The sequence below is a fragment of the Muntiacus reevesi genome, chromosome 2 (assembly GCF_963930625.1).
Source record: "Muntiacus reevesi chromosome 2, mMunRee1.1, whole genome shotgun sequence".
Lineage (NCBI taxonomy): Eukaryota > Metazoa > Chordata > Mammalia > Artiodactyla > Cervidae > Muntiacus > Muntiacus reevesi.
In genome coordinates, this window is record NC_089250.1 from 41919138 (window position 1) to 42063316 (window position 144179).

At 44.2% G+C, this 144179-nt stretch overlaps 5 protein-coding genes across 6 annotated transcripts in view; 3 read left to right on the plus strand and 2 right to left on the minus strand.

Annotated features, from left to right (window-relative positions):
* The first annotated feature begins 6074 nt into the window (after positions 1 to 6074).
* On the plus strand, positions 6075 to 6524 carry LOC136158488 (calmodulin-like). Its single transcript, XM_065920301.1, has one exon. It carries the CDS (start codon positions 6075 to 6077, stop codon positions 6522 to 6524), a length of 450 nt encoding a protein of 149 aa, XP_065776373.1.
* Positions 6525 to 23206: 16682 nt separating this feature from the next.
* NET1 (neuroepithelial cell transforming 1) lies at positions 23207 to 58841 on the minus strand. Of its 2 annotated transcripts, XM_065921383.1 has the most exons (12): positions 58591 to 58841; positions 47637 to 47703; positions 45314 to 45373; positions 29726 to 29833; positions 29167 to 29334; positions 28735 to 28797; positions 28322 to 28418; positions 27912 to 27988; positions 27168 to 27425; positions 26572 to 26742; positions 25419 to 25605; positions 23207 to 25063 (listed from the first exon to the last, which is right to left on the minus strand). In XM_065921383.1, exons 1-12 carry the CDS (start codon positions 58716 to 58718, stop codon positions 24675 to 24677), a joined length of 1773 nt encoding a protein of 590 aa, XP_065777455.1. In that variant the 5' UTR covers positions 58719 to 58841; the 3' UTR covers positions 23207 to 24674. The 2 variants fall into 2 exon arrangements, with proteins under 2 accessions (XP_065777455.1, XP_065777456.1); XM_065921384.1 differs by lacking the exons at positions 45314 to 45373; positions 47637 to 47703; positions 58591 to 58841 and adding an exon at positions 34717 to 34917.
* A 7490-nt stretch (positions 58842 to 66331) lies between these two features.
* Positions 66332 to 76165, plus strand: TUBAL3 (tubulin alpha like 3). The gene is made up of 4 exons (XM_065919603.1): positions 66332 to 66370; positions 71805 to 72048; positions 72752 to 72900; positions 74800 to 76165. The coding sequence occupies exons 1-4, from the start codon at positions 66368 to 66370 to the stop codon at positions 75742 to 75744; spliced, it is 1341 nt and encodes a 446-aa protein (XP_065775675.1). The 5' UTR covers positions 66332 to 66367; the 3' UTR covers positions 75745 to 76165.
* Positions 76166 to 83136: 6971 nt separating this feature from the next.
* UCN3 (urocortin 3) lies at positions 83137 to 83631 on the minus strand. Its single transcript, XM_065919604.1, has one exon. The coding sequence runs from the start codon at positions 83629 to 83631 to the stop codon at positions 83137 to 83139; it is 495 nt and encodes a 164-aa protein (XP_065775676.1).
* A 59656-nt stretch (positions 83632 to 143287) lies between these two features.
* LOC136157847 (prostaglandin F synthase 1-like) overlaps positions 143288 to 144179 on the plus strand; it is a 13385-nt gene continuing 12493 nt past the window's right edge. The window contains exon 1 of the mRNA XM_065919605.1: positions 143288 to 143561. The gene's annotated coding sequence lies outside the window, so the exon portion shown is untranslated. The remainder of the gene's footprint in view (positions 143562 to 144179) is intronic.

Here is a 144179-nt window from a genome sequence, read left to right on the forward strand (position 1 = left end):
GAGGAGAAATGGGGTCCTCCTGGTGCCTGGGCTAGCTGGCCGCTCTGCGCTCCGCTCTGGACAGATGCCATCAGAGGTAGAAGGGCTCGGGCTTCGCTGTCTGGCAAGCCCAGATCCAAAACCCTGGCTTGTCCATGACCCTGTTTTGTGACTTCTCTTGAGCCTCAGTTGCTTCATCTGGGAGCAGGAGTGAACAGCGTGGATGAGATGAGGTCACCCTCAGAGCCCTTCTCAAGGCACCTGGCACACAGGAGCACAGGTGTGAGGAAGACTATCACCCTCTCCCCCAGGTAAACGGGGTGGGGGGGGGCACAGTTGTGGGCTTGGCTTTACTGGGTCAGGCTAGTAGGCGCTGGCAGGTGTGGAGGGACAGCTGGAGACAGGGTGAAGCTGGGGCTGCCACCCCTGCTGACCACAGAGGTAAAAGGTTCTCATCAGCCCATCACTGAGGGCGGCCAGAGTCCCGGGGCCATATGGAATCAGGTGCAGAGGAGAACAGAAACATGCTTCCTCACCGTTGACTGGTGACAACGGGTCTGTCGGAGACTCCAGAGCAGGAAAGAACAATTTCCCCGAATAAGGAAGCAGTCTGAGAGACAGATTCTGTTTCTAGGAAACTTGGTTGGCTGGACGGGATTGTGGGAAAGCGAGACCCCAGCTCTGGTGGCAGAGAAAGGGCTTCCGGGATCCCGTGATGAGGGAGGAGGTGGGTAGGGACGCTGACCCAGATCCTGGGCGCCGGGCTGAGCCATCCTGGCCACGGGCAAGAGGTGACCTGCCAGGTTGTGCTGTGTGCTTGTGTGGCTGGAGCAGAGCTGCCCCCACTCCCCAGGCGTCAGCCCTGACCTGGTCTAAACCAGCACCCCTGCTCGGCTCGGCCAGCGTTCCCCAGACAAGCACAGGGAGACGAGTGCCCCCTGCTCAGGACTGGGTCCCCATCTTCTTTTTTTAAAAAGAAGGATTTATTTTTTACAGCACCGAGTCTTCACTGCTGTGTGGGTTTTTCTCTAGCTGCTGAGCGGGGAGGCTACTTTCCTGTTGTGTCTTCTCTAGTGTGGAGCAGGGGCTCTAGGGCACTTGGGCTCAGTAGTTGCGGCTCCCGGGCTCGGGAGCACACACTCAGTAGTTATGGCACACGGGCTTAGTTGCTGCGCAGCACATGGGATCCTCCTGGATCAGGGATTGAGCCCATGTTTCCTGCATTGGCAGGTAGAGTCTTCACCACTGAGCCACCAGGGAAGCCCCCCATCTTCTGCTTTGTCAGGTCCACCGTGCTGCAGGCAACTCCGGGCTTTTCCTCAAGTGACATCACCAACAGAGATGGAGAGAACGCTGTGGAACCCTGGGCGGGAAGTGGGGAGGGCCAACCAGAAAAACAGCAAGCCAGGACTGTGTATCGAGTGGCCAGCACCCCTGCCCGAGTCCCAGGGGGCAGTAGGGCATTGCAACATAGCTGATGGCCACACTCATCTCCTCTGACCACTGGAGGGACGTTCCAGCCAGTTCTACAGTGATGGGAAATAAAACACGTGAGACCTTAGGAAGATTTCCTCCTGGGATGGTTAAAGTGAAAGCGCCTTTCCCAGGATAAGTGCCTATCCCGGTGTCCGGGGATAAGTCTCAGCCCTCTGGAAGCACTCGATGGAAGCACTTCTTACAGAAAGTGCTAGAAGACAAGTCAACTGTTACCGGGTCAGGTGTGTGCGTGGACGGTGAGTGGAGTATGACGTGCGTCCTGCCAAGTTCCCCTAAAGAGGGGAGAGGACAGTCCTGCCAGCCTGCCCTGTGCAGGGGAGTTGTGGGCCCTGAAAACCCAGCAGCCCTGGCCGGCAAAGAGTTGTGGGTGCAGACCAATCAGACGCAAACATGTAATGTGATGGCCACCCCCTGACAGTCCCAGAATCACACATCTGCTGCAACAGAGACCTGGATAGTGGGCCTCCAGCCTCTGATCATGTCCTGTAGAATGTGCTCATCCAGCGAATCTGCTCCTCCACCAGGAGCACCGGCCCCGTGAGGGCTACTAGGAACAGGAAACAATAGAAGCACTAGGAGTGAAGCGGGACAGACACTGTTCCCCGCACCTGGGAGCCCAACTGTTTAGTTCAGATTAAGACTTTCTGAGACCTTAGAACAGCCACCCTGGTCCCCTTCAAGGATGCTTGTCCTTTGGCCTGGAAGCAGATGCTGGGAGGAAGCGTGGAGGTGCCAGGTGAAGAGCAGCACTTGGGCAATGGGGCAGCGGGGGGCAGCGGAGGACAGCACAGTTCCTATTATTGAGTGCCTTCTGTATGCCAGGCTCTAAGCGACTGCCTGCTGTCTGCTCGTGTCACCCTGACATCCCCGACACCCCATAAAGCCGGCGCTGTGTCGTCTCCTTTAAAGGGAGGCCCCTGGAGCTGGGGAGGTGAAGTCACCCACCCCAGGCTGGTGGGGAGGCCAGCCCCACACCCCCTGTTGCCCGGACCCAAAGCCGTGGACAATCCCCTGCCATGTGGCCCAAGTGGAAGCATTGTGTTCAGGGTGGGGCCCCAGTGGGGGCAGCAGGCTGGAGCCAGAGGGCAGGTATTGCCTTGTGGGCAGCAGTGACCCCTAAACAGTGTCTTTTCCCTCTTTTTGGAGTGGGTCTCCTGGGTAAGATCGGGGCAGGGCTGTTCCCGGGGAGACTGGCTCAGGCGGACGGACAGGCAGGTCCCTGCAGGTCTGGGAGGCAGAGGAGCCTCAAGACCCGTCCTGCAGGTTCCTGGTGTTTTGCTCACAGAACCCAGACAGCAGCGGGGCGCTGTGTCCAGTCCCTGGGAAGTGGAGCCACCCCCGACCTGGCTCTGCACACCTGCCCCGCACACTCAGCCACATATATTCGCATGAGTGCACACGCACACACACACACTTATGGCTACTGAGTATGCGGGTTCCCTGCCCCGAGGGTCTCAGGACTCACCTGGCCAGCCTGGAAGAGGTTCCCTTACTGTCCCAGCCTTCTCCATCACCTTTCCTCCTGTAGGACCAGGGTTGGGAGAAGTCGAGTGTCCCTGGGAGACAGAGGTCGGGGGCAGGAGTGGACGAGGCCCTGGAGGGCAGGCTCGCTGGCCCACCTGCCGGAGTCTCCTCTGCACCCCCCTTCCCTCTGCTCTAGGCTCTCCTTCCTCTGCAGACTGAGCACCCCTGCGGGCAGCAGGCACAGCCATCCAGTGCCCCTGTGGGGACCATGGCCTCCCTGCTGGGTCTGTAGCCCCTTCTCCCTCCTCCTGTGCCTGAGGGCTGCACAGGGTGTGGCAGTCCCGTCTCCTCATCCTCAGCCCCCAGCCTCCCAGGCGGCCATCCTTGTCCCCTTACCCGCTGGCCTTGAGAGCAGGATCCTCTTCCAGTGAATACTTCTAGAAGTGTTGGTTCCCACCAAATGCAAACATGAGGACTGCATAGTCAAAGCTATGGTTTTTCCAGTTTTTCATGTATGGCTGTGAGAGTTGGACAATAAAGAAGGTTAAGCACCAAAGAATTGATATTTTTGAATCAATTGGTGTTAGAGAAGACTCTTGAGAGTCCCTTTGATTTCAAGGAGATCAAACCAGTCAATCCTAAAAGAAATCAACTCTGAATATTCATCGGAAGGACTGATGCTGAAACTGATGCTCCAATACTTTGACCACCTGATGCAAAGAGCTGGACTCATTGGAAAAGACCCTGATGATGAAAAAGATTGAAGGCAGGAGGAGAAGGGGACAACAGTGGATGAGATGGTTGGATGGCATCACCCACTCAATGGACATGAGTTTGAGCAAACTCCAAGAGATAGTGAAGGACAAGGAAGCCTGGCGTGCTGCAATCCATGGGGTTGCAGAGTCAGATATGACTGAGCCACTGAACAACAAAACACAAGGTGGTCATGGAATAACATCACCTTCCGTTGATCAAAGAAGCTTCAAGCTTTGATCCTAAGAGGCCTGATCAGATACAGGGACTTATTATCCTATCTCAGAGCTGAAGATACAGACACACAAATTAAGTCCCCAAATCAAGGATGGAATTAGAACCCAGAGCTCAAGTCTCCTGACAGTATCTGCAAAGCTCTCCACTTACAGTGCAGAATCAGCGATGAGAGTAAACGAGATGAGAAGAAAAGGAAATTTAAAGCATAGATTTATATCTTCAAATATTCTTTAAAAATAAGCAAGGGAGCTGGGCTGGTCCCAGTAACCAGCGGCCCCACCCTCCCCACCTGGCTTATGAAGCTGGTCTCCCAGGAGAATCCACACCCTCCCCCCAAGATAGTCGTCAGTTTCATTGAGAAATTGATTGCTCATTATGTATTGGCCTCTGCACTCTTCTGCTCTGAGATGAGATAGTGATTGTCTTCATGATGTCTGTGTGCTCTCAGTCGTGTTTGACTCTTTGCAATCCCATGGACTATAGCCCGCCAGGCTCCTCTGACCATGGGATTCTCCAGGCAAGAATGTTGGGATGGGTTGCCCTTTCTCCTCCAGTGGATCTTTCTGACCCAGGGACTGAGTCCTGGTCTCTTGTGTCTCCTGCCTTGGCAGGCGAGTTCCTTACTACTGAGTCACCAGGGAAACCCTTCATGTGAGGAGTTGGGCAGCCAGAAGGTTTCCTGTCTCTTTCTGCATCTGGGTCCCCTGGACTCAGGGTGGCTGGGGGTGGATGTGCAGGGCTAAGAGGTGGAGAGGTATTTGCCCAACTGCCCTCTAGGGAAGGACAGAATGCTGTCTGATGGGCTGAACCAGAAGGAGTGGAATTTCCTAATTTCTCAGGAGGACAGAAGCAGTCTGCTCCTCCCCTGGAGGCATAGCTGGGGCAAGTCAGGGGATTTATAGGGATCTTGAGGGAATTTGCTTGAGAAAGTTACCATGGGGGCCCCAGGGCAAATGTCCCTTTACAGCCTTGGATCTCAGGGATAAGGACTTGGGTACGGTCCCCAGGGCCTGAGGTCTTGGTCTAAACTCTGTTTCAGAGCAGTGGGCAGAGATGAAACAGATAAGACCATGCAGCCCGGGACTTTTTCTGCTTCAGTTCAGTTCAGTTCATTTGTTCAGTCGTGTCCGACTCTTTGCGACCCCATGCTTAGGGCTGACTTAATAAAACCATAAGGCAGACCAAGTACACAGCTTCAGCCAACCCCTTCTACATCCTTCCGCCCCCGGCATCTTTGGGGGCTGCCCGATCCAGCCCAACTCTCTCAGGCAGGACCCCTCTGGAGTTATAAGTGAAGGGTCCCCGCCTTCCTGGGGTCTCTGTAGAGAACCCGGGAGTTAGGACAGAATCAGAGAAGCTAGATGGGAGCTAGAGGAGAGGATCTTGCGGGATACTGGAGGCTTCCTCTCGCCTCTGAAATCACACTTCGAACATTCACTTCATAAAAGAATCTCAGCAGTACTTGCAGCAGGCTCTGCCCGCCCCAGCTCTGCCTTTCTCCAAGCCAAAGGTAGGCAGATGCGTCCCCACCTGAGGACCTGCCGGCCACCATGGACTGAAGAGTGATGATGCCCACAGTGCATTCTGGGAGAATCCCACTCAGCTCTACCACCACAGCCCACCCTGCAGGATGAGGGCTGGACAGCCCCAGAGAGAACAGGAACACTGGCCACAGCCCTCCTGGTCCTCAGGGCTGTGGGAGGCTCCTCTCCCCTCCCCATGACAGTCTCTAAATTTGGAGAAGTTGCCTTGAGTCCCCCATCTTGAGCTTGGCTGGACTGTGAGAGAGCAGTGGGCACTGTGCTCTGCTGCCGGGGTGGGTGAGGCCTGGCCACATTGGTTCTCTGCAACCTCTCCTGGGGCGGGCCCGCCTCTCCAGTTCCTGCATTTCTCGTCTGTCTGCAGTCCGCTGTCCCTCCCTGGGAGGAGGATCTCGCCCCGGGATGTGGGGTGGGTGGGGAGAGTCCTCCTCCCTTTGCTGGGATGCACAGAAAAGGAGGGGGTTCCCAGCAGTGGCAAGGCTGCTGCCTGAGCTGTGTTCTCAGATACACACAGCCTTGGTCCCGAGCTGGTCCCAGCTCTGACGTGAGCCCCTCGAGCAGGTTGACAGCGAGCTGGCAAGTTCCGTAGCAGGTGCGAGCAACATGGCAGAAAAGCTGTCCGAAGAGCAGGTGGCGGAGTTCAAGAAGGCCTTCGACAGATTCGACAAGGACAAGGACGGCACCATCAGTGTGCAGGATCTGGGCACCGTGATGGAGGAGCTGGGACTGAAGCCGTCAGAGGCTGAGCTGGAGGGGGTCATCTCCCAGCTGGACATGGACAACAACGGCGTAATCAGCTTCCAGGAGTTCCTGGGGGCCATGGCCTCAGAGCTTCAGACCTCGGCCACGGAGGAGGGCCTGCGGGAAATCTTCCGTGCCTTAGACCAGGACAACGATGGCTACATCAGCGTGGATGAGCTCAGGCAGGCCACGTCCCAGCTGGAGGAGAAGATGTCTCAGGAAGAGCTGGATGCCATGATCCGGGAGGCGGACGTGGACCAAGACGGCCGGGTGAACTACAAGGAGTTCGTGCGCATCCTCACCCAGAACTGAGGCCCCCCGCCCCCTGCCTGCTCTGCTGCCCCCTGCCTCCGCCCGACTCTGGTTCCACTGCTGGGTCAGGCCCTGCTTCCATGTGGGGACAGTCGGTGGTAGGTGGGAGGGGCTTCCCCGTGGCCTGGGGTCTGATCTGCCCAGCCAGAGAGTGCTTGAGAGACAGGGGTGCTCCCTACCTTGCAGAGCTGTTGTGAGGAGACCCAAAGCGATGCGCCCGTTGGAATAAAGGGATGTGAGCTCCAAGGTGTACGACTGTGCTTGAATGGGGGTAGAGGGGGGCTGGAGAGGGTGGGGGTTGGGTGGGGTCGTTGAAGGGCCCCAGCGGGGGCATGTGGGGTTCTCTTGAGCCTCTCCCCATTCCACTCAGCCCTAGTGGGGGACCCTAGGACTCCAGGAGGCCCCTCTTTGATGCCCATGGTTGAGGAGGGTGGGGGGAGCACTATGGGTGGGATGGGGCAGATGGGACTCGAGTGCCTGCCTGAGCTCCCATCAGAACCTACGGCCAGAGTCCAGACCAGGGCTGGGACATGCCTGCCCCACTGGTGATGTTTATCACGCTTTGCATGTAGCCAGCTGAAAGAAAACTGTGTGTGTGTGTGTGTGTGTGTGTGTGTGTGTGTGTGTGTGTGTGTATGTCCTGCATTTGAGATATGGGGAATTCTAGAGCCAAGTTGGGAGCCCTGGAGGACCAGCCCTGCTTACGTGAAGGAGGGCAGGATGGTCAAGAAGTGGGAAGGACCAGAGATGCGGAGGTGGGGTAATGGGAGGGGGTCACACTTGAGGGGTGGGGGGTGTTTCCCATCAGATCTTAGAAAGACTTGGCTCAGGGAGGAAGATGCCCCTAAACTCTTCAGGTCCAGCCCTTCGGAACCCTTTGGGGTTGGGGCTCTGAAGCAGCTTCCTGGGTGTGCGTGTACCCACAGAGGAGCTGGGGAGAGGCCAGAAATCAGAGATGGGAGGAGCAGCCCCCCTTCCACCCTCTGAGGTCATGTTGAGGTGCCATCGGAACTTGGATCTTTGCAGTGTTGCTGTGAGGTTTCTAAAAACCATCCTGGTCAGAGCCAAGGCAGAGGTTCTCAGTGCAGGGCGGGGATAGACAGAGTCGGCCTACCTGGGGGGTTATTGCAAAACACCTGCTCAGTCCTTTACCCTCCCCTCTTCCTGTTCTAGGGCGAATGACAGAGCAATGTACCCGTGCAGAGGGGGTGGGGCCAGGCCATCGGGGTGTGCTGTAGCACCGATGAAGTATTCCCACCTGGGGATATTTTCAGTGGGTCACTGGGGCCCCATGACAGCACACCTGCTGCACGGTCCATCCTAGCCCTGTCCTCGGGGTCTCCCTGCAGTCCCCTGCTCAGGCCTGGGCTAGAGTGGGGAGGAAGACAGAGAAGAGAGGCAGGAGCTCTGTTCCCTGAGAGTTCACAGGGCGTGAGCGGGTGTGGCTTCTGGTGGAGATAAGAGGAAGATGAGGAAGGGGGCGGAGGCTGATCCCCCGTCCCGATATCTCAGGGGTGGGGCGTCCAGGATGGGGGTGGACCCCCCCAGAAAGTCCCCATCCTCTTAGGGATGCAGGTCACAGAAGGTGAGTTTCTAAATGAGAGATTCCTAAATGCCAAGTTGGTCCAGGGCGAGGGGCTCCAGGCTCTGCGTGGAAACAAGGAAAATAAAGATGTTTTGGATGAACTTGATGTATTTAGTTTTTAAAGTTCTGAGAATATGCTCTTTCTATAGTTCAAATGTCCTTTCTTTAATGAAATGACTCCGATGGCAGATTTTTTTTTAATCCCTTTCACGTACTTCCTTTGAAACATGGGGAATCCCATGTTAATTTTGACATCTTACTGTCCTGCGAGGCCCCAACCTCTGAGAAGAACATCTCCAGCCTGTGACACATAAAACTGATCTTCTTCCCTTAAAAAAAAAAAAAGAAAAAAACAATTCTTCTGACTTTGAAGAAGCATGAGGCTCATACCTGGGAAGAGCAGACTCTAGGACTGCGGGGGAGGAGGGGAGGAGGAGAAGGGTGGGGAGGAAAGAGGAGGAGAGGGAGGAGGGAACCCGGAAGCACTTAGTTCCCTAGGCTGGCTGGTGCTAGGATGCTAACGTACGTGTGTGTTTAGTCACTTCAGTTGTGTCTGACTCTGTGACCCTGTGGACTGTAGCCCTCCCTCTGTCCAAGAGATTCTCCAGGCAAGAATACTGGAGTGGGTTGCCATGTTCTCCTCCAGGAGATCTTCCCCACCTAGGGATTGAACCTGGGTCTCCTGCATCTTCTGTGTTGGCAGACAGATTCTTAACCGCTGAGTCACCGGGCAAGCCCAGGATGCTAATACATGGAAGCTATTTTACTCTCCATATCCGTGTGTGTAAAGATGTTATACTGAGAATAATGCAAGCAGTTCATGGATGGTTAGAGCTCGCAGAGGGAAAGAGAGAGATGAAGCCACCAGCAGCCTCTGGCTGGTGTGAGAACTTTGAGGCTCATCCCTGCTGAGCTGTTGCTGAAAAGGGCTTGCTGGGGCCGCAAGACAAGAAGAAAGCCGCAGCAGTTTCTCTTCATCTGTTGCCCCGGGGAACAGAGAGGGAATCGTGAGTCTAGGAGAGGAAGTGACTTGTTTCAGGGCTCTGATGAGAGAAGGACCTGGAGGGACTTCAGGGCTCCACCGGCACAGCTGATTTCCATGGAGATTCCTGGCAGCCCCGCCCCTGGAGGAAGTAGGCCTGGGCGGGGTCTGCTGGGTGGGCTGGTGGGGACCAAGGCTGGACCAGCCTCTCAAAGCTGCGGGCCTGCGTTTGAGTGCCTTTCTCCTTCCACCTGACACTGCAGCGGCTACAGAAACGGCTTCACATCGACTCCAGGGGGCCTGAATGACCTTGGAGTGGGGACCCCAGGTTACCCAACCCCTCAGAAGCAGCCCCACCCAGTCTAGACCCCAGGGGAACTGCAGAGCCAGGTGAAAGGTCCTGGCTCTAGGTCACATTGGGAAACCTGGGCCTCCAAAAGCCATTTTTCTGAAAGTCCACTTGCTAAGACTAGTTCTGCAAACTGTCAACTTGCTGTTCATCCCCAGTTTACCAAACAATTATCTCTAAGGACACTAAGGATTAGAGATTCACATCGATAAGATGCTCTGAGCAGTTTCTAAATATTTCTCTGAAGGTTTCTTTGTTCAGTTGGATATTTTAGTTTTTAGTTTGTGGCTTGAAAATTGGTTTTGTTGCTGTCAGTTCACGTCAACATTGAACCATAACCTGACAGAGATGAACGGTCTCTGGGTCTTTCTTTCTTTTTTAGTATATTGGGGAAGGGAACTGATTCCTATCAAGATGGAGTAGCTAAACCCTTGGCCTTAAGAACTGTAGATGGATGGGGTGGGTTTCTCTCCAATAGATTTTCAAACAGACTGTTGCTTCAATACTCCTTTCAATTTACAAATTTGTTAATTGCCTCCATCAAAGTGATATTTTGCATACACTTTAAGTATTTGATAATTGCTCATGTCTGAAATGTGAGTCACATGTTTCATTCAAACCGACATTTGGCTGAGCAGAGCTAAACTGACACATCTATGGGAACTGGCTGGGGTGAAACCACTTTGGTGAAAACAAAACTAATTTCAACTAAAGCAAAAATTCCCCCAAATCCTTCGAGGTAATAATTTTAATGAATTATGCTTTTTGTTGTTGTTCAGTCACTAAGTCACGTCTGTGAGGGACAGGGGAACCTGGTATGCTGCAGTCCATAGGGTCACAAAGAGTGGGACATACAACTAAAGGAAAATTCCCCCAAATCCTTCAAAGTATTAATTTTAATGAATTATGCTTTTTGTTTTTGTTCAGTCACTAAGTTGTGTCTGTGAAGGACCGGGGAGCCATGTGCTGCAGTCCATAGGGTCACAAAGAGTCGGACACAAGTGAGCAACTGAACACAACAACAGGGTCTGTAGAGACACAGGGAGGTTTGTTATGGGAACCGGCTCACGCATTATGGAGGCAAAGCCCTAGGACCTGCTCCCTGTGGGTGGAGGCCCAGGAGAGTTCAGTCCAAACTTGAAGGCTGGGCTTCAGGGGGCTGACGGGATATACCCTGATGTCAGTCTGGAGGCTCAAACCAGGAGCTTCCCCCCTGTCCAAGGGCAGGGGGAAGATGGAGGTCTTGGCTCAAAGCAGGGATTGAACTCGCCCTTCCCCTGCCTTTCATTCTGCTTGGACCCTCAATGGATTGGGTGATGCCCCCCCCCTCGCCCCCTGCCACTGGGGAGGGAAACCTGCTGAACCAGGTCAAATTCCCATCACTACTGTACACACCCCTCCCAGCTGCACCCAGAAACATGGCTCCTCCAGCTCTTGGGGCATCTCTTAGCCCCACCAAGATGGCACACAGAATTAACCATCACTCGGTGGAGGAGGGAAGTAAGAGATTCCAGGGCAGGTAACTGGCAGGACAGATGACGATCTGGATGTCAGACCTCTGGTTCCAGCTGATAAGACTTCAGATTGATGCTCTTCTCTTCCCCCGCAAAGTTGGGAAGAGCAGGTTTTCAACAGATTCAGCTGTGCTCCAGGTCCTCAGAAACACTCTAGATTAATTATCCAGACCCATTTGCTCTGTCACCCCGTCCAGTTTCTGAGCTTTGGGGTCATGAACACAGCTCCATCACCCAGATTCTGCTAGGTGGTCACAGTCCAGAGGGCACAGCCCTACATCTGAGAAGCCAGGGCCTGCCTCCTCCTTCCTGGCATCGCCCAGCACAGATGACCTCATCTGCTCCTCCCATGCTCCGCTTCACATTACCACAACCTGGGAAAGGGCCCGTGCCTCTGCAAGCTCCTTCTTGCTCACCTGCAACTGTTTGTTATCTCTGGCACTTGGGTCTCTTTCCCGCCTAGACGTCCCCGCCCCAGGGCACGGCAGGAACTTTTCACGTCATCCCTGTCGGTCCAGCCTGAGCCCGCCTTTGCTATAAGCCATGATTCCTTTTATATGCTAACACTAGCAAGCGAGTACTCTTTCTTCCCCCTTCTGATGTCTCTGTCAGAAGCTTTCTCTATCTCCTTTATACTTTAATAAAACTTTATTGCACACAAAAAATTATTTTTTAATTTAAACTTTTTATTTTGTATTGGAGAACAGCCAGTTAACAATGTTGCGATAGTTACAGGTGAACAGAGAGGGCCTCAGCCATACATACACATGTATCCCTTCTCCCCCAAACTCCCCTCCCATCCAGGCTGCTACCTAACACTGAGGAGAGTTCCCTGTGCTGTAAGCAGGTCCTTGCTGGTTATCCATCTTAAAGATAGCAGAGTGTACTATAAGCCATGATTCTGAGTGCTGGCTGCCAATTAAAGTGCCTGGAGAGCTTCGGAAAAGGTCACGTGTGGCCCCCCCCAATGTTCTGAACCCACAGTTGGTCCGGGGGTCCTTGATGTTCTGGGGTCCCTGGCTTGGCCCTCTGCTTCATGCATGCAGGTGCTTAGTGACTGAGGTGAGAAGGTGAGAAGAGAATGAAGCACGTATATGCCCCCAAAGCCACGGTTCTGTCTAATGCCCCCGGCCCAGGCCTCCTCTGCCCCGCTGGGCAGGGGGCGGTGCGCTGGGAGAACTGGGGTGGTGAGCATGGCCCAGGCTGGAGGCCGCTGTCTCTCACGTCAGTTCTGAGTCACTCTGGGAGCCGATGGTGCTCTCCCGGGCCACTCGCAGCCCCCACGCCTGCTTTGCTCCCCAGAGCCAAGCCTGGAGCCCCGGTCTTTCTGCCTGGCTGACCTGGGATGCAGATGGAAGTCAGATCTGAGGAGGGGGTTGCAGGTGCTTTCGGCAAACTGAGTTTTCCTGCATCCAGAGTGGTGGGTACCCACGTGGGTGCCGATGATGCTCACCTGCTCACTCATTCCGTCCACAGCGTTTCCTTGAGCTGCACACTGCCATGGGTCTGAGGACGGGAGGGGTTGGTCACAGGAGCCCCAGGAGGAGATGGAGCTGCCCCGAGTGTGCAAACAGGAGCCAGTTCTCCCCCAGGAGCTGGGCTCTTGCTGAAGCTCAGATTCCTTCCTTCATCTTCCCATCCTTCCCTTCATACAACATATTTCCAGGCAGAGTGCTGTCCAGCTCTGGTGATGCAAGAGAGTGCCCACTTTGAAAGCTCCCTGTGCTGGGGACAAACCCGGGCATAGATGAGAGCTGGAAGAGGGGGCTGCCCACTGGAGCACTGCCCCCACCCCCGCCAAAGATGGGGGACTCATCCTGTGGGAGGCAGAGATAGCTGGACAGGACGTTTCAGTGGGACTCTCAGCGTTGTGGGCTTTGAAGACCACATGGGTGGTGGGCATTGCGAGTATCCAGCAGTTGCTCACAAACGTGTGTTGAGGCCCCCAAGCTCCTGAGGGTGGAGTCAGTGAGGTTCTTCTGCTGCCTGGGCGTGCGTCCGAGTGGCCGCCCATCCCTGACCACATGTGGAAAACACATGATGCAGCACTAGTGGTTTGTTCGGTGAGAACACCATTTGGGGAATAACAGGGGTCCTGGGGGGAGAAGAGTTGGGAAGCATTGATGTGAGGTTCTCCAAGACCCTCTACTGCAAGGCCAGTAGGGGAGGAAGGAGGAGGGTCCCAGGCCCTGGGGGTGAGAGCCCGGGGTTGGGTGGGACTCAGATTCTGACCTAAGCCTCGCTTGCTCTGCCTGCTGCTTGTAAGGACGATGGGCCAGTCGTCCTGAGTCCACCTGGTCTCGGAGAAGGCTGGGGAAGAGCACAGTGGAGACCCTGTCCGAGTCTGGGGGGTCTTCACCCATCCCCCACTCCCTGAGGCTGAGCCCCATCTGCCCCAGCATGGGGGTTGGGTGGCAGGTGATCCTTGACATGAGGACCCAGCCCTGTAGCCAGGGCTCAGCTGCCCTCTGGGGCGGTGGCCCAGTTGATGACGGGGGTCACGGTCCTCGAGGGGAAAGAAGGCTGGACGAGGCACCCAGTCACCAGGAGAAGAGCCCAGGGAAGACCGTGGATTGGCGGGTGGGCCGGGGGTACCAGGATCTCCCCCCAGATGCCCAGGCTCACTTTACCAGCGGCCTTGGAAGGAGAGAAGCTGACCTTGGTGCTGACCTCAAGTTAGATCTTAGCCCTGATTTTCCTGTTTGCAAAATGGAGGTGGTAACACTTTCCCCCTGAGGGCTCTATCAAGTGGTACACAGGGTCCAAACCACCTCGGACCTGGTAGAACAGGCACAGATGTGGCTGCATGAGGCCTGGTGGTGTGTGTGTCTTGTCACAGGCTCCCAGGTCCCTGTGGATCCCCGAGCCCGAGATGATGGGCGTGTTTTACTCCTGCAGCTCTGGGTGGAGCCTGAGAGGTCCATGGGGCTCTGCTTCCTCCTCTGGGTTTTCCACGCGGCAGGGAATTTCCTGGCAGGAACCATTGCGGTATCTGTCAGGGCCAGTGGGCAGGGATGTTGGAAACACAGCCATTATCGCTCCCCAGACAATGCTGGTGTCTTGCTCTGTGGGTTGGTGCTGGCGAAAAAAGAAAAAAAATAGACTTTTTCAGCACATACTTTCAGACCAGAGGATTGTACTTTACATGTATGTTATGATTTTTATGGGGGAAAGAGAGGGGAGAAAGAAACAGAAAAACAATTAAACCAGCAGTTCTGTTCTTTGCTTTTTTTTTTTTTTTTTTTTGGTTAATTTTTTGGCTGCTCCACGTTCAGGATCTTAGTTCCCCAACCAGGGATTGAACCGGTGCCCCCTGCAGTGGAAGCACGGAGTCTTAACCCCTGAACCTCCAGGGGAGTCCTAAACTGGTAGATCTGAAAGGAAGTCCATTGCTGACCAAAGTTTGGGCCTGATGGTGCCCAAGGTGGTGTGAGGACTTAACCTGGCAGAGGTAGCCGAGGAGAGAGTTGGCCTCCCCCTCTGAAGGGGAGTGTCCCGGGCAGGACTTACTCCTGGTGTTTTGCTTTCAGGAGGCTGATTGTTACTGTTTCCTCTTATTTATAGTGAGGAAAGCTGGTTTTCCACTTATAATCATGGCCTTTAAAATATATTTACTGAGTGAAGAATGTTTGGAGTAAAGAGCAGCAGGTAGCGAATGGTACAAAAAAACCAGAGAATTGTGACGGTGGTTCTAAATGACCCGGCCTCTGGAGATATCCATGTGCCCAAGCCTTTCATTGTATTGAAGACTGGTGGAGGCCACAGGAGAGTGGGCTTGACCAGAGTCCCAGGAGGGAAAGATGGGGCGGTAGTGCCCTGGAGAGGCCGGGGGTAGAAACAGTGATGATGTAGGAGAAAAGGTCAGAAACTCCCCCAGTGGGAGGGCTGAGGCAGGGGCAGGAACAGCTGAGGGCAGAGGACCCTGGACTTCGCCCCCCTGCAGGGGCAGGCTCTCTCGCCCTGGGGAGGGCCCCAGCATGGTCACCTCCTGCCCCATTCTCAAGCCCAGGGGGAGCTCGGGACTCAAGCCGGAGGTCAAGATCTGGCCATAGCCACAGGGGGACCCTTTAAAAACACAGCTTCCAAAACTTCTGATCCTTTTCAAAGTTTTTAAAAAACTTTTGGAGGTCTCAAAACTTGTTTTTGCTCATCCGCACAAGGACCGGGAACTACTTTCTGCCTCGTGACCTATAGGTTTCCACCCAACTCCGAGGACAAGACCATCCTCCGTTGTAAAGTCAAGAGATTGAGTAAGAGCGGGCTGTTCAAGGTCAGCTTGTGGACCTGGTCCAGTGGGACGCAGGATTCAGGGGCAGAGGGCGGCAGGCCTCAGGCCACAGTCCATGTTTGTGACCTACTCCCCTGTTCGCTGCCCTGGGAGACTGGCCTTGGTTTCTCTCCCTGAGGTTTACTTTTTGCTCCCTCTGCTTTGGTCCAAGCCCCGGGACATGAAAAGGGAGAACAACCCCACTTGAACTCTACCTCCCCAAAGATGAGGGATTGGGGTATTCACAGGGAAAGGATGCGGCATGGTCTGAGGCATGGGGAGAGGTGAAAGGTGATGGGAAATAAACGGTGAGTTTCACTGTTGTTCTGAGCAGGTCTTGACTAAGCTGCGGGCTTTTCCACAGGACGCTTGTTCAGCAAATGGAGCAGTTAGCAGATGCTGAAAGTGGCCTTTTGGGCCCCGATGTCTCAAAGGTTACCAGGCGGACACTCGTGCGTGCCCAGTGGGAGGCTTAGGTGGACCCAACCAGCCTTAACTGGCTGGAGCCTGAACCAGACACAACTGACTCCAAATTCTTGGAAAACAACTTGGGCAAACATCTTATTATTTGTGCTTGGTGATGTGTGGAGGACACGCAAGCCTTTTGTGGTGGCAGTGAAAGCAAGCTTGATAAATGAGAACAGGTACAGGTGTAACGGATTTAACGATTTCCTTTGGTTTCAAAACCTTAATAAACATGAGTGCGTGCTTGCTAATTCTCTTCAGTTGTGTCTGACTGCGACTCATGGACTGTAGCCCACCAGGCTCCTCTGTCCATGGGATTCTCCAGGCAAGAATACTGGAGTGGGTTGCCATGCCTTCCTCCAGGGGGATCTTCCCAACTCAGGGAGTGAACCTGCACCTCTTACAACTCCAGCACTGGCAGACAGGTTCTTTACCACCAGCGGCACCTGGGAAGCCCTAATTTCAGTTTCTCTAGGAGCAAAGTAGCTAGTAGTTCTGGACCAGTGTCTTTGATGAGGTTGCCAGTGGCTGGGACATCCCTGGTGGTCCAGTGGCTAAGACTCCATGCTCCCCATACAAGAGGGCCTGGGTTCGATCCCCAGTCAGGGAACTAGATCCCACATGCCGAAACTAAGATCCAGTGCAGCAAAATAAACAAAAATTTAAAAAGAAGCTGGTGGCTGAGGCTACAGCATCTGAAGGCTTGGCTTGGGGCTCAAGGTTTCCTTCCCTGCTCGGTGGTTCCCTTGCACTGTGGGCAAGCTGATGCTGGCTGTGGGCATGAGGACTCCGTTCCTCTGCCTGGGGCCTGTCCACAGGCCAGAGTGAGAGTCCTTACAGCCTGGTGTCTGGCTCCCTCCAGGACCGAGCTAGGCAGAAGCGACTTCAGAGTCACGAGCTGTCACCTCCATCTTATTCTGTTGGTCATGCAGGCCAGCGCTGAGGCACTCCAGGAGGGGGCGGGGGAAGGTCTGAACTCCTGGACGGCGGCTCATGGCAGGCCTGACTGCTACAGGGCCCTCACAGCACGGAGGGTCTGCGTGGACCAGCTTCCATCTGGTACCTTGACCCTCGCTAAGGCTGAGTCGAGATATCGTGGCTTTTCTGGTTCATCCAGCAGATACGTCTGAGCACTTTTTCTGTGTCAGGAGAACTGGTGGGTGGGACGCAAAGGACAGTAACCTTACAGACCAGTAGAGAAGGTGATGCCGACGCTGGGAAGTGCTCACTGTCATGGGGGCAGCAACAGATCCCTGGGGGGACCAGTGGGGGGATGGGCCAATGGGGCCTCGGAGGCGCAACCTGGAACAGGTGAGGCCTTGCTGGGTCTGAGGGATTGAAACCAAGGATTAGTCAAACCCATCGCACCTGTCTTTACTCATCAAGGTGGTTTTAATTGTTGCTGCAGACGTCTGGCTCGTCCTCCAGGCTGCAAGGCGCCGAAGAAATCAGACGCTTGCACTGGTAGTTTTCTAGAAAGCTGGAGTCAGCTGTGTCTAGTTCAGCTGAGCAAGAGTCAGCGGTGTCCAGTTTGAGCTGAACTGGTTGAGACTGGCTGGGACCACTGACCTTTCAACTGAGTGTGCAAACGTGCAGAGGCCTGTTGCTGAACTACGCCTGCGCAGAGCGAGGATCGTGACACCCTTTCCATCACCTTTCCCCACAGTCCCTGTGTCTCAGATGACCTGCTTCTTCAGTCTTCATCCCATAAACACACAAGCCCCTTGCCTGAGGGGAACTGGATTTGAGGTTTGTTTTCCCATCTCCTTGCTTGGTGGCCTTGCTGATGGACCCTCTCTTTGGGGCAGACCTTGATGTCTCAGTGTTTTGAGTTGCTGTGCACCCAGGTAAAGAGGAGCCTGGTTCAGGAAGGGTAGGAGGGAGAGGGAGGGGGAAAGAGGGGGAGGGGGAATGTGTGGACGTGCAGGGAGGAGAAGGATGGAAGAGGGGGAATGGAGAGGGAGGGGGAGAGAGGGAGGGGAGGGGAGGAGGAAGGAGGGGAAGGGGAAAGGGAGGAGGTAGGGGGAAAGGGGAAGGGGAGGGAGGAGAAGGAGGTAAACGAGGAAGGGGAGAGGGGAAGGGGGAGGGGGAAGGGGAAAGAGAGGGGGAGGGAGGGAGAGAGAGGAAGGGAGGGGGTGGGGAAAGGGGGAGGGAGTAGCACTCTCCCGGGTTGGGGAGCCCGCCTGGCTGCTCAGGGTTGGGGGCTCAGGGTGCGGGGCATTGCGGGTCAGGGTGTCACTTTCCACGGCTCTGACCGAAGAACCTCATTCCACACCCTTTGGACCCATGCTGATCAGCAGGCAGATGCCAACAGCTGCCCTTGCTAGTCTGTTCCTGCAACAAAGACAGTGACTGGAAAGTTCTCTGGGAGCTCCCGCCCTGGAGGACCTGGCTGTGTTAGTGCTGGAGCATGGCTGCTGAAATAGCTTCCACTTGTGGAAACGATCGCCTTACGCCCCTGCCCCGCAGGCACGCAGCACGTCACTCAGATGCGGTCCTGAAGTGTGTACTGACATGCCTGTGGGTCTCTTTCCCTTGTTTTGGAATAGCGCGCTGCCCGCTGGGATCAGGCACATGGAGGTCTGAGAGGCCTCTCCTGACCCCGGCCTGCCGTGCCCCTGAAGCAGGAAGCTGTGCTGCTCCCTGTGAGATGCGGGCACCTCTGATGCTATGAAAAAGTCACCGCTGGATATTCATTGACCCCTGTGGTTTGTGAGGTTTGTCCCATGTGGCTTCACGGCCTCCTGTCTTAGGCCACATGCTGCTATGGGCAGAGACTCTGGGCAGACCCCCTCCTGTCCTGGGGCTCAGTAGGGCCCTGAAAACATGGTGGTGGAGTGGGAAGAAAGCAGGGGTGAGGGTGCCCCCAACTCTGCATAGTCAACCTTGGGGGTGCCTCCTGCCTGTCTGCTCCCTGCCCCTCCCCGTCATCACGGCTTCCATGTCTTTCTCTGGCAGGTGGGTGAGGAGCTGAGGGCTGAGCATCATACCTGGAGATGGAGCCTGGCAGGGAGAAGATGAGCTCATGCTGGCAAAGTCACATGCTGGCAGATAACAGCCTCTTTTCCAGACCTGGGGCAGTTTCCAGCTTCTCCAGTCACGTTCAGCCAACAGCTGTAGCCTGAGAAGCTAGAGGGGAGAGAGCTACTCCAACCAGTGGGGGAGGCCTGCTGCTTCCTGATCCCATCATACAGCCCTGCTGGGGAGGGGCCGGAGTGGGAGCCCCCCATGGTCCTCCATCCTCGAGTGCAGAGAAGACAGGAGAGAGGTGGGATTTGTGCCCAGGGCTGGTCCACTCCAGCTCAGCTGAAACACAATCTCCAACCCAGACTCCACAGGGGTGGACAAACTCCAGAAGGCAGTTTGGGGCCCCTCCCACCCAGACTGTGGGGTAGGCCCAGGACACATGCCTGTCTTAGATGTTGACCCTTCAGGAGTGGCTGCCCTGGGTGGGTTGGGGCTGGCATGAGAGCCTGAGGTCTGGCCTCTGGGTCACTGTGCTGGGCACCTGTTGGCCACGTTTGCAGAGCATGCACACTGTTATTCCTGATCTCTGCAGACTGTCTCGAAGGATGTGTGCTCCTAACAGCACACTGGGTCTGGGTAATTTTTTTTCTTTCTCTTAAAAGACAGACTTCTAAGAGCAGCTTTAGGTTCACAGCTAAACTAGGTAGAAAGTGTGACGTTTCAATATTCCTCCTCCCTCACACCCATGGCCTCCCCGTCATCTCCCCCGGCTGGTGCTTGTGTTACAACTGATGACCCCACATGGACATGTCATCATCACCCAGAGTCCACAGTTGACATCAGGGGTCACTGTAGGTGTTGTGTGTCCTGTGGGTTTGGCCAGACATATAATGACATGTATATTATACATCAATACAGCATCATACAGAGAAGTTTCACTGCCCTAAAAAACCGCTGTTCTCCACCTGTTCATCCCTCCCTCTCCACAAACCCTCAAAAACAGACCTTTTTATTGTTGGCATAGTTTTGCCTTTTCTGTAACATCAAAATAGTTGCAATCAGATAGCATGTAGCCTTTGTTTCTTCTATGTCTTTTCATGACTTGACAGCTTGCTTATTTTACCATGTAATAATATTCCCATCTGGATGCCCTGTAGTTCATTAATCCATCACCTACTGAAGGACACCTTGGTTTTCAAGTTTTAGCAATTATGAATAAAGTCGCTGTAAAAAAGCACCCATGTGCAAGTTTTTGTATGGACATGAGACTTTTAAGAGGCAGGGAGGTGGTTTACTGTCTAGTCCTCGCTAGAAACTTCCCTTGTAGCTCAGTTGGTAAAGAATCTGCCTGCAATGCAGACCAGAGTTTGATCCCTGGGTTGGGAAGATCCCCTGGAGAAGGGCATGGCAACCCACTCCAGTATTCTTGCCTGGAGAACCCCATGGACAGAGAAGACTGGCAGGTTACATTCCATGGGGCCACAAGAGTCGGACATGGCTTAGTGACTAAACCACCTTGCTGGAAGGTCTCAGGGTAGGGCTGCATGGATTAGCTTCCCTGGGGGACCTGGAAACATCTGCTTTCTCACTGGTTCAGCTCCAGGGGGAACCCATGTCTGTCTGGGAAAGAGGGCAGGCAAAGGAAGCCACTGATGGAGAGGGAAAGGAAAGGCAAACAGGAGAAGAAAGAGAAAGAGAAAAGGCTGTGTGGATTAAACTAGAATCCAGATTTTTCTGGTCCCATTGCCAAACTGTAACAGGGGACATGGATATCGAGTTGTTGAGGCAGGTTTGTGTGTCTGTGAGAGGGCAGAGAGTAGGCCATCTGTATTTGATGAACATTCTGATTTTATTATGAAAAATGAAGCCTGGGGGTTCAGAGGGGGTTAAGAGATTAAGGACTTAGATACAATCCTGGAATTTCATTGAGTTCTTTTTAACTTTTGTATTTTTAATGAACAATTTCAAACATTTCTTCAAAAAGATATGCTGAGTATAATGAATTCTCATGATGCCTCATCTTGCTTCAGCAGTTCTCAACTCATGTGGTTTGGTTTCCTTTTTATCCCCAACTATGCTCTTGCCCTATAATTTTGAAAGAAATCCCAGACCTCATGTCATTTCTACCCATAAAGATTTCAGTGTGTCTCCCTAGAGAGACTGCAATCATAGTACTTCTGTTAAACATAAAAACATAATCATATCTTGTGCACTTTACCCAGTCAATTCTGGATATTTTGGATTGTTTTATTTGAAAAACAATTTGTTCGATTTAGGATCCAAATAGGTCCATACATACATCGCAATGGTTTGATATGTCTCTTAGATGTAGGATCCCTCCATCTTTCTTTGAATTAATTTTACTTTGCTGAAGAAACTCATTTGTCTTAACTTCCTGCAGGTCAAACTCAGGCCGACTTTCTTGGCAAGACTGCTTAGGTGGGGGGTGGGCCACCTGTCAGGAGGTATGGTGGTCTTTATTAATGGTTGACATCTAGATCCACCAGGTCATGAGCGCTTACAAAACGGTGATATTCTATCACGGCTTCTTCACTGATTAGCTGGGCCACTGCTCTAAAGAAAACATTCCCTTCCTCATCTGTCTAGTTACCCTGAGATATGGTTTGTGGAAGAAAGGGCAGAATAAATGTTTATCAGTTTTCAAAGGAGCTGGGTTTCCTGAGATACTCCAAAGGGCGTTTAAAGTGGTTTTCTTCTTATGGATTTTGCAGCTCTGGGTTTAAACTCATTATCCCAGTGAGTGTGTCCATTGTCTCAAAGCCTCATGATAAACAGGACTATGAACACTGAATCTGAGGAAACTGTACCTGGTAAGTCTGAAGACTTGCAGTTCTGGATTTGCTCACACATGCAGGCAAAGCCCCAAGCCCCTCTGATCTGGGAAGGTCTCTGATCTAGGATTGAGGGAGATTTTCTTTGTTAGGGTACTCTGCTCACGGGAATTGGCTTCACTGGACAAAGAGATATGATTCTTTCTAGGGTGTTCTTTAATGTTGATTAAGAAAAGCCCAAGTTTGCAGGATGTTATCAGCTACTTTCACCTCCAGGACTTGTAACACTAACAGACAATACCACCCATCCAGTGATATTGCCTCCTGTGGGACAATGGGACAGTGTCTCCTTGAGGGGCCGGGAGGAGTTCTGATGAGGAAGAGAACCGGAGAGATGCCCACTCTGGTCTGCATCTCGGTTACCAAGACTGAACAATGGCAGCCCAGATCAGGCATCTGTTGATGGTTGTAAAATGAATTCAGTCACATTAGCATTAGGTATATGTACAGAAAACCAAGCACTGTGCTGGGTGTGCACATTTGCCCAAGCACTAAATGTACAGGAGAGCTAAGTCAGCACAAGAGTGGCCAGTCACCTGGATCAGGCAAGGAGACGCCAGTCTTAATCGATTCAAAGGTAGAACTTGGTGACACTGGTGCCCCGCTGGCTGACGATTCACCCAGGCGCCCGTGCCTCCCCTCCCATTGTGCACACAACCAGACCAAAGGTTCAGAAAGACCACCCTTTGCTCAAAACAGACAAACACAGTATTTTGAGTATTCAAAACAATATGCTTTGTTGTATGCTTGTATGTATTCAACTCAGACTCTGTGAAGAGTTTAAAGGCAAACTGAGAAGATAGTAAGTAGATGTCAGTACTTCCTACATATCATTTGCATAATGGCTACAGGTTGGCTACTCATGGAATTCTCTGTATCAGAATTACTGGGGGGAGTGCTGACAAATATTAAGTTATGACCCCTGTACCCCACCTCCCCACCCCCCCCACACTGATTCATTAAAACAGGTGTGGAAACTGGGGGAGGGGAGCTGGGGGTGAGGCCCAGTTACCTTTATTTTTTTCAAAGTACCCCTCATGACTCTGATGCTCAAACAGGCTTGAGAAGTACTGGAATAAATAATCAGAGATTTTCAAATACAGATGCAATTTCTGAAGGGTGTTCATTCTACACAGCTACTCAGTTTCTGGGTCTTATTTCTTCCCTAGAGCGATCCCAAGAAAGCTATACAGTTTCCAGTAAAAACATCTTTTGATTAAGAACATCTGAACTATTATTGTTTCAACAACTTAGGAAGCTTATCAAGGTAACTCTGGAAGAAACTGTATCTTACAACATCTCTAGGAATGATTAGAAATCTTGCTGATTTCCGATCACAACCACTGGTGTAATCTACACTATTTGGGTTTGAATTTGCAGAGCTAGAAACCTGAGTCACCTAAATTAAAATCTGAAATTAATCAACGAAGGTCCTTTGTTACTAGCTTGACTACTATATCCAGAAAGTGGCCAGGTGTTCAGCTGTCTTCGATTCAACTGCTGTTTCTGATTAGAGTGTGTTCTAATTGGTTTAATAAGATTCAAAAAACTTGACCTAATCTAATCTTTCTCTTACTTTTTGATGCATTTTGAAGGCATATTTGTGACCTTCTAAAACCTCTGTGAGGCTTGTCATCACCTCCTTGGCTGTAGCAGCATGTTCTGGCAAAGGTCCAGCAAACATCCACCAGTCAGGAAACCTTTAGGGTGATTATGGGTGTGACTCTTTTTTTAATTGTATAATTCATTTATACAGAGAAATCATTTGGAATTAATTATTTACAGTCTTTTTCAGTTTTCATTTCCACTGGCCAGATACAGTTCACATAACAGTCCACGTTTACTGGAACGGTCACCATGACAAATCTTCCACGACATGGGTTTTCAGTCCTCCCCCATCCAAGACAATGATTGCAATTGAACAGAAACATTTCAGAGTAAAACACTCACCAATCTCTTTTCCCCTCTTAACGAATAAATCTGCCAGAATGCATCTAATATGGTCAAATTTTCAACACATTTCCTTTTCTTTTCAAACCCCTTATTTGCAAGTACTGTAAATCAAGGCAAACAGTTCACATCCCCCAAGCCTTCTACGACTTACTACATACACTCGACTTCAGCTTTTACTATCTCTTCTCAGAAATGTCTGGCACAATCAGACATTTTTACTTTAAGACAAAACTACACTCTTTTTCCATCTGTTTTTTAAAAAAATACCTATTACCAGTCAATTGCCTTCCCTCTTGCTTTTCAGAGAATATTAACTTTCCATGAAATCCTTAAGATGGTTTTCTTTCAGCAGTTCAGAACACACTGAGTCATTTCATGTGTGTCCACCACCCTGAAACACTACATTGTAAAAATCGCAATTTTCTTAATTGGCTCAAAAACAGTATGGCTTGATTTCACTTGGTAAAGTTAATATGATTTAAAAACACACACACACACACACACATTTTTAATCAAGGGAGAAAAATACTTTAAAAACATGCCAATTTGAAAAGGGATCAAAGTAAAAAAATAAAAGGAAATACTAAAAACTACTTTACAATAAAAAAAAATTAAATAATCGGCAGGTTAAATCAATGAAAAATGAGGAATGTGCAGTGAAAAACAAACTAATAAAAACCATTCCAGTTGGCAAAATGGAAAACCTATTAAGCTTTGTTTGTTTTCCAAGGAACTTATGTTTCAATGTAAATTTTGAAATATTACAGACATTCCAAGTAGATCTTAGATGCCAATGTTACAATTTCAAATTCTGCATGCAAAGTTCATCAAAGAAACACTGGTAAAATCCTGGTATTTGCAAAATTTTAAGTTTTGGCAAATACTGTAAGTATCACAGTTTGTATTAAAAAGTCATGATGAATGCAGAATAAGAATACCCATTAAGTATTTCATTTGATTAAAAATATCAAGTTTGCATGTTCTAAATGATCTGAGAAGAAAAACAAAACAAAAACAAAAACCTGTAGTTTAACAGTAATGTGTATATATACCTTTAGCTGCCATTAAAAAAAAATAAAAGAACAACAACCAAAACCAACCACACACACAGAAGACATGAGACGGTACTAAGTAACGCTGCCGTGCTCATAGGACAGAAAGAAAAACTGTACAGGTCATAAATAAAGTCTCTCCCAGCTGCTAGCCAGAGCTTCCTTTATACCAGGGTCTCCTTCCGCTTGCCACCGACCTGGGCTTTGTCCCTGGCTTTGCGGAGGCTGGTCTGGGCTCGGGGTGCTTTCACGCCCATAGTGTTGTCTGCTGTGTGCACCGGGGCGCCACACTCAGCAGCGTCTCCATCAGCTTCGCCCTGAGTCATGCTAGAGGCCGTGGGCGCCTGTTTCTGGGCCCTAGCATTGCTGGTGGTGGTGGGGTTCTCCCCGCACTCCTCGTGGAACTCCGAGGGGCCGGTGGCCTGTCGGAAAGGGGCGATGGCGGTGCGGATGCAGCTGAACCACTGCTGCTTGTGGAACACGTCGTTGGCTTGGAGAGTGTGGGACTGGCCCGGAGAGGGGTCTTGGAAGCGAACTCGGAAGATGTTTTTAGCTAGAAAAATAAACATTGACAAAAGGAAATCAGACTTAGAAAGCTTATCGTAGATGATGTGGTCAGACTACATGAGTATGGGTGCTGGTCTTGCCACAGCAGGCACATCTATCTAGGAGGCAGTGCCCTACGTATTATGTATGTATGAGGCAGTAGTGCCCATGTGTATCACGTACACATGCTAGAGTCAGAGCGCCACAGCACCTGACCACTCAGCAAGTGGACCAGGTCGGGACGACAGAACCCATTTCATGTTTAGTGTTTTGTCTGGGGACAGATTCTTAATTATTAAAGCTGAAATCATTTAGGTTCTGAGGTTATGATCTTTGAAACCATTTTAAAGTGTGACTGGTACCTTTATCTGAGTTGCCAAAAGCCCCTCGGAAGGACCCTCCCATCCTCACGTCTCCATCCTGCAGGTCTTCCAAGACTAGCTCTTGGACGGGGATGGGCTGCCGGTAAACCTGGTAGGAGTGACGCTCGTTTCGAGTAACAGGCCGAGTCAACACCAAGATGTCTTGAAATAGGAAAATGTACAGTTTCTGGAGAAGCAAGAAACAAATACTTCTTAAATGTAGAACTTTGTGACTTTGAGTGAAATCCATTGTTAAAAAAACGTGACTGGATCTTAATTTTATCAAATTGATTTACTAAGATCCCCTTACAAATGACTTCATAAACATGGTGCTTTAAAAGCAATGCACGTTCTCCTTGGAGAGTTTTTCTCAATGTAGACTATACACAACTTTTCTGTCCATGTGTAACATTAGATCAGCAGCAGCTGAGCAAACGCCACGCACCACAAAGACCTGTCAGTGGCGGCGTGACTAGAAAGGCCAGGACTGTACACCATAGTCTTCTAACAGGGTGAGAACTTAAAAATGTAAGCTGGTAAAAATGTTAATGGTTCTGTTTTCTCTAAACAGAGACAAATCTAAGCTTTTATAGAACAATGAGGCCTTGTAAGAGAAATCACAGATGGAATATTAACTTTTTCCAAAAATAACCTTAACTTACGAATTGGGCTTCTGAAAAGCACATGATGAAATAAAAAAACCATTCCATGTGTATACTTAGTTCTAGCAGGTACCTTTGTAACTAAGATTGAGAAAAGAAGTCTGCTATCATTCTGTCTGCTGTAAAAGTTTGTTTCATAGTGCTAAAAACTTCCAATACTATAAACTCTTCAAAAAATTATTCTGAAGAATGTACTTTTTTATTAAACATCATAAATCTAATAAGTTATTTAGAAAGGAACCCCTAGTCAAACAAGTTGACTTATGCTTCAACACTAAAAAATAAATTATTACTGATTCTTCACCAAGACATTTAAGTCACTTACAGAAACCAACTATTTACTTTATCAAAGCTGATAACATAAAATCCAGTTACTTTCAGTATGTGATGAGTTTATTTTATAAACCTGCTTCATAATTCAAGTGGAAAAAACTAAACAATGGGAAGAGGGCAGGAACTGCTCACTTCATATTAGTGTTAGATGCACTTACGTGTCCGTTTTTATTTTTCAGTTCCCCATGGCAGAGCAACACTTTGCTTGCTTCAATTCTAGGGTCCTTCTGCTTTTCATCCAGATACTCCAGCTTGTCAATGTAATATTGGCATTCTGATTCACCTTTCTTCACGTTGATATCAGAGAGAACTCCTTGTATTATCAGTATCTAAAAAATTATATATATATATAAAGAAATCAATGGTGCATTTTCAGCATATTAATTTATCCTTATTTTCCTACAGGACTAAAATGTTGCATTAAAATGATAAAATTTTACAGCTTGAAGGGACCCCAGAAATCAGATAATTCAGTCAATCCCTTCATTTTATGCTGTCAGCCACACTGGTGATTTGCCTTAAGTCACACAGCTAGCTAATGGAAGAGGTCAGATTAGAACCCAATCTCTCGACTAAAACATAAATAAAACATGTTACACCTTTATACTAGTGCACAGTGAGCTAACCCACAAGAACTGAAAGTTCATGTACTCATTCAGCATGCAGAAGCTGTGAGGGGATCGCTGTGTATCTTTCTCAGGCAAGCTAACATGCAAACTGGCAAAGCACAGGAACCACTTCTTGGGCTACTTACAGCCTCCTGCAGGAGCTGAACATCCGGGTGGTCTTTGGGAGTATGTCTAAGAATCTCTTTCAACAGTAAAGGGTATTTGACAAGGCGGCTTCGAGGAATATCCAGGAAGCTCCAGAGATCCAGTTTTCGGCTGAAGGGAGACTCCAGGCACCGTTGGAGAAAGTCCTGGACTCTTGGGTCCTGTTTCTTCTGATCCAGAAGAGCCTTGGCTGCCAGCTGGTTACTGCAGTAGCCTTTGTAGGCATTCAAGCCTGGCAACTAAACAGCAGTAAGAAAAATCAAAGTATAGTCCATTAGTGAGATTGCAAGCATACGACATGAAACTTAGAGCTATTCATGAAAGTTTTAACAAGCTGTGAAGATCCTCCTGCAGGTGATAATGGGTGACTGTTCTCTCACTTGACCGTACATGCAAAGGCTGTCTTTCATCACCAAACCCCAGCCGTCCCTCCGAGAACAGGGCCTGGCATCGGCAGGCACTCAGATGTTAACTGAGAGAGTAAGACAGGTAATTAACAGCATGTAACATGGGAATTCTGTTTAAGGAGGAACATATTCTTAAAACAAATGAAACAGTGTCATTCATGACATGTTTTTCTTAAACAGTGACTGTAACTTCTATGTACATTTGTTCAGTTTTAGAGTCCCATTTATCTGATTTTAGAATCCACTAACTGGATCAAATCAGTGTGATCCTGATCACAAGTGACAAGCCTGCCCTGTCTGCATAAACATGCTACATACCCAGTTCACGAGAATGTGGCCAACGTGCTCCACTGTCCCGCCAGGCTTGGTGGCTTCTCCTATTCTTGCCAACAAATCTGAAGTGTAAGAAAGCAGAAATTCCAAGAACAAGTTTACTTAAAAACAATTCAGGGAGGAGCAAGACAGTGGTAGGGGATTAAGGGGTGCAAACTACTGTGTATGATATAAATAAGCTACAAAGACATACTGCACAGCACAGGGAATGTAGCCGTAACTTTAAATGTAGTATACTTAAAAATATTAATCATTATGTTGTACACCTAAAACTAATTTTGTACATCAACTCTGTCAATAAAAATTTCAAAAATATGCTGAGTTAAATTAGAAGTTTAGATTTAAAATTGTTGTTGCTGTTCAGAATCTTATGAAAATTAGGGAGCACACCTTACCTTCATGCAGAGGTATGTAAGCATCCAAATCACCAAATATATGTGTGAGCTCCTCTTCTGACATAATAGACAGCTTTAACATGGGGTCGTGGTAGGCCTGTTGGAGGGGAGAAATGCGTCATGCACAGATCAAACAAATAAAACACGAAGAGAGGTCGGCGTGTGCAAGCCTGACTACGTAAAAACCAGAGTGGATATTATTTTATACCTAATAGAAATTAAAGTACATGTTAATCTTGAAAAACTCTTCCTGATATTCATATTTGAAGAAATGCCTCTAATAAACCTCATCTAAAATTAGTATTCACCAGTAGATATTCTCTACTTTTCAACTTCTAAAGGTAACACCCTTTAGAATTTGTGGAATGTAATTTTTAAAACCTATGGCACAGGAGAGAAAGTTCTTTACTGACCTTTCTTGCAAGTTTGAGGTCCTCAATTAAGTCCTGTTCCCCTCGGGACATTTCATAGATTGCCTAAAAAAATCCAGCAAACATCACAAGTTACTCCTTCCTTTCAGAAAGGAAAATCACAATGGATAGTTACCATTATTTAATTGATGCTTGAACAGTGCTTTTCAAAATGACTCAGTCTGAACACTATAATTCAGAATGGAACTTCTAATAAGAGGATGCCATACGTTTCATATTCTACCCCATCAGGGTGTTAAACCAAATGACCACCACCCTCTCCAAGTGCTGAAAACGGCCACTCAAATGCAAAAATGCAAGTCTATCTTGCCGGAGGTGTTAGTTTGCTATTCTTCCGGCAAAGCACATGTTTAAGAATCAGAGTCTATGTTTCAGTTTATGCTAGTGCACACAGTTTTGCTGTGGGGTGCACACCTCTTGACGTCTGATCTCCCTGGAGGTTAGAGACTGCTTCATGCTGCCGTCTAACGTCTCCGACCACAGGGCGCTGCTTCTCCTCTTGGCAGGCACTGGGACTGTCGACCTGCTAGAAAACTTTTGGGCTGAAGCTGGGGATCTGCTGTCACCACGAAGGGTAAATGACTTAAAAGAAAAGAAAAAAGTGAAAAAGAAAGCTTTGGAGGATACAGAAACTATTTATTTTTTCCTCAAAAAAAAAAAAAGGTTCTGACAATTTCTTTATGCATAAAAGTCATTTATGTCAGCTTCAATCTGACAGTATTATAAAGTATTTGTCAGTCAAAATTACTTTCTGGGAATAAAAACTATCCAAGTTCTTGCTTTGCTCTAAGATGTAAACTAATATAATGAGATTATATAAATACTGTTTTGACAACAACATTACTTAACAGCTTATTCCAAAAGAGGAAAATTATATTTAAGTATAACAGTACAAACCTGTCTGTACAGCTCAAAGAAAATGCAAATTTTAGGCTTCTATAAAAAGTCACTTCACTGCATTACTTGCTCCTACCTGTAATGTTTGACCAAACCGCCTGACAGCTCCATTTCTTACAGGAGAGATTAGATTTGCCAAGGATGTGACCCGAGCTAGAGGTCGCACTCTTTTATTGCTTGGCTCCTGTGAAAACAAAAACCAGTTATACTAAACATGTGTTTAGGTATAATGATTTCAAGCAAGTTTGGACAAAACGTTAAGATCTCTCAAAAGTCAGATACTTGTACAGTATAAAGAAACACAGAACTCTGAAAGTGAATGTTGTTTCTCATTGTTAAAATATGAAGAACACTATGAGGAACAGAAAATTAAAAAATAAATGGTACAAGAAAGGTCAAATATCTGAACATCACCGAGAACATAACATACTATATCATTAAACAACAACAACAAAAATCCAAAATTAAAACAAAAGAATTAGATTCTAAAATCCCACAGAAACTTTTAGCTTAATAGAGAGAGTAACTTTAAAAAAACACCTTCTTATTATGAAAAATCAAACATTCACAAAAGGAGAGAATTGCATAATGGATCTTGGTCTAACAACTGGTTTCATCTGTGCCCATACTGAAATATTTTACAGCAAATGCCAGACCTTCTATCATTTCACTCTTAAATACTTCACTTAAAGAACAGCCTTAAAATGAAGGCATCTGACATTGGGATGAGTCAGCTCCAAGGCAGCCAGGTCCCCGTGGTGGGAGGTGTTCAAGCACAGGTAGAACAGTGGTTAAGAGGAGGCTGAGCCTCTGGACTCAGACCAACTGGGCCCAAATCCTGGTTCTGACACCTGACAGGAAACGTCCTGGTTCCCAATGTTCTCATCTGTAAAATGGGGTTAACATGAGAGCTTCTCTTATAAAGGTGATATGAAGATTAAATAAGATGTTTAAAGGGTTCAGAATAGTTCTTGGAACATACTGAGTTTTAGCTATTACTGACATCCTTTCTCAGGAATATTTCCACTTACTATGCAAACGCTGGTATTTATAAATAATTAGATCCTCTCATACATTTAATTATCAAGGAAAAATATACACAGATTGAGAAAATATAATTATTTTACATATATTGCTTTTAAAACAATAATAATATAGCAAACACATCATTTACCAAAGATTCCAAAACCTTACAAACTGCATTTATTTAACTTTACAGCTAGGAGAGAGGAGGCACTCTACCAGGTGACTCACACAGCTGCCTAGGGTAATGAAGGTTAGATCATAAAACAGTCCTACCCTTTATAATGTCTATGGTGCATAATTATTTGTTTGTAATTTTTGGTGCCTTTGGCAATTGTGGCATACTTGACAAAATTTTAATGAGGCTACAGAAGGGTACATGATGAAAAATTATACAAAACTCACTACTTAAAAATGACAGATGGAATTTTTTTCTAAAAATCTTTGCTATGACCCAAGTCATGAAAAAGAGGAAAGTGAGTAAAAATAATCCCTTGAGAATAATTTGAGCGTAGAGTGGCAGAAAGGGTTAAAATCCTCCGGAAAGAACTTAAATGATGGAATATCCAAACAAGCAAAGAGACCTATCGAGGCTCCGAAGGTGTGGACACAGTCGACCAGGCCAGGAGGCTCTGCAGACAGACCACACATTCCAGGCCCCTGGGTCAGTCCTGAAGAGGTAGTGCAGCAGGCCAGCCCCCACCCCCACCCCAAATAAGGGACTCCGAAGTAAAACCGTGACTATAAAGCCACAAGTGTGCGAATGTTAAATGAACTGAAAAAGAAACCTCCCGAGATATGTACTAAAATGATGCACTGTGTGGTTGAGGACATGTGTGAATGCCTTTACCAGACCCATCTGTGCAAGACTGAAGGGACATATGCGCGGGCAGAAGGCAGGCAGAAGGCATTCCTTTCTATTTAGTAAAGGCAGGACAAAGACGCTTCTGTGTGAACGGAGATAGAATTACCTAACAAAGTAAGATATGCCAGCGCCAAGGAGAAACAGAGCAGTTGTCAGAAAGATCTGCTTCACCGATTGGAAGGAGAGGTTAATTCCTCATCCCTGTTTAGAGCATAACCAATCTGACTTCCTGATAAATCGTAAAATATTTAATTTCAATTGAAAAGTCTCTGGAAACGTGCTCTTCCCAGTGAATTTGAAAGGAAAAGTTAAGTTTAGCTGGAAGGAAAGGGATTTCTGCTATCTATTTTAATACATAAAAACTTATCTTTGGATCAGTCAGTACAACTACTAATTTCCTGGTAACGTAAAATTGTGATATTTAAAATGAAAACTACTGAATTTAATTTAGGTAATTAAATGTAAAGATATCTAAAACATCTTTCTGAAACTAAAACTGAAATGTGGATTCTCTGAGGGTGGTGGGGTATATGTATGGTGTTACATACGTTCCCAGCCCTTGAGAAGCCCACCCATAATCTCACTGCTTCACAAAGGAGATGCCAGTCTCAGGAGTGTATCTAATCTAAAACGTCTGGGAGGAGCACCCGGGTAGCTCTATCACAGAGCAAGATACTCTTAAGTCTGTACCAAAGTAGTGCTGAATCAGGAGTACACGGAGGAGGGCCTGGGGTGAGAGGGCATCTTCGTACTTTCCACACTGGCTTTTGGTATCTGAAAGTAATTTTCATGCCTTACTAAACATTCACATGTGAAGAATGCTTGTAACATGCAACACAAACTTTTAGCATATATACTTATTACAAAAGTACAGAAAACTTTAACGAATAACTAATTCAAAAAGTATGATTGAAAGGCAAAGATGTAATACTGAATATGGCTCACTAATCTCAGGATAAACACATAAGAAAAAAATCAGAGACAACTGCTATGGAAAAGTGCTATAGGTCACCTATAAGGTAGGGACAACAAATTGTCTTTTATGGGTTAGAATTTGGTCTGTGTGAGCTACAACCAAGGGCAGTGTTTCTTTAGAGGCTGAGATGAGCCATCTAACCTACCCTGGTTTCTGGTGGGGAGTGCTGGGAATCCACCCATGTCTGTCCCTCTGCAGGCGAAGGAACAGAAGGTAGGAGTCTACCTGCCTTACCAGTACCCAAATAAGGCTTTCTTCCTGGTTTTACTGTCGTGTTATTTTTGTTTTGAAGTGTTGTTAGCAACACTTCAAACATAGTAAACACTTCAACACTTAGTAAACATAAGAAGCTTAAAGAATGGGTACAGATAGTGAAACTGGATACCCTCCTTGAAAAAAATGATCTGAAAACCCAGGGGAACAATAAAAAACATGAACAAATTTCACATGTTCAAGGAACTTTCTATGGTCGGCAACCTTTCACTAGGGCTAAAGTCCACTTAGAGGGAAAAAACCCAACACCCTCTAATATAAATTTATGTTGTTTATTTAGGTTAGCTTTTAACCAGACTATCTAGGTTAGCCAGGCAATCACATGAATTGTTATAGGGAATCTGACTTGAGACCTAGTATTTAATCAATCTATTTATTTCACTAACCCAGCTGTACTCAGATTTTATGCCTTAAAATATTTTCTGTATAGCTACAAACAGAAAATTCTTAAAAACAATTTAAAGTCTTTTACTGGGATGTACCTTGTGCATAAAAGCAACAATATGGAAAAGTTCTGAGGTGAACCCCGTTTTTTTGTAAAGAGGTTTTTTTTCTCCTCAGGATGTCACATAGAGGATATACTTTTTTTGGGGGGGTCATCTTTTCTAGAATCAACCAAATCAAGACACAAAAAAACAAGTATGTGTTTGGGTTTACTCATTTGGGTTACTGGATAAGTAATTTTCTCCTCTATTTGGCAAAAGCTTTAAGAAGAATGAAAAGAAAAAGTTATTTATAAAAAGATAAAAATGAGTTATGATCACATAGGATTTCTTCCCTTTCCTCTTAGTAATAAATAGTCAAATATAGTTATTTATTTAAGGCTGTGCTGCTAAAAGCCTGATGACATTCCTGGTGATTTTAATCTCTGGAATAAAAGTATGCCGTAAACAGGGTCAGTGTCTGATACCAAACAAGACTAGTTCTGCTTTAGTATTTACACTGATGACCACTTTTGCGAAAACTGAAACACAAAAGCCAAAACCAAACAGAAAAACGAAAACCAAAGCCAAATCACGTCTTTTAAAGATAGCAGTTATTTTAACTACCAAAGGTGTGTGTGTGTGTGTGAGAGATACACAGCTTTGCTGAGACACACAATACACTGCGCATATTTAAAATGTATAATTACGTAAGTTTTGATATAGGTACATGGCCACAAAACCATCACCTCAAAGCAGCGGCATATACTTAACTGAATACAGGAATGATATTTCTATTCCATCAGCAATGACAAAGTACATACCATAGAGTATATCTATTGCTGTTATATATATAGAACGAGCACATAGCATTAACTATTAAAATTAAATAAGTGGCATAAAAGTCACTTAATTTGATAAATGTTCATAAAGACCTTAAAAAAGTACAATAACTTTAGGTAATTAAAGCAAGGGCGGCAGAAGTACCTAAATACTGATTCGCTGGCTTAAATAATTTAACATATTTTTCTTTCTGAAGGACAAAGCCACACACAACGAACTTATTAGATGTAGAAAGAAAATTAAAAATGAACGCTGGCATTTTGTTCACTAGCATTAACTTGTAACTAAGGGATTCCTACTTTCTGCTTACTCCACAGCCCAGTTCCTAAGACTGACTAGGTAACAGAAATAAATGCAAGACAAAAAAAAAAAAAGCCCCAAAACCAAAATCTAACCAAACAAAAAACTGAATTAAACATCAGAAATGTGACCAATTCAACCAAACTTAAGTATATACATTTAAAATCTTTTTCTTTTGTATAAAGGTTTATATACACTTAAGTAACGCTATGCATAAACACATTTCAAACCTGCATGTGAATCAAGGCCACTTTAGTGCTCAGTAAGAGCAAAAGTTCAGTTTAGCGTCATACGGTTAATACACTGTTCAAGAGGGTAAGTTTCGTGGCGTTAGAAACCTTCCCTGGGCTGTTCTCCAGTCTTACCTCCTGCTCTCGGAACGACTGGTTGTTCACGTCGAGGACTCGTATAGTCCTTTTAATGGGCAGGAGACCTCCGACCTCATCGTGCGCCACCATGCTTCCCGAATGCCCTCGCACCCCCAGCCCGAATCCCCCGGCTCCTCTTTGCTGGCTCCTCCCGGCGGGGCGCTCAACCGGCCTCCGCAGCCATCAGCCAGTCTCGGCGCGGCTGCAGTTTCTGCGGGCGCCCGCCAGGCTCGCAGGCTCCAGGCTCTGGGGGCGGGGCGGGCTAGGTGGGCGGGGCCCCGGGGACACGTGACCGCCTTAACTGACAGCAGGGCGCACCTAGGCTTCTCCGCTTTCCCTGCCAGAGAAAGCTCTCTATCAGTGGTTTTGGTATTTCTACAGTGAGGCCAGAGGGGAAAAGGAAACTGGGTTAAAGTAAGGCTCTTCCTGACTTAAAAAGCATTCCCAGAGACAAACAAACTGCTTTTCCAGGTTACCTTTTCTAGTACTTAGCTGCAGACACGGATACTTTTTCTATAAAACCCTGTTACCTAAAAAATAAATTATGGACTACTTGACAACTTTAAGAAAATCGTAACTGAGAGTTAAATAACCTTGCCTCTATGAAGCAACCCTACTTCTGTTGGTTTGGCAGGCCTACAACTGAGCAGGTTTTCTTTTTAGACAGTAAGTACTGTATTCCATTTTGAAAAGTAGAATTTTCTCTTAATTATATGCTACTGTGAGCCTGCCAATGCAGGAGACTCAAAAGACATGGGTTTGATCCCTGGGTTGGGAAGATCCCCTGGACAAGGGCATGGCAACCCACACCAGTATTCTTGCCTGGAGAATCCCCTGGACAGAAGAGCCTAGAGGGTCCTTGGGGTCACAAGAGTTGGACACGACTGAGTGACAAAGCACACATGCACTATGAATGACAGGATGCTGGTAATTTGTGAAAACTATCTTTAGAATTTATTCAGTTCAGTAGCTCAGTCGTGTCTGACTCTTTGTGACGCCGGGGACTGCAGCACACCAGGCTTCCCTGTCCATCACCAATTCCTCCTAGAGCTTGCTCAAACTCATGTCCATTGAGTCAGTGATGCCATCCAACCATCTCATCCTCTGTCATCCCCTGTTCCTCCTGCCTTCAATTTACTAGGATCAGAGAAATAGGAGGCATCTCTGTAAAAGCATTATTCTAGATGATGCAGGTGATAGAAAACAATAGGTTCCACATCCACTCCTGAAGTGCTAACAGATCATTGTGTAAAGCAAGGCCACACAAAGAGATAAGTGATGCAAGACAGCTTCTTACAAGTCCCAAATAAGTTGTACGGCTAGTGAGGCATTCAGGAGAAGAGACCACTTCCAGGGTCTTCCCAGCTGAGAGGAGGGTGGGAAAGACATTGGGGGAGGGGCTGTAAGATGTTTTTTCAGGGCTTGGAAGGTCATGTTGTGTTTTCCATAGGTCTGAGCAAGGGAAAAGTGCAAGGCCTTCCCAAAGGAGCACAGGGAGCAAACTCACAGCATGAGGTTACAGGCTTTGGATAGAGACAGATGAGCACAGGGTTTTTACTGAGCAGGTAAGAGAGATAATAAGAGGTGTGTTGTAAGGTGGTGTTTATGATGGTTTAAAAGATCGCTGGAAATGTAACGCAAAAATCATGGCCAGGTATCAAGTACTTTGCCTAAGGTAGGCCAGTGGGAAAAGCAAAGGACAAGTGCGAGACAACATGTGCAAGAAGTTAGAGATTCCAATGACTGTAAAGTTAGGAGGGTAACTGTTAATGCAAATAAAGAAGAATCAGCTTTGAAAGGACATTCTGAGTTTCATTTTAGATATTCTGAGTCTGAGGTGGTGGAAAAACATGAAAATAAAACTACTGAGTGAGTAGTTGGAAATGCTGGACAAAGACTCATGAAGAGGTCAGAGAGTGGATTTAGATTGGGGAGTCAGAGACACAGGGATCAGAGTTGAAGATCTGGGAGTGAATGAGATGCCTGGGGGAGAAAAGCTGGAGAAAAAGAAAAGAGGCCCAAGGATCTAACTTTGGAGAAATGCCAAGGGAAAAAGAATTTTGCAAAAGGAACAGTCAAAAGGAAGGAAACAAAACAAGATGTCAAGGGAAGAAAAGGTGTTAATTATGGCAAAAAGGTTACAAAGGGTAAGAAAAGATTCATGGATTTACTGATTATAGGTCTAATGAAGACTTCAAGTGTGCTAGTTCAGCAGAATAAAGACAGAAGAGAAATCACAAAGGTTGAAGAGTGAATCAAGCAGAACAACAGTAGGCATAGACTATAATGACAAATAATCTATAAAAAACAATTTATTAAGATTTGCAGAACAGTGTTACTTCTTGCAGGGAGGAAGAATGCTGTCTTTCCATAAACACCAATGTGCTTTGCATTTAGGATGGTGCTAATAATAATCTGTCTGCTTTGAGACTTGGAAAGAGTAATGGCGACTGACTATATTTCATCAACTAATCTTTATTACCAAGTCACACCTGGGCAACATGTGTGACGCATGGGGCCTTAAGAGAGGCTGCTTGTAGTAGACAGTTCTCTGCTACACAGCATTAAAGTGGAAGCACCTTAGAGATTCTGGAATCTTGTCCCCTCATTTTACAGGTGAGAACACTGATCTGCTTAAGCCCTCGGAGCTCACAGGGTACAATAACCTGGTTCAATTAGTTTCATTCATTAAAACATAGTTGCAAGGAAGGCCAATACCTTGTGGCTACTTAGTTTCATAGGGAATAAAGGACTTATGCAGAGAGGGGGTGAAGGAAGAAGCTGCGAGGGTGTTCTCATGATCTCTCACCTTACGTCTTTCTCAAGGCTGTTTTTCTATTTAGTTCTGATAGAGGTAAGGCCAAGGTAACTGGGGGGAAACGATTCTCTCTCACTTCTCTCCTTCAGTAAGGATGTAACGGATAAAGGTAGAAATAGCCATGAAAGTCAAGGAGGTACAGTGATAGTCCCAGTGGAAAAAATATCTCACCTCACAAAACCTAAAATCTTAGCTTCAGTTTGGATGTCCAGGTTTGTGGTCTACATCTAATTTAGACAACTGTAGAGAGCATCTATAAAAGCAACAGTGACCCTGGAATTCAGTTCAGTGAGCACTCTGAGTGATGAGTCTGAGGGACTCTTGACTCTAACAATGCTCTATTAAAATCCAATGGCTGAAAAAGGTCCCTTGTGACTGCTAACTCACCCTCCTAAGAAAACAAGAGGAAAATGGACAGTGGGGAAAAGAAAAGGGAAATGTGAGTCCTTATTCTGTGCTGGAAGCTTTATGCATATTATCTTATTCACCCAACTTTATGAAGTATGTATTATTACCTTCATCTTACAGATGGAGGAAATCAGGCCTCAGAAGTTTGAGAAACCTGTCCCAAGTTTCAGGGGTCGTCAGTGACTAGACAGGTTTGAATCTGGTCTGCTCAACTGCTGCTGCAGTGTCCCTTCCCCATGAGACAGTCTGTGTAGCACCTTCAGCTCAGTGCTCAGGCATGGCTAGTTGTCATTCTGTGAGTTAGGAGCAGAGATGAGTTTAAAATCCAATCTCTTAGTCCCAGGTTAGTTTTGCTAAATAACTGCCAACAGTTTACAGGGAAGCAAACCATATAAACCATAGTAGAAAGATTATTTGTATTATAGGTAGGTAAATAAAAAGATAATAATGAAATAGTTCCAGCTGCTTAAGTTTTAGAAAAAAATCCTATTTTAATCAACAGTTTACTTTAAAGATGCTATTAACAGCAATTTGAATTTCAACAACTGGCATATTTGGAACACAAACTGGTTAAGTGTCTTGTCTTGGTGTATAAAATCTAGAATTTATAAACATAAAAGCAAAATTACATTATCTGAAAATAGTAATGCAACTTTGTTAAAAAAAAAATCAAGTTTTTGGTAAAATTACTGTTTTCCAAAAACCAAGTGTAATGATAGCCTCTGTTCATCTGTTCACATGGTACCTTCAATGCTTACTTTCCTAAAATTTGAATACTGTGAAGAGAAAGATGTTTTCCGTCTCTATAGACAAAGGACTATTAGCCTATTTACCTTTTTTCTCCTTTTAATGTGAAATAAGAATTCTGGAATTTAGAAATAAATTAAAGCTGAAGAATAACCATTATTTTTTTTGGATCTAGATACTATTTGTTCTTATTTACTTTTGTCTGGAATAAAAACAAGCAATTGGAAATTAGGCTAGGAAACCCTTCTTAAAGGTAAAGAAGGAAACAAAAACTAAGTTCTCTGCTGCCCTCTACAAGGGATAGTGTGAAATGCAACTGTCAACCTGCTTTTCTTCAACTTTGTAAGGATCTTACATTGAGGTCAGTAAAATGTTTATCTTTAAGCCCTTGTATAGCGCTCATGTTTTATATTGCTAAATTAAACATATTTTAAAATTGTACAAGTATATAAAGGGATTGCAAAGTTCACAAGATATATTTTAGGGACTTTTTATAAATATAAAAAACTATGTTCAACTTTAAAACTCCAGTTCAAGATTACAAAAACTACTGTACTTCACTAAAAATACTTGAGTTAAAAATAGAATTTCAAATCTTACTAAAAAAGGAAACACTGATTGAAATATTAACAAAGTGGGACTTCTGAGGAATGAGAGTTCCATAATACCTAGTAATGAGTTAAAAACAACACCAAAAAAGGCATTCACATTTGGGCGAGATGCGTATGAAAGAAGTCAGCAATGAAACTATATGTGGATAAGCTTTACAAAGAATTTATTTTGGGAAAAGATCAACTCAGATCAGTTAATAATATGAGAAAGACTATAACCAGAATAGCTGACAGGCTAAGAAGCTTGGTATTATCAAAACCACAGTTCTCTTTGCAATGATAACCCAAGCAGCAAACAGAATCAGATACTGCTGCTGTTAGTGATGACTTTTTATCTTAAGTGTATCATGTAAGGTGGCCTGTGCTTACGTATTAATACCATAATGTTGAGTGAGATTTCCAAGTTTTTTCCCTAAAACTCAGCTAAGGCCGAAACCCAAAGACCAAATGCACTGCTCTGAGCCAGTCCTGTGTTCTCAGCCCACATCTCACTCCAGCAGCTGCTGCAGCAATGGCTTGGCCTCAGATAGTTCCTGACCCCAGCTGTGTTACGTTCTCACCCTGGGCTTCTCAGAGGCAGAGAGAGGCATTTACACATGGTTACCTGGAAGTGTGAGGGATTAACATCCCTTGGGACACCCACTGACTAATGGAGCACAGAAGCTGGTGGGTAAAAGCTCCCCCATGAGTCCCGAGAAGACAACCGTGTGGTGTATTTTATGTGGCTCTTTAGAAGGTCCCATAATTAGACACTTCCAGTAGCCGCCTCCATGTTCCTTGGCAACACACCTGGAACCCAACTACCTGTCCACTACCTCATGCCTCAGGCTCGGATTTCTGGAGGGACCACGGGCTGAGACACTGACACGGAGACTGGCCCTAGAGACCAGACACTCGGGATGGGAGTCTGGAACTGGTCACTCATGGATGAAGTGGTGACAAGGACCACAGGTATGGACTGGTACAGATGGAGCAGTGAAGCAATGGCATATGTAGCAGGGATGACATGGGAGCAACAAACTGTAAGGACTACAGAGTTGGCTGGCTTCTGTTAATTACTTTAAGAGACTGAAAAAGAAGATGGTAACCTTCATGTTCTGAGTCATTACAGAGGGAAGGGCAAAGTGGGAGCCCCTGAAATTTAACCCCCTACCCCTGGGCCAAGGTAAGAGACTGAAGCAATATTGCATACCGAGAGAAACTGCAGAGACAGCCATCAAATTTGGAGCAGGCAAGAGTGGTGATCTCTACTGTACCTCTATTAAGCCTCCTGCAAGGAGGTGGTGGTTCTTTCTCTGAAGGTTCAGATTTGGGGATCTCATTTTCTTAAAAGTTAATAGTGCATTGAAGGGTTACATTTTGAGTATTGTATACCAAACTGTATACCAATTTGCAGAATATAATGATATACTCTACAATTTTAGATTACACCTAATACTAAATTATGTATTTTTATTCTTTAATGACTATGACAGGCAATTGGTACTTTAATACTATGAAATACTATAAAAAGGCATGAGGTAGCCCTATATATATTGATAAGATATAAATTTAAAAAAGCAAGCTATAGCATATGTACAGTATACTCATATATGTCATCATTATACACACTGTGTGAAAGTAGGTAAATAAAAAGGGCCTAGAACACATAAAATAATAACTAGTTGCTTCAGACGATGGAGGTGAAAACTGGACACTTGAAAAGTTTTAATTTTGTACAAGGACAATGCATTTGTGCTACTTTCACAATGAAAAAACAGACAAAAGTATTTTAGATCACACAGCAGTTTAGTCTAGACTACCCCAGACCACTACTAACGTAGACTTGCTGCCAGGAGCCGTTATGGGGGGTCCCGCCCGTGACGAGGTCATGAAGAAAATACCGGGCAGGCAAGGCCGTCTAGGATAAGGGACCCTCCAGGTTGGCCTCGGCCTCTACCCCACCCTGTATCCTCCCCCCATTGTCTGCTGTTGTTCTTGTCTGCCCTGTTGCAGATTCTTGTGTTGCCTGCCGAGAGCTCTCCTGCTCCTCTTTCACTGAATGAGGACCAACTTAAAACCCTAATTAATAAATCTCCTGAACGCTGGAACCCTATGAAGGGGCCAAAGATGAAAGAAATGCTTCCATTCAAACATTTTGCTGGCATTCTGGCTTGTTTGAAAAATGTGTAATCTCATTGCACAAAATGCTCTTGATTGTTCTAAACATCCTAAATACAGTATGCTAACAAAAGAAACTATTAAGCATAGGCCCCTTCACGGGGTGAAAAAAGCTCCACAAATATTATAGCCACAAATGTGCCTAATAGAAAATACTTTAGATAGAGATTAGCTGGCGACTTCTTGCAGGTGGTTAACTTTTAGACTAAGAGCCTGTTTTGTGCCATATCTGCTGTTTTTGCAGTCCTTCGCACTTCTGTAAAAAATGTAATCCTAACTAGTTCCCATAGAGATGACGCTTATTAAAAAGGAAATAGATTAATTATAAGAAAAACAGGGTCGGCTACTGAAGTTGCCTAAGTCACACCAGGTGCAAGCCATAAAATGTTAGCAGGCCTGAAGGCCAAATGATAAGAAAGACTCTTGTGAACGAAAAAGTATGTGGGTGACATCCAGTTTCTGTTGAAGGTCAAGTTGCTGTAATGTTTTGAGATGCCCTGTGTGTAAGCAATGTGCACTTCCCCCAAAGATGTTGTTAAGGGTATAAAGGAGCCGTGCAAAGATAAACTTCAGACTTAGCCCCGAGCTTTGTCTCACTCTCTCTCTCATTCGCCGACGCTGTTCATCCTGAGGGTGCCCCTAGATCCTGCTGGGGCTGGACCCCGGCAACTTGCTACACAAACAGAAGGATTGTATTTCAGAAAATCATTCCAAGAATCCAGAATGTTGCTTCTGTTGTTTTTCATGGGAGATAAATAAATTCTTCAGCCTATCATTTATAGCCTTTGACTAAGTCGTCAATTAGCCCTCTATTTCATTTCTTAGTTCTTCTTCATATATTGGACTCTCTTCAAATCACTTGTTCATCATTATGTTAACATAACTGATCTTAACTGTTGGTACCTGTAGATGCCCCTTCTCTATCTGGGCTGGTTTTCCCAACCTCATGTTTGCTTTCCCAAACACCCAACTCCAAATCAAGACCTCCACAGTATACGCTGGGCTGGAGGAAGCACAAGCTGGAATCAAGACTGCTGGGAGAAATATCAGTAACCTCAGATATGCAGATGACACCACCCTTATGGCAGAAAGTGAAGAACTAAAGAGTCTCTTGATGAAAGTGAAAGAGGAGAGTGAAAAAGTTGGCTTAAAGCTCAACATTCAGAAAACTAAGATCATGGCATCCGGTCCCATCACTTCATGGCAAATAGATGGGGCAACAGTGGAAACAGTGACTGACTTTATTTTTCTGCGCTCCAAAATCACTGCAGATGGTGATTGCAGCTGTGAAATTAAAAGACCCTAACTCCTTAGAAGGAAAGTTATGACCAACCTAGACAGCATATTAAAAAGCAGAGACATTACTTTGCCAACAAAGGTCTGTCTAGTCAAGGCTATGGTTTTTCCTGTGGTCATGTATGGATGTGAGAGTTGGACTATAAAGAAAGCTGAGCGCCGAAGAATTGATGCTTTTGAACTGTGGTGTTGGAGAAGACTCTTGAGAGTCCCTTGGACTGCAAGGAGATCCAACCAGTCTAATATAAAGGAGATCAGTCCTGGGTGCTCATTGGAAGGACTGATGTTGAAGCCGAAACTCGAATACTTTGGCTACCTTATGAGAAGAGTCGACTCACTGGAAAAGACCCTGATGCTGGGAAAGATTGAAGGCAGGAGGAGAAGGGGACTACAGAGGATGAGATGGTTGGATGGCATCACCGACTTGATGGATATGGGTTTGGGTGGACTCTGGGAGTTGGTGATGGACAGGGAGGCTTGGCGTGCTGTGGGTCACAAAGAGTTGGACATGACTGAGCGAATGAACTGAACTGACAGTATCTTCTGTTACTGTCATAACGCCTTCTAATACCAATTGGTACTTCTGCACAGTCTACTGTAATCTATGCAGGTATGATTCTGTCAAAGGTTCTTGTTTCCTGTTTGTATACAGTCTTATCTCTAAGATCCAGTATAGTATTTGAAATATTATGGGTACTCTGTGAATGTTTGTGGTATTAAAAAAAGAAAAGAATAAAAGAATTTAGATCAGACCTCAATGAAGTTTTGAGTATACAAAGATGATGTTGAATAAATAATTATTTCAAATTCATTCTTTCCTTACTATAGTTGTACACGAATCCTTGGCTTTGGAACAAATGGAGACTGCATATCACTGCATTATTCTCTTTGCAGCTGGGCATGTATTTAATGTAACTAAAATTTTATAAGGATTTCCTTCTTGAATATAATTCCTCAGTTTTAAGGAGGTTAATAACAGTATGTACAAATATACAACTACTGCCCTAAAACGTACTATTAATAAATTCTGAAGGGCAACAGAAGCCTGTCTTTGGCTAGTTGCTGAATATTAGTTCATAATATAATATCTACTCTAAAAATTATAGTAATTCAAATAATTCCCATACATTCAATGTCAGTAAAAACTGCTAAAATGACATCAGGTTTAGAAGAAAGCTGAATTTCCCTTTCACCAGACTGGGGACAAAATAACACGAGGCAAAGATCATATGACCCACAAAGGCTTGGAATAACTTTTCGTCCAGGAAGAAAGGGAGGCCATTTAGCCTCTGGGTGTGAGGCGAGAGTATCAAAAGGACATGGGGAATCACCCTGCTGTACACCTTAAATTTACACAATGTTGTACGTCAATTATATCTTACTAGAGCTGGGGGAAAAGGACATAGAAGCCATCCTGAGAAGGCATCTGGAAGCCAAAGATGGGACAATGTGAACCCAGTAAGAGTAACAACTAAAATGGATCAAAACACAACAAAAGTGTTCATATCCATGAGTTTATAGTTCTATTAAAAAGGAAAATCGCTAGTTACTTTTAGAGGACTTTAATGACTAAAACTCATTATTTTTGAAAACTGATAAAGGAAAGAAATCAAGCACTTGTCCAGTCTTTATTATAAAACAGTACTCTGAGTAACCAAGGTTGATGAGAGGAATTTTCTCTTTACAGAAGTGTTCCAGTTAATAAAGAGCTGATAAAGGCACAATAGAACTATTCTGCAAAGTCAATGAATAAATGAATCTAGGCAATGACAATTAATCTTTGATAATCAAGCAAATTAACCAGATTTGCTAAAATATTGAGGGGCAGACCTGTAAAAAATCTAATTTTTAAAAAATACCTGTCTTTAAAAAGAAATAGCAGCTCCCATCATTAAACATGATGGCAAACATTTTTTTAAAAAACCTCACTTAAAAAATGTATAATTTTTTCATAACAATCTTTTAAAACAAGGTTCCTTAAAACCAAGGTGGTTTTGTAAAACTTCCAAGTGACAAGAGCGAAATAAGTAATTCCAGGACAGCAGAGTTTTGGACTTTAAACTACAGTTTTACAGAAGAGGAGACATAATTGTTTCATACATCACACACTGAAAACCCCTGGGCCACATCTGGTTTGCAGATAAGTTATTTGGCTTGCACGGTTGTTAGAACAAATCTGATCCAACATTTAAAATTTAGGATTTCATACAAAACCCCAGATTTGGGGCTAGGGCACAGGAGAAACTGCCTCTCAGAGGGGCATGTGCTCTCCCATTGATCAGCTACCCTCCTTCCTCTGCACAGATGACAGGCCTGGTCTCCTCAGGTACAGGAGCTTGCGGTCACTACTGTTTTGAGTGACATTTTCTGCTCATTCTTCACAGAGAAGTAGAATAGAAAAAGGAGGGTATTTGTAAGAGCCAATACTACTCAGTTCTCCACTTAGAAAATGCAAAATGCAAAAAACTCAGCATTTGCTATTTTCATAGCAGAGAAACAAAGTGCTATCTGCATATTCTTAAAAGCTTTTCTTTGCCAGAGCAGTAAGGCTTACCTTCAGATCAAGGCTGCTAAGGCTTATGACATCATCATCTTTCTCTCTTCGTTTTCTTTTCTATAAAAAAAGGAAAAGATTTCATTCTTTTATAGAAGGAAAATCACTTTTAAAAAGTGAAGCCTTAGGCTGTATTCATAAGAAAGCTATTTTTATGAGGGATACTCATAATTTATCACTAGCACATACTATATACTTTCTAAAAAGTTCCCTCAGATTGAATCATCTGGTGTGAAGTGATTCCACTCTACTAAAAAACTTATCTAAAGTTTTCCAGAACAGCACTCTTATGCAAGTCAAGCCTATACTTGCTAGAGAAAAAGTAAAATATATTTTATATATACAGGCAGAAGTATTTTTAAAAAGGAACACATTTTATTTATTCTATGAGGGGGTGATTTCACTAGGAAAGAAATATCCTTTTCTCCTGGTTCAAGTAATTAAGGTTTGTTGCCCGAAGCAGGACTTTTCAGCTGGAAGAACATGCACGTACGTAGAGAACCTTCCAGTAATCATTACCACCTTCCTTCAGCCCTACAAGTGCCAGCAGTGACCCAACTGTGTATATAGCTTTAACTTCTAGTCCTGAGTCAATATTGCTGGGAAAGGTTGAAAGCAAAAGAAGAGGGAGGCAGACGATGAGATGGTTGGATGGTATCACTGTCTCAATGGACATGAACTTGGGCTAACTCTGGGAGATGATGAGGAATAGGGAGTCCATGGGGTCACAGAGTCAGACATGACTTAGCAACTGAACAAAGTCAATACTGAAAAAGAATCCTTAAGTAACATTTCTTCTATATCTCAAAATAATTTTCAGATTAAATATGACATAGCCCAGCTCCTGTGAACTCTCAACACTGAGCAGCCAGGGCTCCCTCCCAGGACCTGGCCCCTCCACAGAGGAGGAACTGGGAGAATAGAATCTACACTGTGCAGGATGGGGACAACTGAGAAAAGGAAAGATAAAGTCCAGGCAGAAGTGGGGGAAATACATGGAAGGGAACGTGGCTAGCACTTTATCATCATGTATGTTGCTATGGTAGGTCTCAGGCTAAGTACAATGTTCTATTCTATATTCTAACCTTGGTTTGCCGAGACTTTTACCATGATTGGGTGTTGACTTTACTTTTCCACTCTTACTTCTCCTCCTCTTTTCTTCAGTTCACTCTATTGTTCTTTTCCTCACCCCTTGAGTTAGATGCTTAATTTTTGTTCTTTTCCTTTCTCCAACTATATATTTAAAAAGTAACAAATCTCCCTCTTAAGTTTTCTTAATCATATTTCAAAAGTGTTAATACATGAACCATGAGATATTTCTTTTTTCATGGAGACCTCTATAGAAGTGTTTTCACAAGTGAGATGCACCTATCTCAGAGTAAATGCAAGATATCTTCCCTGGAGTACAGGAGTAAAATATTAGAACTTCATTTCTATGTATTTCTTATTCCTTAAAATGGGCTACTAAAATTTAATATACAGATGACAAGCTCATCATCACCCACATTTTAATTTAGAAGTCAGTCCCCAACTGTGAAATTATTCTGGATATCTGAAATACACATTATGTCCACTCTCATTAACCTCACCCTGAGTATTGTGTTTTGATACACTAAAATATTAAATTAAATAAAAGAGAACAGAATACAAATGAAGCATGTATTATTGGACCATCAGCACATCATAATACACGCATACAGGTAAAGTTTGGCATACTAGAAGCAGAATCATTTTTGCTATTTCCCCCAAATAAGAAAAGCGTAACAATCATGATCTCTTTGTACATATTTTATTTATATGAGTATCATGAAGCAATGAGGTTTTAATTATTTAAATTAGTTTTTAATTATTAAAAAGCTCCAATTTTCTGGTGTTAGTTTCCATAAGGTTGGATGCCTCTGGAAAGTCTCCTAAAAATAATGAAGCAGTCCCTCTGTACCAAGATTATTAATAACAGAAATAATTCATTCATTATATGTATTACCTACAATCAATTTTATATTTTTAAACAAAGGAGAAAACTGTCAGAGTATGTACATAAAAATATTAATATATTCATGTTTCATAATGTATTAACACTAGTAGAAATAAGAGAAAGAATTGAATAAAGATGAATAGATCCAATACTTTTCAAAATATATTTTACATTTAACTGAAATAAAAATTTCAGTCTGTTAGCAGAGAAGAGTTAAATTAGGCTGCCAAAGACAGTGATAGAAACTCTGTACCTTAATATTTTCAGAGATGTACAACTAGACTGAAGGACAGCCCAGGAATTATTTCTATCTAATATCTTGAAATAAAAACCCAGGTGTCTACTCACCAAAGTGAAATCCCAATGGGGGCCAGGTGTTAAAAATGTGAAGGAGCTACCTCTCCGAAGGGAGTATCTGTTAACAGAAAATTCAAACAAATATATTGAGAGTAACTTCAGTAAAATTAAGCACTAATAGGTAAGAAGCTATCTTTTTCGTAGTTTCAAAACTCTTCAAAGTAGCCTTATTAATCATTCAATTGTAGAAATAAGAGGGAGAATATTTAAAAACAAAACAACCCACAAAAACGGAAATAAAAAAATCAGTGTATAGGTTCTGGTCACTTTTGGAAATTTTCAGAAATATTACAAAAGTGAAAAAACCTTTATAAAACTAGTAGATTAAACTAATTCACCAAAACAAGCAGAGTTTATTATAGAAACATATACATGGCTCAATGATATGAAATATATTTTACATATTTCACTAATACATTAAGAAAACAGTAAATGATGCAACAAATTACTTGATAAAACTCGGCATTCATGTTTAATATTTTAAAAATAATAGTAAAAAAACTCAACATAATAAACAAAACTTAAATGCATTTATTTTGTATTTTATGTGTAAATCTCTTCCATGTACTGATACATGTATTTTTAGTGTTATGACTTAATAGACCAAATTAAAAGCTTTGAATAACTATATCTGAGACAAAGGTCTCAAGTAAGGTTAAAATTTGACTAGGATGTTGCTCTTTACTACTAAGTGACACGGGCTTCCCTGGACAGAGGAGCCTGGTAGGCTCAGTCCATGAGTTGGACACAACTTAGTGACTGACCAACCCTGCCTTCAATCTTTCCCAGCATCAGGGTCTTTTCTTATGAGTCACCTCTTCACATCAGGTGGCCAAAGTATTGGAGCTTCAGCATCAGTCCTTCCAATGAATATTCAGGATTGATTTCCTTTAGGATTACTGGTTTGTTCTCCTTACAGTCCAAGGGACTCTCAAGAGTTGTCTCCAACACCACAGTTTAAAAGCATCAATTCTTTGGCCTTCAGCCGTCTTTATGGTCCAACTCTCACATCTATACATGACTATGGGGAAAACTATAGCTTTGACTATGCGGACCTTTGTCGGCAAAGTAATGTCTCTGCTTTTAATGTGCTGTCTAGGTTTGTCAAACATGTAGAAAATCACAAAACATAGGTGGTGCAGGAAATGTTTATAAACTATGTGCATGTGTTCTGTCACTCAAGTTGTGTCTGACCGACTCTTTATGACCCTGTGGACTGTAGCCTGCCAGGCTCCTCTATCCATGGGATTTTTCAGGCAAGAATACTGAAGTGGGTTGCTATTTCCTCCTCCAGTGGATCTTCCTGACATAGGGATTGAACCCGAATCTCCTGCTCTTTACCACTGCGCCAACTGGGAAACCCTTATAAACTATACTTATGAGAAAAGCAAAGGTTATTAATTCAGAGCTTGCTACAGCAAGGGAGCTGGCCACCATCACTGGTGTTTAGGGAGACTGAAAGGCAGGCTGGGGAATGAGGAACAAGGGAAGGCTTCAGGTGTGTTCTGACTGGAGGCTGTCAGCAGGGGGAAGGTGAAGGCAGGCTAAGTGGGACTGGGGCTCCTATGTGATTTACTGGGTGCAGACAGAGTTTGCTCGAGTCAGTTTTAAGTTGGAAGTGAAGTGTTAGTCGCTCAGTCATGTCTGACTCTTTGCGGCCCCATGGACTATAGGATCCTCTGTCCAAGGGATTTCCCAGGCAAGAATAACTGGAGTGGATTGCCATTCCCTTCTCCAGGGGATCTCCCTGACTCAGGGATTGAACCCAGGTGTCCTGCATTGCAGGCAGACTCTTAAGTTGGAACCAAATACAAAAACTGGGGAAGCTGGCTGTTGCTGATCAAGTCTTGGCCATTTGGGGCCAATTATTACAGAAGTTATTGCTTAGCTCCTGCACTGTCAGGCCACTGTCCACTTGTGCATTCCGTCTCTCACCTTCATTCTCATAGTCACTTTAAGTTACAGAAACACTACAGATGGTGGTTATTTCTACAGACATTTACAAGCTTAAATCAAACACAGGCTTTTGTAGTTTTCTAAGCTAAATATAAAGCAGAAGTTTGTTTATATTTTGACGAGGAGCACAAGTGAAATTGGCTACAAGGAGAAAGAGGACAGCAAAATGGCTTCACAAAAGAATTAACACTGAGGTAAGTGCAAAACTGAAGCAAAGAGAAATTGCAATCAGCAAAGCATATAAGAGCCAGGCAGGCTCTGTGGGGAAAGGGAAAGGCACATGTGAAGGGGGAGTGAAATGAATTATATACAGGAAACTGCAAGTAGCTCTTTATGTTTGAGCATCAAAAGAAATAAAACAGGGCTCCATCATGATAAAAGGCCTCATGTACAACTCTTAAAAATATGAACTTGATCTTGAATACGTATGGCAGCTGTCAGCAATTGAGTTCTAAGGAACAAGAAGGCTGGGTTGGAAGAAGGCAGCACTGGTCAGGAGGCCGGTTAAGAGGCAGTTCTGATACTGCTGACAACAGATGGCGAGGGGCGGAGGGACAGCAGCAACGGCAGAGAGGGGAGGTGACTAGAGAGGGCTCAAGGTCCGGTTGGAGAACTCTCCCTTCCTCCCAAGGCCTGTCCAGTTCCTGGGAAGGGTCCTGGCACAGTGAAATAGGATGCCACTAATCATAATTAGAAACAGATGCAGAAAGATCTTAAGCTATTTAAAGCAAATGCTCCCTAAATAATTATTTGTAGCTCAAAAATTGTTTTAAGGGCCTCTTTAGTGAAGCAAAATAAACTAAGGAACTGATGATTTCTTGCCACTATAGAAAAGTCAAGTAACAACTGAAGATCGCACGATTTCTGATAAAACAGTAAGATATCAGCAATAAATTATAATTCATATGACCAAAGAATACATAGATAAGAGTATACAGAGATACAGTACTATAATCAAATGCCAAATGATTATAGGGCAAATGAACCTTCATGTTATGATTACTTTTTGAAAACACTGTTCCAGGTATCATATACTACACAAAGAGCCACCGCTGGGGACTGGGTTGAGAAGCAAAAATTATGATTTCTCAGAAGATTATTTTTAAAGTAATACAAATATTCATTACAAAGTAGTAATCATAGTGGCACTTTGAGTGCTTCCTTTCAGATATAAGACAAGTAGAACACAAAACCAAAGATATTCATTTCTTTATTCCCTAGAATTGTCCATACTGACCTCAGAATGAATTTGATGTTTAAAAGCTGGAAAGAATTAGCTGTTAGGAATTTTAAACACACTGCAAACTGGAAAATATTTCCAACTGGATGGCAAGATTGTTTCCAGCACCAGCTGTAATCAGCTTTATAGTAATGCTATTTTTTCCTATTTGAAAAGCAAGTACCTATTTATTTTGAGAACTCATGGAAAATAGGAACCCAAAAAACAAACTGTGCCCTCAAAGTATGTGAGTCAGTGCCAGTTTTCAAAAAACTTGGAAAGATAGTCATTTCTTCATAGGGGTCACACTCAAAATGTAGCAGCTATTTTAAATCCTTGTGGGAAAATTTTTTATTTCATAAAACATTAAAAGTAGCCTTTAGAAGATATGCAGTACAGTCCATTTAATAAGGAGCTCAAAGGCTGAAATAAGAAGTGACAGTTCATCTTTTTAAGAATTTTTGTCCAATCTTCTTTTTTCATATATCCAATTAATTACTAACATTTAAGGCATAACCTGAAGGAACTAGCTTGATATATTAAACTGTGTTTCCTATTAGCCCCACTGATTACTCCTGGGTCTTTACATACTTCTTTTTGTGTCATTTGATTATTTTCAAACTATGTAAATTATTTTTACACTCAACTAGATTTAGTCTAAACAAAGCATAAATAAAATGGTACAGTTGATGTTCCACAGAAAATCACCTGTTATTTCATTCTCAAGCCAAATTATATTTTCAGAGATTATGTCATTGCCCTCCTCTATCATGGCAGGTAATTAACACGGGCAAACTGCAAAACATGCAAATGTGAAAGATTATATTGGGTGATTCTATTTATATGGATGTCCAGAAATAGAAATTTACAGACATGGAAAGCAGACTAGTGGCTGCCTAGGCCTAGGGGTAGGAGAAGGACTGACTGCAAACAAACTTGAGGGAGTATTTGGGATGATGAATGATCTAATGGTGGACTGTGTCTATACACTTACTAATGATTACTGAATTGCACACTTACAATGGGTGAATGTTATGATATGCAAATTATGTCTCAATAAAACTGTCGAACAGTACAGTCATTTTGATGTGGGAGAAAACAGCCTTAGGAGCTAGTGGGAGCATCCTTTTATTTTCAGAATCTATTAATATAAATAGTAATAATGATGACAATCCCGGGTTATCAAGGACTGGCTCAATTTCTGTTTAATTTGGTTTTATAAATGTTTTGAAAAAACAGTCCATCCAAGAAGTTAAATTCTCTTAAAGGGAACAGGAACCCTTAGCTCAAAATTAACAGAATTTGGTTTAAGAATATACATTTAACTCTGGATGTCCACTCTACAAATCCATCAGTTTCACTAGAAAAACAAAAGTCAAAGATTTAGCATCTAGTCAGAGATCCACCTCTACAAAACTGATAACAGATGTAACTGCTAAATACTCCTTGATAGAGGGTAAGTTATAGTTCTTAGTGTTTCCTGCAGAAAATGAAAACAATGATACCTAAGATTTATGGAGCATTTGCTATATCTAGGTACTGTTCTCGTGCTTTACATGAATTACCTCTTAGAATTTCCACAACCTTATGAGACAGAGACTATAAAGTGAGATTTAAAAGAGATTAATCACAGCCTGACTGTGATTAATCACAGATACTACTAATGAGTCAGAAAGTATGAAGTGAGGTTTAAAGAGATTAAATCCTCAAGAGCCAGAATTTGAACCCAAGGAGTCTCACTGTAAAGCCTAAACTCTTTAAACACTAATGTTTTATTCAGCTTTGGATCTCAGTCTAAAAGAATGTCCATTCCCAGAGAGAGTAATTAGCTGAATCAAAGCCGGGGCTAGAGCAGACTCAGTGTCAGGAAAACTAGGTCAGAGAAGCACGCTGCTTTCTGAGTTCTAAGCCATGCAGCCGGGCCCAGGGTCGCTTGTGGACAAGACCCTGGACTATTACTACCCAGAACAAACAGAGAGGGACAAGGAGGAGGAGAAAGCAGCCGAGAGCCATTGCCGCAGAGCAAGCTTAGACCCCCAATGGATTCCAGCTGTCTCTACTCGCTTTTTCTCCCTAATTATCTTGCCCCAGCCATGTCCTATGGTAGTCAGCATTCATGTTATGTTCAAAATTTTTTTTTACCTCTGTGTGAAGCAATGCCCAGGATCAGTCTTTAGCAAAGGCAGATGAGCATCATGATCGTTATTTAACTTGGTACAGCAGGCCCTCTCTCTCAGGTTCTGCAAGTATTAGCCCTTCCAACTCCTGAGCTCGTTCTCAAGTCTACCCGTTTCTCATTTGGATGGCTGGGATTAACAATTAGCAAAGATGTGGCTGAAAATGAGCTGCAACCACGTGGACAGGCTGATTAAATGGCAGGCCTGTAAACAGCAGTGTGCATGCAAATATGTGTACAAACACACACGTGCTGGATCACTCTGCTGTACACCAGAAACTAACACAATTTGTAAATCAACTGGACTTCAGTTAAAAAAAAAAAGATAACCCACAAAAAGGGGAACATATCTGCAAACCATGTAGGGACTTGTTATCACGAGTAAAGAGTTCTTATATCTTAGTAATAAAAAATATAAATAACCCAATTTTTAAAATGGGCAGAGGATGGCTCACTAAAAAATGGCCACATACAATTTCATTCATGTGAAATGTCCGGAACAGGGAAATTCATAGAGATAGGAAGCAGGTTAGAGTTTGGGGTAAAGAAGAGAGAGGCGTTAGGGAGAGAGGTATGGGCTTTCATTCTGAGGTGAAAAAAATGTTCAAAAATTGCCTGGTGATGGTTGCATATGTCTAGAGGACATTCACATGTCCTGAATCTAGAGGAAAACAGTGAATTGTACACTTCAAGTGGGTAAAACTGTATAGTATGTGAACACTGTTTTCCAAAAAGGTGATACTTTCATTTTCTTTTTTTTTGTCCTTCAAAAAAAAAAAAGAATAGAGAGTAATGAAGTAGGACAACTTCATTATTCTCCTAACGATGCCTATGGTGGTGGTTTAGTCACTAACTCATGTTGGAATCTTGTGACCCCATGGACTGTAGCCTGCCAGGCTCCTCTGTCCATGGGATTTCCCAGGCAAGAACACTGGCATGGGTTGCCATTTCCTTCTCCAGGGGATCTTGTTGACCCAGGGATCAAACCCATGTCTCCTGTGTCTCCTGAATTGCAGACAGATTCTTTACCACAGGGCTACCAGGGAAGCCTATGTCAACAACCTTTTCAAAGCTGACATAATTTACAACCTCACCTAAAAAACAGAACCCTGGTGGGAAAGCCCCCAAATTCCTGCTCATAACATCCCACATTCCCCAAACTTACCCCAAAGGCTCCTGTCCACAGCTCTCAGACAGGCTAGACTCTACCTTTACACTTAGGAGTCCATCCTTCTGTCTTTCTGGTTGCTTGTTTTATCACCTTTCTTCCCTCCTGTCTCTTCAACCTCTCTTTGTACTTGCTTATTCCCCCATCTGCCCCATATCAAGTTCAACCCTTCTTCAGAATCTACCCCATAAGCTGGTGCTACCTCCATTATTCTTTCTTGCCCTCGGGTTGCAGTGGGACTTCCTGAAAGTGTAACCCAGTGTTTCAAGTTCTCCAACCTCACTGCCAGCCATTAGAGTCAAACACTCATCCAGGCGACTGCAAATTGACTTCCCGCCAATGATGAATTCACATGTGACTTTTAATTTGGTTCCATAGTTGGGCTGCAAGGGTCCACAAATTTTGTGTATATGAGCACTTGTTTGGGGGCTAATTTTCATCAGATTTACTGTCTTGGAATACAAGGCTCCCCTCAGTGATGTGGCTCTTACTTCTTCAGTATCATCTCCAATTACTACCTCCTCTCTATCCCCATCTCAGTCTCCTCCCTATACAGTCAGTGTCATGATACCTTCAACTCTTTATGCTCATTTGTGTAAAGGGCCTTTTAATATTTAAATGCTTCCCCCTATATATCACCCATGCACATCCACTCTCTAAATTGGCCCTCTGAGACTCAAGGGTTACAACAGGGAATCATTTCCTGTCCTTTCAAACCAGAATTTCTCCTTTTATTTGCATCTATGGCATCATATACCTAACACGATAGTAACTGTCATCATACACGATTATGATTAATAAGTTTCTTCCCTATACCACTGTAAGTTCTTCTGTAAGAGCAGAAATTGGTTAAGGCTGCTTCCAACAGGCTAGGCCTTATTCTTTTAAGTCCACTAAGCCATTTTCTCAGAAAAGCTTCTCTTGCTTACTTAATTACATTTTGAAAACGATTACTTTCTAATCAGAGCTGTGTACAATGCATATGGTGTTCGCTTCTAAGGAAGCACTTCCTAACACTCTCTTCTCTTGTTAGCATTCTTTATTCTAGAAAGAAAAGCACAGTGTGTTAGCCTCAAAGACTACTGTATTCCTCCCAAGACAGCTTGACACTAACTTAGACCATGTAGAAATTTTCCAACAGGAAAGAAGAATGCAAGCTTGCTACTGCCCTACTCCTTATCTACAGCACTCCCTTCCCCTCCTGAACTATAAGTTCCCTTCCTATTTTTCCCAAGGGAGGGCAGTCTTGAGGGCGCTAGCCTACTGCGGCCTCCTTTGCCTGGCAAAACAAAGCTACTCTGTTCAACTTCATCCAAAACTCTTGTCTCTGTGTTTCTATCTGGCCCAGAGAACAGAGGCTGGGATCTCAGCAACACTCCCAGAGTAAGGACTGTATTTTGCATCTCCATATTTATAGTGTCTGACACTTACACATTTCTGGAATAAACCACACCTCATTCTCTTCTCAACCCACTACAAACATTCTTAATAGTTTAACTATTTTATGGAAACTACTGGAGGTCAATATGCTCTTCTCACGACCAGATTCAACAGTCACTCATTCCTCATCTCACTAACCTGTTCATTCCTTCCTTATCAGTAACACTTGACAAACTTTCCCATGTCCTTTCTCAGAACCCTTTCGCCACTTGGCCTCCTGGACACTGATCTCACCTGGTTCCTCACCAGCTGCGGCTCCTCCGAGTTTGTTCATCTCCTGGATCTTTACATGTGGGGAGTGTCTCAGGGTTTGGGCCCCAAACTCTCCTCTATTCAGACTATCTAGATGACTTCCCAGTGCTGTGATTTCAAGTCTATTTGCTGACATGCCCTCAATTTATATTTGGTTACACAGATCTGTTTACTTTGTGAAATTTCACTGGGCAAAACACTTATGATTCATGCACTCTTTCATTTGACTTAAACTTCACTTAAACTTTAAACTTTTTTTTTTTTTAAAGAGAAAAAAGCAAAAAAAGAGAAAAGGAGGAAAAAATTGTTGTGATACACTCCTTAATAGGAGCCTCATAACATATTCCAAAGCAAACTTCTCCCCAGATCTTTCCTCTCCAGGAACATGGAAACCTGCTCTTCTGGTGCTCAGATTAAAAACCTCTGAATCATTCTTCATTCCTCCATCTCTCTTAACTCCACACTGAATCCATGTGCAAATATGTCAGTGCTACTTGAAAAATACATCCCAAATAGGAATATTTTCCACCATGTTTACCACTCAGATGTCTCAAACTGCAATAACCTCTTCATTAGTCTCCCTGATTTTCTCCCTGCCACATTACAGACCAATCTTTTTAAAATACACATCACACAATTTTCTATTGTCTCCCAACCACAGACTCAAAGTTGAAGTGTTTCGGTGGTTGGCCATGTACTACCCGCTCTGACCCCAGGCCTCTCTGTGACCTCACCGTCCACGTTTCTCCCTTTGTCTTGCTCCACTTCAGTTACCGTGGCTTCTCTACAGTCCTTAAACACACAAAACAGGATTCTACCTGCACTTACTGCCTTTCTCTCCACATCTTCACATGGCTGAGTTCCTTAATTCCTTCAGATCTCTGCTTAAACGGCATCATTACCATGGAGGAGACTTTTTTGATCTTTTAAAAAGTGCAACATTGCCCCTCTCCTTGTCTCTGCCTGCCCTTAACATGCCTTAATCCTCCTCACAGGATGACCACCTGGCATTTCCTCATTGTCTTTCATCCCTAACCAGAATGTAAGCTTTATGAGAGCAGAAACTTCATCTTTTCACCAAAATCTCCAATATCTACAACAAAGTGAAGATCTAGTGAAGCGAAAGTATTAGTTGTTCAGTTGTGTCCGACTCTCTGTGACTCCCACAGACTAGCCCTCCAGGATCCTCTGTCCATGCGATTCTCCAGGCAGGAATACTGGAGTGGGTTGCCATGCCCTCCCCTGGGGATCTTTCCAGGCAAATGCTCAAAAGCTTTACTGAATGAATGCAGAATGAATTTATCACTGTTCTTCTTCCCTTCACTACATGGTCCTGATTCTATTTCTCAGTCTCTGGAATGATGACGTCTTTCTGCTCTTTCACTACCTCTTAAATGTAAGTTGTAATCAGTATAAAGATTTTAGGCAAGGATTATCCTAATCTTCAAAATAAAAACTCAATACCTAATGAAAAAGTCTAGTTCTCTGCACTATGACTTATTAACAGTGAGTTTACAAATGCCCTGTCCAAGAAAGTAAGGTGTTTTCCTTTCTCTGAAAAAATGACTGGTACATCCAAGAATGACTGGAATGTAACATCAATAAGGAACTGTAGTTTAAGTAGTGGACCACAGGAACTTCTGAAAAGAGAAGCAGATATGGAATTACAGATAAAAATCAGGAAATAACAGTTGGTTGCGAGCTCCCTGCATACAGGCTCACACAATGACCTCATTGAATTGCACAACTTGGAGGAAGTGGGTACTATTTCAACCCCATGTGACGGATGAGGACTCAATCTTAGAGATGAAAGGTTCAACGGCTGGTCACAGGAACCTAGGGCCTGCAGCATCCTGACGGAAAAGCAATGCCCCCAGCCCTTGTTCACCACTCGCTGGCAGACACAGCCTCTAACACCCTCGGTCGGTGTCCTCCCTTTGCAGACGCATCGGACAGAATTAAATGTGTCAACAGTTAAAAAGTCCAAGAAGGGCCTCTGCGTCCTCTTTACCAGGGAGGCTGGGGCCCTGAGCTGCGCCTTGATCACGGACTTGGTCAGAGGCTCGAAAGGAGGGACTCTGACCTCGGCGAAACTTTTCATTTTAATGCTTGCTTTTAAGCTAAAAGTTTGGTGTCTGGTAGAAGTCCTCGGGGGCTTCCCTGGTGGCACAATGGTAAAGAATTCGCCTGTCAATGCAGGAGATGCTGGCTTGATCCCTGGGCTGGGAAGATCCCCCGGAGAAGGGAATGGAAACCCACTCCAGGATTCTTGTCTGGAGAATCCATGGACAAGAGGAGCCTGGCGGGCTGCGGTCCATGGGGTCGTAAGGAGTCGGACACGACTGAGCAACTGAACAGAAACTCTCCGGCTCCAGGAACGATTCCAGTCCCGAGCCAGCAGCTCTCTGTGGGCGTTTAGGAACCGCCCCCCGCTCACCCCCCAAATCCAGCCCGAAACCTGCTGGGTGTGCAGAGAGGACCTCCAGCCCCTGAGCCAGGAGGGGAGGAGACAAGAAGCCGGGAGGGGAGGAGACAAGAGGGAGGAGGAAGAGGAACCGGACGTAAAAATAAAGGAGGGTCAGGCGATCGGAAGAGGGGGACGAGGGGAGAGAGGAGGAAGGAGAGCAGGCAGCCCGGCTCTTCCCTGTCCCCGGCCCCTTCCCTGCCCGCCACCCCCTCCCCAGTCTCGGGCCCGACACCCCGAGTCCCCAAGCGCAGTCGAGGCCGCGCTCACCTGCCGTCCTGGCCGGGCCCGGGGGTGTCGGCCGCTGGCTCCGCGGCGCCGCCGGCGTTGAGCCCCGAGGCCCGGCGGCTTCGCCTCCGCGGCCGGCTCTGCTCCTGGGCCTCCAGCTCGGGCTCCATTGCGTGGAGGGGGCGGCGCGGTGGCTGGGTGCCCAGGAGGCCCGCTGGGAGCGGCACGGCGCCCGGCCGCTGCGGCCCGGAGACGGGTTCCTGTCAGGACGGCGCCGCCACCTCCGCCGCCGCCATCTTCCGGGGTTTGAAAATGGCGGCCGCGCGGCGACCAGCCAATCAGGGGACGCGGCGCCTTTGCTAGGAACGTGGAGTCCCGCCCCACTCCTCCCTTCGGGCGCTAAACTGCTCGGAATCTGTGAGAGGGAGCGTGGTCCCCAGGGTCGACCGGCTGATGAGCTGGTGGTCTGGGGTCTAGTTCCTAAATCGCCAAGGCCCGATTACTAGTGTATAGTTCATTAGGACTTTCACCACAAGTCAAGGGAAACTGGAAGCATTTTCAGCTCAGTTCAGTCACTCATTCCTGTCCTACTGTTTGCGACCCCATGGACTGCAGCACGCCAGGCTCCCCTTTCCTTCAGTATCTCCCAGAGTTTACTCAGACTCATGTCCATTGAGTTGGTGATGCCATCCAACCATCTCATCGTCTGTCGTCCCGTCTCCTCCTGCCTTCAATCTTTCCCCAGCATCAAGGTCTTTTCCAGTGAGTCAGCTCTTTGCATCAGGTGGCCAAAGCATTGGAGTTTCAGCTTCAACATCAGCCCTTCCAATGAATATTCAAGACCCATTTCCTTTAGGGTGGACTGGTAGGATCTCCTTGCAGTCCAAAGGACTCTTGAGAGTCTTCTCCAAAACCACGGTTTAAAAGCACAATTCTTCAGTGCTCAGCTTTCTTTACAGTCCAACTCTCACATCCATACATGACTACTGGAAAAACCATAGCCTTGAAAATATGGACCTTTGTTGGCAAAGTAATGTCTCTGCTTTTTAATATGCTGTCTAGGTTGGTCATAGCTTTTATTCCAAGGAGCAAGCATCTTTTAATTTCATGGCTGCAGTCACCATCTGCAGTGATTTTGGAGCCCAAGAAAATAGTCTTTCACTATTTCCGCTGTTCCTCCATCTATTTGCCATGAAGTGATGGGACCAGATGCCATGACCTTAGTTTTCTGAATGTTGAGTTTTAAGCCAACTTTTTCACTCTCCTCTTTCACTTTCATTAAGAGGCTCTTTAGTTCTTCTTTACTTTCTGCAATAAGGTTGGTGTCATCTGCATATCTGAGGTTATTGATATTTCTTCCAGCAATCTTGATTCTAGCTTGTGCTTCATCCAGCCTGGCATTTCGCATGATGTACACTGCATATAAGTTAAATAAGCAGGGTGACAGTATGCAGCCTTGACGTACTAGTTTCCCGATTTGGTACCAGTCTGTTGTTCCATGTCCATTTCTAACTGTTGATTCTTGACCTGCATACAGATTTCTCAGGGCAGGTCAGGTGCTCTGGTATTTGATCTCTTGAAGAATTTTCCACAGTTTGTTGTGATCCACACAATAGAAGGCTTTGGCACAGTCAAAGGAGATTTGGATAAATTCCGGTAAATTCATCAGTGGTTGTGCACAGATTTTATCCCAGGGGACTCAGGCAGGCCTGTCACACCTCCTTTGACCCCAGAAAAGTGAAAAACTGAAAAGAGAATGTGCTGCTTTAAGTGTGCAGCCCTCAGGTGGGGTCATTTCCTGCCCTGTGATAAAGCTTACCTGGGCGGGCGCCTCCTGTCATTACCACGGGCGGTGGGGCAACTTCAGGTCAGCATGGTAAGTGCTGCTGTCAATAGTTGTAGCAAATTTTACTCATCTGTGTCTTTCTTTTCCCCACCAAATAATTCTTCATAGATTCTTCATACAAGAGACAAAATATTTAAAGAGACATTTGTTTCTTTCAATATCTGTGTTTGGATCAGATTTAAATCTACTTTGAATTTCACCTGTTCATCTATAATTCTGCTGCCTTGGGGAAAAGCTTCATTGATTTGCCTTCAGTGGAAGCACTAAGGCCCACTTGACTTTGCATTCCAGGATGTCTGGTTCTAGAAGAGTGATCACACCACTGTGATCTGGGTCATGAAGATCTTTCTTGTAAAGTTCTTCTGTGTATTCTTGCCATCTCTTCTCAATATCTTCTGCTTCTGTTAGGTCCATACCATTTCTGTCCTTTATTGTGCCCATCTTTGCATGAAATGTTCCCTTGGTATCTCTAATTTTCTTGAAGAGATCTCTAGTCTTTCCATTCTATTGTTTTCCTATATTTCTTTGCACTGATCACTGAGGAAGGCTTTCTTATCTTTCCCTGCTATCCTTTGGAACTCTGCATTCAGATGGGTATATCTTTCCTTTTCTCCTTTGCGTTTTGCTTCTCTTCTTTTCAAAGCTGTTTGTAAGACCTCGTCAGACAACCATTCTGCTTTTTTGCATTTCTTTCTCTTGGGGATGGTCATGATCACTACCTCCTGTACAGTGTCACAAAGCCCGTCCATAGTTCTTCAGGCACTCTATCAGATCTAATACCTTGAATCTATTTGTCACTCTACTGTATAGTCATAAGGGACTTGATTTAGGTCAGACCTGAATGGTCTAGTGGTTTTTCCTACTTTCTTCAATTTAAGACAGAATTTGGAAATAAGGAGTTCGTGATCTGAGCCACAGTCAGCTCCCAGTCTTGTTTTTGCTGACTGTATAGAGCTTTTCCATCTTTGGCTGCAAAGAATATAATTAATCTGATTTCGGTATTGACCATCTGGTGATGTCCATGTATAGAGTCTTCTCTTGTGTTGTTGGAAGAGGGTGTTTGTTATGACCAGTGCATTCTCTTGGCAAAACTCTATTAGCCTTTGCCCTACTTCATTCCGTATTCCAAGGCCAAATTTGCCTGTTACTCCAGGTATTTCTTGACTACCTACTTTTGCATTCCAGTCCCCTATAATGAAAAGGACATCTATTTTTGGTGTTAGTTCTAGAAGGTCTTGTAGTCTTCATGGAACTGTTCAACTTTTAGATCTTTCTTAACCTTTGGGGAGAAGAGAGGTTGAAAGTCATGACCTAAAATGAATTATTCATGTTCAATAAATCCCCGGTTGCCAAAGGTACTGAAGATGAGTTCTCAGGTTGTCTCTAGGAAATAGTAAATCTGATTCTGAGACCTGCCTCCCGGTGCAGAGGGGACAGCATCTCCTTAGCAAAAGAGAGTGAAAGCGCTTCATCCTCTAATTATAAGAAAGAACCACATCACCTAAAGGATCTTAAATGAAAAAGACAATTTAGCAACTGTTACATAGTACATTCTTTGGTTCAAAATACCGTTTTGTAGGTGTTCAAAGCCTTTAAAAATAGCTTCTTCTTTCACACCAGAAAGGGAATCTATCCCAAGAAATAAAATTATATACACATTAAAGGGTGGCAGAATGTGCTGCCCTATATATGCCGCTTTGGCAGCAGGATTATTTTGAGCTGAAGAACAACAGGTACCAGAAGCACCTTCTGACCTCCCCTTTCTTCCTAAAAGTGGGAGATAAACTTCCCTTGTGAGAGGAGCCCTCCTGGCATCAGGGACGCATACTTGTCACCAGAGATGAGCAGAGCCAAGAGACAGAGAACTGTGTGCAAACAAACCTTGTTTAAGTAGCTCCTATCTTCCTTTGGTGACCCCGTGTATTTTAGCTACTTTTCCATAATTCCCTTTCATTGTCCCACCTCATGCATAAGCACTAAGGTTTTGCTGCCTTTTTGCATCTTTGTTTTCTTATGGAGGCTCCTCTGTACATGTCAAAGTCTGTTTGCTTTTCTCCTGTTAATCCATCTTCTGTCGTTTATATTCTCATGCTTACTGGATACCCTAAGAGGGTGAAAGGCAAAGGAGAAAAAGAAAGATATACCCATTTGAATGCAAAGTTCCAAAGAATAGCAGGGAAAGATAAGAAAGCCTTCCTCTGTGATCAATGCAAAGAAATAGAGTAAAACAATAGAATGGAAAGACTAGAGATCTCTTCAAGAAAATTAGAGATACCAAGGGAACATTTCATGCAAAGATGGGCACAATAAAGGACAGAAATGGTATGGACCTAACAGAAGCAGAAGATATTAAGAAGAGGTGGCAAGAATACACAGAAGAACTTTACAAGAAAGATCTTCATGACCCAGATAATCAAAATGGTGTGATCACTCTTCTAGAACCAGACATCCTGGAATTCGAAGTCACGTGGGCCTTAGGAAGCATCACTATGAACAAAGCTAGTGGAGGTGATGGAATCCCAGTTGAGCTGTTTCAAATCCTAAAAGATGATGCTGTGAAAGTGCTGCACTCAATGTGCCAGCAAACTGAGAAAACTCGGCAGTGGCCATGGGACTGGAAAAGGTCAGTTTTCATTCCAATCCCAAAGAAAGGCAATGCCAAAGAATGCTCAAACTACCACACAATTGCACTCGTCTCACACGCTAACTCAAAATATCTCTAAGCCAGGCTTCAACAGTATGTGAACCATGAACTCCCAGATGTTCAAGCTGGATTTAGAAAAGGTAGAGGAACCAGAGATCAACTATATAACATCCATTAGATGATCAAAAAAGCAAGAGAGTTCCAGAAAAACAACTACTTCTGCTTTATTGACTATGCCAAAGTCTTCGATTGTGTGGATCACAACAAACTGTGGAAAATTATTCAAGAGATGGGAATACCAGAGCACCTGACCTGCCTCCTGAGAAACCTGTATGCAGGTCAAGAATCAATGGTTGGAACTGGAGATGGAACAATAGACTGGTTCCAAATTGGGAAAGGAGTACGTCAAGGCTGTATACTGTCACCCTGCTTATTTAACTTATATGCAGTGTACATCATTCGAAATGCCAGGCTGTATGAAGCACAGGCTGGAATCAAGATTGGTCGGAGAAATATAAAAAACCTCAAGATATGCAGATGACACCACCCTTATGGTAGAAAGTGAAGAACTAAAGAGCCTCTTGATGAAAGTGAAAGAGGAGAGTAAAATGTTGGCTTAAAACTCAACATTCAGAAAACTAAGGTCATGGCATCTGGTCCCATCTCTTCATGGCAAATAGATGGGGAAACAGTGGAAACAGTGAGAGACTTTATTTTCTTGGACTCCAAAATCACTGCAGATGGCGACTGCACCCATGAAATTAAAAGGCGATTGCTCCTTGGAGGGGGATTCCTGGATAGCTCAGTTTGTAAAGAATCTGCCTGCAATGCAAGAGACACTGGTTTGATTCCTGGGTTGGGAAGATCCGCTGGAGAAGGGATAGACTACCCACTCCAGTATTCTTGGGCTTTCTCTGTGTCTTAGCTGGTAAAGAATCCGTCTGCAATGGGGGAGACCTGGGTTTGATCCCTTGGTTGGGAAGAGTCCCTGGAGAAGGGAAAGGCTACCCACTCCATTATTCTGGCCTGGAGAATTCCATGGCCTGTGTAGTCCATGGAGTCACAAAGACTTAGACACGATGGAGAGACTTTCACGTTCACTTGCTCCTTGGAAGAAAAGCTATGACCAACCTAGACAGTGTATTAAAAAGCAGAAACATTATTTTGCCAACAAAGGTCCATCTAGTCAAAGCTATGCTTTTTCCCATAGTCATGTATGGATGTGAGAGTTGAACTATAAAGAAAGTTGAGCACTGAAGAATTGGTGCTTTTGAACTGTGGTGTTGAAGACTCTTGAGAGTCCCTTGGACTGCAAGGAGATCCAACCAGTCAATCGTAAAGGAACTCAGTCCTGACTATTCATTGGAAGAATGGATACGGAAGCTGAAGCTCCAGTACTTTGGCCACCTGATGTGAAGAGCTGACTCATTTCAAAAGACCCTGATGCTGGGAAATAATGAAGGCAGGAGGAGAAGGGGACATCAGAGGATGAGATGGTTGGATGCCATCACCAACTCAATGGACATGAGTTTGAGCAGACTCCAGGAATTGATGAAGGACAGGGAAGCCTGGCACGCTGCAGTTGATGGGGCTGCAAAGAGTCAGACATGACTGAGCGACTGAACTTGCACCAGAATCATGACACAGGGAAGAAAGTTTTTTTTTTTTTTTTAATTAAAGTTTAGTTGATTTTCAATATCATGTTAATGGACAGAAGTGATTCAGATAAAGGGATATACACCATATATATTTTCTATATTCCTTTTCAGATTCTTTTCCCTTACAGGTTAGTACAAAATGTTGAAATAGTTTTTAGTTTTAGAAAGAGTGAGAAGTTAGAGAGTAAGAAGTTGATAGTTAAGAATCATCTCTATACCGCTTTGGAGTAGTTTGAGTAAAGCAGTACAGAAATGTCATCTAGGGAGCTGGTCTCCATCCAGACAGGCCTTCAGAACATGCAGGGATGTCAATGGTACCTAAGAAATTGCTGACATTTGATCTTTTTACTCACAGAAACAACAATTTCACCCTTTCAACCTAGTACTTTGTTGAGATTTTCTGAAGTTAGAATCTGTCCTTAGCTCTTTGATGGTGTAAAAGGAAACAGTCCTTTGGGGTTTGTGATCATCAGTTCCCACAGTGACAGGTAATCCAGGATGTCGACTGGGATTCTCAGTGGGGAGGGGTTTCTTATCAGTAATGAGAATACTGTCATTTTAGGCAGAGCCTCCCTTTCCTATTTTTAGACACTTGGTAACCTACTATTTTGTTCAGTTACTCACAAGTATTTATTGAATTCCTACTATAAGATGCCCTGGCTACACAGTAGGGAAGTGATGAACAGAAGACAAACTTTACTAGGTACTGCAGAAATAGAGCTGAGGAGAGTGGATTTGTATGAGGGCTGGCTACTCACAGATGTGAAAAGTCTGATGAACCATCTTGATCCCACAAGAGATCAACTTTCTGTTGCTAAATCCCGGTCCCGAATGGAATGTCTTACTCTGCCTAGGACAGTGCTGAGTACATGACAAACATTCCCTGAATCCTCTTTTTCTCATTATTTTTCTTGTAATAATCAGACTCTAGATTTCCCTCCCAGAGAAGATGTTCCTGTTACCTTAACTGGACCTAAATATCACCCAAATTCCTTTAATCATGGATTTACAACCACAGATTTACAAATACTGTTTAGGGGGATTTCCTTCTAGATTATTTCCAGAATCTTCAGCTGTATGCAATTACACCAATCACTGTGTAGGTTGATATTACATATATTCAACAACTAGTATTCTAATATAAATTAATGTGTAAATCAATCATTCTAAAGCCAACACAACATTGTAAAGCAATTACCTTCCAATTAAAGATTCAAAAACAGGATTCAAAAAAGCAGTAACAGATATACACAAAATGTAATGAAATAGAAAGTAAAGTTAAGGAATAAAGAGGAAACAAAAATCAAACAGTGTTTTTGTAAAGCTACTTACCAAGTGAAACATTCATTGGTTATCATACATTCTTAATATGAGAGGAGGATTATTTTTTTTAAAGATTATTTTTTAAATTTTCAACCTAGGTATATGTTGCAAGCAGATTTGGAAAAACTTTAGCAAATTCATCAGTGGTTGTGCACAGATTTTATCCCAGGGGACTCAGGCAGGTCTGTCACACCTCCTTTGACCCCAGAAAAGTGAAAAACTGAAAAGAGACTGTGGTGCTTTAAGTGTGCGGCCCTCAGGTGGGGTCATTTCCTGCCCTGTGATAAAGCTTACCTGGGCGGGCGCCTCCTGTCATTACCACGGGCAGTGGGGCACCTTCAGATCAGCATGGTAAGTGCTGTTGTCTATAGTTATAGCAAATTTTACTCATCCTGTATCTTTCTTTTCCCCAACAAACAGTTCTTCATAAATTCTTCATACAAGAGACAAAATATTTAAAGAGACATTTGTTTCTTTCAATATCTGTGTTTAGATCAGATATGCACCAGTTAGATCTGAATTGCACCAGTTCATCTATAATTCTGCCGCTTTGGGGAAAATCTTCATTGATTTGCCTTCAATGGAAGCACTGAGGCAAGATCTTTCTTTAGTTTTTACATTTGCTTTAGATCAAGTGTGCTGACCTTTCTGTAGGAATCAGTAGTTTTGCTTTTAGTTACGCTTTCAGAGTTTCTGGGGACTTCAGACTCAGGTTGCTCTTACTAAGCTCACAGATGCGTGGCCGGGTGAAGTACGGGGACCTCTGTCTTATTCTCTCTTGAGTGTAGTTCTTTGTGGACAATAATAAATACAGTTACTTACAATAATTCTGTTTGGAGACCACCTTTTAAGATCCACTTTCCTTTCATTCTCTCTTTTTTTAGTTGACATATAGTTGCTTACAATATTATATAAATTACAGGTATATAGTATAGTGATTCATTATTTTCAAAGGTCATACTCCATGTATAATTACTATGACGTATTGGCTATATTTCCTGTGTTGTGTACTATATCTTTGCAACTTGTTCTTTGTACATAATAGTTTGTACTTCTTAATCTCCACCCCTGTCTTGAACCTCCCTCCATCCTTCTCCCCACTGGTAATCAGTAGTTTGTTCTCTTTGTGAGTCTGTTTCGATTATTATATTTATTTGCTTATTTTTTTTAGATTCCATATATAAGTGATAACATGCAATCTTTGTCCTTGTCTGACTTTATAATACACTTCAGGTCCATCCCAGAGAAGGCAATGGTACCCCACTCCAGTACTCTTGCCTGGAAAATCCCATGGACGGAGGAGACTGGTAGGCTGCAGTCCATGGGGTCGCTGAGTCGGACACGACTGAGCGACTTCACTTTCACTTTTCACTTTCATGCATTGGAGAAGGATATGGCAACCCACTCCAGTGTTCTTGCCTGGAGAATCCCAGGGATGGGGGAGCCTGGTGGGCTGCTGTCTATGGGGTCACACAGAGTCGGACACGACTGAAGTGACTTAGCAGCAGCAGCAGACATCCAGTTTACTGTAAATTGCAAAAATTTGTTCTTTTTAATAGCTGAGTAATATTCCACTGTATCATACCACTTCTTCTTTATCCAGTCATCTGTCAATGGACATGTAGTTTGCTTTCATTTTTTGGCTACTGGTAATAGTGGTGCTATGAACACTGAGGTGCATGTGTTTTTTCGAATCAGTGTTTTTGTTTTTTTGGAATACAAAGAGTCGAATTGCGGGTTAAGTGGTAGTTCTATATTTAGTTTTACACAGTGGCTGGACCAATTTACATTCCTACCAACAGCGTAATCTCTTATGTTCCAGTGACAGTAAATTTTAGTATCTTAGAATTTTTTAATTCTTCAATGGAAGCAAGTATTCAAACTGCTTTTTTTCATCTTTTATCATCTCTCCCTGTTGGATATTCTCGCCAAATTTAAGGATGTTTGTTTTATATTGTTTTGATCTGAAAAAATTATGCCTTTCTACACGAGGAGTGCTTGCAGCAATGGAAACCCACTGTGTTTTGACTGTATCAGCTTTGATATTCTGGGTGTCCCTGCAAGATATTTCCATTGTGGAAAAATGGGTGAGCGATCCATGAATCTACAATTCATATTTATCTCAAAATAAATAGTAATTAGAAAATTGTGCTGTCCTAGTAATTCCAGTAAGCTTTAAAGCTGCATTTATTAGTGCTGGGACATCACTACTGATATTCTGTGGGCAACTTTTTTTTTTTTAAATAGTGTGATTATTTTAACATAGTTTGGAAAGGAGAAAGAGGCTAAGAGAAGAATAAGGTGGAGATAGCCTTCTGTCCCTAGGGACATAGTTATGAGATAAACTCAGCTGCTTCTGCAACCAGCGTGGGCATGATTTGTCCTTCCTGGGCCAAGTATTCTTGCTAAGTTCAAAACGTTCAGTCTCACTCCTATGTGTGCATCACACAGGGGAATAGCCCCCATGAAGAGCAGCGATTTTTTTCCATGTTGGTGTTTATTTTTACTGTGAATAATTAAGAGCAAGTGTCCTGTGGACTGGTGGATTGGGTAGAAAATAGTCAGGGGAGGATGTTGTGAGAGAAGTCCATATGTAAGTGGTTTTAATGATGTAGAAACAACAAACCTCCACCTCACCCCGACTGCTTTCAAGTTTGTACCTGAATCTCGAGATGTAGGTAAGTTTTGATCTGATTATAGTAGCTGATGTACTGAGATCATCTTGAGTCCTTCCTGAGGGGAGAGGAGAAAGCTGTGCCTTGCAGATGGGGTGTGAGAAGGCTGCTGATGGAATGTGCTGTTTAGGTTTTCCTGTGCCAGAAAGAGGTTGGAAAAATTGGTTGATACTAAGTGAGGTTCACTGCCTTTGTCGTGAGAGACATGGTGGCACAGAAAAGCAACAAGAGGGAAGTTCTACTTGACTTGTGCACTGGAATTCCTCATAAAGCACTGTTAGGCCACATGACTCAGAGAGACAAAGTACAGAGTTTGTGCAGCTAAGCAGGAGCAGAGTCCAGGTCAGATGATGGGGGTGTGACCAGCCAGAGAAACTACCCCCAACCTCCAGCTGGTGTCTTTTTGTGGTTCAGTCTCAGTCACTTTGAATGGTGACAGCAGCCATGAAATTAAAAGATTCTTGCTCCTTGGAAGGAAAGCTATGACAAACCCAGACAGCATATTAAAAAGCAAAGACATCACTTTGCTGGCAAAGGTGTGTAGAGTCAAAACTATGGTTTTTCCAGTAGTCATGTACAGATATGAGAGTTGGACCATAAAAGAAGGCCGAGTTCCGAAGAACTGATGCTTTTGAACTGTGGTGCTGGAGAAGACTCTTAAGAGTCCCCTGAACTGCAAAGAGATCAAACCAGTCAATCCTAAAGAAAATCAGTCCTGAATATTGATTGGATGGACTGATGCTGATGCTCCAATACTTTGGCCACCTGATGCGATGCGCTGACTCATTAGAAAAGACTCCGACTCTGGCAAAGATTGAAGGCAGGAGTAGAAGGGGATGGCACAGGACGAGATGGTTGGATAGCATCACTGACTCAATGGACATGAATCTGAGCAAATTCTGGGAGATAGTGAAGGACAGGGAAGCCTGGCGTGCTGCCATGGAGTCACAAAGAGTTGGACTGAACAACAACTCAGACCTTCGGAAAGTGCAGCCATGGATGGACAGACGAGGGCAGGGTTGCCTATTAGTGGATAGAGAGACAGCCTGAAGGGTCCTGATATTGCAGCAAATAGTCTACTTACCCTTCTGCATAGACTTTTTCCATGACAATTGGCATTCAGAACACAATGATACTAAAGCTAGCAATTGCTGTTCTTTTAGATTTTTAGGATTTAACTTTTTCTCCTGGCTCTAAGATGAGTAGATACTTAAATTACAAAAAAAAGTTGTTTGCCTTAAAAAAAAGGAGTGAATGGTGATTTAAAAGTGTGAGAGGAGGGGGAGGCCAATGGAAATGAAGAAAACAGGTAAGTTTAAAGAGGATAAAGAAATTCTCCCCAGATATAACTAGAGTTAGTGTTTTAATGCATTTTAAAGACTTTTCCTATGCTTATTTTTATTTTACTTCATTTATTTATTTTTATTGAAGTATATATATATGCACTTTCATATTCTTTTCTATTATGATTTATTACAGGCTCAGAGGGTAAAGAATCTGCCTGCAATGCAGGAGACCTGGGTTCGATCGCTGGGTTGGGAAGATACCCTGGATGAGGGCATGGCAACCCATTCTAGTATTCTTGCCAGGAGAATCCCCATGGACAGAGGAACCTGGTGGGCTATAGTGCATGGGGTTGCAAAGAGTTGGACATGACTGAGCGTCTAAGCACAGCACATTGAATATAGTTCCTTGTGCCATACAATAGGACCTTGTTGTTTATCTATTTTATATATAGTAGTGTGTGTATGTTAATCCCAAACTGCTAATTTATCCCTCCCCACTTTCCCTTTGGTAACTATAAGTTTGTTTTGTATGTCTGTGATCTGTTTCCATTTTATAAATAAGTTCATTTTTATCATATTTTAGATTTCACATATAAAGTGCTATCATATGATATTTGTCTTTCTCTGTCTGACTTACTTCACTTCATATGATCATCTCCAGGTCCATCCATGTTGTTGCACATAGCATAATTTCATTTTTCTGAGTAAGCTCATTTTTAAATGTATCTGACATCATACTTTATAAAAATTACATAACATATGCTTTTCATTCAATATTTTAACATAAGCATTTCCCATGTCATATAGCTTTTATTTTTTTGGGTGGGGGGTGGTAAATGTAAAAGTTTGCATAACATGCCATTGTATTATTTTCCTTTAAATGCCACCAAAAAGTGAATGGTTAACTATATTGGTTCTTGGTTTTTACTCTTGCAAATAATGATACTGTGAATGCCACTCTGCTTAAATCTTTTCATTTTAGATTCTTTTATAATGCATTCGCTTATGTCATTTGCCCATTTTTCTAATAGATATATCAAGTATTTTTAAAAATGATGTAAATAAAATTGCCTTCTACATAGCTCTTACATATGAAGGGTTATACATAAATCCTTTTTATATACATCAAGATTTTTGCCTATTATGGTACGGAGTTTTTGTATTTTGGGGTTGTTAAATCTCTAGCTTGTTTCTTTGGTGAAATTTGCTCTACTTTTAAGCTTAGAACATCCTTCCTTATTTAGAGCACATAAGAAAAGTAAAATCTCAAGACATGAAATGATAACATCTTTAATTTACTGCAGTGGATTTTAATATGTATCAGGCTGTACATCAATTTTGGTTTTATTCCTTTCCAATAACTAATTTTTTTCTGGGTGAGTAAGCTTGATTTTATTCATATATAGCATGTCTTAACTCATTCTTAGCTCATCACACAATAGGTACTTAATTTATGTTTCTTGAACTAGAGTCCTTGATTCACTTGTTCCTTTTCTTTTTTTTTTTTTGCTGCATCACACAGCATGTAGTATCTTAGTTCCCTAACCAGGGATGGAACCCATACCCCCTGCAATTGAAGTGTGGAGTCTTAACCCCTGGACCGCCAGGGAAGTCTAGTTCAATTATTCCTGAAGCTTACCTGTATCCTGGTTTTTGGTTTCCATGACACAGCTTTCATTAGCCTTATCATCAAGTTCTCTTGCTGGCATAGGCTAGCCTGGTTTCTGTCAGTCATGAGCAGACATGCTGAGTGATGTAGTTCATGTTGTCACGTTAGGAGGATGCACACACACAGTTGTAACTTCTTACTATGGCTCTTTTCAGAGGGAGTGCCTGTCTATCCACATTGGCCAGGCCGGTGTCCAGATTGGGGGTGCTTGCTGGGAGCTCTATTGCCTGGAACATGGAATCCAGCCAGATGGTGTTGTTCCCAATGGCGGTCAGGATCCGCTGGCACCTGCTAAAACAGAGCCCATGGGTGCATCTTTTGATTCCTTCTTTTGTGAGACCAGAGCTGGGAAGTATGTGCCCAGAGCACTCTTCATGGACCTGGAGCCTACTGTCATAGGTAATGTACATTCCAGTATGCTTAACTGGGTCCACAACCCAAACAAACAAGTACAGAGACTGGCATGACTAGCTGTGGGCCTGGGAACTCCAAGAACTGTCCACAGTCACCAGGAGCTGGGAGAGAGGCAGGGGGCAGTTTCTCCATCAGAACTTCCAGAAGGAGCCAACCCCGCCAGTGCCTGGACGTTGAACTTCTGGCTTCCTGAACTATGAGACCATAAACCTCCCTTGGTTTTGTTTGTAAATTAATTTATTTTATTTTTGGCTGTGCTGGGTCTTTGTTGCTGTGCTCAGGCTTTCTCTCGTTGCGGTGAGTGGGGGCTACTCTCTAGCTGTGGTGCATGGGCTCAGTCGCTCTGTGACATGTGGAATCCTCCTGGACCAGGGATCGAACCTGTATCTCCTGCATTGGCGGGAGGATTCTTATCCACTGTACCACCAGGGAAGTCCAACCTCCCCTGTTTTAAGCCAAGTTTGTTGTCATTTGTTAGGGCAGCCCCAATAAACTAATAAAGGGTGGGATGATGGAAAAACGTGCTTTCCATTAATGTGGGAATAATTACACCTTTTCCTAGACTAAAAAAGCCAATTGGGCAGTTTAAATTCATTTCTTCCTATGATATTGGTGGAGAGAAAGGGGGCTGGGCACGAGTTAGGGGTGGGATGGAGTGGGTGGCACTGACCTCCCTTCCCCTCTGCAGACGAGGTGCGTGCAGGCAGCTACCGCTCACTCTTCCACTCTGAGCAGCTCGTCAGTGGAAAAGAAGATGCTGCAAACAACTACGCCCGAGGTCGCTACTCTGTGGGGCCAGAGATCCTCGACCTGGTGCTGGAGAGGATCCGCAAGCTGGCAAGTGGCTCCCTTCTCCTTCCAGGGTCATTCAGAGTGCCCGGGGTCCCTGGGGACCCGCCTAGCCAGCACCAGCACTTTCTCCCTCCCCTCCATCGCCCGATTTCTACCCTGAAGCCTCCCGCACATGCGCATGCTCAGAGCTGGGCTGGTCCTGATGCTGGAACTGCTAACCTTCCTTACTACGGAGGGGAGAAGCCTCACACTTACTCCAAGGGCCAGTCAACTCCTTTGTTTCTTATTCCTTTCCCCATGCATGAAGAAATGTTTTATTTCATTCCCCCTTGCTTTATTGAGATATAATTGACATATGGAGTGGAGTGTGTTAGTTGCTCAGTTGTGTCTGACTCTTTGCAGCCTCATGGACTGTAGCCCACCAGACTCTTCTGTCCATGGAATTCTCCAGGCAAGAACACTGGAGTGAGTTGCCATTCCCTTCTCCAGGGGGATCTTCCCGACCCAGGGATTGAACCCAGGTCTCCCACATTGCAGGCAGATTCTTTACCATCTGAGCTGCCAGGCAAACACTGTGTAAATTTAAGGTGTACAGCAAGATGATTTAATTCCTATTATCAAATATACATATATATTATCAAATGATCACCACCATCAGGATAGTTAAGACATCCATCCCTCACATAATTACCTTTTTTTTTTGTGTGGTGACAGCATTTAAGATCTATTCTCTAGGACTTCCCTCGCAGTCCAGTGTAACCACTGGACTTCACCTTCCAGTGCAGGGGATGGGGTTTGATCCCTCCTCAGGGAGCTAAGATCTCACATGCCTCTCAGCCAAAAAAACCCAAGACATAAAATGGAAGTAATATTGTAACAAATTCAATAAAGACTTTAAAATGGTTCACATTAAAAAAAAATCTTTAAAAAAGAAAAGATCTAGTCTCTTAGTAGCTTTCAAGTATACTATACAATGCTGTTAACTACAGTCACTATGCTGTACATTAAACCCCCAGAAGTTATTAATCTTATAACTGGAAGTTTATACCCTCTGAGCACCAGCATCTCCCCTTTTTCCTCCACCCCCCACCCTCTGGCAACTACTATTGTTCTCTCTGTTTCTACGAGTTTGGCCTTTTTCGATTTCACATGTCAGTGAGATGATTCAATATTTGTCTTGCTCTGTCTGACTTATTTCACTTTGCTTAATTGCCCCTGAGGTCCATTCATGTTGTCGCAAATGGCAGGATTTCCTTCTTTTAAACGACTAGCCACCGTCTACTCTTGCTTCTGCTGACTCATGACTTGTCTGGTTATCAGAGACTTCCCTCTGAAACTTGTCATTTTCCAATAGTGACCATGAGTTGTAAAGTTAACAGGAGGCACATACTCCTTGGAAATCAGTTCCTCCATTTACTGACAGTAAATTCTTCTTTAAAATCCTGTCTGGAGAATCCTCTGTTTAGTAAATATTTTGGTGTTTGGCATCATCATTAGAGAATATGGTGCTTTTTTACACCAGCAAAATAGATTGGGTACAAAAGTGATGGATATTTCATCTACTGAGGAGTGGTGGTGGGGAACTATATTGCTTTAATATTTTGCTTGTCATTTTCTTCATTATTGATAAACACTTGACTTTAGTTCACATATACATTTGTATACACATATACCTATACTTTAGCTCACATACACGTACATTCATAGAGGGCAGCAAAAGACAGTGGAATGTTTATGCCCAGCTAATAGCAAAACTCTAAAGCATTTCCCCCACTCCAGAAGTAACCATTCAAGTATGTTTCAAAGTAAACATGTTTGTGATGGTGATAACAACGGTAAACCAGAACTTTCTATTTTTGGGTACTGGTTGTGTCCCACAGTTACCACTGCTTCTGGGTTTATTTGGCTGAATTCTCATTTCTCGTTTATGAATACTTTCCCCAGGCGGAACACTGCAGTGGGCTTCAGGGGTTTCTGATCTTCCGAAGCTTTGGAGGAGGCACTGGGTCGGGATTTACGTCTCTCTTGTTGGAGCAGCTCTCCACAGAATACAGTGGCAAGACTAAATTGGAGTTCTCCGTCTATCCAGCCCCCAGGATCTCAACCGCTGTAGTGGAGCCTTACAACTCCATCCTCACCACCCACCCCACCATAGAGTACGTGGACTGTACCTTCCTGGTGGACAACGAGGCCATCTACAACATCTGTCATGGCAAACTTGACCTTGAACGCCCCTCTTATGCCAGCATCAACAGGCTGATCAGCCAGGCAGCATCTTCCATCACTGCCTCCCTCCGGTTTGAAGGCATCCTGAACGTGGACCTGATCGAATTCCAGACCAATCTGGTGCCTTATCCGCGGATACACTTCCCAGTGACCAGCTTCGCCCCCATCCTGTCCGCCGACAGCAACCACCACAAGGAGCCATCTGTGTTGGACATCACAGCTGCATGCTTTGAGCCCTCCCACCAGCTAGTCAGGTGTGACCCTCACCTGGGGAAGTACGTGGCTTGCTGCCTGCTCTACAGAGGGGATGTGGTCCCCAAGGAGGTGAACGCGGCGATTGCGGCCACGAAGTCCAGGAACTCTGTTCAGTTTGTAGACTGGTGTCCGACTGGATTCAAGGTGGGTATCAATGATCGGCCCCCCCGGGAGGTGCCAGGAGGGGACCTGGCTGAGGTCCAGCGGGCAGTCTGTATGCTGAGCAACAGCACGGCGGTGGCAGAGGCCTGGGCCCGTCTGGGCCACAAGTTTGATCTCATGTTCGCTAAGAGAGCATTTCTGCACTGGTACATCAGGGAGGGCATGGAGGAAGGCGAGTTTGCAGAGGCCAGGGAGGACTTGGCGGTCCTGGAGAAGGATTACGAGGAAATGGGGAGAAGTCTCTGATGCAGATCTGACCGGTAACAATGAATGCTGAGTTGAAGTGTCACGCTTTATGTTTCAAGGCTAGAGTTCCCTTGATGAGAAGAAAAAGGAAATTAAGTCAAGCAAGACCCCAAGTTCCATGCTCAATCAAATGGGGGTCAACATTAACAGTAAGCCTGAACTTCCCTGGTGGTCCAGTGGTTAAGAATCCGCCAGCCAATGCAGGGGACACAGGTTTGATCCCTGATCTGGGAAGATCCCACATGTCGTGGAAAATAAATAATTAAACAAATAAAATACTAACAACGTACCACTTTGCCTGTTTTCAGCTCACACTGTTGTTGCCACAGAGGACAATGATTGCAGTTTGGTGGAAATGTTTATAAACACACACTTTTCACTGTGTTCTCATACACTCCAATCAAGCTAGACGGCTTGCCCCTTCCCATGTTTTTCTCTTTCTTGACTGCTCCTCTCTCTCTCCTCTCTCACTCTTTCTTCTCCCTGCTTTCTCTTTTCTTTCCTTCTATGACTGTGGGGTATAATTCCAACTTCAAACCCAGTTCAGGTGTCACCTATTGCGTTTAGCCTCTTTGGAATTCACTTACTTTAACCCAGAATACAGAGAGAGTGAAGGTACACTGTGAAGTTTCCCACTGTGTTGAAAATACTCACTCATAAAATATAGTTTTTCATGTGAATATCATAGATAGTAATTTGAACTTTTATTAGGCTGGTTCCAAATTGGGAAAGGAGTACATCAAGGCTGTGTGTTGTCATTCTGCTTATTTAACTTATATGCAGACTGTATCATGCAAAATACTGGCCTGCATGAAGCACCAACTGTAATCAAGATTGCTGGGAGAAATGTCAATATGATATAAATTGAATATGATTGAATGAAATATCAATATGATATCAATATCATATCATTATGATATGAATCTCAGATATGCAGATGACACCACCCTTATGGTAGAAAGTGAAGAACAACTAAAGAGCCTCTTGAAAGTGAAAGAGGAGAGCGAAAAAGTTGGCTTAAAACTCAACATTCAGAAAACTAAGACCATGGCATCCGATCCCATCACTTCATGGCAAATAGATGGGGAAACAGTGGAAACAGTGAGAGACTTTATTTTCCTGAGCTCCAAAATCACCGCAGATGGTGACTGCAGTCATGAAATTAAAAGACACTTGCTCCGTGGAAGAAAAGCTATGACCAACCTAGACAGCATATTAAAAAGCAGGCATTACTTTGCCAACAAAGGTCTGTCTAGTCAAGGCTGTGGTTTTTCCAGTAGTCACGTATCAATGTGAGAGTTGGACTATAAAGATAGCTGAGCACCGAAAAATTGATGCTTTTGAACTGTGGTGTTGGAGAAGACTCTTGAGAGTCCCTTGGACTGCAAGGAGATCAAACCAGTCAATCGTAAAGAAAATCAGTCCTGAGTATTCATTGGAAGAACTGATGCTGAAGCTGAAACTCCAATACTTTGGCCACCTGATATGAAGAACTGACTCATTGGAAAAGACCCTGATGCTGGGAAAGATTGAAGGCAGGAGGAGAAGGGGATGACAGAGGATAAGATGGTTGGATGGCATCACTGACTCGCTGGACATGAGTTTGAGCAAACTCCGGGAGTTGGTGATGGACAGGGAGGCCTAGTGTGTTGCAGTCCATGGGGTCGCAAAGAGTCAGACACGACAGAGCGACTGAATTGAACTGGAGGCTTTTTACCAAGTGAAAATGTTTTGTTTACCTGTGTTATTTCTCTATTTAGACACTAGAGGGCGCTAGCGAAATGCTTAAATAACTGCTCGGTTTATAGGGAAGCCAGGCGTACTTGCACAGAGTCGGACACCACTAAGCGACTGAACTGAATTGAAGGGCATTTGTATCTCTGTATGTATGTGTATGCATGTGTGAAAACACATTTAAAAAACTCAGAAAACACCTTTTAGAAATTTCCTTTAATTTTTTTTAAATTAGTAACCTACTAAAATTAAGATTAAAAGCCTAATAATTTCTTTTTTTAAGTTCAGTTTGTAAATCTTATTTCTAAGTTAAGCAACATTTAAATAATCATTTTAAATATGTATGAATTTTTGGTCCCCTTTGCAATCTTAGATAAATGCTTAAATACTTTATGTTATATTCATTTTAATTTATTTTAAGAACTTTAATTATCTGACAAACCTTCCCAAGAGCTCTAGTTCTTTTAAAATCAAATAAACTAAACTATAAATGTGGTGATTGGTATTCTTACATTCTCCAAACTGTCTATAAATTATTAAGAGTTTTATTTAAGATCACATGTGTAAATCCTTTGTTGTAGCCACGCATTCCGGGAAACAAACTCACTCAGAAGGACAATGCAGATAGTGGAGTGCAGTTTATTACACCAGTGGGCCCAAGGCAGAGTCTCCTCTTAGCCAAGGACCCCAACCGGCATTTGTGAAAATCTTTTATACCCCATGTGTATGTGTCGGAACCCACCACCCCAAATTCCTTGAGACTTACATAAACAAAGGAAGGGTAAATATAATTCCAATAACACCATCATTCATGTGCCATGTGCTTAGACAGTTAAACAATTAGCCAATAATCAATAAGCCCGAGGTTACACTCTGATAGGAACAGAAAATTTATGGCCTGTCTGAAGGAAGGAGTGATCAGTATATGTGTTCTCTTAGGCGAGGAGTAACCTGGATACAACCTGCAAGGTTCCCCTGTCCGGAGGGGGTCTTATCCTTCTGTTGTCATTTCCATAGACACTAAACAGAGTTCAGAGTCCATTGGAGAGGTGGCCGAGCATGATCAGCATGAACAGGCCTAAGATGGAGTCCAGGCCCTATGAATTCCTTCTTCACCTTTACTCAAAATATGTATTTAAATTGGAATTATCGCTCAGTCGTGTCCAACTCGTAGCATCCCCAGGGACTGTAGCCTACCGGGCCCCTCCATCCATGGGATTTTCCAGGCAAGAGTACTGGAGTGGGTTGCCGTTTCCTTGTCCAGGGAATCTTCCCAACCCAGGGATCGAACCCGGGTCTCCCGCATTGTAGACAGACGCTTTACCGTCTGAGCCACCAGGGAAGTCCTTCTATTAGGCCAAATACTCTCAAATATTATACACATTGCACTTTAAATGCTAAATATCCACGGATTCTTATATCAAAAGAACTTTAATGATCCGGATTCAATTCACTCCTTCACCAGTTATTTTCTGAACACCTGTCATGTGCTCCTAATTATTCTGTCCACTGAGGATAAACAGTGAACAAAAAAAAAAAAAAATTCTTGCCCTCATGGTTTATATGATAGTGAAGTTGGGAGTCTATTTCCTGACTATGTAAAGATGCTCACTCCTTAACAAAACACTGTGTCTGGGACTTCCATGGCCGTCCAGTTAAGACTCTATGCTTTCACTGCAGGGGGTGCAGTTTCAATCCCTGGTCAGGGAACTAAGATCCCACGTACCTTGAGACATGGCCAAGAAAACAAAAGAGAAACACACTGTGTCATCCCATAGGCTTGGGTTGTCTTCCCAAGATATCTTTTTTGTCTTTTGTCTTCTCAGCTTGCTGCAGCTCCTAAGTGATGATGCTGTGACAGGATCTTTGTGGCTCTAATGGACGTGCTGAACCCTAGCAACTGTCTGTAACAGGGACTTCATTAATTAAAGGATGATGTGGGATCTGCCGTACACCTGGGACTAGTGCAATGGTGTGTGTCGATTACATCTCAACAAAAATAAATTTTAAAAAGAACGAAATGTCCCATAGCACACTTAGATTTGAGTCACATGTTTAGTTTTTCAAGTCTGATTCCATCTGTAATTCTTACAGAGTTAGCTAGCTACACCATTTGATTAGATTTTGCTTTTCTTCGGCTCTTAATATCTATGAATGTCTTTTAGTTTAATACTACATACCTTAGAGCACATGTACCTCCCATTTCTTGGAATTATATAAAGTATCTGATTGAATTCTGGGTATCACTTGGCTTTTGCTAATTATTTTGTTACAGCTTACAAAATTCTTCTGGTATCAGGAAGCAGGAACCATTTTTGGTCTTTAGTATTTGTTTTTGGGGTTTCTTGTTGGGTAGAACATTTAGAGATCCTGTCTTCCAGGCACTGGTCTCTTTGGAGAAGGTTCACTTGGCACTTGAGCCTTGTTTTAAGTAAAAGTTTCTCAATCATGTCTGACTCTTTGCGACCCCATGAACTGTAGCCCCCCAGGCTCCTTTGTTCGTGGGATTCTCCAGGCAAGAATACAGGAGTGGGTTGCCATGCCCTTCTCCAGTGGATCTTTCCAACCCAGGGATCAAACTTGGGTCTCCTGCATTGTAGGCAGATTCTTTTACTGTTTGAGCCACCAGGGAAGCCCCCCCAAACCCTTTTTTATTTTAAAAAGAGAGCTTAAAACAGTTTTTTCAAGGGAACTCAAACCAACACAGTTCTTCCCAACTCCCCTGCTCCCATCAATGATTCTACAAAGTGAAATCAAGAGAATCTTGGTTTTGCAAGGTGAATTCAGGGGTGGTAGAAGGCAGTGGTAGTGGCCTCTGGGTGTGGCAGTCTCCTCCACGGTTTTTTTATTTTATTTTATTTTGATGTGAATCATTTTTGAAGTCTTTATTGCATCTGTTACAATATTGCTTCTGTTTTATGCTTCAGGGTTTTTTTGGCTGCAAGGTGTGTGATTCTGGCATTTGCAATGATCTGTCTTTTTTTTTTTTTTAATCACTCTCTTGATTGGAGCTTTGTGATGCAGGAACCATGATTTAAAATAAAGCAAAATATGAGAACTGATGTTATAGCACAGAAAACTCTACTCAGTGGACTGTGATGACCTAAAAGGGAAGGAAATCCAAGGAAGAGGGGAGATATGTACACACATGGCTGACTCACTTTGCTGTGCAGCAGAAACTGACACAGCAGCGTAAAGCAACTATCCTCCAATACAGAAAAAAAAAAAAAAAAAGGCGAAACAAAACATTTTAAAGACACTTATCTAAGTCCACTAGAGGCTGCTGTCTTCAAGGCTTTGCTCACCTAGCCAAAGGCCCTAAGAGGAGATAGCTGTGAAGTTGGGTATGCTTGCAGATGCCAACCCGAAGTTGGAAGTTCTCCTGGTGTTTTTGGTTGTTCAGGGCAATGTCACACCTGCTTGGGTTTTCTTTAACGAAGCTAATCCCCCCCATTTCCTGTCCTTTGCACCTCTGGCGTGAGCAGAATGCAGCAAGCACTGTTAGAACAAAAATAAATGTTAAATATACTTGTGAGAATTCTGTGAGGTCATGTTCCTAAAGAGGGTTCCTGGCACACCAGTACCGAGGGAAGTTAAAGGATTTGCTCAGAGACACAGAAGAGGAGGAACCCAGACTTGTGTAGGTATTCTGAGTCTCGTCAGGATTCTTTCTGCTGTGCCAAGACGGTTCCCCCCCCCCCTGCCCCGAGCCACCGGCCCCCCCCACCCCGCCCCCGGCCCAGGTTGGAAAAAACAGTTGCATTTCAGCTTTTTGAGCATTGGTTCTGTTAAGAGATGGGGTATTTTTCATTTCCAAGTTAGCTTACCATTTAAAAAACTGCACAATTTTGCTTTTTCCAATAATGTCCACCAGAATCAGGCTTGTTGAGTTAAAGGTAAAGTGAATTTGTGATTTTGATACGGGTTTTCCAAACTGCCTCTCAGAATTCACATTCCCACCAACCATCAGTGAAGGAAGGAGGTTTTGCAGCTCATCAGTCACGGTGTGAGCCTTTGTCAATCAGATTTTGACAAATTCTGTAAGAGTGCCGTTTTGCTTTTTCTTTTTTAGCAGTGAAGTTTAGCATCTGTTTGTACATTTAAGGATCACTTGTGTTTGTGTGTGTGTGTGTGTGTGATATATGTGTTCCTGCTTATTTTTTTGAGGGAGATTGTTCTTTTCAGTTGTTATTTTGTGTGCGTGTTTGTGTGTGTTAAGTCGTTCCAGTCATGTCCGGCTCTGTGCAACCCTATAACTGTAGCCCGCCAGGCTCCTCTCTCCATGGGATTCTCCAGGCAAGAACACTGGAGTGGGTTGCTGTGCCCTCCTCCAGGGGATCTTCCCAACCCAGGGATCGACCGTCTCCTGCAATGGCAGGCAGGTTCTTTACCAGTAGTGCCATCTGGGAAGTTATTAGCTCTTTATATATTTGATCAGTAAGATACTTGTCTTTTGCCTGTGTGGCAAACATTTTTCCAATTTGTTGTCTGTTTGTCTCTTGAATTTGGGTCTGATGGTGGTGGTGTGTGTATATGAGGTTTATTCCATAAACCTTCTGTGTATTCATGACTTGTCACCATGCAGAAAGCTCTGCTGCCAGAGGTCATCAGGGTGTTTGCTGATGTCCATTTTTAGTGAACTGCCTTTAATATTAAGCCTTCTCATCTTGCTCTGAATTCCTTGTATTTTTTACACTAATTGCGATCACCTTGCAGTTCATCACTTATATACTCCTTGGTGAAATTGCTTCTTTTCACATTTTGTTTTTGTCTGTTCACGTAAGACTGTTGACTCATGGACAGCAAGGGCCTCACGCCTCCCACCTCAGTATCCCTCACCAGGCCCAGCACAGGGCTGGACAGTGACCTTCAGTTCAAGAAGCACCTATGACAGACTTAGTGGCCCAGGCCCTAGCAAGCCAGGGAAGAGCTGGGGATGTCTCCTCTTCTACCCAGGGCCCCACTCTGTAGCAGACCCCAGGCTATGCCTCTGGTGGGACCTGGCCACACAGCCAGCTTTAGATCCAGTGATGGCCAACAGGGTCCTGCCAACTTGGCCTTTCCCAAGCTCTTCATGCCTCCCAAGACCTTGAGGGGCCATTCTCGTTCTGGGAGGGTCAGGAATGGACTCACCTGTACCCTGTCTCACTCGCTGCCCCTTTCCAAGCTCGGAGGCCTGAAGGCAGCCGACTGAAGGAAGAGGAATTGAAACCAGCCAGGGGTTCAAGAAGCCATGGGTTTTAATGTGGGTCAGAGGGGAGAGAGAGTCTGGGGGCAGGGTGCTCAGCGCCCTTGCCTTCCGGCTTGGGCTGGTGTTGGTGTGGGGAGGGGAGGGCCTCCTGTACCCCTCTTCTTGGAGTCAGAGAGTGGAGTGGAGGGCAGGAGGGCGTGACCTTTGCCGCTCCTTGTGGGGAAGGAGAGAGAAGACGTGTAGGGTAGACCTCAGTGTCTCAGTATCAGTACGGTGGCCTCCATCTGTGGATCTGGAACAACACGGCGCTGGTGTGTGTAGATATAGAGGGCTGGGGGGCCCAGCCGTAGGTGGGAAGGTGCAGAGGGGTGGAGAGCCTGGAAACGATACAAACCGGCGGGACGGGCCAACCCTCCTTGTCCCCCCCAACCTCCGTCCTTATCCCAGGGGGTCCCCAGCCTCCTCCTCTACTTCTTCCGCCCGATCTGGGCCATGAGGTGGGCATTGGCGGCGGCCTTGGCTCGCAGGTTCTTGGCCTTGGCGATGTTGAAGAGGATGTTCATGATGTTAGTGGGGACGTCCAGGGACAGAGTGACCTTGGTGCGCCGGTCACTCTTGGCCTTGTCCTGGGATGACCGCCCCTGGAACTGTGCCTGGAACGGGTACTTGTACCGGGTGCTGCCAGCCCCGCCACCACCGCCGCCACCTCCGGGGAAGGTCCTTTTCTCTGTGTCCTCCTCCTCCTGCCCCTCCTGGTCCTCCAGGTCTCCGCGGGGCAGGGCGGGGAAGGTCCGCTTGATCAGCAGCGATGTGTCCTTCCGCTGGCTCTTCTCGGCCTCGCGCAGGGCTGTGTGGAGGCAGCTGAGGCTGGACCCGGCTTTGGAGGACCTCTGGGAGAGGCCCGCCTGGGGGGCCCCGAGGAGCAGCAGCAAGACCAGCAGGAAGGGGGCCGGCACGAGCATCTCTTCCTGCTGCGGAAAAGAGCAATACGTGTGAGAGGGTCTTAGGGCTCAGGGGGAGATGGGGCAGATCCACCAGGCTTTGTGCACGTTCAGCTTTGCCAGGTTTTGAAAGCGTGTTCTCTAGACCTGCAGGCCGCGTCTCATGGAAATTTGTTAGCAATGCAAAGAATTCTCGGGTCTTACTGCAGAGCTGGTCGGTTGAAAACTCTGGGGCCAGCAATCTGCGTGTTAACAAGCCTGTTGATGACGGATCGTTGCCAAATGTAGGAATGGTCCAGATGTAGGAACTAGCTAACTAGCACATGGAAAGCAATACAGGCTCTGGAGTTAGACAGAGGTAGGTTCAAATTCCAACTGGGTCCTTGTTTGCCTGAGGGTGGTGGGCAGATTACTTAACCTCTGAGAACGTCAATTTCCTCATCTGATAATAATAATGGTAATAATAATAATAATGGGGGATAATAGGTACTACCTCATAAAGGTTAAATTAAAATGGAAAAGCTCCCTGTCTAACCAAATACTTAATGAAGCATGTTGATTCATGACTGTTTACATGTAATAATCCCCAGGTGCTATTAGGATAAGATTCAGTACACAGGTGGCCATCTCAGAAGTGATCTCTCTGTATCTGTAAATGTACTATACATTATATAACTAATGAATATAAATCATATGAATATAAATATAGATGTATAGTATGCCAGGTAACTTGATCCTGCAGACCATTATCTTTGTTGTGTTGCGTTTCTGGGTTTTCTTTTTTGTCTGTTTGCTCCACTCTTACCCAGGTAGGCTTATCGTGCCTTGGACTCTAAGTCAGCGGTTCTCACGCTTCAGAGTGTTCAGAATCACGTGAATGGACTGTTCAAACAACAGCTGCTGGGCCACATCTCCAGCATTTCTGAATCAGTAGATTTGGGGCAAGGCCTGAGAATCTGCATCCCTAACACATCCCTAGAAGATACTGATGCTGTGGGTTCATGGACCACACTTTGCGAACCACTTGCTCAGTGTTCCCATCCATCTCCGAGGTCCTTAGAACTGTGTGCCCAGTTCCTGGAGAACATTTTACAGGGTTCTGTTGACTGCAAAAGAATGGACTTATCCTTTCTTTTGATATTGTGCTCAATACCCAGACTTCGGGTTTCCTCATTCACTGAGGCTGTCCTTAGTTGATTTGCATAAACATCCATGAATTGTGGCTTTAGCTGCCTTGTGCCTTGAAGGCATCTTAAAGCTTGGGAGCATTCTCAAAGGGCTTGTTAAGCCTGAAAAGATTTAAAAAACCAAAAACGAATGCACAGAGAAAGGGTTAATAACGGGACCCGGGGGGGGGGGGGGGTCGGGGTGGGAGGGGATCTGTCTCTCTCTGTCATTGTCACTCTCTCCCTTGGTCCCCTGCTCTTTTCATGGGTCAGGCTTGGCCCTACCCCCCACTAATTGGCTCAGTGACTAAATGCCCCAGGTCCCTGTGTTCCCATCTGTGAGATTAGGGGATTGAGCTCCAGGCTCTCCTCTCTCTTTCTCCTTTTCTCCCTCTCTCTCCAGTTTAGCTTTGTTTAGCATTTGAATAAAACCATGGGAGATTGTGGGGCTTTCCAGGTGGCACTAGTGGTAAAGAATCTGCCTGGCAATGCAGGAGACATGGGTTCAGTCCCTGGGGGGGGAAGATCTCCTGGAGAAGGACATGGCAGCCCACTCTAGTATTCATGCCTGGAGAATCCCATGGACAGAGGAGCCTGGCGGGCTATAGTCCATAGGGTCACAAAGGGCTGGACATGACTGAAGTGACTTAGCACTCACCCCTGCATGGGAGGATGTTTGTAGGTTATGTGCAAACAATACATTATTTTATATAAGGGACTTGAGCATCTGGGGATCTGTGACGGTCCTGGAGCCAATCCCAGGAACAGAGAGGACTGTCAAAGAAAAGAAACGTCCTTTCCTCCTTACTCAGGTCTGATTCCTAAGCAAGTTTCTCCTCTTACATTCTTTGGATTCCTTTGCCCTTACCACAGTGCAAGAGTACAAAGGTTTAAGATTTCCCTGCTACCTGCTCTGAAAACACATGGTCCCCATCTAGTTAGATTTACAGGAAAAAGTTCTTCATCTTCATTTTTTTCATTTGGGTACCTGACACTCAGCCATTCTTTGAGGGTTATTTAGGATAGTGCTTCTCTGGAGATGGACACTTGCTTCTGAGAGCTGTGACAGTCACGTCACGCCCAGAATGACAGGCATTGAGGGACTCATCTGGTCTAAAATTCAAAGCACCTGTGAGAGAGAGCGTCCCCGAAGGAAAAACGTGAAGCTAGAGGCAAACGCAGGACACCACGGGCTTTGCCCAGAGGCAGTCCCATTCTCCAGCATCGAGGAAGGGAGAGATAGTTCGCAGTCTGCAAACACGGGTAAGACGTTGAATTAAAAAAACAATTTATAAAACAGTCACTGCTGAACCCAGGGACCCTTTAAGCATTTTGAATGGTATTATAGTAATGAGCTGCAGACTCATGGAAGCATTTATGTGTCACACACACACTTCTTAGCAATTCACACTTGAGCGAGCAGAGGGGGTTCATTCATGAAAGGCCTTTCCCCCCAAGAGGGAGAAAAGCCAGGAGAAAGTTGACAAGATCTAGACAGCACTTGTTACTGGCAGCTTTTGTGTTGCTTTTCTGACTCTATTCATCCTCAGAAGTGGGATGCTGGCTAGATTGCTGTGTTACAGGAGAACCCTGCAGACAGGATTTCTCGGAACACTTTGACATCAAATGGAGACATCAAACATCCATCTTTATGGCCTCTCCCTTTCAAGGCGGGGGGCACCTAATTATTACAGACATCTGTTCCCTTCCTCCAGTGTCCCCAGTGGCCAGGGGGAAAGGACTCCAGGCTATGAGGGCAGAAGACCTGGGCTGCAAACCTCCCTCACCCTCAAATGCCTTCCATCAGTTACTTAACCTCTCAGTCACCACATCTTAAAAAGCAGACGTTACCTGCCTCGCAGGTGTATGGAGAGAACGAAAGGAGATGCCTTGGCAACCAGGAAATGCAAGCATCTTCCTGGTCGGTCAGGCAGTGGGGAATGGTACCCCGGTTTCCACTCCCATCTTCCCCATCCACCCCATCTGGAAACATGATTTTCATGTTCACAGCTGGGCTCTGTTCAGAAAAACACATTTGTGAGAAACCATCCTGCTTCCGGTCTATTACCTTTTGCAAAGCAGGCCTGTCTACTAATGGGGGGAGGATGCTCTTGCCCCCCTGAGAAACTTCCCCCTCATCCCTTTGGGGCTGCCTTCTCCCCATTTAAAACACAGACCTTGACCATTCAGCACAGTGTCCCCAGGGGTGCTTGCAACTCTTATCACTCACCCCATCCAATCCCTAGCATCTCCTGCATAATTAAGGGCAAATCAAGTTATCCTTCGTAGGGAAGTCCCCAACCAGAGCCTTACCTGTGAGCAGACGTCCCTCTGGAGTGCAAACGCTCAGTGAGGCAGGCCGGAAGCTTCAGAACCAAGAAGTCTGCCCCGGGAACATCCCCCTGAACTTCTGTCTTCTCTGGGGTCGCCGGCTCCTTTTCTTGAATTATTTGTAAGTGGGCCGTGATCTTTCCTCTCTATGGAAACCACTCCACTCCCTCGTGTGTGTGTGCATATACATAAAAGTGACAGATCACGGGGTGGATCATAAATCCAGACGCCGTGTCTACCCTGGGATGTGATCCCGTTTAAAATACAACCCAAGCAGCTGTGCACGTCACGGAGACGACAAGCTGTCAGCATCTCTGACCGCTCCTACCCACCTTCTCTCCCAGACCTCCCATCACCGCCCCCACCCCCACCTGCCCTTCCTGCCCTAGCAACTGGCTTCATTGATAAAAAGAAAAAAAACACACTCTGTTGAACTGAGAAGCAGTTTCTTTGAAGAGTTTCGTTACTCATCTTCGTTCTTACTAACTTCAGCCTCTCTACCCTTCTTTCTGGAGCCAACACCTACTTGAAAGTAGAGAGGAAAGTTCGTATGCTGTCCTGTGATTCGTTTTTTTTTTTTTTTTTTTAAATTTCTTTGGCATCACTGACTCAATGGACAAGAGCTTGAGCAAACTCTGGGAGGTTATGAAGGACAGGAAAGCCTGGCGTGCTGCAGTCAGTGGGGTCCAAAAAGAGTCAGACACGACTTAGCTACTGAGCAATGGCAACATTTATGGTAGCTCAGACGTTAAGTGTCTGCCTGCAATGTGGGAGACCTGGTTTTGATCCCTGGGTTGGGAAGATCCCCTGGAGAAGGAAATGGCAACCCACTCCAGTGTTCTTGCCTGGAGAATTCCATGGACGGAGGAGCCTGCTGGGTTACAGTCCACAGAGTCACAAAGAGTCGGACACGACTGAGTGACTTCACTGTATTTATTATTATTTTGGCTGTTCTGGGTCTTCATTGCAGCATGCAGGTTTCTCTAGTTGTGGCACATGGGCTCAGGAGCTGCAGTGTGTGGGCTTAGGCACAGTTTTCATTTTCACCAAGACCTTTATTGAACAGCCTAGCTACATTCCAAATGAACTTTTTGGCCAGCTCAATGCAAATGACCCCTTTAATGATTTGACTATAAACCCTTTCAAGCCAAATAACACTTTTTGTCTTACAGTCTGCTTTGCCGGATATTGAAACAGCTATTCCAGTTTTCCTTTGGTTGACATTTGCTTGGAGCATTTTTTCCAGTTTTTTTGTGTCAAAGTTCTTTTGTAAAGGGTATATACTGAAATTTAAAAAAATCTAATTAACCATTTCTGTACTAACAAGACCTTAATACAGGTCTCTGTATTAATTTGTACTAATAGTGATCACTGACGTGACACATTTGTGCAAATAATGATTACTGATGTTTTTGGATTATTTTCTGCTATTTTACGTTGTAAAACACTTCCTATTTGGTCTACTTTCCCCCTCTGTTTCTGTTTATTTCTGTTTTTCCTTGTCTGTGTTCTTCTAGATTGATTAAATTTTCATTTCATTTTCCCCACTTTAGTTTGTATATAAACATTTAAAAATACAATTGGGGCTTCCCTGGTGGTTCAGTGGTAAAGAACAATCTTGCCAATGCAGGAGCCGCAGGAGACTCTGGTTTAATCCCTGGGTTAGGAAGATCCCCTGGAGGAGGAAATGGCAGCCCTTTCCAGTATTCTTTCCTGGAGAATCCCAAGGACAGACGAGTCTGGTGGGCTACAGTCCATGGGATCGTACAGAGTTGGACACCACTGAGCAAGTGAGCATGCAAAAACTACAGTTCTTGTTCTGGGCACTGATTCACTACACCTCACGCATGAACAGAGCCCCCTGTTACCTGGTGAAATTTCTCTGGTCTGTGGGGTAAGGGGAGACCCTTGCCTTGACTCTTGTTTCTTCCAACAGGCAGGACTGATTTAGTTATTAGTAACTGAACTTCTATAATAACAGCACACCCATGATCCTGCATTCACGTCCAGTCCTTTCTGATATGGGTTCTCCAGCACTGTCTCCTATCCACCTATCAGGAATCAGTCTCATTGGACTTTGCATCCCCCTTGGAACCAGCAGCAGTGGGAACAGGTGGGGACAGTTCCAGCCTGTCTCTGTGTCCAGGTGCCGTGGTGAATTACAGACATTTTATGATCCTCTCTGATGGACTTTTAGTGGTTGATTGATTTCTGGAGCAAAGCTCCTGGGAGCCACAGTCTAGAGGCAGCTGCCTCCCTCGGGGCCTCGTGAAACAGCATCAGAGCTTTCTGTCTGGGACTTACTTCCTGATGGTCCAGTGGTTAAAACTCCATGCTGCCCCTGCAGGGGGTTTGGGTTTGATCCCTGGTCAGTGAACTAAGATCCCTCATGTTGCGTAGCCAAATAAATAAATAGTTAAGTAATAACCTTAAAAAAAAAAAGCTTTCTGTCTCCCTCCAGGGGAAGGGGAGGATGTTGCCTTCTTGGGTAAACTTGCATACTGCCCCATAGCCAATTTTCCACACGTGGGCATAATCACAGTGCCCTGTTCACAGGGCACTACAATGACTCGTAGACAAGGGGATCAACACCAACAGATACACTTAGGGGACATGTTTTCTCTAGTGACAAGGGAATTGGAAACTCTTCTGAACATCTTACAAAGCAGTGGACTGGGCAGCGTGCTCCTAGATGGGGCCAGGACGGCAAGCTCACTTGTGGTTCTGCTCATGGGCAAAGTCAGTAGTAATGGTAACCAAGCAGCCCATGTTCTTCCAAGGGTAATACATGCACTTTGCCACCCCCACCCCTGAACATGTTTCGGAATCTCTTATCTTCTTGTTGATCAGTTGCTCGGTAATGTCCGACTCTTTGCAGCCCTGTGGACTGTAGCCCACCAGGCTTCTTGGTCCATGGAATTTTCCAGGCATAAATACTGGAGTGAGTTGCCATGGCCTCCTCCAGGAGATTTTCCTGACCCAGGGATTGAACCCACATCTCTTATGTCTCCTGTATTGCTGGCAGATTCTTTACCACTGAGCCATCGAGGGGAAGCCTGATACATAGCACACCATGTTATTATTCAGTTCAGTTCAGTCTTTCAGTCATGTCTGACTCTTTGCGATCCCATAGACTGCAGCATGCCAGGCTTCCCTGTCCATCACCAGCTCCTGGAGCTTGCTCAAACTCATGTCCATTGAGTTCGTGATGCTCTGTCATCCCCTTCTCCTGCTGCCTTCAATCTTTCCCAGCATCGGGGTCTTTTCTAATGGGTCAACTCTTCTCATCAGGTGGCCAAAGTATGCCTGCATGCCTGCCAGCTAATCAGGGACTATGCTTAATCAGTTCACCAGTCAATCAATCAATCAGAAATAAACCAGCATGTTCCTATATACTGTGAATTATTATCTGTTTCCCTTGGCAAGTCTAGGCTTTGAAACTGGCTGTGGTCCACTCCTGCCTGTGTCCGTTTGTCTGTAAGCAGCTTGAGACTGAAGTCTATGCCAGGAGAAGCATCACGAACACAGCATCTGCTATATAGTAGAGACTCAATAAGTGAGGTTGATTCTTCTTATTCAGTAGCTCTGTGTATATGCATATACAGTTGCAACCCATCACATATACCCGAACAGATAATATGTATTTAAAAAAATGTATTTGGCTGCAGTGAGTCTTAGCTGTGGCACGTGGGATCTAGTTCCCTGACCAGGGATCGAACCTGGGCCCCCTGCATTGGGAGCGTGGAGTCTTAGCCACTGGACCAGCAGGGAAGTCCCAATTGACATTCTTTAGTATTTTAAATGCTTTTGTTTACATGAACTCTTCCAGAATCACAGAATGCTGGCCTAAAAGAGAGTTCATGCTCTTGTTCAGTCACTTAGCTGGGGTCACACACGGGTGAGCCTTGGTTCTCAGGCCTCCAACATCCTCAAGGATGATCTCTTTTGCAAAGCTGGATGAGCCTGCATCTCCAGCCACAAGGAGAGAACAGAACTTGGCCTTGAGAGTGAGGGATTGTTGTAGACAAGGAGCCCCATAATTGAAGATAATAGTATTGAAATGAAATTAAAAAGAGAGATTATTAGAGGTTTATTCAAAAAGACAAATTACAAGGACTCAGATTGCGTTGAGATTCCATTTCATCTTTAATAATCAAGGGAGGGTGAAGGATATGTGTGCAGGTCTCTGCAGAGCAAGGCTGGGTTAGAAGACAGTGATGTCGTCACTATAGTTGGCTTTCAAGGGTATAAAATTCTACAGTTTCCATTATAGAGGCAGAAGGAGCAATTCAAATTTCAGGGAGTACACTCGTGTGTATACAGGTGTACAAGACAGAGACAGTAGGGGGAGAGTAAAAAACAGACAATTCTACAATTTTGGCCAGTAATTGTCATAAGGTTAGGGAGGAGAGCTGCTACAAACAGGAAAAGCAGGTTCATCCTATGATGCTGGATCACTGGCCACATGGGCAGAGACCTCCACCACTGACTCCACCTCCAACCTTTCTTGTTTTGCTCTATAAGCCAGAAAAGAAACACCACTTTGCCAAATCTGCCTCCACCCAATCATGCCCTGGCTTCCTTAACTCCAAGAAAAGAGAGGGAACATGAGTAGGATGAAAGACTGATGTCTTGGTAAAGCTTTCCCTCTTTATTCTACTATTGTAGAAACGTTTAATAAATTCAATCATAGCTCCATGGGATGAATTAGGAGATTGGGATTGACATATATATACTATTGACACTGTGTATAAAACAGATAACCAATGAGAACCTTCTGTATAGCACAGGGAACTTTCCTCAATGCCCTGTGGTGACCTAAATGGGAAGGAAATCCAAAAAAGAGGGCTATATGTATACATACAGTTGATTCACTTTGCTGCACAGCAGAAACTAAAAGCTCCAATACTTTGGCCCTCCTGGTGTGAAGAGTCGACTCATTGGAAAAGATCCTGATTCTGGGAAAGACTGAAGGCAAAAGGAGTAGGGGGCGGCAAAGGATGAGATGGTTGGATAGCATCATCGACTCAATGGACATGAATTTGAGCAAACTCCAGGAGATAGTGGAGGACAGAGGAGCCTGGTGAGCTGCAGTCCATGGGGTCACAAAGAGTTGGACAGGACGTAGTGACTGAACAACAACAACAGCAGCAGCAGAATCTAACACAGCCTTGTAAATCAACTATACTTCAATTAAAAAGCCATCCCTCCAAGTCAGGTTTATTGTAGACCTACTAAGGACGAGAAACACAAGTGCTAAATATTTAACACTAAGGACTATAGTAAGTACTAAGAACTATGAAGCCAGCTGCTCAAAGTGTGGTCTATGGACCTTCAACCTCAGCATCCTTGGGAGCTTTTAGAGATGCAGAATCTCAGCTCTCACCTCAGACCTAATGAGTCTAACTCTTCCTTTTAATGAGAGCCTCAGCTGAGAAGAATAGCCTTTGGAAGCGCTCATCAAAGGCTGTATCGCAGGAGTATGTTTGTAGACAAGTTTGAGGAATCAGGCAGTTAAATGGGAAGAAAGCCTCACAAGAAGATTAGAAATGATAAGCTTTTAGTTTGTTTTTAAAATAATCCTCTTTGTTTTTGGCTGTGCTGGGACTTTGTTGCCGTTTAGGCTTTTCGTCTAGTTGCGGCGAGTGGGGGCTCCGCTGTAGCTGTGTGGTGTGGGCTTCGCATTGCGGCAAGTCTCAGGGCAGAGCTCTAGGTGCAGGGGCTTCAGTTGTTGTGGTCGTGGGCTCAGTAGTTGTGGCTCCCAGGCTCTAGGGTGCAGACTCAGTAGTTGTGGCCCATGGGCTTAGCTGCTCCTGGGCGGCTATGTGGGATCTTCCTGGACCAGAAATCAAACCTGGGTTTCCTGCATTGGCAGGCAGATTCTTTACCACTGAGCCACTGGGGAAGCCCAGACATGATCAGCTTTTTAATCCTTTGTGGAACACAGCTTGACTTTACCCCCCAGTGAAAGCTCAGTGTTACTTTGGTCCCATTAGGGCCTGTAACTTTGGGAAGGACACCTTTTCACCGTGGTGAGGGGCCAAATGTGGATGAAATTAAAAGTATTGTTCAGTAAGACACACCCAGAAATAGCTTGTTGGGCCTTGGAGGCGGTGTGGACTGCAGGTCCCATGTCATCAGACCAAGGTGTGAGAAACTGAACTGGTAACCTGAGAAAACATGGGTGCATGAATTTGTTGCCATAGCGTAGGTGTTACTTTATATTCTGCCCTTTCTCCCTCTCTCCCTGCATTTGTGAACATTTAAAAATCTGCTTTTCTCTCTGTTCATCCCAGACTTGCTTTCCACCCACTCTCTGTCCTGGGGCTGATAACATCTGTTCCTTCTTGTCACACTCTGGACGGTGGGCAGCTCTCAGGATTGCTCATGTTCCCATTTGGGAAGGGAGGTCTCCACAGTCATCTTGGTGAGCAGTGGGTGCCTGCTGAGGTCCTGGGGTGTGCAGGAAATATCGCTGATGTTACACGGTGTAGAAGGTAGAGAAGCCTGAGCTGATCCTGAGCTGCTAACGAGAACATAACCGCACCCTGGAGTCTCCCTGCAGCAGCTCAGAGGTGAAAATGAGATCCTGCCTCATGATGGTCCATTGTTCATTCCCACCAGCTGGTCCTTCTCTCCTAGGCTTGTTTTCAACCATCCAAACCTTGTTATTGAAGATGGCGGCTTCTTAGTGCCTTACCATGATTGCAAGCCCACTGTCCTCCTTGTAAAACAAGCATTTGTGCTCAGTCGTATCTAACTCTTTGCGATCCCATGGATTGTAGCCTGCCAGTCTCCTCTGTTCTTGAAATTTTGTAGGCAAGAATACTGGAGTGGGTTGCCATTTCCTCTTCCAGAGGATCTTCTGGACCCAGGGATGAACCCATGTCTCCTGCATTAGCAGGCGGGTTCTTTACAACTGCACCACCTGGGAAGCCCTGTAAAATGAGGCAGTTGCCCCAGTAACTTTCTGTGCACTCTTTTTAAACCCCAGTTGTTTTTAAAAGTTTCCAGGAAAGTAGAAATGAGTGTGATGAACAAAGGTGTACTCCTTACCTAAATTAACCAAATATCAACATTGTGAATCTGTGTGTGTGTGTGTGTGTGTGTGTGTGTGTGTGTGTGTGTGTCGGGGGTGATGTATGAGGAAATGATCAGCTTTTTAACTCTTCGAGGAACACAGCTTGACTTGCATATGCCTTGAAATTTGAATTGCTCCTTCAATATATTAAGAATTGTGGCATGTATTCAAAGCAGCATACAGAGGAAATTTATAGCTTTAAATGCTTATATGGGAAGAGAACAAAGGTCTGAAACCAGTGATCTAAGCTTTCACCTAGAAAAAGAAAAACAAATTAAGTCCAAAGCAAGGAATTTAAGTAGTAGAGATGAGAGTCAGTCCAGTTCAGTCACTCAGTTGTGTCCAACTCTTTGTGACCCTATGGATTGCAGCCTGACAGGCTTCCCTGTCCATCACCAACTCCGGGAGCTTGCTCAAACTCGTGTCCATCAAGTTGGTGATGCCATCCTACCCTCTTATTCTCTGTCACCCCCTTCTCCTGCCTTCAACCTTTTCCAGCATCAGGGTCTTTTCCAATGAGTCAGTTCTTTGCATCAGGTGGCCAAAGTCTTGGAGTTTCAGCTTCAGAGTATATATCTATATCTATATCTATCTATCTATATATATCTTAGAGTATATATATATATATATATATACACACACACAGTGTGATATATGTCATTGTGTATATATACATATATATATGAAATAGAGACTAGAAAATGAGAGGAACAATGAAAACAAAAGCTGGTATTTTTCACTAAACAGACATTTCTCCAAAGAAGACATACAGATGGCTAACCAACACATGAAAAGATGCTCAACATCACTCATTATCAGAGAAATGCAAATCAAAACCACAATGAGGTACCATTACATGCCAGTCAGGATGGCTGCTATCCGAAAGTCTACAAGAAATAAATGCTGGAGAGGGTGTGGAGAAAAGGGAACCCTCTTACACTGTTGGTGGGAATGCAAACTAGTATAGCCGCTATGGAGAACAGTGTGCAGATTTCTTAAAAGACTGGAACTAGAACTGCCATATGACCCAGCAATCCCACTTCTGGGCATACACACCGAGGAAACCAGATCTGAAAGAGACACATGCACCCCAATGTTCATCGAAGCACTGTTTATAATAGCCAGGACATGGAAGCAACCTAGATGCCCATCAGCAGATGAATGGATAAGGAAGCTGTGGTACATATACACCATGGAATATTACTCAGCCATTAAACAGAATTCATTGAATCAGTTCTAATGAGATGGATGAAACTGGAGCCCATTATACAGAGTGAAGTAAGCCAGAAAGATAAAGAACATTACAGCATACTAACACATATATATGGAATTTAGAAAGATGGTAATGATAACCCTATATGCAAAACAGAAAAAGAGACACAGATGTACAGAACAGACTTTTGGACTCTGTGGAAGAAGGCGAGGGTGGGATGTTTTGAAAGAACAACATCGAAACATGTATATTATCTATAGTGAAACATATCACCAACCCAGGTTGGATACGTGAGACAAGTGCTTGGGGCTGGTGCACTGGGAAGACCCAGAGGGATTGGGTAGAGAGGGAGGTGGGAGGGGGGATCGGGATGGGGAATACATGTAACTCCATGGCTGATTCATGTCAATGTATGACAAAACCCACTACAATATTGTAAAGTAATTAGCCTCCAACTAATAAAAATAAAGGAAAAACAACAACAACAACAACAACAACAAAAAGCTGGTATTCTTCAAAGAGCAACAGAATTGATCAACCTCCAGCTAGACCATGAATAAAAGAGAGAAGACCCAAATTACTGATATCAGGAATCCAAGAGGGACTTCATTACTGACCCTTCAGGACAGTAATAACTGTGACAAACACCTCTCTGTCCTTAAGTACATTGACTTAGATAAAACGGAAAGATATCTTCTGTGTTCTTTGTAATGCCGTCACAATGCAGAGTTCTTTGCTGCGTACTAGAACAGGCACCTGGTTCCACGATCTCTTACTTCATTCTGACTAATTGCCAATTAAAGCTTTGCATTCACTCAAGTCTCTGGTTGTCACCTTTCTCCAATGCCCTAACCTTTGCTGGCCCTCCTCCACTGAGTGTAATATGCAGAGAATTAGATGTAAATGAGGATATATCCGTATAGAAATGAATTTTCTTCAGAAATATTTGCAAAGGGAGAGTAGGTGGGAGCAACACTTAAATGTCAGTAATAAATGTTTCAGTTTTCAACTCAGGAAGAGCTGCAGAGACGCCCTGTTTTGCCCTTTCAAAACAATAGGACTAGTTAATTGTCCCGTTTGGAAGAGGAGCACACTGAGTTTATAAAAATAGGTTTTACATGATGAAGGAAATTTGAATTTTTGGTAAGGTCATTTGTTCACTTAAATATTTATTGAATGCCTATGGGTGTTAGGGACAGTCTTGACTTTTGAAGATTGAAGATAGAGCAGGACAGTCACGATTCTTGCCTTCAAAGCAGCATCTTTCAGAACAAAAGATGAACTCATTTCCTGTTGAGAGAGGATCATTCCTGTTCATCCTTCACTTGGAAGATTAAGTGTTAAGATTAAGGTTAAGATTAGATGTATAAGAACTGCCAGATCAAAGACGGTTCTTTTATAATCTTTAAAGCCACCAGGGAAGCCCAAAAGATATGATAAGATTAGACAAATATCGCCAATTGTCCTCTATAGTGATAAGTAGCAATTTTCAGTCTTAATAGCAATATATCAGAATGCAAATTAAGGTCTCTTGAATCTGAAGCACCTGCCAGGTGGGCTGGAGTAAGCTGAGGATGGATAAAGAGGAAGTGACTGGACAGTGGGATGACCATTTCTATAAGAGGGAAAGACAGGGTACATTAAGGACATCCAAGTCCAATCTTGGGGGCCACCAAAAGACTCAGACATCAAAATTCACACTTAGTATGAGAGGTGAGGATGAACAGGACTCATCCATTTCCAATAGGAAATAAGTTCACCGTTTCTCTGGGATATGTTGCTGTTTTGTTCAGTCTCTAATGTTTCTCTCTCTAAATCTCAGATGAAGATAAGATTCCCTGTCTCTCTGCATACATGAAGGGATGGTATTTTTCTTCCCTTTTCTTGATCATGAACTTAAAAAGAAAGTACTTTTATAAAAATTTTTCATTTCATACTGGAGTATAATTGATTAACCATGTTGTGATAGTTTCAAGTGTACAGCAAAGTGATTCATTTATATATTTATACATTCATTTATTCATTATACACACACGTGTGCCTTGTATGCTCTGTGGTCAGGTGCTCAATTGTGTCTGACTCTGCGACCCATGGACTGTAGCCCACCAGGCTCCTCTGTCCATGGGATTCTCCAGGCAAGAATTCTGGAGTGGGTTGCCATGCCCTGCTTCAGGGGGTCTTCCAGGGGATCTTCCCGACCCAGGGATAGAACTTGCATCTCTGGTGCTCCTACATTGGCAGGCGGGTACTTTATCACCTGGGAAGCCCCAACACATGTACCTATTCTTCTTCCAATTAAACAACAAAACACTTTTAACAACTACGTTCTTTATGATTGTTTCCCTGAAGCAAAGACCTTTGATGGATGGTTTAATATCCTCCCCTCAGATCAGCTTCTGATAGAATGAACAGGAGGGCAGAAAAGCTTTGAGAACACCAATAGAACAAGACGGTTTCTTAGTACACTCCATCAAGACTTAATTCCAAATGGTATCGCAGCCCTGATAGCCTTAGCACATCTGAGAACCTTTGCCCCTGTCTGGGCTGTGCAGGAGGAAATGTGAGGAAGCTGTCCTGAAGACAATGAAGTAAGGACAAAGCTCAGGGGAGAGAGACCTGCCAGTCTCGGCTGGGCCTCCACTGCCCCCAGACTGACCTATGGCTTCCTTAGCAGCTTCACTAAGAAATGTGCATGAATATCCTTCAGCTTGTTCAACTTGAAAAGAAGAAATATGAGTGACAGTCTGACTCAACAATATCTAGGGAGCGTTTTCTGGAATATGGTTCTGTGTTGAGATCTGTTTTTGGGTCCTCACTACTAAAACAGAGGAGAGAAAGTCACTCCACCCTCCTCTGTGACCCCTACACAAATTGAGGAAATAGAAACCACACAATTCAGTCTGGGAGACATACCCTTACATTTTTGAGATGCTTTAGAAATCAAGTAGTTGAGATATGAGTTGGGTATATGTCAGTGTCCTTATTAGGTAAGACAATACCTAGTCTGTCAACAACAAATGACTCAAGGAGGTAAAAGAGATATATTGATGAAGCCTGCATGTAGTAACAAAAGGGTGTGAGTTTTTCCTTTTCTTAGAGCTTTTTCTCTGGATGTTAAGAATTACTGTTATAGTTGGGAGGCTGGCATTTCCAATTCGATCATCGCTTTTTAAAGACAAACCACATGAGAGGTCCTGTGAGGGACACAAAGATGAACAGCACTGGCACTTGTCCACAGGGCTCACAGCGTAAGTGTGTGTGTGTGTGTGTGTGTGTGTGTGTGTGTGTGTGTGTGTGTGTGTGTGAGATTAGAGACAAAAAAAAGATAGTTACCAGAAAAGCTACCATAGATTGAGTACTTCATATGCCTGGCACTACTCATAGCTATTTTTATTTATTTATTTATATTTTCTATTTATTTTATTTTTTAGGCTGGTAGCATGGCATGTGGAATCATAGTTCCCAGACCAGACATGGTCTGAATGGGCATGAATCCATGCCCTCTGCATTGGAAGCTCAGAGTCTTAACTACTGGATCACCAGGTAAGTCCCTCCAAGTTATTTTTAATCTCATTTAATCCTTTCAACAACCATGTAAGATAGGTATGATTCTCTATTTATGGTTAAGTGATTTTCCCAGTTCAGTTCAGTTGCTCAGTCGTGTCCGACTCTTTGCAACCTCATGGACTGCAGCATACTAGGCCTCCCAGTCTATCATCAACTCCCACAGTTTACTCAAACAGATGTCCTTTGAGTTGGTGATGTCATCCAGTCATTTCATCCTCTGTTGTCCCTTTCCCCTCCCACCTTTAATCTTTCCCAGCATCAGGATCTTTTCAAATGAGTCAGTTCTTCACGACAGGTGGCCAAAGTATTGTAGTTTCAGCTTCAGCATCAGTCCTTCTAATGAATATTCAGGACTGATTTCCTTTAGGATGAACTGGTTGGATCTCCTTGCTGTCCAAGGGACTCTCAAGAGTCTTCTCCAACGTCACAGCTCAAAAGCATCAATTCTTCAGTGCTCAGCTTTCTTTATAGTCCAACTCTCACAACTGTACATGACTACTGGAAAAACCATAGGTTTGACTAGACTTTGTTGGCAAAGTAATGTCTCTGCTTTTTTTTTTTTTTAGGTTATTTTATTTTATTTTTTTTACACTTTCTTTTTTTATTATTATTTTTTAAATTTTTTTTTATTAGTTGGAGGCTAATTACTTTACAACATTTCAGTGGGTTTTGTCATACAGTGACATGAATCAGCCACAGAGTTACATGTATTCCCCATCCCGATCCCCCCTCCCACCTCCCTCTCCACCCGACTCCTCTGGGTCTTCCCAGTGCACCAGGCTCGAGCACTTGTCTCATGCATCCCACCTGGGCTGGTGATCTGTTTCATCATAGATAATATACATGCTGTTCTTTCGAAACATCCCACCCTCACCTTCTCCCACAGAGTTCAAAAGTCTGTTCTGTACTTCTGTGTCTCATGCTGTCTAGGTGCGTCATAACTTTCCTTCCTAAGAGCAAACGTCTTTTAATTTCATGACTGCAGTCACCATCTGCAGTGATTTTTGAGTCCCCCAAAATAAGGTCTGTCATAGTTTCCATGGTTTCCCCATCTATTTGCCATGAAGTGATGGGACCAGATGCCATGATCTTAGTTTTCTGAATGCTGAGTTTTAAGACAACTTTTTCCACTCTCCTCTTTCCTTTTGATCAAGAGGCTCTTTAGTTCTTCTTCACTTTCTGCCATAAGGGTGGTGTCATCTGCATATCTGAGGATTGATATTTCTCCTGGCAACCTTGATTCCAGCTTGTGCGTCACAGAGTCTGGCATTTTGCGTGATGTACGCTGCATATAAGTTAATTAAGCAGGGTGACAATATACAGCCTTGACGCAATCCTTTTCCTGTTTGGAACCAGTCTGTTGTTCCAAGTCCAGTTCTAACTGTTGCTTGTTGACCTGCATACAGGTTTCTCAGGAGATAGGTCAGGTGGTCTGGTATTCTCATCTCTTTAAGAATTTTCCAGTTTCTGGCATAGTCAATAAAGCAGAAGTAGATGTTTTTCTGGAACTCTTGCTTTTTTGATGATCCAATCACATTGGCAATTTGATCTCTGGTTCCTCTGCCTTTTCTAAATCCAGCTTGAACATCTGGAAGTTCACAGTTCATTTAATGTTGAAACCTGGCTTGGAGAATTTTGAGCATTACTTTGCTAGCTTGTGAGATGAGTGTGATTGTGCAGTAGTTTGAGCATTCTTTGGCATTGCCTTTCTTTGGGATTGGAATGAAAACTGACATTTTCCAGTCCCATGGCCACTGCTGGGTTTTTCCAATTTGCTGGCATATTGAGTGCAGCACTTTGACAGCATCATCTTTTAGGATTTGAAATAAGCTCAACTGGAATTTCATCATCTCCACTAGCTTTGTTCATGGTGATGCTTCCTAAGGCCCACTTGACTTCACATTCCTAGATGTTTGGTTCTAGGTGAGTGATCACACCATTGTGGTTATCTGGGTCATGAAGATCTTTCTTGTAAAGTTCTTCTATGTATTCTTGCCACCTCTTCTTAATATATTCTGCATCTGTTAGGTCCATACCATTTCTGTCCTTTATTGTGCCCATCTTTGCATGTGATGTTCCCTTGGTATTTCTAATTTTCTTGAAGAGATCTCTAGTCTTTCTCATTCTGTTGTTTTCCTCTATTTCTTTGCACTGATCACTGAGGAAGGCTTTCTTATCTCTCCTTGCTATTCTTTGGAGCTCTGAATTCAGATGGGTATGTCTTTCCTTTTTTCCTTTGCCTTTCGCTTCTCTTCTTTTCTCAGCTATTTGTAAGACCTCATCAGACAACCATTTTGCCTTTTTGCATTTCTTTTTCTTGGGGATGGTCTTGATCAATGTCCCCTGTACAATGTCATGAACCTCCATCCATGGTTCTTCAGGCACTCTGTCTATCAGATCTAACTTGACAAAACATGGTCCACTGGAGAAGGGAATGACAAATCACTTCAGTATTCTTGCCTTGAGAACCCCATGAACAGTAGGAAGAGGCAAAAAGATAGGATACTGTAAGATGAACTCCCCAGGTCGGTAGGTGTCCAATATGCTACTAGAGATCAGTGGAGAAATAACTCCAGAAAGAATGAAGAGATGGAACCAAAGCAAAAACAACACCCAATTGTGGATGTGACTGGTGATGGAAGTAAAGTTTGATGCTGTAAAGAGTAATATTGCATAGGAACCTGGAATGTTAGGTCCATGAATCAAGACAAATTGGGAGTGGTCAAAGAGGAGATGGCAAGAGTGAACATCGACATTTTAGGAATCAATGAACTAAAATGGACAGGAATGGTTGAATTTAACTTCAGTTCAGTTCAGTCGCTCAGTTGTGACCGACTCTTTGTGACTCCATGAATCGCAGCATGCCAGGCATCCCTGTCCATCACCAACTCCCGGAGCTTACTCAAACTCATGTCCATTGAGTAGGTGATGCCATCCAGTCATCTCATCCTCTGTCATCCCCTTCTCCTCCTGCCCCCAATCCCTCCCAGCATCAGGGTCTTTTCCAATGAGTCAACTCTTCGCACGAGGTGGCTGAAGTATTGGAGTTTCAGCTTCAACATCAGTCCTTCCAATGAACACCCAGGACTGATCTCCTTTAGGATGGACTGGTTGGATCTCCTTGCAGTCCAAGGGACTCTCAAGAAACTTCTCCAACACCACAGTTCAAAAGCATCAATTCTTCAGTGCTCAGCTTTCTTTATAGTCCAACTCTCACATCCATACATGACCACTGGAAAAACCATAGCCTTGACTAGACAGACCTTTGTTGGCAAAGTAATGTCTCTGCTTTTTAATATGCTGTCTAGGTTGGTCATAACTTTCCTTCCAAGGAGTAAACATCTTTTAATTTCATGCAATTTAACTTAGATGACCATTATATCTACTACTGTGACCAAGAATCCCTTAGAAGAAATGGAATAGCCATCATAGTCAACAAAAGAGTCTGAAATGCAGTACTTGGATGCAGTCTCAAAAATGACAGAATGATCTCTGTTTATTTTCAAGGCAAACCATTCATTATGACAATAATCCAAGTCTATGCTCCAACCAGTAATGCTGAAGATGCTGAAGTTGAATGGTTCCATGAAGACCTACAAGATCTTCTAGGACAAACACCCAAAAAAGATGTCCTTTTCATTATAGGGGACTGGAATGCAAAAATAGGTAGTCAAGAAGTATCTGGAGTGACAGATAAATTTGGCCTTGGAGTACAGAATGAAGCAAGGCAAAGGCTAATAGAGTTTTGCAAAAAGAATGCACTGGTCATAGCAAACACTCTTTTCCAGCAACACAAGAGAACACTCTACATATGAACATCCCCAGATGGTCAATGCCGAAATCAGATTGATTATATTCTTTGTAGCGAAAGATGGAAAAACTCTATACCACCAGCAAAAGCAAGACCGGGAGATGACTGTGGCTCAGATCATGAACTCCTTATTGCCAAATTCAGACTCAAATTGAAGAAAGTAGGGAAAACCACTAGAGCATTCAGGTATGACCTAAATCAAATCCCTTATGATTTTCCCAGGGTCATGTGCTAAGTGAAGGGTCACAAGAGAATTCCTAGCTAATTGAGATGGGGGCTCAGAGGAGGAAACATCACATCTGAATAAGAAGATGTCAAGAGCTTCATCGGGGAGGATGTCTTTGCAAGGCTTGGACATCAGGGAAAAACTTTGAAAGGCAAAGACTGTGGTTGTGGGGTGTAGGATGTATTCTTGGTGGAGGGAATATTTGAGCAAAAGCCGAGGGTGTTCGTGGAACAGTGAGACTGATGGACTGGGCTGTGGTGGGGTGCGGTGAGAGACAAGGCTGGAGAGATAGAACATTTTGGGGATGACAGCTGCAACATAGGGGACATTAACGACTGTGGTCTTAGCTGTACTCTGAGGAAGACTGTCAGCATTAATATTGGAATCCGGGAGTGAAGGAAGCAGTTAGTAGTGTGCCCTAAGAATTTCATTAAAGGTAATGAGAGTCTTAACTAGGGCAGTGGCTTTGGGAGTGGACAGCATTATGATTTTTAAGATGAGCATCCTGTGGGTTATTTGGTTTTAGGATTCCCAAGGAAGAAATTGTGCCTATTTTCAGTGGGTGAACCCTGACTATAAATACTCTGATGGATAATATGGTTCTACTAATTCTTCTAGAAATTATACTAATATATGTCAATACTTTCCAAGCAATGTTGTTTCCAAGTAGCTCCAGGAGCTGTCTGCTGATGGTAAAGGCAAAGCACAGGTGGTAGCATCAGCCCCCAGCCCACAGTCACCTGGGCGAGGCCAGCAGCTCAACCCCTCACTCACCGGCTACAGAGGGCAGACTGGGGTGGATGCTGTACATCCTGGTGCCCACATCACTAAGGGATTAATCTCAGGAGGCTGAGCCAGGTCATACAGGTATCCTTCTTCTCAGATTTTAACTATTCAGTACAGTTCAGTCACTCAGTCATGTCTGACTGTGATGTCAACTGTATGTGGTAGAAAACTAACTTCCTCTATGAAAGTTTTCTGCAGGCTGGTCTTTCCCTCTTTGATCCTGCTGTATCACCTTGTATGTCCTCTCATGAGACCACTTATGTCATGTCATTATTACTATCTCTTTCCCCAGCTTCTGCCTCTATTATCTTGTGAGTTTCCCAAGGTCAAGGACTGTGCCCTGTTTAATCGAGGACTTTTATCCCAAAGTGGAGAACTAAGGAGATGAAGCTGACTGAAGGAGGATGAGCTGTTAGAAGGAGCACACCATTTTGGGGGACCAACTTTGACCAACAGAGACCAGGATCAGAGTGACAGAAGCCTTGTGGAGGAGGGCAGACCTTGGTGGGAAATGTCAAGATTCCCTGCATGTTGAGTGCGCCTTCTCCTGCCCATCCTAGAGCTTCTCCTATCCACCACTTTTTTTGTTCAAACCTTGGAGGGTATTTTTTTTTCTTTTAAATTTTAATTAATTTATTTTTAAATTGAAGGATAATTGCTTTACAGAATTTTGCTGTTTTCTGTCAAACCTCAACATGAATTAGCCATGGGTGTCCATATGCCCCCTCCCTTTTGAAACTCTCTCCCATTTCTCTCACCATCACACTCCTCTAGGTTGATACAGAGTCCCTGTTTGAGTTCCCTGAGACACACAACAAGTAACCCTTGGAGAGTTTTCAGCTTGGTATTTACCACAGAGGTCATTCCCTTTCAAAACTAGAGAAGCTTGGCAGATTGTCCATGAAAACTATGCTTTTCACCACAATGTAGCCAAATTCCTCCAGCCATAGCAGAAGGAAACTTTCGACCTTCTTGGTGTGAAAATGAGGAAGGAGGTGAGTGTTGGAGTGAGGACAGCAACAAGCAAAATCTGTGGGGTACCCACCTTTCCATCTTTGAGGAGACATTGGGCAGAATTCATCTGACCAAATTTTGTTCTTGGGAGCAGGTGAGGTTTTGTTATCCTTATTTTACTGAAGACATACCTGGATCCAAGGTTAAGAGGTTAAATCATTTGCCCAATGGCTAGTAAGAACCTAAACCTAATGACTTTGAAGGCAAGATTCATTTTTTCAAACTCTCAGAAGCTATTTGAGCAATAAAGATATCACTTGAGCTTCCTTCGAGGAGTGAGTCAGCGTCCCCACTGTTTCACATTGACGTAAATGCCTTTCTTTTCTGGGCTCTGGGATGATCAGAAGTCATCTTAGATGTAGACACATCACATTGTTAGGGCTAAAGGAAGGGGGATATGGACTGTCACCCCCATCCCCAGGGGTAAAGCCATTTCCTGCCATCCCACTACCCTTCCACAGGAAGGCATTCTATAGAACAGTGCTCTAGAGAAATGACATCCTTTTCTGAAAGTTCAATATCTTTTAATTTTGCTGAATACTCACTAGTTCTATTTCTTTTTGTTACAAACTCAACAGCAAACTCATTAGTAGCTTATTAGCCAGGGCTGTTGAAGCTGAGCTGATGGAGTTAAGGAAAATTAGTTTCTGAAGTTTGGTCAGCGCCGGAAGTGATCCTTGTTGGGGCTAATGAGAGCTTGATGAATGCCACGGCACAATTGACAAATGCCAGCAATCAGGGACAATAAGACCATTAATGAATTTCAATAAGTCCAACAAAAAGGTCACACATTAGTCAAGGATAGGATGAGCAGAAGGAGGATGTGGGAGTCAGAGTAATCTCAACAAGAGTTCAATAAATTTGCCAAGTTTTAGAAAGGAAACAAAGTGATGCTGAAGCCAATGCTTCTGGGCAATGGTAAATACAGTAAAGGAATACTGATGCTAAATGTTAAAGAGGTATCTTGGTTCTTGATAACTTTATGATTTTGATAGAAATGATTGGTAAGCTTGGATTCACAGGGAAAGGGAAGAAATGGAAAAATTTCCACTTGTAAAGCTCCTAATTCTATCCTTAGCTATTGACTCTCTCATGTGATTCTTGTTATAATTCTATGAGACAATTAAGGTATTTCAGTCTAGGGTGTGTTACTTAGTTCAGTTCAGTTCAGTTCATTTGCTCAGTCATGTCCGACTCTTTGCGACCCCATGAACCACAGCACGCCAGGCCTCCCTGTCCATCACCAACTCCCGGAGTCCACCCAAACCCATGTCCATTGAGTGGGTGATGCCATCCACCTATCTCATCCTCTGTCATCCCCTTCTCCTCCTGCCTTCAATCTTTCCCAGCATCAGGGTCTTTTCCATTGAATCAGCTCTTCTCATCAGGTGGCCAAAGTATTGGAGTTTCAGCTTCAGCATCAGTCCTTCCAATGAACACCCAGGACAGATCTCCTTTAGGATGGACTGGCTGGATCTCCTTACAGTCCAAGGGACTCTCAAGAGTCGTCTCCAACACCACAGTTCAAAAGCATCAATTCTTCGGTGCTCAGCTTTCTTTATAGTCCAACTCTCACATCCATACATGACCACTGGAAAAACCATAGCCTTGACTAGACAGACCTTGGTTTACAAAGTAATGTCTCTGCTTTTCAATATGCTGTCTAGGTTGTTCATAACTTTCCTCCCAAGGAGTAAGCGTCTTTTAATTTCATTGCTGCAATCACCATCTGCAGTGATTTTGGAGCCCAGAAAAATAAAGTCAGCCACTGTTTCCACTGTTTCCCCATTCATTTGCCATGAAGTGATGGGACCAGACGCCATCTTAGTGTTAGAGGCAGCACAATGATGGATGACGAGGTGACTGTGCCATCTCTGAAGGCCGCCTTCAGCCTCCAGTTTGAATGCTGCAAAATTAGATCTATCAACCTATGAAAGGTTGTTGCTGAACCATGCAAAGACTCCGGAATTCTTGGCCTCTGGAGAAGAATTCAATCTGGGGGCAGAGACGAGGCTTGATCACTCAAAGCTTTTGTGTAATAAAGTTTTATTAAAGTATAAAGGAGATAGAGAAAGCTTCTGACATAGGCATCAGAAGGGGGCAGAAAGAGTACCCCCTTGCTAGTGTTAGTCATGGAGTTTTATACTCTCTAATTAGTTATTACAGTGAATCAAAAGAATATCTGGAGGTTGTGAAGACCTCACTAGACCTACTCCCATAATTTTCATTTTAAGATAACAGGATTAGCCAGAAGGTTTTTTCCAGAGACTATTTTCAAGCAGGATACATTATTGTTATATAATCCTAAGGAATGTAGAGGGAAAAAAGTTTGTCCTTTCTTCCTCCTTGAGAATTCCAGACCCCTCTCTCCTTGGGGACCCCTGGGCTTCTTATCAGCCTGCCTAGGAAATGACTCTCTCACCTATACAACAAGGGACTTTGGTTCATTTAGACTCCAAATAATAAGAAGCCCCCTCCCCCTGTCACAGGCACCCCATTTTATAAATACCTGCACTTCCATCTTACTTGAGTCCTTTGTACTGAAAGGAGATCAAACCAGTCAATCCTAAAGGAAGTCAACCCTGAATTTCATCGGAAGGACTCATGCTGAAGCTGAAGCTCCAATACTTTGACCACCTGATGTGAAGAGCCAACTCATTGGAAAAGACTCTGATGCTGGGAAAGGTTGAGGGCAGGAGGAGAAGGGAATGGCAGAGGATGAGGTGGTTGAATGGCATCTTCGACTCAGTGGATATCAGTTTGAGCAAGCTCCAGGAGATAGTGAAGGACAGAGGACCCTGGCGTGCTGCAGTCCATGGGGTCGCAAAGAGACAGACACGACACAACTTAGCGACTGAACAACAACCACCATCTTGCCTGAGGAGGTCATTTCTTCTCTTTAGGTTGACGAATTCCTTTGGAAAACTTCAAAGGCAGAATCTGTGAGGCTGAAGAATTAAAAATACATATTTTTATTTAAATTTACATAGAGTAGAATTGACACGTTTGTGTGGGTGTACTTCAGCTTTGCTTGCCAAGTAGCAAAATTTCCATTGTATTTCACAAAACAAAAGACCTTTGCAGGCAATCTGTCAGACAAAATAACTACTGCCAGAAAAAAACCGACAAGCCTGGTGAGGAGTATCACTCAAGTCCAGAGCAAAAGCCCTTGTGATGGCAGACATGATAGACAACCTGTCTGTACATGCACTTTGTCCTGAATGAGAGACAGAACAAGCATTCTGTATATAATGTTGAGATCTATTTACTCTTGTAGATATGTGTTCTTAAGAATGTTTGATTCAGCTGTTTCCTTCAATGCTTATGATTCCCACATTTATATAGTCATATCTTTGGCAGTACCTGTCTTCTAATTCAATTGTCCACAGTCCTTTTCAGTGTCTTTTCTGCATCTCACATTTCACTTGTACAGAACTGAGCTCTGATTTGGGCTGAAAGTTTCAACCCTCTAATCAGTGACTGGTTTCCCTGGCTGGTTCCAAGGGCTTTTTTTCCAAAAGTCACCTTATTAGCATAAACTGAGGTGTGGTTGAAAGGAGCAGGGGCCCTGGTTCAATCCTTGGTTGGGGAACTAGGTCTCGTCAGGTGGCTCAGAGGTGAACATTCTGCCTGTCAGTTCAGGAGATGCAAAAAAAGTGGGTTTGATCCTTGGGTGGGGAATATCCCCTGGAGTAGGGAAGATCCCTGGAACAGGAAATGCAACACATTCCAGTGTTCTTGTCTGGAAAATTCTATGGACAGTGGTGCCTGGCGAGCTACAGTCCATGAGGTTGCAGGGTCAGACGTGACTGAAGAGACTGAGCACTCCTGGAGTCCTGGGGCTATGTGCTTATGGTCCTCAAGTAGTTAATATCTTCCATTGTTGGAGATGGGGAGGTTTTTTACATCTGCAAAACAACTCAGGAATTGTGCATTAAATACTATTATCTAGGTACTTTATAGAAGAGCTAAAGCAAAGGATGGAGGTGGGGTGAGGCCTGGGAAGGCCATATGAAGTCCTGCTTGGTTACACCTGGGCTGTAAATTACAGGAATCCTAGGCTTGTTGAGAGAAAAATAAAATGTTAGGATCTAGCTTATGGTGCCTGCTATTTGATATATATTTGGTGAGTGAATTTGTTATTGTTAACCATTTTATTTATAGGTTTATATTATGGGCACAAAACTGTAGACTTATCCAAGTGCGTTTAATGGCAAGGAGGATCCTAAAGCTCTAAATCTAATCCTATAAATTCAGAGGAAGATAAAAAGAACCAGGGCCTCTGAACTCATCAGCAGGAATTGAGCTCAGGGGTATGGTTCTGGGGTGCTCTTTGTGCTCAACAGAGTTTAGGGATGTGTAAGGGAGCAACTGGAAGAAGCACAAGCTGGAATCAAGATTGCCGGGAGAAATATCAATAACCTCACATATGCAGATGACACCACCCTTATGGCAGAAAGTGAAGAAGAATTAAAGAGCCTCTTGATGAAAGTGAAAGAGGAGAGTGAAAAAGTTGGCTTAAAGGTCAACATTCAGAAAACTAAGATCATGACACCCGGTCTCATCACTTTACGGCAAATAGATGGGGAAACAGTGGTTGACTTTATTTTTTGGGGCTCCAAAATCACTGTAGATGGTGATTGCAGCAATGAAATTAAAGGACGCTTACTCCTTGGAAGGAAAGTTAAGACCAACCTAGACAGCATATTAAAAAGCAGAGACATTCACAACACTTACAACTTCTGGGTATGTAGGACTATGCCTCTGTCTGTGAAGGATGGACTTCCTTGGTGGGTGTCACCGTGCCACCAAGCAGATTTTAAACCACTCTGCTCTTTTCTGGGATGACAAAGAGACTTTCCTCTCTCTTGTCAATCATAATCTCTCCTTGCTCTCTTGGTGTAAGACCTACAGTCAATAGACTTGGGTCATGGGGTTACATTTGATATAAATGCCAGTGTAGCAAAAGCCTAACCTACAACAAGCCCCAGTAAATCTACCTTATTTACATGCTAGGTGGACAAGATCTGTGTTTCAATGGTATGAGTATATTGCTGCCTTTTTCGTACCCTCTGTAGGGACAACAAATATATTATGATTAAAGTAGAGGCCTTGACTAATTTCACAAACAGGTCCGCCTAGATAGAACAGAAGCCATCCAAACCTTAAATGAAGAGCAAAACTAAATGAGAAAAGCAGTAATTCATAATAAAATGGCTTTGGACATACTCACAGCTGCTCAAGGAGGGACCTGTGCTATAATTAAGGTTGAATGTTGTGTATACATTCCTGACTTATCTGACAATGTATCGACTACTTTAGATGACATGAAAAACCAGGTAAAAGCAATGTCAAAAGAGAATATTCCTTTCTGGGCTTCGGTCCTATCTTGGGTGAAGAGCGATTGGTGGAAAACTATATTTACCACTATTATAGTTGCCTTGATAGTTCTGCTTTGCGGACCCTGAATTTTACAATGTATTATGAACTTTGTAACCCAAAGGTTGATGTCATTCTCCCTAATTGGCAGTTGGAGAGCCAGGGTGCAATATATCCCTATGAATGATGCTCATAATATGAGTTAAGAGCATCAAGAGGGGGGAATGAAGAAGGAATTCATAGGGCCTGGACTCCATCTCAGGCCTGTCTGTGCTGATCGTGCTCCGCCGCCTCTCCAGTGGACTCTGAACTCTCTGCTTAGTGCCTGTGGGAACGACAATGGAAGGATAAGACCCCCTCCGAACAGGGGAACTTTGAAGATCATATCCAGGTTCCTCATCACCTAAGAGAAAACAGACACTAATCACCCCTGCCTCCGGACACTATCTATCAGAATGTAAGCACAGACTTATTGGTTATTAACTGGTTGGAATGTAACTGCGGGCTTATTGATGATTAACTGTTTGAACACATAACACGTGAATGATGGGGTTATTGTGACTGTATTTACCCTTCCTTTGTAAGCATCAAGGGATTGGGGTGGTGGGTTTGGACACGTACACATGGGGTATAAAAGATTTTCACAAATGCTGGTCAGGGCCCTTGGCTAAGAGGAGACTCTGCCTTGGGCCCGCCGGTGTAATAAACTGCACTCCACTAAAAAAAAAAAAATAAATAAATAAAATAAATAAAAATAAAAAGCAGAGACATTACTTTGTCAACAAAGGTCCGTCTGGTCAAGGCTATGGTTTTTCCAGTAGTCATGTATGGATGTGAGAGTTGGACTATAAAGAAAGCTGAGCACCGAAGAATTGATGCTTTTGAACTGTGGTGTTGGAGACGACTCTTGAGAGTCCCTTGGACTGCAAGGATATCCAACCAGTCCATCCTAAAGGAGATCTGTCCTGGGTGTTCACTGGAAGGACTGATGCTGAAGCTGAAACCCCAATACTTTGGCCACCTGATGAGAAGAGCTGACGCATTGGAAAAGACCCTGATGCTGGGAAAGACTGAGGGCAGGAGAAGGGGACAACAGAGGATGAAATAGGTGGATGGCATCACCCACTCAATGGACATGGGTTTGGGTGGACTCCGGGAGTTGGTGATGGACAGGGAGGCCTGGTGTGCTGTGGTTCATGGTTATGGAGCACTCAGAAATATGAACATGGAGTTGTCCAGATCAATTTCACTAAAAATTTCCACCTTCATTATCTCAACTCTTCTGCATAACTAATTATTTTAAATTCAAAAAATGGCTATTATTACATCACCTTTAAACCATGATGACATTTTATTTTTTAAGATTAAATATTTGTTTCAAACTCTTGTAGAGCTACTTTCAATTAGGTATCCTTTTAATATCTTCTGACATAAATGAATACTTTTGCTATAATTTTAAGGCACACTTCACTTTGATAGACTTCCCAGGTGGCACTAATGGTAAAGAACCTACCTGCCAATGCAGGAGACGCAAGACACGCAGGTTTGATCCCTGGGTCGAGAAGATCCCTTGGAGGAGGAAATGGCAACCCACTGCAGTATTCATGCCTGGAGAATCCCATAGACAAAGGAATTTGGCAGGCCACAGTCCATGGGGTTGTGAAGAGTTGGACATGACTGAGTGACTGAGCACACGTACAATATTACATGATAAGCACCTTGCTCTGTATCTGTCTTCATGTATCTTAAAAAAATGGCTGCAGAATATTTCCTGAAGTTGCTGTATTTTGTCTCTCCTCAATTTGTGAGTATTTTGTTTAAAGATTTTTTCTCTCTCTTGTGACTGCCTTGGTACACAATACCTTTAGTTAGATAGCGTCCCCCCCGCCCTCTTATTTCTGAAGTAATGGGTTGGGAATAAATGCCCAAGATTCAGTTCAGTGGCTCAAAGCATAACATTAAACATTCTTATTGAAATATATAGTTCATTTGCAATGCTGTGTTAATTTCTTCTGTACAGCAGAGGGACTCAGTTATATACATAAACTGGCAGGGGGCTGAAACCTCGGCCAGAGGGGTCAGGAGATGTGCTAGAGCTGAGAGGGGTTGGGAGGAGGGGGCCCTGCACGCCGGAAACTTTGAGAAGCTCTGCCAACCGAAAATTCATCCATATCAGCATCGTTATAGGTGGAAGGCAGGCACTATCCCCAGGTGGGGCCATGGTGCCTAATGAAAGCAGGAATAAGGCAGGTCCTGATAGGTCTCATTCTCCAACTGGGGTGAATGGATAGACTTATACTTCGAGTTTTCTCTGCTCCCTCCCTTCTCTCCTATCAGGATGTGGACGTGAGAGCAGGGCTGCAATTGTATTAAGCCCAGCATTGTGACTGATCTGTGTTCTCTGCATCTGGAAATCCAATCAAGGTCAAATCTGATCACTGAGGAACAGAGAAACTCATTTAAGTCATGGGCTGTGCTGGGCAGTTCCATCACTTTCCGTGGGGGAAGGAGGTGGTACTGGTCCTACACACCCAGAGAAGGGACAGGGCCTCTGTCGGGAGATCGGATATGAGAGGTTAAAACAGAGCAAGGATGCAGTCCTGGGGCAGCATCTCTCCACACATCTCTCCACCCATGTGAGGTTCATGAGCAGTGCTGTGCTCCCTCCTGGCGAGGACTTGTGTTTCTGTTCTCTGTCCTCATCCTTGGAGCCCTGAGAGCAGGCAGGGTGTCACTTTAGAGGCCGAGCTCAAAATTATTTCCCCACTGTCCGATCGTTGTGTCCGTAATCAAACCATTGGATATCTCCTGCCCTAAGACTTGTCAGTCTTAGATGCAAATGTCATGGAAAGAGTAATTCCTCCAACGATCACTGGAATGGGGAGCCCTGAAAAGCTAAACAAGGAGGTGATGGGACAAAGCCATTTAGGGGAGAAAGAAGGGGTACTAAGAGTCAACTCAAGACAAACCAGACCAGCTTCACAACCTTGTCCTGTGGTGGCTCTAACTCCAAACGCTGCTGGGGTCATTTCCTTCTAAAGTTGGTATTTTAGGGAAGTGAGAAGAATACGCTGGGCTGTTGGAGCCTCTGGTCTGTGGAAGCTCACATTCTAAGACCTCAAAGAAATTCCCTTCTTTTCTTTGCAAATGTTGAAACTTACTTCATGATTTTCTTTTAATGCTATTAAAAATATATAACTTGGGACTTCCCTGGCAGTCCAGTGGTTAAGACTTCATCTTCCAATGCAGGGGGTGTGAGTTCAATTCCTGTTTGGGCAACTAAGGTCCCACATGACTTGTGGCCAAAAAACCAAGGCATGAAATAGAAGCAATATTGTAACAAATTCAGTGAAGGAGTTTAAAAGTGGTCCACATCAAAAAATCTTAAAATACACACACATATAAAGTCCATGAAGGAGGAGTCACACCTATCTTGTTGACACTGTAGCCCTGGTACAGACAATAAATTGGTGAGCAAGATGTGTGAACCGCCGTGTTTTTCAACCTGTAACACCTCCGAGGGAGGCAAGTTCCAAAGATTGGCTGCCCACTGTGTAAAACAACATTTCTTTTGCTTTGTTCTTAAAAAAGAAATCAATATTTCGGGTTCAGAAGAAAAGGTGGTTCCTTTGTAAGTGGTTTTCAATTTCTCTTTTTCCTTTTTTAAAAAATTGTTTTTGTTTAAAGTAGTGCAGTGATTTGAACAAGTGCAAATTTACTTAGGATTTTAATACAGAAAACATATATGAAACAGGCTGCTTCATTCACAGTGGGGCAAACTTCCCCTTCATTAATTCCACAAGGCAGCTCAGATGGTATCAGAACCCTGGCCCCCCTGGGAATTCAAACAACCCCTGGACCTTCCAACTCTATCACCTTCTCCATGAGTGTTTCTTTCACAAACACCCCATTAATGTCTAAAGAAGCAGAGTTCACATTCTCCTTTCATCCATTTTACATGGATTTTACACTCACCAATGTTAGGAAATGATATTTTTTAAAAATCTAAGCTCATTTTTTTTTTTTTTTAATGCTCCATCTCTGTTTAGGAGAGCATTAGATGACTCTAAAGTGACTTGAAATTCAGTCACCTCTTTTCAAAAACCATCATAGTCTTTTTTGTTTGTCTGTTTAGAGTCAAGCTCTAAATGAAAAAGTGAAGAGATATAAAATTCTTGGTTGTTTTATCTGATCATTTATCTAACTTTTTACGACTAGGTTTTTGGAATGAGTAGAGATTAAATTTTTTTAAAAAAATTCATTTTTTCCCTTCTGCAAACAAAAATACACACTTTTTAGGAGCAGCTTTAGGTTCACAGCAAAATTGAGGGGAAGGTACAGAGATTTTCCATTCCCCCTCTGCTCCCCAATGTGCGCAGCCTCCCCCACTATCAATATCCCCCACCAGATGGTACATTGTTACAATCAATGAACCTAGGTTGACACATCATCAGGTAAAATCCAGAGTTTACATTAAGTGTTGCTCTTATCCAGTGAGCAGTATTCTGTGGGTTTGGACAGATGTATACTCACATCTATCCATCATTACAATAGCAAATGTAATTGGATCACTGCTCTAATAATCTTCTCTTCCACCAGTTCATCCCTCCCTTTCTCAAATCACCACCCCCGCCGCCGCCATCGGCTGATCATTTTACTGTCTCTGTAGTTTTACCTTTTCTAGGATGTTATGTAATTGGAATCACAGGCTGTAGCCTTTTCAGGTTGACCCCTTTCACTTAGGAATGAGCATTTAAGCTTCCTCAATGTCTTTCATGGCTTGATAGCTAATTTCTTTTTAGTCGTGAATCACATTTCCTTTGTCTGGATGGACCACGGTCTATTTGTCCATTCACCCTCTGAAGGACATCATGGTTGCTTCTGGTTCTGGCATTTGCAAATAAAGCCACTGTAAGTATCGGTATAGGTTTTTGCATGGACAAACATTTTCAGTTCATATGAGCCAATACCTAGGAGTGTGATTGCATCAGAGTATGTTTAGTTTGGTGAGAAACTGCAGACAGTCTTCCAAAATGAAGCTATTGGCCGCTTACTATCTGTTGTTGCCTCTGAGTCTCGTTTCCTCACCCTATAAGCAAAGATTTTGAAAGTAAACAGACCTGAGCTCTGTCAACTAAAAACTGGCACTTGCCTTGTGCTTCTGCAAGGATTATATCATATGCTGCTCCAGCAGCTGACTTCCAACACCCCCTGAAAGGTGTTCAGGAGGGAGAGCAGAAATGAGGTGCTCTGTACTTGGGGAAAACTGGCACGACGGGTCTTCAGATAGATATTTTCAGGAGCCAATTTTATCAACCTGTCTTGTATCTCCCCATATCTAGAAAAGCACTAAAATCCTTCCTGGTGACGACTGCTCCATGTGACTAGCAACACTTAATAAAACCAGTAGAAACCGTCTGAAAAAACATGTGCTTGATTGTACTCCCCCTTCACCAAAATCACATATATACTGACCTTCCCCCCCTACCTCTTTCGAGCAGTTTCTCAGAGCTGCAGTCCTCATTTTGCCCCCAGTAGAACTTAACTACCAACTCTCACGTTGTGCATCTTTTTCAGTCGATAGCTCAAATCCTAGTTCTTTCATTTACCAGCTTGCCTTTAGTGAATTACCTTCTCAAAGCTTCTGTTTCTTCATGTGTATAATGGAGAACACTGTATTTACTTGGCAGGATTTTGGTGAGGATTTAATGAAGTTGTGTATATGCAAGTGATTTCTGCCTGGTAGGAACCCAGTAACTGGGAGTCATCCTTCCCTCTCCTGCTTTGAATAGCCAAGAGGCATGGCACTGCCTCCAGGATTTCCTTTAAGCTTGCTGGGGAAGTGGGGGATGTTAACCACCCCAGAGCAGATGGCTCTGATTCACTGATTCAGTGTTCACAGCAATTCTTTCAAACATCATTGCTACAAATAATGAGAATCAATGGTATCCAAAAATTTCTTTTTCTCTATCCATTTCTGGGACCTAATATCATTTGATTGTACTGTGTTGTCCTTCTTATATATTATTGGGTTTGCTTATTTTGTTGAGGATTTTTATACATATGTTCACGAGGGATATAACCCTGCACTTTCATTTTTTGGTGATATCTTTGTGTGGTTTGGTGTCAGGGTAATAAGATTTTAAATTATGAATTAAATTTCACTTATAAATATATGGCTAGGATATATAGGGGGGGCTTCCCTGGTGACTCAGATGATAAAGAATCTGCCTGCAATGCAGGAGACCTGGGTTTGATCCCTGGGTCGGGAAGATCCCCTGGAGAAGGGAAAGGCAACCCACTCCAGTATTCTTGCCTGAAGAATCCCATGGAAGGAGGAGACTGGTGGCCCACAGTCCATGGGGTCACAAACAGTGTATAGAGGACACACGATCTACCCTCTTGGTAAAATTTAAGTACTCCAGAACATACCCATCTTGTACCCTGAACTTTGTACCCCTTGACCACCCCTAGGCACCCACCCTTCTGCTCTTTGCTTCTACGAGTTCACCTATTCTAGATTCCACAAACACCCAAGATCATGCAGTATTTGTCTTTGTCTTATCTCACTTAGCATAAGTGAGATAATGGGGAGAGCTCTCTCTTTTTACGACCAAAGATCAGTAATGTCACTTCCCTGGATCCTGCCCTTTGGGAAACTAAAGACTTAAGGAGGATTGGGGTCAGAGGTTATTTACATCCTCTGTGTGTGTGTGTGTGTGTGTGGAGCATGAAGCTCTGAGTCATGAAGTCCCTGCCAAGCTTTCATCAGGGATCAGATGAGGAAGTCCAGGGGGGACAGCTATGCTGTCATAACAATTGTTGACCATCTGTTGAACTCTCACTCAGCGCTGGGCACTGAGATAAACATTTCCTACATATTTACTCATTTATTTATTTTTATTGAAGCACAACTTATTTTCAGTACTATATTAGTTTCAGGAGTACAGCAAAGTGATTCAGTTACATATATATTTATATATGTAAATATATGTATTCAGATTCTTTTCCATTATAGGTTATTACAAGATACTGAATATGCTCTCTGTTTTTTCATTCAAGTTTCTTCCAAAGCCATGTTGTGTGGTTATTAACATACAGCACTTGCCCTGTGATGATTGTACAGGAACTCTTCCCACCTAGGGATGAAGGAGCCGTATCTTCCCCATCATCACACAGGTTGGAAGTGGAGACCCAGGGTCTGAGTTCAGGTCTGTCTGCCTCTGAAGCTTTGACTCGCTTTGTCCTCCATCCACTTTGGATAAGACCTACTTCCCTCCTCCATCCACTTTGGATAAGACCTACTTCCCTCCTCCGCTCTCCCTCCATAGTTTGCTGGGGGCAGCTTCCCCATTTAGAAACATCCTTTATATTCTCCCAGTGCTCAGGGTCAAGGGCACATCTCCTCATCCCTCCTCCATTCTTCTTAGCACAATAGCCCAACTATTATTATCATCAGTATTAATTAGTTTCCTATTTAATGCGGGAAGACACTGGCAGTTGGGAGGTGTCCTCAGGTGATGGATCCCTGCCCGACTCCCTGCCCTTTAGAGAAGCTGATTCACAGACTGTCTCCTTATTACCGGGAGGGCTGGGGGCGGAACTATCCTATTTCTGGTTGCCATCAGCATTTTTTATTTTGAAGACTTTTTGAGTAATGGGTTTACTCAAACTCTCTTTCTCGAGAGTTGTCTTCGGGATTTGTTGGTCCCTGCTGAAGGAGCTTCTGAGCACTGTCTAAAAGAGAGAGAAGAGATGTAGATTATCTGAACCAACACTTAACCCTCAAGGATGTTTAAAAAAAACTTCGGAATGCTGCCTTTGGGGAAGATCTGAGGAGGAAGCCAGATAGGTCAGGTACTCTGATGGAGGCTCCAGCGGGGATCTAATAGCAAGAGAAGGAGTTCAGTTTCTTCCTATTGTGGTGTGTGCCAGCATGCTGAGTTGCTTCAGTCATGTCTGACTCTTTGCAATCCTATGGACTGTAGCCCACCAGGCTCCTCTGTCCATGGGATTTTCTAGGCAAGAACACTGGAGTGGGTTGCTGTGCCCTTCTCCAGGGGTTCTTCCCGACCCAGAAATCAAAGCTTCATCTCCTGCATAGGCAGGCGGGGTCTTTACCACTAGCGCCACCTGGGAAGCCCTGGTGTGGTGGGATTAGTCAAACCAAGGTGTGTTCAGAGCCCAAATGGTAGCTCTGAACTAGGAGTCATCCTTATGACCATCTGGAGAACTTCTAGGCTTCACCCACTACAGACTCTATTTCAGAAGCTCTTGTGGGGTCCTGGCAGGTATGTTTTGATAAAGGTCCTCTGAAAGATGGTGCACCAGTCACCACTGCCCAGAGGAGGCAGGCCCTGGGGTCTGTGGTCATTCACCAGCATCGTGAGAGAGCCCAAGCTGATTAAATAGCTCATGTAAAGTGCTTGCACTGATTGTCTGGACTGAACGGTTGTTATTACTCTCTCTGGACCAGAAGCAGGATGGGTACTCCTGGGACGCAGAGGGGAAGTAGGGTCAGGGATGCCAAAGGGCATTGAGCCAATGACAGCGAGAGGCAGTCAGGCATGACTGGGGAAACCCAGGTTTCGGGCATTAAGTTTGGAACAATCTACAAAGGAGACATGTTCCCAAGGGATGCAGGTAATCCAGGGCCTTCAACACCTGACTCTATGGGGTGCCCCACCCGCCCTCCACTGCTCCCAACTTTGCTCTCAACTCCTATCTGTTCAGCTGTGCTGGTTTCCTGCCCTGGTTCTGACGTGATCCCCCAGACATTTCAGAGTCCAGACGCTAAAGGAAATCAATTCACTCTCTGTGCCCTACTACTGTCGTGGTAGATTGTCAATTTCCTGGGTGGCTGGAATTTAAATGCCTTACCTTCCCTTGTGGCTCCAGGCACCATCTCTGGCCACAGAGAAAGGAGATGGAAAAGGAGTCAGCCCAAGGGAGGGAGGTGGACCCGGAACTGCTGTGGGTGTGATGAATGACATGAATCTCTCTTGCTGGCAGAGTCAACTTCTTCATTTAGCCCCAAGTGACCCACCCCACTTAGAAATGTAGTTGTAAATAGATTCACCACTGAATTTGGAAAATGAGATAGTCTGATGGCAGAGCTGTCTCCTTTGTTTGGGACAGCCAGGGATCCAGGGTGTTGAAGGTCATGAAGGAGGGATGAAGTGCTGACCCCTAGGTTGGTCCCCCGCCCTTCCTGCTCAGGTACTGGCTCTGCCAGCTCCAACCTGGCCCCTCCTGGGGGCTGAGATGCTGAGGTCTGCAGACATCCTCCCCTGTCCAGACTCCCAGCCTGATGACATTTGGTCTTAAATTTGTGGTCCTAGTGACTCCCTTTACTCCAAGAGTGGCAAGTAATATATTCATTTGCTTAAACATAAGAGTGAAAATCAGGGGATTTAGTGTCAATGTTGTTGTTCAGTCGCTCAATAGTGTCCAACTCTTTGCGACCCCATGGACTGCAGCATACCAGGCTACCCTGTCCTTCACTGTCTCCTGGAGCTTACTCAAACTCATGTCCATCAAGTTGGTGATACCATTCAGCCATCTTGTCCTCTGTCATCCCCTTCTGCTCCTGCCTTCAATCTTTCCCAGCATCAAGGTCTTTTCTAATGAGTGGGCTCTTTGCATCAGGTGGCCAAAATGTTGGAGCTTCAGCTTCAATATCAGTCCTTCCAAGGAATATTCAGGATCAATTTCCTTTAGGATTGGCTGGTTTGATCTCTTCACAGTCTTTGATCTCTTCACAGTCCAAGGGACTCTCAAGAGTCTTCTCTAACATTACAGCTCAAAAGCATCAATTCTTTGACGTTCAGCCTTCTTTAGCGTCAATAGATTTAACGAATTTGCCCTTCAACGTAGTTACACACAGTTTCCTTCCGTCAGCTGGGTGTGAATGTACAAATTCCACATGCTCCTCCATGTCATCAAACAAGCACATGTTCCCCAGGCTGATGAAGAAATAGCTCACTTTGCTTTCATCTGCATTTCCCTAGTTATGAGTCAACCACCTTCTTGTACATTGATTGGACATTTTTGCTGCTGCTTCTTTGAATCATTTGCTTATGTTCTTTGCCCAAGTTTTCTATTTCTATAGTCTTTTTGTCTTGATTTTAGGAATTCTTTCCCTTTTATGGCTTTAAGTTCTTTGCTAGATAGCTGTGATATTTCTCTGGATCTGTTCCTTGATTTTAATTTTCCATGTGGTCTCTTACTAGAAAATAAGGGTTTTAAATTCTGATGTCAAACTGATCAGTCTTTTCCCTTTTGGCTTTTGCTTTCTTGTGCCTTATTTATAAAGATTTCCCATCCTCCTGGAGAGAGTCTCCTATATTTTTCTTGTAGTATTTTTAAGATGTTGCTTAATTGTCATTTTAAATGAGGTTATTCATCTCTCTCTCTTTTGGGGGAATACTGTGAAGTGGGGATTTAACTTAATTCCCTCTGAAACAAACAGCCTATGGTGCTATTGCCTATCTTGACTGCTTCTTCATCCTCCCCCATCCTGTGACCCTCCTGTGAAATTGTGTGTTCAGGGTGTTACTAAATTCCATGTCTACTTTGCTTTGTGTCTGGGCTGCATATTCTGTTCCTTTGATGTATTTGTTGACTCCTGTCTGGTAACACTGAATCACAGTACGTCCAGAATATTTGCAATCTTAGGACTGGCTGCATATCCTGCTCTTTACCAGCACTTTTCTTGGCCCTTCCTGTGCACAGGAATTTTAGCATCAGCATTGATTTTGATATTCTTTGCTTGTTTCCATTCCTTTCCCAGCTGGATTTTTCACCCTTTTCTTGTTTTACCCCTTGCTTTATCACTTTGTTTACCACTTGCTTTATCACTTTATCATTTTGTCACCCACGTTTCTCATTTTCCTCCATTTTCTTTGAGGAGGTGACCAGAAGCCTGCAGGAGAAGTCAAAGAATCTGAGTTTTAACGTGAGTTCTGTCTTGAGTGGGGCATGTGACTTCAGGCAAGTGGTGCCTGCTCTCTGGGTTTTAGTGTCCTTTTCTATAAAATGAGGGAGTGGATGAGACTAGTTCTGGTCTTCTTTTTTCCATAGAACACCTCATTTCTTCCATGTGACTCAGCTCTGCTCATCAACGTAGGACATAGCAAAGCCCCCATTTCTCTCTCTGCAGCCTCCCATCCCCACCTCTGTCCCCTGCCTGCACCTGTCTTCCCTCCAGGGATGGGAAGGTGTGTGATGACAAGGTGCTTGGACTCCATATTTCCAGGCTGCTTCTCAGCAGAACAAAGAAAGGGGGGCTGCTGGGGGTTACCATGGGAAGGCTGAACTCTCCCAATGGGCTGCTCTAGCTCCCTTTCTCTGAGTTCCGCTTGAAGACACAGAGGGCCTCCCTGCCCGACTCACCTGGGGAGGATTAGCTGACAGCTCCCTACCCACATGACCACCGCCTGTTGGCAGTGAGGCATCCATCCTCAACCTTGCAAACTGGCAGGGCTGTGTTTACCTTGGCCGGCTGCTGTGTTTGCGTCTCTAACTGCAGTGGTCACGGTTAGAGAGTTAATGAGGCAATAGATGTTCTTCTGGGTAATTCAATGCTCAGTGAAGGTGAAGCATCAGCTCAGGCTGTCTACAACCTTGTTTGTCTAGAGGGAATGCTATCAGGCCACCCTGCTCCCGTGAATGTTCTATGATTGTGGGGAAGGTGTGGTCCCTTCACCTGGGTGGCGAAGTAAGCTCTCCAGACATTTCGGGGGGGGCATGTGTGTGGCCACTGTGGCGTTATAATTTCACTGTTGGAAATTTTAAAATGTTTAACATTTTATATACAGCTTTAAAAGATTATATTCCACTTTCAGTTATTACAAAATACTGGCTACACTCCTCGTGCTGTATGACATATCCCTGTAGTCCATCTTACGTGCAATAGCTTGTGTTTCCCACTCTCCCACCCCTCTGTTGCCCCTCCCTCACTCTCTCCACTGGTAACCACTAGTTTGTTCTTTATATCTGTGAATCTTCTTTTTCATTATGTTCACTGGTTTGCTGTATTTTTTTTGAAAAAGATTCCACATATAAGGGATATCATATGGTATCTGTCTTTGTCTCACTTATTTCACTGAGCATAATGTCCTCCAAGTCCATCCATGTTGCTACCTGCTCCGTTGCTCAGTTATGTCTGACTCTTTGCGACCCCATGGACTGTAGTCTGCCAGGCTCCTCTGTCCATGGAATTTTCTAGGCAAACACAGTGGAGTGGGTTGCCATTTCCTACTCCATCATGTTGCTACAAATGGCATTATTTCATTCTTTTTATGCTGAACAATATTCCATTTTATATACATATATAGTAGTAGTAGTCGTTTAGTCACTAAGTCATGTCTGACTCTTGCAACCCCATGGACAGTAGCCCACCAGGCTCCTCTGTCCATGGGATTCTCCAGGCAAGAATACTGGATTGGGTCGCCATTTCCTTCTCCATACATATGTATATGTATACATATATACATATATATATATATATATATACACACACACACACACATATATATATGTATATATATATCACATCTTCTTCATCCACTCTGTTGGTGGACTTGGAGATTGACCCCAGAAGCAAGAAACAGCCTCAATCCAAGGTTGGATGTCCTATTGGGGTAATTTCCTGCCACTGATCACTGGTGCCCATATGTACACAAGGGCATGGCCCCTGCCAAAATTCAACAACTTGCCAAGAGCATCCCCAGCCTGGTGGAGCCTCAGCTGCCCCTGCTTGCAGGCGAGCTTCTCCCTCGGCCCAGTCTCACCATCCTTATCTTCTCACGGGTGTGTCTCCAAGGGTATTTGCCCAAACCTTCTGCGTGCAGCTCTCTGTCTCAGGGTCTGTCTGGGGACCCTAACTTCAGACACATCGAGGAAACACATCCTGCATCATCAACCTGGGTACCAGCACCCTCCTTGGGGTTAGTTGCTCCCACACCTCTGCTTCCTTCATGTGGTGTCTGATTAAAAGTGCTCATGCAGTGCTCATGGAATGAATGATTGAAAACAAAGTGTGGTGGATGGAGATGTTTGGAATTATGTTCAGGCACATGAAAAAAGAAACAAGAAAAATGGATTAAAAAGTCCCTTTAAAGGCAATTCCTGAGAAAGCATGGCAAAAGACTCTGGGGGAGCGAGTGTGTCAAGAGGGTACAACTTTTACTATATTGCCTGTTTGGCATGGTTGTTATCTTTTCAGCAAAACGACTTCAGATTTGGCAGGTGGGCAGTGGGGACCCAGTGCTGTGGGTCTGTGATCTGAAGTGGGCGGACGCTCCCAGCTCCTTGCTGACTCTCCCTGGAACCCACAGCTGGGTCAGGGCTGTTCTTGACTGAGTTGTGTCTTCATGCCATCCCCCACAGCCCCCTCAGCCCTGTGCTCTGCTGACACTGGCCTTGAGCTTCTGGCTCAGGTCTGATCACTCCCTGGTATCCCTCCCACCAAACGGGTCTGCTGGCTGTGGGACATCATCCAGGGACTTTGCACTCAACATTTTTCCTCTTGAGAAATCTATATGCAGGTCAGGAAGCAACAGTTAGAACTGGACATGGAACAACAGACTGGTTCCAAACAGGAAAAGGAGTACATCAAGGCTGTATATTGTCACCCTACTTATTTAAGTTATATGCAGAGTACATCATGAAATACACTGGGCTGGATGAAGCACAAGCTGGAATCGAGAAGGCTGAAAGAAATATCAATATCCTCAGATACACAGATGACACCACCTTATGGTGGAAAGTGAAGAAGAACTAAAGAGTCTCTTGATGAAAGTGAAAGAGGAGAGTGAAAAAATTGTCTTAAAACTCAACATTCAGAAAACTAAGATCACGGCATCTGGTCCCATCACTTCATGATAAATAGATGGGGAAACAGTGGAAACAGTTGCTGACTTTATTTTTTTGGACTCCAAAATCACTGCAGATGGTGACTGCAACCATGAAATTAAAAGATGCTTACTCCTTGGAAGAAAGCACTCCTTGGAGAATGCTTACTCCTTGGACCAACCTAGACAGCATATTAAAAAGCAGAGAGATTACTTTGCCAGCAAAGGTCTGTCTTATCAAGACTATGGTTTTTCCAGTAGTCATGTATGGATGTGAGAGTTGGACTATAAAGAAGGCTGAGCGCTGAAGAATTGATGCTTTTGAACTGTGATGTTGGAGAAGACTCTTGAGAGTCCCTTGGACTGCAAGGAGATCCAACCAGTCCATCCTAAAGGAGATCAGTCCTGAGTGTTCATTGGAAGGATTGATGCTGAAGTTGAAACTCCAGTACTTTGGCCACCTGATGCGAAGAACTGACTCATTTGAAAAGACCCTAATGCTGGGAAAGATTGAAGGCAGGAGGAGAAGGGAATGACAAGAATTAGGTGGATGGATGGCATCACTGACTCAATGGAGATGAGTTTGAGTAAACTCCGGCAGTTGGTGATGGACAGGGAGGCCTGGCTGCAGTCCATGGGATTGCGAAAAGTTGGAAATGGTTGAGCAATTGAACTGAACTGAACTTTCTTCTCTCAACCTTGAGGCCACTTTCAGGGGCTGCTTGAAGAACCCAGTTTGCGGTGAACTCATGACATCTCCAAAGGCAGGAACCTGGCCTAGAAGGAAAGAGTAATCATTCCTGGGATTTTGCAACTTCTGTTGACCTTCTCCATGGTCACAAGACATTCCACATTTTGCTAGACTTTTTGTTCCTTCCCTCACGTGGGCTCATTTCTGGTACAATTGTTGTCCAATGCTTGGATTGGAATGTCCCAGGGAGACAATAAGTAATAAATTAACATTTCTGAGTGCTGTTGATGTGATAAGCTAAGCTTTAGGTTATATACATCCCAACACTTCTAGGAGTGCTGCCCAGGGAGGGTACCTAATTTGTCCCGTTTACTGCAGGTGGAGGAAAATTTCAGGAGGTTGCCGAGGTGACTGTGAGTCAGGGCTGGGTGTTGAGCCCCACAGTCAGGCTCCACAGTCCACTTTCTGGGAGACCCTTGATGGTGCCATTATTCTGGGTGTGCCAGGTCACTTTAGCTTTGTCCAACTCTGTGGGGTCCCACAGACTGTAGACCACCGGGCTCCTCTGTCAGTGGGATTCTCCAGATGAGAATACTGGAGTGGGTTGCCATGCCCTCCTGCAGGAGATCTTCCTGACCTAGGGATCAAACCAGCATCTCTTATGTCTCCTGCATTGGCAGGCGGGTTCTTTACCACTAGCCTGTCCTTCTGGATAGTGTAATATTTTTCAAAGCACACCAGGTCACCTGGGTTATAATCTCAGTTCTGCTCTGGACTTTCTGGGTGAGCTCCAGAGAATCAACCAGATCCCCTGGGCCTTAGTGAAACAAGGGAGCTTGTCTTAGAGATTCCCACTGGCTGGAGGATTCTAAAATTCCCCTTCTTCCCTCCACTGGTTCAACTGTCCTCTCCCATCCCATCTTCTCATTCTTGACATAGAAAAGTGAAAACAAAAGTGTTAATCGCTCAGTCGTGTCCAGCTCTTTGAGACCCCATAGACTGTAGCCTGCCAGACTCTTCTGTCCATGGAATTTCCTAGGCAAGAATACTAGAGTGGGTAACCATTCCCTTCTCCAGGGAATCTTCCTGACCCAGGGATTGAACCCTGGTCTCCTGCATTGCAGGCAGATTTACAGTCTGAGACACTTGGAAAGCCCATAGAACACTGGTGGTATTTGGGGAGAAAGGATAGTTTCCTGGTGCAAAGAAAACTTCAATGCCTACTTCCTTTCAGGGATGAGGTGATCAGCTGGTTTGCCACTGGTGCCAGCTCTTAAAATATGCTTATTACTGGTATAAGCACCTTGATCAGCAAAGAAACCCTGTGGATCTGGCAAGCATAAGAAGGCAGGTTGGTGTTATTTTCTCATGAGCTGTGGGAACTAATAGGGAACTTGATACCATTTAATGGCCTTTCCAAGATCAAGACAGTTAATTGCTGCTGTTTTAATTTCTTCCTGGTGTTGGGGAATATTAACTGATTAGCATTTGCCGCTCTAAGTCTTTGTACCTCACTTAGAATTTCCTTTAAGGGGCAATCAAACAAAGATCTCCATGTGCTGGCCATGGAATGCGGTTTAGCCACCAGCTTGGCCAGTGATGATGGCAGTGTGGCATCCTTCTCAGGGGCCTGTGGCCTAGCTTTGACCTGAGACCTTGTTTTCCCTCAAGAGGTACATATCTTACAGGTTGCATACCAAGGTGGTATGCACGAGTTTTTCCCACAGGTGTGGGGTTATACAACTCTTAATAGAGAAACTGTTATTTAAGAGCAGGTTTGCTTAGAGCATGCAAGAGAGTTTCTCATTTTCTCATTTCTCTTTTTGGCAAAAGTGCTAGAAAATATTCAATATTGGGACTACTCTGGTGGTCCAGTGGTTAAGACTTTGCACTCCCACTGCAGGGAGTTCAATCCCTGGTTGGGGAACTAAGATCCTGCGTGTTGAGTGTTGTGGCCAGAAACAACAACAGGAAATATCCAATATCCAATACCTCTACTCCCTTTCCATCTTCTTTTAAATTCACTCCCATGGAGCTTTCTCCTCCTTGACCCCATGAAATCCTTCTTCTCAAGGACACCAGTGACCTCCATGCTGTCAGATCATGCGGTCCATTCTCTCTCCTGTTTGGCCTGACCTGTCAGCAACTTTGACCTTCTGGGGGCCTGGAGGGATTCCCCACACACAGTGGGTGTGCACTGAGCCCGGAGGGATCACCATTAACATATATTTTTAAAAGAAGAGAGTACTCATCTATATATTTTGCATAACAACTACATCAAGTGTAAGGGCTATTAAAATCAGTTACAAAGAAACTAAATCTAAATCTCACAAACCCCATCTCCCTTCAGGTACTGCTGTGTTACAGCGGAAGCCTTGGCAGCAAGAGGAATCAACCCGCTGTTTGTGGAGAGATGTCACTCCACCCTGAAGTCGGCTTGCTGTGAACACAGCTTGCTGTGAACACAGCCAGAGAAAGCCTTGGGAAAGAGCGATGAGACCACCAGTACATCTGGCGAGAGTGTGCAGGACATCTTGGCCAGAGCCAACTGCCTCTCCCAGTAGTGTTTTCCAAAGGCGAGCCTTTTCCAGTTCTCGAGTCCAAGTCTCCAACCTGGCCCTAACCACTGATCTCTGGCAAGTATATCAACATTAATATACACCTCAGGATATATGGCAAGTTGAGTGAGGCCCATGGGCCCTCATCATGTGCGTACTCAGTTGCTCAGTCATGTCTGACTCTTCCTGACCCCATGGACTGTAGCCCACAAAGCTCTTCTGTCCATGGAATTCTCCAGGCAAGAATACTGGAGTGGGTAGCCATGCCCTCCTCCAGGGGATCTTCCCAACCCAGGGATTGAACACTTGCATCTCCTGCATGGGGAGGTGGATTCTTTACCACTGTGCCACCTGGGAAGTCCTCTTATTTTGGTAATGTTTTTAAATCCAGAAAATAAAGTAAAAATACACAGGATTGCAGAAGATAAACACTATTGAAACTCAGTTCTATTGGTTTCTTGTTGTTGCTGTAACCAATTAACATGAACTCGACAGCTTAGAACAACACAGATTCATCTTATTGTTGGGCAGGACAGACACCCAGAACGGTTCAGCAGGGCTGCAATTTTTCTGGAGCTTCTAGGGGAGAATGTTCCCTAGATGTTTCTAGTTGTGGAAGTCGCCTGCCCTCCGGGGCTCCTGGCTCCTTCCTGTCTTGACAGCCGGCAGTTCTCCTGCTTCCGTCTTTGCTTCTGTTGCCACATGGCCCCTCTGGTTCTGCCTTCTGCCATCCTCTGATGAGGAGGCTCATGATTATAGGGGGTTTGCCTGAATAATCCAGGACAATCTTCCCATTGGAAGATCCTTAGCTTACACCTCCAAAGTCTTTTGTTAAAAATTTTATTTTATTTATTTATCTGGCCAAACCAGGCCTTAGTTGTGGCCTGCAGGATCTAGTTCTCTGATCAGGGATTGAGCCCAGATCACTTGCATTGGGAGCATGGAGTCTTAACCACTGGACCACCAGGGAATCCCACCCCCACTTTAAAAAAAATTATTTAACTGTGGGCCGTATTTAAAGTCTTTATTGAATTTGTTCCAAAATTGCTTCTGTTTTACGTTTTGGTTTTTTGGCCCTAAGGCCTGTGGGATCTTAGCTCCCTGACCAGGGATCAAAGCTGCACCCCCTGCATTGAAAGGTAAAGTCTTTACCACTGGACCCTCCAGGGAAGTCCCTTCCAAGTCTTTTTATTTTTATTTTTTTTAACTATATAAGGAAACATTTTGTAGGTTTCTGGGATAAGGAAGTGGACATTTTGGAGAGGCCATTTTCTTATTGCAGGTGGATTCTTTACCAACTGAACTATCATGGAAGCCCTGTGTCTCCTTAGTTAACAAAGCATCTTTATTATCTCATAATCCACAGGCATCTTTGTTGTTATTTAGTCACTAAGAAGACATGGCTGACTATTTGCAACCCCATGGAGTGTAGTCCATCAGGCTCCTCTGTACAAGGGATTCTCCAGGCAAGAGTAGTGGAGTGGGTTGTGATTTCTTTCTCCAGGGAGAAGGAATTTCCAATCCAGGGATTGAACCTGCGTCTCCTGCATTGGCAGGCAGGTTTTTACCGACTGAACCACCCTGAGATTTGTCATCATATTCTCTGTTCTCAATGACAAATTTCTGGGGGGCAGAGGAGAATACTGTGCTTGATGGTTTGTGGAATTTCCCAAAGCCTAATGGGGAGCTGGGGAGTCTGAGTGGATCACTGTTACCTGGCCCGCCCTGCCCGGCTGTTATCTGACCAGGCAGCAAAGATGGGAGACAGGCACCCTCAAGTCCCATCACCTCCTCCAGCCTTGCCTATGGGACCCACGGGGAAATCCAGGTCTTGTCAGTTTCCTTGTCTGTGGAATAAGCTGGTTGACAGGAGTTTGAAAGTGTCTCTAGGTTTTCCTCAAACTCTTGTCTGCTATTTATAGTCCCAATCCTGGGCTCATGCAATATCTCAGCCACACACCAGGGGGAAGCATTGGCTAAAGTGTTGAGAAGTTCACGTCGGCTAGACTAGCTTGCAAGTTTATTTTGGTTTGTTTGAGCAAATATTGGTGATGAGGATGGCAGCAGAGTGAAGGCTGTTTATCTCTTTAGGGCATGAGAGTTGCTTAATGTCATAGTTTGTTTGGACTGGAGGCTCCCTTAGCCTTCCCAGAGGGGCACACGAGTTGGAGGGCTGGGGTTGGGGGGAGGCGTCCACCAACTTTTTAACCCTAGAAGGGATGATGCAGAACTTTTCTTTGCAAAGTGGGTCAGGATCACTTTTCTTGTGTCTGAACTCCTTCTGCCTGAAATACGCTGTTCTGATCTTGTCTCAAGTGGGGATGAGTAACAGGAGACCGTATAAGAAAACCTCCAACATTTAAAGTGATTTGTTGTCAATGTGTCATCTTTGTTTATTACAGGATGAGCATCTTCAATTTACTCAAACTCTTCTTTCCTCCCAGGATGTTCTGAGTTCTGCCTGTGGCTATGGAGTGAGAGTTTGCAAATAGGGATTCTGACCATGAATCTAAGGTAGAGCACGATAGATGAGGGTCTCGTTAAGGGATACTTAGAATCATTCACATCCACTGGAAGAGCTCAAAGGCTTGGAAATATCTGTTGTCTTCACTTGTGGAGCACGAAGGGCATGCTCATCCTACAGGCTCTGGAGGGGAGAATCACTCCTGCCTCTTGCAACTTCTGCTGGTTCCAGGGGTTCTTGGGCCTGGACCCCTGGTCCCCAGCGACTGCCTCTTGCAGCTGCATCAGTCAGGTCTCTGCCCCCATCTTCTTGCAGCCTCCTCTTCTCTCTATGTCTTCTTTTCTGTCTCTTATAAGGACACCTAGGGCTTCCCTTGTTGCTCAGATGGTAAGGAATTTGCCTGCAACACAGGAGACCTGGGTTCAATCCTTGGGTTGGGAAGAGCCCTTGGAGAAGGAAATGGCTACCCACTCCAGTATTCTTGCCTGGGAAATCCATGGACAGGGAAGCCTGGTGGGCTACAGTCCATGGGGTAGCAAAAACGTTGGACAAGATTGAGGGATTAACACACATCCTTAGATTTGTGGATCACCTGGATAATGAAGGATAATCTCATCCCCAAATCCTTAACTTAATTACACCTGCAGAGACCTTTCCCCAAAATATGTCATTTATAGGGTGGGTGTATCTTTGGGGGCCACCCATTCAATCCACTCTAAGACCTCTTCACTTTTCAACATGGAGCTCTGTGTTATGTCCTCTCTGGAGACTTTTTTTTTCCCCGTTTTTTTTTTTTTTTTTTTTTAAATTTCATCCTGTGGACCGTTTTTTAAACTCTTCATTGAATTTGTTACAGTATTGTTTCTACTTTTTATGTTTTGGGTTTTTGGCTGCAAGGCATGTGGGATCTTAGCCCTCCCACCAGGGATCAAACCCACATCCCCTGTACTGGAAGGTGAAGTCTAAGTCTTCATCTTCTTCACAGACCCCATGGACTGTAGCCCACCAGGCTTCCCTGTCCATGGATTTCCCAGGCAAGAACATGGCAAGTCGGTTGCCATTTCCTTCTCTAGGGGATCTTCCTGACCCAGGACACCAGGGAAGTCCTCTCTGAAGAATTCATATGCATTTTTATGTATGAAGACAGATTTACAGTCATGACTGATGATATTAAGTTGCTCCAGGATGCATGCCCTGCTAAGCTGAATGTTGCAGAGGTTAGTGATGCTCCACATCGTGACCTTCATCCCTCAAATCTAAGATGTAAATGGTTGTATGATGGACTAAGATGTTCTACCTAAGAAAGAAAAACCTCTGTTCATTAGACAATGGCATACTATCAATTTTAAGATGCACTTTGGTTTCATTTTATGTGTAGGAATGTGCAACTAATGGAATACAGGATAGCCTAGAAAAAGTCAATGTGAATCATGAAAGTATTAAACTTTTAGTATAAAGAAGTTCTAAAGTGACAGAGGTTGTTTTGCCAGAAGAAGAGACTCTTCAGAGTAGGTATATTCAATATTGGGCTTCCTAAATAGCACTAGTGGTAAAGAACCCACTTGCCAATGCAGGAGGTGCAAGAGATGAGCGTTGTTGGGTCCCTGGATTGGGAAGATCCCCTGGAGGGAAGGCATAGCAATCCACTCCAGTATTCTTGCCTGGAGAATCCCACAGACAGAGGAGCCTGGTGGGCTACAGTCCATGGGGTTGCAAAGAGTTGAACATCACTGACTAAGCACAGCACACAGCACAGGGGCTTCAAGGTCCAGCAACAATTATTCCTTTTTTTTTGCAAAGAAGGTTTTGTAATTTTAGATCCAGGGCAAGATTCGAGGATATAGTCCTACAAATTGCAAAACTCTTAGGCTTGTTTATGTGACCCTAAAAAAAAATTATAAACAGTGTTTTGGACATAGGAGAGACTCAGTAAGTATTTGCCTAACTGAATTCTAGTTTTGACATCTTCTGCAGCCCCGTCTGTGCTAATCCCAAGGTTCAGTGCTAAAAGAGCTTTTGTGTTTCCTCGGGAGCAAGCTTTAACTACCTAGTGACGCATTCAGTTCACATTCTTACATAATCCAGTGTTCTGTTCCATTTGCAAGTAGTACAATAAGAAGACCAACAGGTAATGTTTACATAAAACGTTAGAGTTGCTTAAAGAGGCTCCTATAAAAACACGCCCTGCAGAGGTTTCTCCATACCAGTCCTCACTGAAGCATTCATGGTTACCAAGCGTGATAATCCAAAAGTGTTTCTGTACCATTAGCTCTCTAATCTCCCTCTTTTAAAAATACTGCTGACACACAGTGAACAAAGCTCTTGGACAGCACAATAGGACTGTTGAGGGTACCACCTTGGACCCCAGAACCACTGGGCAGTTGAGGAACCCCACCGTCCTATTGAGAGCCAGAGTCCATGGACGGTTTTTTTTTTTTTTTTTCCTTCTCTATACAAATTTTTTTTTTTTTAAAAATATTATTTTATTAGTTGGAGGCCAATCACTTCACAACATTTCAGTGGGTTTTGTCATACATTGACATGAATCAGCCATATAGTTTTGATTAGAAGCTGGCATTACTTTCTGAGAAAACAGAAGAGTGAAACTTGGATCTGCTTGCACTTATTAGCATCTTGAGATTTCTTCCTCCTTACTATCAAAAATAGCACCCCACCCTCTTTCAAAAATACTGCTGACTCACAGTGAACAAAGCTCTTGGACAGCACAATAGGACTGTTGAGGGTACCACCTTGGACCCCAGAACCACTGGGCAGTTGAGGAACCCCACCGTCCTATTGAGAGCCAGAGTCCATGGACGGTTTTGATTAGAAGCTTGCATTACTTTCTGAGAAAACAGAAGAGTGAAACTTGGATCTGCTTGCACTTATTAGCGTCTTGAGATTTCTTCCTCCTTACTATCAAAAATAGCACCCCACCCTCTTTCAAAAATACTGCTGACTCACAGTGAACAAAGACTTTTAGAGCAGGATAGAAGGATGGAAGCACAGCCCTGGGATGGCTGCACAGACTCTGAGCCAACAAGCTCCCTCTTTTGGTACCACTGGATGGAAAGGAGCTCTCAAAATGAAGGCTACTTCTTAAAAATTATTCTATTTCTTGCATCTCTCTTCCATTGTTTTCATGGCCAGTGTGCATTTTCCTAGGAGGCAGGGGCGCGGCCACTGACCAAGAGTTTCTTGGTGCACTTAGGTTTTTAAGATTTATCATAAGGTGTGTCTGCACTTGCTATGGAAACCAGATGAGATAAAGGCAATTAACAAATTGCAGTCCTAGAAGTAGCAAATATTACCCCAAAAATGGCAGGAAGGAGGGGTAAATAATGTATTTAGATAATTGAGGGTCAGAAAGCATAGATCTTTCATCTTCTCTCCCTCTCCCAGCTGCCCACAGAGGCAGAGACCTATGGCCATAGTTAGGGCTGGTTAGGGAGAGCAGATTGGAAATTGTGTGTATGCCTCTGTGTGTGTGTGTGTGAGTTAAGACTTGTTGTCAGCAGAATTTTTCCTTGTGCAAATTTATTTCTGTGTATAAATATTGTTTTTTTTTATTTAAATAAATGTAAGGCCTCTGAGAGCCTACAGTTGGAAGTGTGTGATGGTCCCCTATAGGAATGTTCGGTCAGGGTCCACCTTGTTGTCCTGAGGGCTGAGCTCGCTGTCCCACTGATGCCAATGGTGAAGCCTCCTGCAGGAAACTGCCCAGTTCCTATGCTCAGTGGCCGTTGGTCTACCTGGCTCAAATGCTTGCATTCAATCCTGCACCGGGGGTTCCTGCCAATGGAGAGGACAAGCTTGTGCTCCCAGTTTCTTCCTGTAGGTTTTTCCTTCCAACGTCCCTGAGTTGCAAGACAGTGGAGGCTACAGAGTTGCCCTCCCACAGCACTTCAAAATCTTGGTCCTGGATGGCGGGAGTGGGGGAAGGCTAAAGAGGGAGGGGATATATGTAAACACATCCCGATTCATGGTATAGTAGAAACCAACACAACGTTGTAAAGCAATTATTCTCCAATTAAAACAAACAAGGGCATCCCCATTGTTTGGCACCAATGGATGATATCACTGACTCAATGGACATGAATTTGAGGAAACTCCAGGAGATAGTGAAGGACAGGGAAGCCTGGTGTGCTGCCATCCATGGGGTCACAAAGAGTTGGACACAACTTAGTGACTGAACAAAAACAAAAAACCAAACATCTTCATCTTTCAGAGAAGATGGTTGTCAAGTGCCAGGGCAAGATCTGAGAATATAACCTGCAAAAGCAAATTGCAAAACTCTCAGGCTTGTTCTTGCGTGCATAACCTGGGGAAAAAAAATAGCAAGGGTGTTTGCTGTTAACATAGATTCATTGTTTACCTAACTGAATTCTAGTGAGGACACTTAAGCCACAGAAATGTTGCTAATCCCAACATTTGGCAAAGGTGACTTGAATATTGTGAATGCTGAAGAAGTCTTGCATTTCCCCAGGAGCAAGTTTTAACACATTCTAGTTCTCCTACTCTGGTCACTGTCTTCAGCTCAGTTCAGCCTCTCAGTTGTGTCCGACTCTTTGTGATCCCATGGACTGCCTCATGCCAGGCCTCCCTGTCCATCACCAACTCCTGGAGCTTGCTCAAACTCATGTTCATTGAGTTGGTGATGCCATCCAACCACCTCATTCTCTGTCGTCCCCTGTTCCTCTTGCCTTTAATCTTTCCCAGCATCAGGATCTTTTCCAATGAGTCAGTTCTTCGCATCAGATGGCCAGAGTGTTGGTCACTGTCAAGTTCACATAACCCTGTGTCCTAGCTTTACTGAGTGGAGCACAGAGGAGGGCTGTATTTCATCAATACCAAATTCTGGCCCTGAACCAGAACCAGCTCAGTTGATCGATGTTACTCTGCTGGCCCTCTTTTTGTTGGTTAGTCAAGATAAAGTTTTTTCGGTTTTGCAACTTTTTGTTAACGGACTGGGAGCCTTATCTTTGAAATGTAAACATCAGAGAAAAGAGGTTCCTATTTCTCTGGGTACCTTGATCCAAACAATAATTGCCTGTTGCCACAGAGACTTCATTTTTCCTTGGGATAAAGGCAATTAACGAGCACAGATGGCTGCCCCAGTGACCAGGTCAGTTTAGGGTTAAACTATGAAATAAGGCATCCCAAATGTTGCATTGTCTCATCTGAGGACAAAGTTGTCATGTATCTTGAGACCATATCTGCTGAATATATAAAATATTTCAGAATATATATCTGAATATATAAAGGGACGAGATTCCATCCTGTCTTTATAATCTCATTAGCAAATTATTTCAGTGGTCACTGCAGCTTGGTTTAACAAAACCGTTTCTTTTCTACATGTGTGGAGAGCAATTTCGTGGGTTAGTCCGAGATTTTCTTTATAACTTTCCCTCAAACATGACTGTGGAAAAGTTTGACTATCAGCGTTCGGTGAGAGGTAAGAGAAGATTGCCATTGGATGTCACTATGGGCTCAGAATTTCCATCTTCAGTGAAGTAATAAAGGAGACAGAACCATCTCTCCTTCCTGAGTCCTCCCCAGGGTGGGCGCTGTCCAGTTATGCCTGCTGACATGGGTGTGGGGACTCTTCTCTCCTTCCCACGTTCATCTCACTTAGGGAGCAATGCCAGCCTTGGATCCCAGAAGCACTGGGCAGTTGAAGAACCCCACCTTCCTATTGAGGGGCAATGTTCATGGACATTTTCAGTTAGTACCTGGCATTGCATTCTGAGAAAACAGATGAGTGAAACTTGGACTTGCCTGTGTTTTTTTAGTACCTTGAAATTTCTGTCTCCTTGCTGTCAAAAATATCACCCCACCCTCTTTCAAAAATATTGCTGACTCACAGTGAACAAAGATTTTTGGAGCACAGTAGAAGCGATGGAAGCACAGCCCTGGGGTTTCTGCATAGGCTCTGAACCAACAGGTTCTCTTTTGGTTCCACTGGATGGAAAGAAGCTTGCAAAATGAGGGCTATTACTTTAAAAATCATTCTATTTCTTGGATTTCTTGTGCAATGTTTTCACAACCAGTGTCCAGCTTCCCTGAAGGCAAGGGTGGGGCCACTGACCAAGGGTCTCTCTTGCACTTAGGTTTTTAAGGTTTATCATAAAGTGTGTCTGCATTTGACATGAAAGCCAGATGAAATAAAGGCAGTTAACAAATTGCAGTCCTTGAAGTAGCACATATTACCCTGAAAATGACATGAAGGAGGGATGCACCGCCTGTATATATGTATTTAGATAATTGAGGGTCAGAATGTGTAGATCCTTCATCTTCTCTCCCTCCCCCAGCTGCACACAGAGGCAAAGACCTATGGCCATAGTAAGGGCTGGTTAGGGAGAACAGATTGGAAATTGTGTGTTCGTGTGTGTATGTGTGAGAGAGAAAGAGTTAAGAGCTGTCCTTGTGCAAATATATTTCTGTGTACAAGCATTGCTTTTTTTTTTTTTTTAAAATATGTGTAATACTTCTGAGACCCTGCAGTTGGAAATGTGTGATGGTCCCCTAAAAGGACATTCAATCAGAGTCCACCTTGTCCTCCTGAGGGCTGGGTTCATTGTCCCACAGATGTCAACACTGAGACCTCCTGCAGGAGAGCGACGGGTTGCTGTGCTCAGGGGCCATCGGTCCACCTACCTGAAACTCCTGCACTGAACTGAGACTTTCTACCTTGAAAAGTGAAAGTGTTAGTCACTCATTCGTGTCTCTTTGCAACCCCATAGACTGTAACCTGCCAGGCTCTCCTGTCCATGGGATTCTCCAGGCAAGAATACTGGAGTGGGTAGCCATTCCCTTCTCCATGGGATCTTCCCAAACCAGGGATCAAACCTGCATCTCCTGTATTGGCAGGTGGGTTCTTTACCATCTGAGCCACCAGGGAATCCCCTTTCTACCATAACAAGCACCAGAATATGAAAGTCTTTGAGAAACACTCAGAGTGAAGATGAGATAAAGAAAGCTTTCCTTTAAAGAAAGTTTTATTTGTGGTAAAATAAAACTTTTGTTCATTCAAGTAGAGTATGATTCTTTCAAACTTGTCACCACCCAGCGCCTTCCCATGACTTTCACAAGGCCGTCCACCCACCCGAAATTCCTTGTGTTGCTGAGGAAAACCAGCTCTGCATCTTTTGCAGGTTCTTCAACTTCGCCACTTATCTTATTGAAGCTTGCAAACTGGAAGGACACTAGAGTTTACTGTTGAGGTGGAGGACAGTCTTGTAAAGCCTGATAATGGCAATCATATTCCTTTTCCTTATAACATTCTATTGGTTAGAAGCAAGTCATAAGTACTACCCATCCCCAAGGAGAGGGTATTTCACAAAGTCATGACTACCAGTCAATGAAATTGGGTATAATAGGGAGTGTCTCCCTGTGTGCCCAGTACCCCTCTTGGGGACCAGGAGTTGCTTGAGAGCATCCATCTCGGTGGTGGCCTTTGAGAAACCTTAGAGGAGAGACATGTCTGAAGAAAAGATACATTTCTTCTCAATTACAAAGGGAAGCTGGCTGCTGAAAACTATTAGCCATAAGGTGTGATAGTAATCTCCATACCTATTTCAGGATACTGTTTAAATGCAAGTTTTGTGAGACCTTTTAAAAGAGGCAGGGAGCATGAGAGCCTGGTGTGACTTTACCAGGGAAGAGGCTGATTTGTTCTCTTTTACTGACAATGTCCTTTAGCTAGTGAATCAGGAAGGCAGGAAGAAACTGTACCTCTGCTTTCAACAAAGCATTTAGGTCAAAATTCAGATAAACTTTGCAAGGGGTCTTCAACAAATGTGATCTACTCAAGGCTATCAACATTGATGGAGAGAATTTTCTCATGACCTGACACAGAACTTACTCCTAATTTTTAACAGTGGAAATGTAAAGGGCATACTCATCAAATTTAGAGTTGATAGAGGGATGAAATAAATACTAACTATATGGGGATAACAGAGTCAAGGCAGAATTCTAACCTTAACCACCCAGGGGGATGGGTTGATAATAATAAGATAAATGCAGTGTTATGTTCTGTGGTTTGCTCTAAGATGTCAAACTGTACAAATACTGGGTGGGGAAGCATGACATGATTGTAACATGAAGCAACAGTCCTTAGAGTTTTTATCTAGCACAAGCTCCTTATAAGTGTACTTTCACTAACGGGGACTTTTGACCTGCATTAATAGGGGCTATAATAATGTGAGGACACACAAGAGAAAGTGATTAACCTCACCTGGCAAGGTCATAGGCATTGTGAAGAATATGGGCTGGAGCTCATGCTTTTAGGATAAGTATTCACAGTGCTGATGGAAACAAGGTGGGAACAGAGCAGGTTCTTCTAGGAGGAGGTGATGGCTGTGACAGAGGCATCTCAGAGATTAATGGAAAGACTTTTCTGGGGAAGGGTGAACATAACTAGAAGGGGAAGGGTGTTGGGGTGGGAGAAGCAGGGGCTGTGACTGATCAGGGAGAGCTCTTTCCTGAGGTCAGTAGAGCATTGGAGGGGCCTGACAGGGAGGTCGCTCTCCCCACCAGCTTGCTTAAGTTCAAGGCTGTGCCAAATTCTAGAGGGACGTGTGGAAGGAAAAACCTGTGTAAAGTTTGGTCAAGTGCAGGTAGACTGTCCAGATGGTCCAACTATCTCTTTATCTGGAAAAAAAGGATCTTTCTGTCTAAAGCAATTTCTTTAGAAATGTTTGGGATTGATTCATGGCAAGCCTTTCTTTGCTTATGTGGACAGAGAAGGAGAAAGTGTGGGAAGGAGAGGTGAGAACTCAGCAGAGGGTCCCAGGCTGGTTCAGCTGAAAGCTGAGGACAGACACAGCTTCCCTGTCCCCTCTTCTTGTCCCCATCCAGTTGGAAAGTCCTCCAGTCCCCAGGGAGAGGCCAGCTCCTTGGGGGAGAGGTTAATATGATTCTTCCTTCCTTCCAGGTGTTTGACTTTAAACTGCCTGCAGAAAACTTGTTCAGAGAAAAGGGAACAAGAATTAGTAATAAAATGATTTAGTTTGCAATCTAAATGCAAACTAAATCTTCATTTTAGTAATGCAGGTTACTGAATAACTAGTGTTTTACTAAACTATAAATTAAGAAAATAATAATCCTATTTATGTTGTATGATGATTCAAGTGGATGTGGTATCTCTTCCATAGATTAGAAGTTCCTTACTGGAGACACCCTGTATTTTAGGGGTGTTGAATTTTTTTTTTTTTTTGAATGGATGCATGAAAAAGAGCAACAAATTCCGTAACTGTGATTCTTCTCATCATCTAGGGTCAAAACTTCTACTTGGGGCTGAAACGATCTCCACAGTTAGCCCTAGGACTTGTGCCTTCTTATAAATTGTAACTTGAGTCAAACTACCTGTCACTGTGGAGTGAATATTACACAGAGTGTTGGGACTGGACATGCAGGTGCTGTGTGCACATGGAGCAGACACCCACATGTGTGCTTGGTGGGGGAGATGGCAGGACATGGTTGTAAATTTAGAGTTTTTAGTCTGTCCATACTGCATTCAGATAAAGCTTCTCTTTGACAACATGACAGAGTTAATAAATAAATCCACCTCTTTCTCTTCCAGTGGCGTCGGTCACCCTGAGTATCCATTCTCTGAGAAATATTGACTCTCAGCTCTCACTGCGGTTCTTCAAAAATTTCTGGCTTCTAGGGCTGTGAAGAGGGTTTTTGTACATAGAGGAGGTGCTTAAATGAAGCGTCTGAACTTTTGGAAGCGTGCCTTTCTTAATTTTTTTACAAAACATTTTATGAAATAAAAGACTTCAAAGATTCATGTCAATGTATGACAAAAATCACTACAATATTGTAAAGTAATTAGCCTCTAACTAACAAAAATAAATGAAAAAAAAAAAAAGAAAAAAAAGACTTCAAAGTAAGGATACTCATTTTTTCTGATGATTAAAATAATACAGGTAAAGTACAGAAAATTTGGAAAGTAGAAGGGAAAGGATAGAAAATAAAGATAAGCTGTGATAAATCCATTTAATAATTCTTAACTTTAGTGCAAACTACGGGAGATGGTGAAGGACAGGGAAGCCTGGCATGCTGCAGTCCATGGGGTTGCAAAGAGTCACAGGACTGAGTGGCTGAACAACAACAAAACTCTGGTGCAGTGTCCTTATGCTTTTCTTAGGCGAATGTGTATGTGTGTGTGTTTGTTTACAAATAGAGATAATCTTCAACCCACAGGTTGTTTACATATTCTTAACGTAAGTATCTTGATAAGCTAAAAATAGGATTTAAAAATGCAGTGTTATATTTTGCTTCCTGTAAAGCAGCACATCTTACTCATTTATGTAATTTCTTATTTGTCTACCATATTCAGCATTTTGATGAGTCCTTATGTATTTTGCTGTTCAGTCATCAAAACTTGATTGAACATTCTTTAGTAAGACATTGTTTTATCTGTAAATATCAATAAGTAAATTGAGAAATGTCTTGAATCATTAGTCTAGTGGAGAAGGAAACTGTGAATGACATCAGAAGAATCTAGCTGTTAGAAATGGGTAAGGGCCTGTTGAGATAACTGTGCACAATCTCTCCTGTTTCTGTACATTTGTTAGGCAGAGCCATCAGTTACTCTTCATCCCACACTTTTCATTTGTACAAGAAACAGCCTTGAAACATAGAGACAGTGGCTCCCTTCATTGCTGTGGAACAGAAAACGCTAAGTCCTGGAAGAAAGAGTATTCACGTAACACAAGTGACAGCTGTCACAGTGACAGCAAGTCAGCTGATGAGGGTGAACTTTAGTGAGGTGGGGAGACAGGAGTTGAAGATAAGGCCAGAGAACCAGTGGGGTTAGGGAGTCTGTGTCATGTAGGCTTTTCAAAGGGCTTTACTGTGAGAGAAATAGAGAATGATATTTTGGGTTTTGAGCATAGTAGTTACATGAGCTGACTGACATGTTTTTTAAAGAATCACTCTGGTTGTTGAGAAGCAAAAGAGGAAAAAGAGCCCTCTTTTAGGACTCTACAGGAATCTAGGTGAGAGATGACATTGGCTTGGACCACAGAAGGAGCAGTAAATGTGGTCAGAGGTATTAGAATAGGGATATATTTTAGGGGCAGCATTAACTAGACTGTCTGGTATGTTAAACATATAGTGAGAGGTAAAGGGGAATCAAAGCTGACTCCAGGCGTTTGTAATTAAGGAACAGGAAAAGGAGATGCCATTTTCTCAAATGGAGACAATGTGGGGAGCACACTTTTGTGGGAAGATTCTGAGTTCAATTATAGATCTGTATCTTTGAGATGCCTTTAGGTACCCAAGTGAAGATGCATGCATACAGTTGGACATAGAAGTCTATTAGAGGAAAAGTTTAGACAATATTTATATTTGTGACTTATCAAATTTAGTTGCCACCTAATGTCATGAAAGTAGACAATCAGAGATATATTAAACAGTGAGTGGTGTAGACAGTGAAGTCAAGCTTCATGAAGACCCAGCATTAAGAAGGCATTTTTTTAAAGTGGAGGAATCAGCAAATGAGGCAGAGAAGAGGAGGTGAACGAGGTAGGAGGGGTTGTTCTTAGAAGGCACGTGAAGTAGATGCTTGAAGGAAAAAATAGTTCAATGCTTCCAAGGGGACAGGTAAAAGAAGACTGAAACTGACCACTGGATTGGGCAGTTAACCTTGGCAAGGTCAAGTGCAACTTTGATAGAATGGTGAAGGCAAACCCCGAGTAGAGTTGTTTCAAGAAATGGTGCCAAGTTTTCAAAGACTTTTCTGTAATGAGGACTAAGGAATTTGGCAGTCGCTGAAGATGAAAATGGAATCAAGAGACGAGGTTTCCTGTTGGCGGAGTTGACCACCTGCCTCTGAGATCAGAGGAACAGTCCCCAGAGAGAGGAAAACCTATGATGAAGCAGATAGAGGTGGGATGACTTGAACCACATCTGTATTAGTTACTGTTGCTGCTCCAACAAATGGCTGAAACCTTTGTGACTTGAAACACCACCAATGTGTTAGTTTACATTTATGGAGGTCAGAAATTCAAAAGCTGGTTCAATGGGCTAAAATCAAAGTGCCAGCAGGCCTGTATTCTTTTCTGGAGGTTTCAGGGGAAACTCCATTTTGTTGCCTCTTCCAGCTCCTAGAGAACACTTCATTTTCCATCTTGGAGACTCTCCTGCCATCGCAGAGATAGCGCATAGATAGAGAATCTTTGATTCTCTTATCTAATCCTATCTTCCACCTCCTCTTCAACTACAACCCTCCCAGGTCCCATGTATAAGGACTTTGTGATTGCACCAGCATGATCCAGGTACTCCAGGAACATCTGCCATCTCATGATTTTAATCACGTTTGTTAAGTAGTTCCCTGACCAGGTTCAAAACCACTCCCCATGCAGTGGAAGCACAGAGTCCTCACTACTGGACCACCAGGGAAGTTCCAGGTTCAGAAAGCTTTTAGCCATAATTTCATCACATCCATTTCTGTCCCTTTTCCTCTCTCTCTCCTCCTGAAACCCCTATCATGTGATTGTTACTGTGTTCTATTTGTAGTTAGGGAAGCATTCTTCTTACTGTTCTGAATTTTGGTAAATGATTATTTTGGTAAATTACTAATCTCTGTATCATTAGCAGATTTTTTCATGTGTTTTTCTTATTGTTTCACTTGAAACAAATTCCTCTGTCTTCTCATTTTGCTTAATTTCCTCTGTTTCCATGAGATTAGTTGAAAAAGTTTCCTGCTCTAGTCTTGTAGGGGTGTCCTTGTGCAGATGTGTCTCTATGCAGTCTGTGTGTCCACAGGCTTTGGGGCAGAGCTGGAGCTGAGCTGGTCAGAGGCCACCCCTTCCCAGGGCCTGCTGGCAACTTTTAAGTTGGTAGGAGGGGGAAGTGGAGGCTAGGGCCAGAGCCCAGTGTGAGCACAGGTTTCTCTAGTGCTCTGTGGCTGTCCCCACCCTACTGGGCTGGGCGGGTCCCAAGGTGCTGGAACAGAAACCCTGATGGTTGGCCTTAACTTGGTTCCACCCCTTGTAAGTGTGCACTCCCCTCCTTCCCCACTCCCAGCACTGGCTCCTTTGCCCCAGAGGGTGGCAGAGCTGGAGGAAGGCGTGTTGGAGCAGCCCTTGGTGTGGGTGGCTGTGCATGTGGTGAAACCTTGGCACACCATCAGAGCCCCAGACCCTGCTCCTTGGGCCCTTCTGTGATGGCTGCCCTGCCCCGTCCAGATGTGTGCGTGTTCCTTTGTGTGTGTGTTCCTGTGTGTGTGTGTTCCTGTGTGTGTGTGTTCCTGTGTGTGTCTCTGTGTGTGTGTGTGTTCCTGTATGTGTGTGTGTATGTGTTCATAGTTGGATACTTGAAACAATGGGCAAATACTCACTCTTGGTAGATTAGATTCCTTGTCCTGATTGGCTTTCACTAGTTTGCTTGGCATGCTCTTAGTCTTTGTATCAGCCCAACAGGAAAGTTTAGGGCAATTCAGTTCATTTCTGAGTCAGCATCTGTGTGGCTTTTTGACTCCGGTGTACTTATGACTGTTTTTGAATGCCTTACTATCTCCCCAAATCCACACCCCAGTTCTACTCAGGATTTTATTAATACATGATATAATCTATGTCTCCACCCTTATTCCTTTGTCCCTGGCCCTGTATATAGTACCCCCGCAGCTGTAATACCCATTCCAGCTGCTCTTCAGTTTAAGCTCAGTAAAACAGACACCAGTCTCCAGGCAGCCCCGAAGTAGGTTGCTGATAAGGTTTTCTGTGGTCACTCTGGTTTGAGGGAGGCAACTGGGAACTGATCAAGACTGCACTGCCCCAGGCAGGAGGAGAGTACGTGTGAGTAAATACATGGTGAAATTTCCTACCATTCTAGTCTGAATTTTTCCTAGTTGTGTGTTCACTTTGTTGCTGTTTATCTGTGACTGTTTCCCAGAACTCCTATGAGGTTTTTCAGCTGCCTTCTCTTCCTTTTCTTGCCTTCCGAAGGGAGAAATCTATCCTCCTAGCTCACCATTTTGCTGGTATCACTGTACATGTTAAAGTTTATTTGTCGTCACAATGTCCCCAAGTATCAGTGCATCACAGTTTCCTTTTCTGTCCCAAATTTGTCAATTTTTTATAGGTTTTTCTTTTATGAATAATGTTGTACAAGACAGTAAATTATGTAAAATATGTATCAGTTGCATTATGAGAGTACTCTAGAAGTTATATACCTAGGTACAAGGTATAAACACTCAAGAGTCTGTTTGTACACTGCACATGGTATCCTAAAGCTGTTAATAATTAACCTCCAATAAGTATTTTGCCAAAATGTCTGGTTTCCATATTCTGTTCAGGATTTCACCACTGTCAGATCTGTAAGGCAAATAATTTTTGCTTGTGGGAAATGTAAAAAGACAAATTTAGTTTCATTTGAAGTTTTGATTCTTTATTAAGAGGTAACGTTTAAAAAAA

Bases quoted from the DNA above. Each gene is read 5' to 3' on its own strand.
- NET1 (XM_065921383.1), bottom strand. From the start codon at position 58,718: ATGGAGCCCGAGCTGGAGGCCCAGGAGCAGAGCCGGCCGCGGAGGCGA. The intron at 29,834-45,313 runs GTAAGCCTTACT...TTGTTTTCACAG, and splicing joins TTAGCAGCCTTGATCTGAAG to GAGCCAAGCAATAAAAGAGT. The intron at 28,419-28,734 runs GTCAGTAAAGAA...CCCCTCCAACAG, and splicing joins ACCTCAAACTTGCAAGAAAG to GCCTACCACGACCCCATGTT.
- LOC136158488 (XM_065920301.1), top strand. From the start codon at position 6,075: ATGGCAGAAAAGCTGTCCGAAGAGCAGGTGGCGGAGTTCAAGAAGGCC.
- TUBAL3 (XM_065919603.1), top strand. The intron at 72,049-72,751 runs GTAATGTACATT...TCCCCTCTGCAG, and splicing joins CCTGGAGCCTACTGTCATAG to ACGAGGTGCGTGCAGGCAGC. The intron at 72,901-74,799 runs GCAAGTGGCTCC...TACTTTCCCCAG, and splicing joins TGGAGAGGATCCGCAAGCTG to GCGGAACACTGCAGTGGGCT.
- UCN3 (XM_065919604.1), bottom strand. From the start codon at position 83,631: ATGCTCGTGCCGGCCCCCTTCCTGCTGGTCTTGCTGCTGCTCCTCGGG.